This window comes from Rhea pennata, chromosome 3 (assembly GCF_028389875.1).
Source record: "Rhea pennata isolate bPtePen1 chromosome 3, bPtePen1.pri, whole genome shotgun sequence".
NCBI lineage: Eukaryota > Metazoa > Chordata > Aves > Rheiformes > Rheidae > Rhea > Rhea pennata.
In genome coordinates this window covers 37,809,029-37,950,948 of record NC_084665.1, presented here as the reverse complement: position 1 = coordinate 37,950,948, position 141,920 = coordinate 37,809,029, and the positions used below count along the sequence as shown (strand labels likewise).

The 141,920-nt window shown below is 41.5% G+C and overlaps 2 protein-coding genes across 7 annotated transcripts; one reads left to right on the top strand and one right to left on the bottom strand.

Annotated features, from left to right (window-relative positions):
* Positions 1 to 40,432: 40,432 nt before the first annotated feature.
* On the top strand, positions 40,433 to 47,053 carry LOC134138431 (cytochrome P450 1B1). Its single transcript, XM_062572063.1, has 3 exons — positions 40,433 to 40,692; positions 41,437 to 42,444; positions 44,220 to 47,053. Exons 1-3 carry the CDS (start codon positions 40,673 to 40,675, stop codon positions 44,830 to 44,832), a joined length of 1,641 nt encoding a protein of 546 aa, XP_062428047.1. The 5' UTR covers positions 40,433 to 40,672; the 3' UTR covers positions 44,833 to 47,053.
* Positions 47,054 to 72,209: 25,156 nt separating this feature from the next.
* On the bottom strand, positions 72,210 to 121,867 carry RMDN2 (regulator of microtubule dynamics 2). Of its 6 annotated transcripts, XR_009957896.1 has the most exons (13): positions 121,815 to 121,867; positions 120,963 to 121,429; positions 114,754 to 114,949; positions 113,700 to 113,802; positions 111,522 to 111,582; positions 96,617 to 96,692; positions 94,887 to 94,964; positions 85,171 to 85,269; positions 83,255 to 83,308; positions 83,087 to 83,167; positions 82,553 to 82,664; positions 81,679 to 81,714; positions 73,505 to 73,557 (listed from the first exon to the last, which is right to left on the bottom strand). XR_009957896.1 is itself a non-coding variant. In XM_062572061.1 (12 exons), the coding sequence occupies exons 2-11, from the start codon at positions 121,415 to 121,417 to the stop codon at positions 81,706 to 81,708; spliced, it is 1,212 nt and encodes a 403-aa protein (XP_062428045.1). In that variant the 5' UTR covers positions 121,418 to 121,429; positions 121,815 to 121,867; the 3' UTR covers positions 73,496 to 73,557; positions 81,679 to 81,705. The 6 variants fall into 6 exon arrangements, 3 of the variants coding, with proteins under 3 accessions (XP_062428044.1, XP_062428045.1, XP_062428046.1); XR_009957894.1 differs by lacking the exons at positions 81,679 to 81,714; positions 82,553 to 82,664 and adding an exon at positions 72,210 to 72,907 and having other exon boundaries at positions 73,399 to 73,557; XR_009957895.1 differs by lacking the exons at positions 81,679 to 81,714; positions 82,553 to 82,664; positions 121,815 to 121,867 and adding exons at positions 72,210 to 72,907; positions 121,621 to 121,751 and having other exon boundaries at positions 73,399 to 73,557.
* Positions 121,868 to 141,920: the final 20,053 nt, after the last annotated feature.

Sequence of the window (141,920 nt, the reverse complement as noted above, 5' to 3'; positions counted from 1 at the left end):
GCAGAAATGTATCCACATGATAATTTGATTGTGATTTTCACAGTAGGTAAGTTAAAGTATCCAATTATGTGATTATTTCTATAAAAATATTTATTCTTCAGGAAAGAGACTAGAAAACAGTTTTGTCTAACACTCACACTAAATAACCTCTGAGAACTACAGACTCCAGTGAGAATAAGAAAGAGTACCAAGGGAGCAGAGATCAGAAGCGTAGGAAGGAAGAATCCAAATCTTGTACCGAATTTTTCAAGTATTTACAAAATATTTATGCAACAATTTACATTTGAAGGATTAATACCTAAATGATGCAACTTGTAAAAATGTTGGTTTCTTTGTCAGAGGGAATATCATTCAAAATGCACATGGCTCATGGAGTGGAGAAATCTGGGCATAAATGATGTTGGAAAAGATGTGGAAGATTATGACCAGTGTAGAGGCCCAAATTAGAATATGAAATTGCATTCACGCTGCCACAGGGCTGACCTTGCAGCAGAGCAAATGGTGAACGCTCCCACGTCTTGCTGAACTCATGGAGGAGGCAGCCACACTCTGCTCCTGCAGCGCTTGCTCGTTTGCCGTCCTGTTTGGCCTGTTGGGATCTTCTGCCTGGGGTCCCTTTTGCCACCGAGCCGCAATTCCCTGGGGCGAGCTGGGCGGGCGGGAGCAAGTCTGCAAAGCTCTCCACGCCGAACGAACGGCACCGGCGACGGTAGGAGGAAGGCTGGGCCTTAGCTGGGTATGAAAATAAGTAAGCAAAGAAAAGAGATGAGTAGAAGAAAAGGCAGAGGGGACTTCAGTGGCTATATTTGTGTTCCTTGGGTCTTCTGTGAATTGTTTTTCTTTTTTTTCCTCTCATTGCAATTATTTGTGTGAACTAGCAACTCTATGGTGTTTATTACTTTAATTACCAATGAACCATGCAAATGAAATTTACTGAATTATAAAGCTGCAGACAGATGTACTCTGCAGATTGTCATGCACAACTGTAAATTTGGGAAAAGAGCAAAAGCTTAATTACCACATTTAGTTGGGCACAGACCAGAAGGATTCAGGAATTTATAGCTAATGTTTTTATCCATTAAAAAGAAAAAAGATGTTTCAGATTTGCAAATCATTGGCTTAATTCAATTTAAAACATGTCAGCAGGAGCACCTTTGAGTCATCATTGCTTCCAGAGCTTGACTTAATTGAGAGGCATCTGGAGGAAGGAAGAGTGGAAGTTGGAAGGAGCGTAGCATGAAGTGCACTGCAAACGATTAAAACACAGAGCATCATCGACAACAGAGTGCGTTGGATAAAAAACATCTATTCACCTTCTCTTGCATCTAGTGTGGGATGCGCATCAGAAGCACAGAAAATAGGGATTCCCCAACAGCAGCAAATGGGTCCTAATAGGCAAACAAAACTGCCAGTCTCTGGAGACACAGGCAATAGTTGTGCGGCTCCCGGTTACATGAAGAAGGTGTGTGATGTGGTCACTTTGCTGTTCTCAGTTTTTACAAAATGAGTTTAAAGATTCTTGTGAGGGAATTTCTTTGAATTAGTCATCAGGAGAAAATTCGTTCATCTGCTCCTCTTCAAAAACCAGCATAATCAGCTCTGTTCGTGTGAAAGGAGAATAAAACAGTAACAAATTGCAACCTATTTAGCACAGCTGTAACTGGCAATCCCACCGTAAAAGCAACTGGAGATGTGAGACCTTCTCAGAAGGAGGTGCAAGAAGGGGAGTGTGGAAGCTGCAGGCAAAGGGCTCGTGCTAAGTAACTCCAGACCCTAGGGGTCTTTATTTTTAAAAAATATATTTTTTCACTCCCAGTAAAAAAAAAAAAAAAAAAAAAAAAAAAACCCTCAGGTGTTCCCAGTCAGGTGCTGGGATTTTCTATGCAGACACTATTCTCTTTGCAGTTTTTTAGAGTAGAAACGAATTACAGGCACATCTGAATGTCCTTCAGCTGGCTTCGTTGCTCTTGGGTTGTCCTCGGCATCCTTAGCTTGTTGTCAACTTCTTGCTGAGGAAGAAACACATGCGTAGAAATCACTATTGACACTTGTGGCAGGGCAAAATGGGAAAGTACAGACCTAAGGAAGCAGCGCTCCTAACAGCAAGCAGCCTTTTCCGAAATGATACGTTCGACAATTTTGAAGCAAAATCTTAAAGTACTCCTAACTAACAGGCAAACATCGTAACTAATGAGGCAGTCCTACCCAGCCAAAATCCTTCTGTCGTTAATGGAGTTATGTAACGCCGGCAGCGCGCTCGCCAAGAGCGAGAAACCTGCCTTCATCAGATGCCCCACAGGACGCCGAGCGGGGAACAAGTAGGGGATGAGCAAAAGTGTTTTCACAGCCACCTTTAATCCCAACGGCCAGGAGTTAGGAGGTACTGTGGAGGATTGCTCCTCCGCGTACGTCGGCACCAGCCTTCCCAGCAGCCGCGGTTCCCGGGGTCTCGCTGGGCTGCGGGAGCCGGCCCGGCTCTTGGCCCCGAGCTGCCTGGCATCGTCACGCAGCGAAAAGCAACAAAGCGAGCAGAGCCGCGGCTCAGCTGTCTTCAAAGAAAACGGGGCCCGCGGCCCCGGCCAAGGCTGACTGATAAAGAATGGAGAAAAGTCAGGCTTCAGTAACTTTTAATGACGGGTCTTGTTAGGGTTAAAAAAACAACTCAGCCGTCGTGCTGTGATTTGATCTGAAGGGGAGCCCATCACCCTCACCGCCGCAGGTCGCGGCTTTGTAAAGATTGTTGTTATCCTCAAATTTAATCATCTGAGCTACCACAACAGGCTTGATATGCCCGGCCGAGATGCAAAACCCACTGCTGCCTGCCAAATTGGAGACCGATTACTGCCACTTCTGCCATCTCATCCAGCTCGCATGATCCTGCCGCTCCTATCAAATTACACTTTGTTCCAAGAGGGAAAATACAAGTTGTTTCAGCAAAATCTGTCTTTGTCCCCTTCCCAGGCCCCCTAATCAGCCCCTGGGGTAATACACTGACTGGTGCAGATGTACACTTTAGACACTAGCCAGAAAAACCACAAATAAATTATCCTGCTTTATTTGTCTTGTTTCTTATTATTTCCTTGAGTGGTAGAAAAGAATGTTAATGTTAACAATTTGGAAAGCTCTCATCCTTCTTTTCTGCTTTTAGTGGAAATAAAAAATATTGAAAAAGAAATCAGAGGCCAGGATTAAATAATTGGTAGGAACCAACGGAGCAAACTTCCCAAGCCTTTGAAACTCTCCAGAAGTGCCATACATTTGAACTTTTTTCTCAACGGTCCCACCCAAACGAGCCCTTGGATATTTTTCTGGCTTTCATGGAGTTGTGCCTGGCAATGCTATGGAGGAAATCTCTCCCAGCCTTAGCACGTCGGCCACACCTTTTGTTTTCCTCTACCGCGGATAAGCTGCCCTCATCGTTCCCATCGCAGTACGTTTCCTGCGTCAGGAAAAGACTAGGTTCTCATTAGATGAACGACGCAAAGCCAAAATACAGCTGCTGATGCTTCTTTTCTTCTGAGCAGTATTTATTTATGATTTGTACTACAATAGTCCCTGAAAGCCCCACGGGAGACGAGGGGCATGAGGTGACATGGGCTGTTGGTGAGCTACAGCAACTCATTCTAGAAGGTTGCTAGGCTAAAATATCAAGACAAACAACTAACAAGCACGAAATTAAACATCATGAAATTCAACACTTTGACTACGCTCACACTTATAACAGAAACAGTAATAAAATGCAGATCCCCTCAACAGTGATCTGCCAAAAACTAAACAACCCAGTCATTGTAAGGGTCCCCTGGGTCTGCACTAAGATTGGCAGAAATTCATCCCCTGAGACTAGCAGTATAAAATGAGAGTTTAAAACAACACAAATTACTGTAAATTTAATAATTTAAATGAAGGATACTTAATCTGTGTCTCATTTTACATCAGAACAGTGCATTTGTTTCTATACAGCTATTTCAGTGTTTGAATATCTTATCTAATGACTGGATTTCTGCTGTGCTATCAGTATAGAAAGATTCACAATGAGTTTTATCTTTACTTCCTTCTGAATTCTTGTCTCATAGGCACTCTTCTTCTGTAAAACAGCTCTCTGTAGAAGTTATCTTGAAATTACAATAATTTCACATTGAGAATTCAGGGGTATTACATGACTGTTATTTTAACATCATTTGTGTATTCAGTTGTACAGAATTATAAAATGTAATTATGGGAAAGGGTTTAGAGAACTTAGGTGTAAGACTTTTCTCAGTCATCAGGAAACTAAGCAAAAACCCACTGGATCAACACAGGAAGGCAGAGAGAAATGCTCCTATTTTTCTAGTGCTTTGGAATGCTTTTCTCTTGTGTTGATTCTAGAAATTTTTTCAAGCCAGATCTACTTCCAGGAGCATGGGAAATTGCCCTAGATTCACATCCATATGTAGAAGAGAAAAAAAATGATCCAGCACAATAAATCATTTTCCATTTCATTTCAATATACAACCACATGACAGCACTCTGGGGAAAATGGAAATACTATGGTATCGCAGCTGCACATGGGCATAAAGACAGGAGGACAAACCCAAGACAATACTGAGTTCAGAAGTTCAGATCCACCACAGGGCTCTGAAGGCTGAATTACAACCCTTGCTGAACTTGAATGCTTAGAGCAACCCTTCTCTCCCACTCCTCATATATTTTATCCTACAGCATAATAACTGGTGGCTGCTTGGAAATGACAAATTTCAACAAGTGTTAATATTTATGCACTTCGCTCACTGATTTTCAGTAACTTCCAAGAAGAGTCATGCACTTGCTCTTTCCCTCCTAACTTTGAGGGCCCTAAAAAGCACAGCACACCAAATTTTCAATAATTTTCAGTCCTATTTTTAACATAAGTTGCAAACTGTCACAGCAATATTGAGAAGTGTTCACACATAATCATTGTTTATAAAACACCTTTGTTCAGAGGAAAAAGAAAACCTGCACCAAGTGACTATACTTTTCAGTTTAGGTAGGGGAAAAGTCTATTGGTTTCTAATGTTGTTGGAGATGAAAAATCAACATGGAAGCCAAGGTGGATGAAAGCATCACTTATAACTAAAAGCAACTGGTAGGGCTGGCTGGGAGAGGAAAAATAAAAGAACTGCAACGAAGGCATAGAGTCAAGTACCTTCTGCAAACTTATGTACAGTCACTGAGCAATAAGCAGACCATCTCAAAAACATCACCTCAGCCTGGCTAAGTTTTCATAACAGCTTTCATACTGCTAAGTGTATTCTCTAAAACCGGGGCTCACAGGGGCACGATGTTCTCCCATGTTCTCCTTTCTCCACCTTGGAGTAGTACAGACCAAGGGGAGCTGTGATGAGAGACTTCCTTGATTTTACATTTAATCACCATTCTTCAGTTTCTTTGTTGTTTTAATTCAGAGCAGGGTGTACAGCAGGACGAAAGTGTGGGGCAATGGCACTGTATGCATCAGCCAGGAAGGCTCCTTCCCACTGCAGTTGAAACCAAGGAGATCATCATGGGCCTTCAGCAACACAATACATCTGAAGGGAAAGGCAACGGGAGGCAGGGAAAGAGTTTAGCAAAACAGTGGTTTTGTTGCTGTGGGTTACCGGGCTCACTGACGAGGGCAATCTAGAAAGACTGCCAGATGGACTGAGGACATGTATTGAAGGGATTTATTGGCTTGTGTTGCTGCAGAAAGACCTAGTTGGTGCTATAAGCAGCAAAGCACTAATTTGTTCTCATTTGATTTCTTCCTAAAGAGAGAGGCTACAATTTCTCATCTGAAAGACCTTAAATTAGACTTTTAAATACAAATGTAAGCCTTTAAATAAAGGTTGCCAAACATTTTAGTGGGATTTGGCAGTGCGCAGGCTATTAGCACATTCCTCATTACAGGCCACATCTCACTGTCTGTCCATGTATTTCTAATGTAATGGATTCCATAGCAACCATAAACTCCATCTATCACAACCCTGTGGAAGGAGTTGAATATCTGATATCCCCTGGACCTCTGTCTTGCAGGATATATTCAGTAGAATCTGGTCAAAAGCACTACAACAATTGCATTTCATGGCTATTTAACAAGAGCGTGTAGTCAAATGAAAGAGTTCCTGAAATAAAATTACTGAAATCTGCTTCTTTTGACATGCCTTAAACAGTCTTTTCCCTCATCATTTTTTCCCCTATTTTTGGCTACAGCTATAATTATAGCTCCCCTCTTTTAACCTACTGCCATTTCTTACTCTTTTAGTTGACCAGCCATGATTTCATGACATTTCACCATTGTTTCATTATAAGCAAAATCCAAGAATCAACTTGAACTGTACATCCCACTCTCCAACTTGCCTAGATTTTCCTACAGCACCTTTATACTTACACAGTCATCTAAAACAAAGAAAAGCACTTGGAAAACCTATTTCTTCCCAGCAGGGATAGAAATAACTATTGCCTTTATTTCAGTTATGAGCAATACTAGCTGCTATAGGGAGAAGGTCTACTTAGGAGCTTAGGTGGGTAGGTTATGTTGCTGGCTTATTGCACTGCCCAGGATTCCCAAACAAAAACAAAACAAAAATCATATTCCTGTTCCCTCATCTTCTTCAAAAAATATCTGAGAGTGAAAAAAAGCACTCATTTGTTTTTTAAAATGATATTTTAATTACTCATGTCATGCCTCAGCAAAATGGCAAGCCTTTTGTTAAAATGTGGCTTAATTGCGTTACGGAGCCTTCGTGGGACCCCCACACATAAAGCGCTTTTCTTCAGACTTTCAGGACCTAAATTTGCAGTTGGCTCCTGACCAGCGCATTCGAGCAGATAGGCACGTAGGTAGCGGGCAGATCCCGTGTTGATGAAGTAATCATAGTTGACTGCCTCGCCTGTGCTATTCCACAAACACGCTTGCAAACAAAAATCGGAGATGCGTGTTGGTTTTCATTTTGAATTCATTCAAAAAAAAAGAAAAGAAAAAGAAAAAGAAAAGCTCTTGGTATGTCAGAAAGCATGGAGACACCTTCACGGACTGTTGGCTACGCCTCAGCAAAGCTTTACAACAGTCTGTTAGACAAAAACGAGCCTGATGCAGATACCTTAATAAGCATCCCATCTGTGAGGTCATTGGGATATTTCAAACAACTTTCAACTCTCATTAGTTTAGCAGTTTCCACAAGCATGTCCTTATCTTTTGTAACTTTTGCAGCCAAACTTCCTGGGAAAGCCTCTGAGCTGGGTGACATTCTTACCCATGGGTCAGTCTGCAGTAATGAGCCACCAATTTATGTGTCCTTTGCACTCTCAGGCAGTATAAGTTTGTATTAACCTTTCATGTTGTGAATTTTTTCCTTTATCCGTGTAATTCTCTGGCCTCTGCGATGCAAATCTCATTATTCCTAATAGGCTGCAATTAGGATCTCCAAGCTGTTGATCACAGTCATTTGAAACAGTGAAGGGCACTTTGCAATAGTAAGTGCTTTTTCTTTTATATTAATGATGAAATGCATAACAGAAACTGTGCCCTAAAAGTAATAGCAAATAATGGAGTTGCAAGCTAATGGGAACCCTTATCAACTCTCTATTTTTGTACCTTCAGTTAACCCAGAAGATACAGCATAGTCTATCACTTCATACAAAATACACGATGTACAATATAACAGATTTTTCAAGTCTTTTATGATTTTTCAGGTCTTCTAGGCCTGAATGAGTAAATGGATATTTATTACAATTTCTTACAGTTTTATGCCCTTGAAAGAGATAAAGCAGGTTCATCAGCACTTACTCACATGCTAGGTCTTTAATGCACTAATGAGTACCCATTTAAAGACAATGTTGTCATGTTTTTCTCTTTTTTAAGGACTCCCATCTGTGTATTCAGGATCTGTGGACTGAATACTATGCAACTTCTTAAGTTGCAAGAGGGTAATATCTACAAATCTTTCTTATTCAGAACATCCTTAGGCTGATGCTGTTTTCTCAGTTTTGCCAGAGATAGACAGAGAGATAGACAGAGAAAAGGAGAACTGGTGAAGCACTGGTAGCAAATGAGTGTGACATGAAGAAATAGGAAGAAATACCAAGAAATATCTGTGTGCAAGGCCTTCAAAGATAAAAACAAGACTTGAAAGCAAGCAAAAAGCAAGGGCACCCCCAGGAGTGAGCCAAAAGTGTGTGTGCGTTGCATGTGTGCTTGAGGGTTGGGGGTGTCTTTCCAAATCAGGACAAGTATGATTTTGCAAAGAAGGTAAAAAAATGGATATGAAGCAGAAGGCACCACAGTATCTCAGGAATGAGACAGTCTCATTATAGATAGCTAGACTAAAGTTTTGGGCAGAAGGATGGAGTAGCAGTAAAATGGAGAAGACATTAAAAGAAAAGGCCTGGATGGGAGCAGAGCAAATGGGAGGTAAACCATCAAAGACTACAGGGAGCTGAAAAGCCTGATCCTGAGCAGGGCAACGCAGATGATTAGAGGAGACAGGGCAGGATGGGGGAACTGATTTGCCAGTTTAAAGTATGAGCCAGTGGCATAAATGGTATGAGAAGGTGTGTGAGAAGTCAGGAGCTGGAGAGGCTCTGTCTATGGCCAGATCCTGATACATTTACCCATGAAGAGTATCACCTTAGTGCACGCACTCCACTGAAGTCAAGAAGGAAATTCATGGGGTAAAGAGACTTTCAGCTGGAGGTTATGGGTCTAAATCTCAAATAGCCTCCAGCGTAACGGTATCTAGGGCCAAAAGATGAAACAAGATTAACCAAGAAAATCCTGCCCATCAGCTGCTCTCTGCAGGGGAGACCTGGGCTCTCAGACACACAGGTGCAGCTACATTTATTTCAGTGCAGCTGTACTGATGCAGATGCTAACAGAAGTTTCAGACTGAAATTTAAGCAGCCTCAAATTTGGATGTAACTAGTTCTGTGGATTTGATAACCTTTGCTCTCATTTCCTTCTTGATGTCTACCTAACACCAAATTTTATTCTGTATTGCATATTTACAGTTTCTAGCAGACACTAGCAAAATCTTTTCCCTATATATTTTCCATAAACACCCTTCTACATAGAGGTTTTTCAGATTTTTTCAGATCATTGTGTGAATGATCTGTTCTTCCAGGCAGATTAGATTCTAGATTTTTCCCTTTACCTTTCCCCTGCTTCCTAAAGATCTTAGAAAATGTTACCTTCAAACACAAAAACATCACATGCTTCATGACATTTACCTGCATTGTCCTGTTTTCCAAGTTAAAATAAGTTTTCCATCATTAGAACTTCTGAGCTAGGGTGGAATCTGTATGTTTTTCTTCTGTATTCCATAAAATAGAAGTAGCTTAAGAACATTTGAAAAGGGAATTTCAACAACAGTGAAATCCCTTTCCAATCTCAGAGAAAAATGTTACCATAAGTCAAATACTATTTTACTAATGCAATTTTGACTAGCTAAAAAAAATGTACCACCTAAAAAGAATGAGATAAAGAAGGAAGGTTAAATATACAATCTTAGACAATGCAAACCAGATGAAAATTATAGCCAATATTTCCCAAAAGGCTTCCCCAAAAATGTACCAAAACAGTATTTGCATCCAAAAAAGCCTTTATTTGAAAATAAGATTGAAGATAGTATGTATTTTATGATGCTAAAGTACTGTACACATATCATTCATAAAACAAAGCTGCTGCTTTGGATGTTCTCCAAAGATGTCACCTTTCCCATCCTTTGAGATAGATGGAATATCTCTGCTACTTGTCAAAACACTGGAGGAAATATCCCATGGAAGGGGTATTAACTTTTGGATCTGACAGAAGTGCAGATATCCAGAAGGAGAGTAAATTAAGCCCCAACTTTCTCATGAGTCCTTGATTTCCTCTCTTCAAAGGGAAAAGGAAGGAAGTCCTCTTCATAGGACTCACAGCAAAAGCAGGGCACAATATCTGAGGCAGCTGAGACCACAGTATGGTTTCAGTTTATTTAAACTAATAGGTCTCATTCTGATGATTCACAGGATCATAGTAACTCTTCTGTAGAACCATATTAAACAATACAAACAAGTATTTTCGGCTGCTGTTTAATGATAGGTTGTCAATAAGCAGTCCACTCATCCCAAACATTTGGAGAGCAACTGATCTGTAAGAGGTCCTTTCCTGCCCTTTCCTAGAAGCTCCCAGCAGTTGCAATAAAGCAGCTTTACTCCTGGGAGCCTGGTGTAGTCTAGCACCCTGCCAGCTGTCTGTTGTGAGCACAGACAAACGTAGCGGGGTTTTAGCTCCACAGTGCATTGACCCCAAGATGTAGTTATATACTCGGTTCACACAAAGACTTACATAACTGTAAGAAATGTGAGCAAACAAGATTCCCAGAAAGGACCATCACAGCTGTCAGAAGCCTGACTTTGTGCTCTGTCAGACAGAAATAGCAATATTGAAACGTAATTATTAGTCCTCCTATGCCCCTCATAGACTAATTACTCTATTACAGGGAATTTTTTTGGAAATTACAGCTTATAGCTCAATGTAGCTGCTTAAACATGGATGTTTAGAGGCATTTGAGATGTCCTCAATCTTCTGGTCTCCAGAAGGGTATGCATCTCCAGTGGATCCTATGTCATGTCTATCAGTCCTGCACAGATGTCTCAAGTCCTTAGGGAAGACTCAGATGGCACTCAATGCCTCTGTTTAGGCAATCAAGGCCCAGATATAAAAAGATTTCAGAGCTGCCCTCCCACGATTTTCTACTGGCTTTCATTACAAACATACACTATTTTTTCTCAAAGCCCATGTTCCTGCAGTCACCGTATTCATTAGAATATGCTTTAATTTTTTTTGTGTGTGTGTGCTTGGTATTTAATTTGGGCAACATAAGTTTCTACTATATGATATATATATTATATTATTGTGAAAGCTCACAAGTCAAAGGAATATTCTTGCTTATTAATTTTAAATGCATGATTTTAAATCAGTCTTACAAGCTCTGAAAGAATGGGGTTCATGCTTCCTGACCACTTGTTGCAGCGTACTCTCTAATCTAGAAGTTCAGGCTACTTAGGAAAATTATCCCAAAATGGACAAATTTATGGCCATACTTGTCATAAGGTATCAGAACAAGCAATCAGCACCTTTGAACAAGTCTTCCTTTGTAAAGGATGAGATGCTGAATGCTCTTGCGAGCCACATTTGCTGCTGTTGGAAAGCTATGCCAGGTGCTGCCTACCCACTAGAACTACAAAGGAGCACACAGATATATTGTCTTTTCTTAAAGCAGGAGCAAGAAAGATGTAGCTCAAAAAACTTGCCAGAATTTACCATCTTTGGGTAAATTGCCAGCCTCCTGTGCTAGCTCAGATACTGGAGCAGCTAAGGAGCAACACCAGTATAGCATTATGTGCTTTCAGCTCTTTGTAACTTTGTCGCATTATTGCAAATCCATGTTTTGCAGGAAACCTCTTCTCTTCTCCTTAAATGATCTGGGTAATGTGACACATGCTAAGGACCTTTGGGGCATGAGAAATTCTTTTTTCAAGGATAGACTAGCAAATTCCTAGAGTATCTCACAGCGAATGAGTCTGCAGGGCAACAGTCTCATGCTGGCCCAAAAGCCTGATAACAGTCAGGTAATGTAAGTCGTCAATGACATGAAGAAATACCTCCTCAGCAAGTGTCAGCCCAACATTGCCAGCAAACTACAAGACAGAGGAGAGAGCACTCAAAACAAGTCACCACGACCCCTGTCACAAGATGAGCACAGACCCTGCCTGCACGCCACCCCCTTCATCCTGGAGAATGTCCCCATCTGCACATGGAGAACTACACGCCATGCACAAAGTGATGGTGAATGGCCCTCGTACCGAAGCAAGTCTCTTCAGGTTCCTGACTCCAAAACCACCTTTCCTCCCTGACGAGATGGGCAGAGGAAGGAGTTAGGGAGGCTGAAGCCAGGACCCACACTGGCAGCCTGTCAGCTGCTCCTCAGGAGCTGCCCGCGGTCACATACTCTTACCTCGTGGCACCCACGGGAAGTGCAAGAGGCCTTGTCCCTCGCAGGTAACCTGTATAATACAGCACCGGCCGATAGCATGATCATGACCGATCACTTCTGGTAAGCTGACTTACTGTCACAGCAACTTGTTTGCCTGCACAGACCTAATGCAAACCTAGTGCCTGCTAAAGTGCCAGCATGGAAGCAAAACCACTTTCCATCAGATTGTCATCAGATCAATTTTAATCTTAATCTTTCAGGGCCAAGCAGTCCCTTCTGCTGAGGGTTCCAGACAGGACAAAAAGAATGCAAATAGCAGTCTAATCAGCATGATAGAAAGGGAAGATGTCAGAGCAGAGCCTTGTTTTCTACTATTTGAAACCCAGCCAATGAGTCATTTAATCTGCAGCAACATGTATAGTACCAGCAGCTTGTAAATGAGATGATTAATATAAATTTTAAAACTTTTTCTTTAAGATGTAAAGTTGCAGATAGTTTCCTGTAGGCAGGTGGAACAGCACCTCTGGCAACATCCAAATTGTCTGAAAGAATTAAGCATCAAATTTCTTTCAGCAGCTTGTATAAGTACTTGGCCAATTTCAGTAGATACATTCTCATTAATAATATTTCTTGCACTTCTCTTCCTGCTGTTTTTGGTTGGATCTTTTTAAGGTTTTGTTTTGGAAATCAAGTGATATAGAGAAGTTTTAAAAATTAAATCCCCTTTTCTTCCAAATAGTTACTTCTTGGTTCGTATCTGACTAAGTTTGTATTAAAGTAATTCCATTCTGCCTAGACTGGAAGGGTGCTTAATGCTTATGCAATAGGTACTCTTTTTTTCCCCTTCTCTTTATTTGTAAAGAAAATTTCAATAAAGCAAGACAGTAAGAAAAAGTAAATAGAGATAAGTTCCCAAATCTATATCTAGCACATCTATTTATCTTCTGTCAACCAGGAACAGATTTTTAAAATAAACTGAAATAATGGAACCAATGCTTCTATGCATGCTTTCACCCTGCCTTAACTGAACCACTTTATAGCGTATATAAAGAAACTTTGGACAAACCAGATCCCTGGTGGGAAGAGAGATGATGAGAGAGGAACAGTGGGATGATGGGCACCTCAAACTCCTGCATATTTAGAAGAGCAATGAGAGTGAAATATCGCCTGCGGTTCCTGGAGCCAAAGCGGCAAACCAGAGCGTTTGCTCACGTGGCCGCACGCAGCGAGCCGGGCTGCTCCGGAGGAGAGCGCAGGCTGGCGGCTCTCGCGGGCGCCTGGCACAGGGCCAGCTGCTCACTGCTCGCCCTGAACGAGATCGACACGGAAAGTTTGCCTCGAAACCACCATGAGCCCTAGCTTTCCCTTCAGCTCACCTCACTCATATTGCACTTGCAAAGGCCTGTTCGAAAAGCTGGCTCTACAGGCTTCGGTAATATCTTTAGTCTGGATTATTTTAACAAAAAGTGCTCGGCACAGGAAAACAAGTGTATTCTAAGAGCATAATTTAAAAACAAGTGAAATCACTGAAAAGACTCCCACTGGGCTCAATGCACTTTGAATTAGGCATAATAAGACATGTTCTGCCAACTTAGTACAAGCCACGGGAGGAAAGTGCCTGTAAAGATGCGCACCTCTCAGACGGACGGATGCGTTAAACCGGGATTCCTCCGGCGTGTTGCCGGCAGGGCGGAGGGGTGATGTACCACGACTTCTCAATCCTACATACCTCGAAATTCCGCATCTCTAGTTGGCCTACGGATTATCAGCGGCTTCCTCCTATTTCCCCCAGCTGATGACTTGCGCCTCTTGTCGGGTTGTCTTCCTGCTGGACTAACATGGGGTCAGCATGAGCGCCTCATAGGTAAAAAGTGTTTACAAACTTGCTTTGTGTAAATATCCCATCTTTCCAGACTAATTTAAAGTCCCTTTGAGTGAAACTTGAAAGCTTCTAGCATTATCCCGCATTTCTATGGGTTCAAATGATAAATGAACATCTGGTAGATTAAACAAAACTGAATAAAGTTTTGCTCAAACAAGTAAAAAGTCAGTAAAACAAATCGAACTGCGGTGCTCTCGTCGTTTTCCTTCTGACTATTCAAATACCGCAGGCCTCAGAAGGCTACAAAAACCAGCTACCGCTACCCCTTGCCTGAGAGTGGGCTGCTCCAAAGAAAGGCAGCACTCTGCCAAACCAGTTTTTAAACTGATTTATGTAAAGCGGCACAAAGCGAAAGTCACTCGGCAGCAGAGACTCGATTTCAGGAACGTCTCGGGCTCCCCGCGACGGCTTTTAATTTGCGTGCACGTGACGGCCCTGGGCGAGCTTGCTGCCACCTGGGAGTACTTGCGACGAGCGCCCGACGCTTCCTTTCCGGTTTCAAGGAGGAGAGGCCACGACGGCGCTCGCACGTGCGGGAGCCTGCTGGCACACCGTGGGAAACGGCACCCGCCTGCGGACGGGCACGACGGCCCTGCAGCGCGGCGCCGAGGCGCTGCCCTCCCTCGCCTGCCCGGCCGCCCCTCGCTCAGCCCGCGCCAGCCGCGGCAGCGTAAGCCAAAGCGAGCGCCTGCGCCCGCTGCAGGCGAGGAGCTCGGCTGAGCACGGGGCGGGCAGCTCCCCTGAGGCAAGAGGGGGACATTCGGCAGCCGCGAGCCGCGTCCTGCTCCCGGAGACCACCGAACCCTTCCCGCTGCGAGGCTCTTTACCTAAAGCTCTACTTTCAGCACAGGTGTTTGGAATTTAAAAAAATTATTTGAAAGCATTTTTGCAAGTGCTGCTTCCCCGGTGGAGCTGCGCCAGCAGCAGCGTCACACCGCAGCGGGCTGAGGGGTCCCAGGCTTTGAATTTGGCAAAGGGAAGGAGCTGCTGGTGGGTTGGAGCCTGCCGTCGCCAGCCGAGCGCGGAGCACCGCAGCGGCAGAGAAGCAACGAGGCGCTGGGGAAGGAGCCTCACTGGGGAGCCCTGCCTCAGGTTTTCAGCGAGCCGTGGGCTCTTCCTCACCCTCACCCGCCTGGCCCAGCAGGCAGCCGCCTGGCCTGCTGGCACAGTGCTTATCCAGGTCTCATCTCCAAATCTCAAGTATCAAATTAAAACTCGTTAGAAAAAAGTCTAGGTGAGTTACTGGTTGTGCTGCTTAGAGGCGATGAAAATGTACCGTTTGCAATGGGCGCACAGCGCGCTGGGTACCGCCAAGTGCGCGTGTTGCGCTGAGCGTGATGGCACAGGCCTTGCCGTTACCTGCCGAGAAAAAACAAGGGTGTTTCCAGCCCATCGACGTTACTGCCAATGTGCAGAAACTAGGAAAATCTCAGTTAGGGTGGCGTATGTTGTTCTGATTATCCGTCTTCAGAGAAGAAGAATTTGGACTGAAATTTGGGCAGAGGGGCTGCCAAGACGGTCAGGGAACGGGAATGTGTGATGCAAGAAAAAACTGCGGGAATTCATCCTGGCAAAAGCAAAGCTGAGATATGATGTTACTGCGATTTCAGTCCAGAGGGCAAGCACCCCGGTGGGAGATCTAATCAAGCTGAATGAAAATGTTGGCAAAAGAGCCAATGAACGCAGCATTCGTCTGCTGCGAACAAGATTCCTGACTATCAGAAAAATAATGCTCTGCTGCCGATAGACGCAGTGAAGGCAAACAACCAAATCTAAGAGTGAAGCTCACTTTCAGTTTTTAGCAGGCTTTAAATGAAATAGTTGTCATACAAAGATGAAGGAGGTCCCTCCAGTTCTTGGTTCTTCCGTTTTACAAATTACCGCACCATGCCGCTATGTTGGCTGCGTTTCCCAGCTCTGCCATACTGCCTTCTGCTATTACATGTTATCAGAGTAGAAAATCCTGTTGCTTCTGGTAAGGTTGTTAGCAAGGGTGACTGGTGCAATGGTGGCAAGCAAGAGATGATAACTACCATAGCTTTCCTGCGGTCAGGCTGCAAATTCCTGAGCACTAGTCTATTATACTGAAAGGAGAATGCTGCAACATGTAATATTAATCTAGTTCTGTATTTCTTATCTAATCAGCGAGAAAAGATTTAGATTTTCATGTTTAAGATTTCAATTGTTAAAATAATTTAAAGCATTAAGTCATCAACATCAATGGACTTGGAGAAGGGTTAAATGAGATTGTATGTGAAGTCTGTATTCATGGTCTGGCCTTCAAAAAGACAAAAGATGTATTTCCTGGAAGCAGCAAACAGAGAGAGAAACTAAAATTCTTGGCAGTGTTTTCTAAATACATCTATGAATCTGCTCAGATCCCAAATGCCTCGGTAAAGAGACTGCAAAGATGATTAGCACAGCAACAGTGACCCAGAGCCTATAACAGCTGCATCTTTCCTAAGATCAAGTTGCAAGTCACAGATCAAGACAAGATCAAGACAGTGCCACGGTCCTAACGAGACCTAGCTTAGTGCTGCTGATAAATAATAACAGCACTGCCAATGCAAGAGTGAAAACATCATGAGCTGCACCTGAGCCATGGCTGGATTTGAATATTATGATATTTTTGTATACATAATAGAATTTAGAAAATACATTTGTCTCCTGGTTAGATAGCCCAGCTTCTTCCTGATACTGGAGAACTGCAAACTTATTTAAAATAAACGAGAAGGGAAGAAACTGTCTCTTGTTGTCAGGACCTAGCATAAATATTTGGGGACTGTGGGGCAAAATTAAAAGATGGTAATGCTATTGTATTATTTGTTTTTATCACCTGAAATGAACAAATAGTTGGTTCAACTATTTCAAAAGAGATTAAGCTAAATGGCATTTCCAAAGCAGTCATGTTTCCATATTATCAGGTATTGTTTTACTCAGCAGGAAGGTAGGTTCAGTGAGAGATATCTTTGATTTATAAAAACACTTTGTTTACTCCAAAATTCCATCTGTAAACAAACACACTGATTGCAACGTAAGCTGCAATCCACTCTTACCATCCTGTCAGCTTTGATTAACTTCACCACAGTCCGGTCCGTCGGTTATTGTAACAGGCAGACGCAGGCTGCTTCGCATGAGAACAAAGTAATGGATATGGGAAATGGAGACCCTTGTTCGTGAGCCTGTATTCTGCTTTTATGCAGGGAAACCCAGCACCATCACCTTCACCGCCAATTTTGGTGCTGGCCTAAAACAAGCGTTGGCTTTCTGCTCACTGAGAAAATCCCCCGTTACGAAAACTTGCTGAGTATCAGTTTAATAGCCTCTGAACTACACATTACAGTTGCAAGGGTGCTCGTTGCTAACCAGGATCTCCTAACCAGGTGGCTGCAATGGCATGCTTAGTTTAATCATTTTCCCTTGTTGTTTAAACAGGGTAAGTAGATTTTATTTTTGCTAAATATTTTACACAGAATAAATCATTCGAAATCCCAGACAGTTACGCTGAAAGAATTAATTTCTGTGTGACAGCACCTGTCATCACCTTTCCATTGAATCAAAAAAATGAATCTCAAAGACAGCTATAGTTGAATAAGTTAGTTTCTGATTTACAAAGCCAAAAGTAACTGTGCTTCTAAAAAATATTTTTTTTTGATGGCTAATGAAAGAAATAAAACAGTTCAGGGATGAATAGGACTGGTCTGAAATACCTCACTATAGTTTGCTAAGCATTTTTCCCATGTGACAAAGCAAGCTTTCATCTTATTTTCTAGCTTGTGGGTCTAAATTTCATCATGCAGTTGACACAAGTGACACAACTGCAGGCCTCCGTTTCCTGTCCTTTCCTTCTTCTCTCTGGTCATACCACAGGCACATAAGGGCCATAGCAAGGACCCTTCTCTCCTAAAACAAGATTTTTGTCTTTTCTTACCTGTAGATTCCTTCCTAACTCCTGACACAGAACCTGCATTCAAAACATACGTGCCCTGAGCAGACAATAATTCCAGGGAGGAGTGCATGCAATGCCCATGCAATCGCCCAGAACCTGAGCCAAGAACACATGCCAGCAATGGTTCCCAAAAATCTGGAGGGAAAATCCTGAAAGCTGATGTTTTTACTGGAACAGAATAACACATAAAGAAATCTCCTCTTCCACAATGATCTGACAAGTACAAAAATCCTCCTTTGTGGAGGGTGAGCACTTAGATCTAGAGACGACCAACTAGCAAACATACTGCTAACAACTGGCCACAAAAACCCTACTCAGTTCAAAACTTCCCTGCTGTTGTAAGTATTCAGATCTTGTCCAAAGAAATCCCCCAAACAGACATTTCCAACAGGGAACAGGCTCTCCCATCTGTCTAAAATCTTGACGGAAAAGGAGAGGTGAAATTCTTTTCCCCAGGAGATGACAAGACTTTTAGAAGTAATTAAAAAACCCTGAAGTGGGCACTGAGAGAGCACCATCAACGAAACTGCAGCACCTCATAGCAGATAGGCACTACCTTGATGCAAAGACAAATTAATATGTTGCTTAAGATCAAAGAAGCTTGACAGGTATGTTTACCTACAGGCTCAAAAGATCAAACAATGTTGAATATCAAAGTTATAAGTTTAACACTGAGAGGGTTGATTTGGGCAAATTTCACAAGTACCTCAGATTTTACATGCCTTCTAAACCTGTTTCAAGCCTTTTCAAAGTACCTCTGCACATTTCTCTTGCTCTTAGAAGTATTCAGTCTGTTTTCCTAGTCTTACCAACTCCTGAGCCTTGTTGCTATCTTTTGGCAACGAGTCCCCAGCTCCAGCTGTACCTTACATAAAGTGCACTTCCTTTAATCTTTTTGGAATTTGCTCATATTTCATCTCTGACCACCTCTTGTTCTTATGTTATGAGAAAGGTAATAAAAGCAACAAATCTAACTGCTCAGAATGATTTACAATTTTGTCTAATTTTACACTTTCCCTTTTGCTTATATCCTCCCAAACAAAAGAAGCTCCAATCTTTTCACGCTCTACAGAAGAGCACATTCACCAGAGGGGGGGCCAGAGCAGCTTCCCTTCGCCCTTCTTGTTCTTCCAGGGGAGCCTGGGACCTCGGTGGAGTCAGAACGGGACAGATATATCACGCCTGGTGGGGAGCATCTACAGACACCAAGATCAGACTACTGGACTGCGCGTGTTCCAGAGAGAGCAAGGTTTCTTCATGCAGCAGCCTGAGGCATCATCAGAAAATAATTCGCGTGCAGATTTCTTCATTCTCTAGGTGAAGAGGACAATGAGCAAATTAGGCTATCAGGTGTTTTCCTGGGTGAATCCATCTACATGCTGTCAGTCACTAATAAAATCAGCTCCTACCTCAGATACCAGTGGATGAAACACGAGTAATTCATTTGGTCACCTTAAGACACTTTTAAATCCAACACTGCTTTTTCTTTCAAGTTAGAAACTTCACTCCTCTTCTAAAGCATTGCTGACGGCAAGTGTTGCAGAGCACAAATCATTACCTTTCAAACAGATTTCTTTAGTCACTACTAGGTTTCAATATTACTATTTCAAACTCACTTTTAGAAATGCAGGGGTTTCCTGAAAGGAATAGTGATTATAGTGTGATGCTGGGCTAGAGGGAACACATGCTTTGTTCTAGTGAAAGCAGAAAATCAGGTTTCAAATGTCATTATCGCCTTAAAACTTTTCATAACAGAAAGAGATTTTCCATATTACGTGTATGAAATTATTGAAGAACTAAAAACTACCATAAATGGGTTGTATTACATCGGATAAAACTTACTGCAAGAGAGAGTTCTTATCTCAAAAATCTTAGCAGGAAACCAGTTCAAATATCTTGTTCAAGGTGCACAATTTTTAAAGACTCACAAATTACAAACACTGAAATACTTGGATTCTCCACAGTTTGGGCTGTTTTACGTCTTAACTTTCCACCCAGAGTCTCTTCCTCTTCCACCCAGAGTCTCTTCCTCCCTTTGAACAGTATGAGTGTCCCTGGGAGGTCTCATACATTGCCTTCTCAAACATAATTGTCATCTTCTCAAACAAAAAAGTTCAAGGTGTTCAGAAAAATTCACTTTTGGATATACACCAAATACAGAGTTTTCTGTCCATAAGAACTTCTCTTACAGCAATTTCACACAGAGGCAGAAGGCAAATGTGCTGGGAAATGCCCATGCGCTCTAGTGCCAGATCTCACCTTCGTTCATGCTGGCACTTCGTTCAAGTGGTTACAGTTCTGCACCCAATGTTCAGCTATATTCGGAAACATCTACTTCTGGTATTATAATAAGGGAGTATAGGCAGAAATGGAGGCTTTTCTCACAGAGAAATGCAGATGGGCTGAACACATCTAGATCTGGATCCCTACAGACTTTACACAGTCAGTGGTCAAAAAGACAGGGAGCAGGAGTTCAGACAGCAAATATCTCTCTAATAGCTGTAGATAAGTTTGTTACTGCCCTAGCAGGAAGAAAGTAGTATCAACTGCGAAATAGATAAATTAGGATTGACTAGCCTAAAGCCATGAGGAAAAAGTCTAGGCTGACTGTGACAAACTTAGGTAAACCTCCTGCTTTGAAAACCCAAGCCAACAGCCCAAGTACTGAGTAGGCATATCCACGGTATCCAAAATATGCAGATTAAATAGCTTAGGAAAGGCTCAAATGTTTCTGCAACATAGCAATTCCAGTATGCCAAGGGTTGGGGGAAGTAGCTTCTCCTGGACCCGAGGTGGCTGCATACCCATTTTGCTTCCTGGCCATCCCCAGACCAGTGCCTGCCAGGAACTGAAGGCTTCAGCAGCTCTGGTGCCATCCCCATTGGGACGAGGGGTGAGCTCAGAGGAGACATGCTGTCCTTTGGCCAGTGGGAATCTCGAGAGACCAAACGCTGCTCCTGATAAAAGCAATGTCTTTTTCAGCTTCTTCCTTTTCTGCAGTCTCTCAGATGCAAAGAAGGAAAAAAATAACAGTAATGCTACAATTCCATCAATTAGAAAGATTATAAATAGAAGCTGAAAAAGCTACAGCATTGACAATAAAACAGGCAAAATATCACTCACTCCTGTTCTGCTTTGTATTTTTTTTTTTTTGGTCAAAAACTTGTATGTTATTAATGCTAATTTTTCAGCACAGAATGAAACAGAAGAACAATATACATCAGGAAAGAAGTGCTGAAAAATGATAGATGTAGCAATGCCCCATATCTCTTTAGTGGAAAGTGAGACACAACACTCATACATAAAAAATAGGTGCAATTTTAAGCCCTGTGGGGTTCAAAAATGTATAAACTGACCAGAAAACAGACTTACACAGAGAATGATGTGGAAGACGGAAGAAATATGCTCTGCTAAGGACTTACATAAGATTAATAGTTTTAGCACCCCAAAAAATACCACCTAACTCCTGGACAAGAGTAACCCAGACATCCTGCACACTTTGAGCAGTAAGACAAGGAGTGGCGTGAGCAGGGAAACTAATGAACCTGGTTTCCTGTGGATTTGTGTCTCATGGCTGAATTGTGCCTATTGAAAGATGACCTTGTGCTGAGTCCTGCCCTTCAGCAAACCCTTGATATATCTCTTTCCTATCCTAATTGACTGAAATGTATAGGGCCATACAGGACCATAGGGATGCCTGTTCCTCTGATTCAGAGTGGCCAGCAAATTCAAAATGCTTTTGGGGGAGACTGAGAGACACGCACGTAAATGTAGTCAGCAAGTACCACGCATTCCTTGCCTCCTTGGGAAACTAGCTAGGACCGGACCTTCCCTCATCTGCTTATTAAAGGACAGCATCCAAGAGACATGTGGACAAGTATTTTGCAGAACTGCTGCCCACTTCTTTTTTTTTTAAGAATTGCTGCATTTAGGGATGTTGGAAGAGCCTCAGAGATCAACACACAGTTCACATTACACGAGCATGGAAAGTCAGGAAGGGAAAGCGTCCAAAAAGACAGTAGGTGGTCAAGCACATCTGCTAAGACACTTGAACAGGATCAGACTGCGAAAAACAACAACCAGAACCAAAGTGAGACACCATAACTGCAGAGGTATTGGGACACAGCACTGCCCCCTCCACCCTCCACCTCTCGGGCGCTGGTGGGGAAATGCTGAGGGGCAACACGGTCTGAAGGAACTGTGTAACAAATGCCAGTTTGCGTGGTTGACTGTGGAGGCCCTGCGAAGCCACCCTGGAGCCAGGGGGTGGCCCAGCAGACATGCTGGCAATCGTCACCAGCAGTTGCCCAGCTGGTGGTCCTCAAGGACCTTGCTCTCCACACAAGAACACACCGTTCCCAGGGAGCGCATCAAGGCTGGGGCTGCCTTGAGCTTAATAATTGTAAGGAATTGCACTGGTATCGCAATGGTAATATAGCAAAGTCTGAGGCCAAAAACATGTAAGGTGTTTCACAAAAGCTGAACTTTACAGATATGCCATTTTCTTACCAAAATATCCAGATCCTAAAGAAAAACAGCTGTGAATCTGTCCTGGAGCCAGCCAACTAAAGCAACATAAAGAGATCAGGCTACTGTTTTACTCCATTTTGCAGCTTCTGAGCACATATAAAACGTATGTGCTTCCAACATGGAAGATAATGAATAGCAAGTAGACTTAGCAGGCGAGTGCCATTTCCATCTGGTTTAATTGCATGAAATAGTTTCAATAAACACAAACACAAAGGAGGTAAAGGGCAGATAATGCTTAGAAAATCTTAACGCACTCTAGTTATTCAGTCCTCTGGTGATCCAAAAGCAGCATAAATAAATCCATCAGGCCAAGCGTGTTACTGATGCTTATTTTTGTCACTTTTCCTCAAGTAATCTTGTACTATTTACTGTGTTTGTGGTTTACAATTTAGATAAAAACAGACCAATGTCCTGAATCATAGTTTTATAAGTCAAAATACGAGCAAATTTGCTTCTGCACTATCAGACTATTTATCTTATTAACTACTAGTCTGATTACATAAGATCTACGTGCCATGCATTCATAAACCACATTACCAGCTTCACTTAAATTCAGACTCATGCCCTAACAGGTATTTATCAAGATAAGATGAATGACATCACGTATTTTGCCATAAGGTGTTTAACAACTCATACCTGGCTAGACAGTGTTTGTTCCTCAGACTTTCCAGTAATTACAGATATTGCTCAAGTACCTCATGTGTGCGCTGGTGTTCTGAAATGCACCGTGTAAACACACCTTAAAAAAAACTGGCTAACTACCTGTGGGGGAGATGATATCATGCTTCCTTGGTGGTATTAGCATAAACCCTCAGTTCACATTTGCTTGTAATACGAGACACGGGAAACACATGCCGCATGTAGCTAGAAGAAAAAAAATGACACATCTCCGTTTTTAATCATTTCAACTTTCCACAGCGAAGCCAAGTTTTTTATTGTGTTATTTTTTTAGTGTAATGTTCTTCAACAATGATTCCTGTCTTCGTTCTCATCAGCAATCTTTTCAAGCTGGAGTTCTTGTCCCAGTGGGTGTCTCTCACGCTAGAATGCATGGGCTTGGTTGTAAAAACAATTTTAGTGAAAATAAAGGAATTGCCTACATATGCCCTGCAAAAACTGGTCTACTATCAACAAGCAGCTTTAGCCTGAATCTTCCCATCCTCTTTGTAGATGTTAAAGTCAAAATAATTCCTATGAGGTGTGCTAAATCAGGGAAGATGTATGGGGACCAAATGCAGGAAGAACCTCTTTGGGATACAGAAATGCTTTTTAGCTTCCTCCAGATCCTGCAGCAACTATTTCATGTGGCTAAAAGGGAAAGGGCCTGGTAATTGGGTGCAGTAATTAAATAAATCATCTGCAGCAGCTATGAGCAGCAAAATGTAGCACAGTCACAAGCTAACTGCACTTATATTGACTTTAGAGAGAAAAATCAATCCTGGTAGGAACTAGTCTCTGCACTAAACCTAGACATTAGGGTCTTGCCGGTCTGCTCAGTTTTCATAATTGCCCTCTTTCCATTTTCTGTGCAAAAGAGAGAAAATACTTTAAATGATAAAACATATGTCATTGAAATCTTAGTTCCACAGCCACTGGAATATGTTTCTTAAGAGATGGCATGAACAATTATCGAAGGAAAGAAATGAACAGCTAACTTGGATGAGAAAAAGATGGTCCAACCTGTGTATTCTACCCAAATATTTACCCACTGCAACATTTTTCTGAACACCAGAAGAGACAGCTGGGAGATAAGAAGGAGAATGAAAGAGCAATGAAAGTGTTTTTCGAGCAGGTCATAAAAATAGCTCCTGCTAAAGTAGAAACAGCTGCTCCTGAGGACAAATAAACTCCTATGGCATTCCCACGTGTGCTTTCCCACAGGAAGCACTCTTAATCATCACAACATTGTCATGCTAATAAACTAAAAAAAAAATAAACTCAATGCTAACTACACACCCATATATTTACCTATTCTAACTTTTTCGCGGCGTACTTGTTCAACCTTGTACCCCACAAGCTATTGTCGCTGGGCACAATACTGAAAAAAAAATTGCTTCCTGCTCTGAGCACAGGGAGACAAGATAATACAGACAGCAGTCCTGGGCTTGTGTGACATGGGCTATAGCTTTGAAAGAAGTGTATTTTTGTTCTACTTGTGCTCATTTAGGTGTTCTGTTCAGTTTTATGCTCTAACTTTAAGAATAACATAGAGCAATTACAGAGTACCTTAAAAAGAAAGCTAACAAGAATAATCCCACATCTCCAAACTGTAACCTACAAGGATGGATAGAAAGAGGTTGGGAGGCTCCATCTAGAGAAGACTGAGGGGAGAGACAGTGTCAGACTTCAAATGTATACGGCTGCAGACAGAAGAACCTGTCCTCTGGGACCCTGATGGATAAAAAAGATGATGTGTCAGAATAAGGAAAATTGAAGTTTGACATCTCGTGAAATCACCATCTGGGAGGTTTTTCGCAGCGGTTCAGACAAACATCTGTTGGAAACATTACAGGCATATCTGTTCTGGACTTGGCCACAGCAGGATGGGCTGTAGTATCTCCAGAGACCCTCCCCAGCCCGCTCCAGCACCGATGCTGCGCATCCCCTGCAAACTGCAGCTGCAGCTTTTGGCTTCTGGACCTCCTCGGATGCTCCCCGTCGCGTGCGGGGACATGCTGCCTGGGAAGGAGGAGCCGCGACAGCGAGCTCCAGGTCCTCTCTGAACACTCCCACCAGCCTTGCTCATGCTGGCAGTAGCTCCCACCACTGAGGCTGTGGCTCCAGGTCCCTGCACGTGAGCCGTGCACAGGTTTCTTCTCCAAGGTGTCAGCACGTGACCACAGCCATAACAGGGCTGGAGTCATTTGTCCTAGATGATACCTAGCAGATGCAAGGAAAGGAGGACTTCCTGACTACATATGGAGCTGACTATTTTTTACCACATCATAATTTATTTTCTACCTTGTTTGGTGCTTTAAGCCTGTGTTTTACTGCCAGATCTCCCAATGGCAGTTTCTACAAGGTGTCAGGCAGACGCTTGGAGCAGAATGAGCTTCGTTGTTCGGCACTGAGGAGGAAGATGGTGCTGTGAATGGCTGATTTTAGTGCAGGGTTGACTGTCAAAACAAACTTTGGGAAACTGCAGAAGTGGATGCATGTGTTTAATTTCTCATGGTATAGGACATGTTTGTTTTTTTTCTCATCCTCATCCTTATGTAGCAAAATGGAAAACATCCGTCAAAAGTCATCTATCAGTGGGAACACTTATTAAGGGTCTGCTTGAACATGTAAACATATTAGGTGCAACAGATAATGCCAAGCAAAAACATATAAAAGGAAAACAAGTCTGTAGATAAGGCACAGGAACAGAGGTGATTAAATTTGGATTTTATTGCCAAGCAAATAAAAATGTCATGGGTGGCCTTTGGAAAGTCCCTAATCACACTGTTTTAGTGCTTTCCTCTCTAAAATGGAATTTTAGTAATTAGCCACATCCCAAGCACACTGCATTGCTACGCTTACGAGTGACTGCAAAAGCTTCTGCGACTACCTCACAAAAGTGTTATTCGCATTTTTATCACTGTGATCTGCGCACACTCATGCAAACACATCGGCATCCCCAGGTGATCTATTTCAGATGTTGGCTGGAATTTAGAGGTAACTGCTTACTCTTAGGTTGTTCTTTCATAGCTTAGCATAACTGAGACACCTATTCTAGATGACAAACAGTTTTGCTGTGTAATCTGGAGAGCTGCTGACATTTTAAATCAAGGGTAAATGATGAAGAGCCCACTCAAAATCCATCCTGTAATCTGCAACAAGGATCCTGTAGAGCAAAATATGTTAAGGATGGGCACATTAAAACTACAGTAAAAAAAAAAAAAATAGAATGCTCGATGTGGTCTTAGTAAGCAGAATCCACATTATTTCTTGGCTGAAATAATAATTTAAGCCCTGATGGACGAATAAGATTTACACATCACAGAAAGACCAATTCAGACCACAGCTCTACAGTACAACTCCACAAGGCAAGTATACTTGGAGTATAGATCAAAAATACCATGGCTATATAAAGCTCATGTAAGCCTGCTTTGATAATTCAAATTAGTCCAGGATACTCTAAAGAGGTACAGTCACCTCTGCAGACCCTATGCCAGATTACATAGGATCTATCCTTCCACAGCTGGCATAAAGCATAAAACCCGCAACAATTTTTATCTGCTCAGATCAAATTTGCCCTGCCAAATGACCTGACAGTGTGCAGAGGGGGCATTAGTGCGCACCCACTTGTCCCATCGCTCACTGTGCTGGGAGACGACAGATGAGAAGAGAGGGATGTGTATGCTGCATCATTTCTCTGGCTTCCAAGAAATAAGTGCTTAAAGGAGTTGAGTTAAGAGGAGGGGTTCTAGTTATTGCTATTGTACCAAAAAGGAGACATTTCCATTAATGCGAACACTAAAAATGAGAGTAAAATTATCTAACAAAGACCAACAACTGACAGGATTGGAAAAGCACTCAGATATGAGTGACGTTACCAGCAGAAGAGCCAAGTTTAGTCCCACGTGAGAGAAGAGGTGTAAAGACAGTACCCATATACACAGTTCCTCAAAGGCAGCTTGGCTAGGGGGAAATCCCAGTCCCCCTGAAGCACACGGGGATTTTGCCTGCCAAGATGTCTCATATAAGCAGTTTGCAAGAATTCATTCTTAAGATTTAGCGATCCTTGTGAAGAGTACAAACCGCAGTCAGTATTCGGACAAAACTCCCAGTGACTGAAATAGATCCTGTCCTTTGGCCAGTATGGACTGCTCTGATTTCTAAAGAGAAAGATTTCTAATCTATATTCTGCATCTGGAAAATTGGAGATCTATTACCTAGCCTGAGAGCCAATCAGACTGTTCACCTGCAGGGAGATAGCTCAGACCCCTGCTCTCTGAATTGCGTTATTAATGTGATATTACAGGCATCCACAACTGACTGTCACCAGGCCTGGGAAGGGACTTGGAGCACTGAGGTTTGTTGCACTGAGGTTTAGTAAAAGGATCTCTCTTCCTTGAGCCACAGTCCCTGGCATGACAGCAGAGAAACATTTGTTTTTTATTTGCCAAAACCTCCAATGGGTAGCCTGTTCCAGTGCTCTGTTCTTTTGGAAGAAAGTTTTTCCTAATATTTTAATCTTCTGTAATGAGCAAGTAACTTTTGATCATACCTCCATCAGAGCTAGGACACACCCCCCAACCCCCATTCCCATCCTCATTACTCTTTATAACAGTCCTCTCAATACTGAGGTCCTTAGCAGGCTAAGCAAGCCAAAGAGATTCCATCTCTTAAACTTTCTTACACTTCTTGATCTCTGCTCTGATCTCCCTCCAGTTTGTCCACATCTGTTAAATATAGTGCTCAAAACTGAACAAAGTGTTCCTGCTGAGATGCCATCAGGGCAAGAAGAGACTTAGTCACAACCTTTGTTTTACCTATTTTACTGCTTCTTATGTATTGCAGACTGATACCTGCCCTTTGCAACAGCATCATACCTCATCTTCTATTTAATTTGTGATCCACTGTAACACCTACACCCCGTAAATGCACAAAGGTTGCCTTCCCATCCATGTGCATTTGTTTTTAGTTCTCTGCACTACTTCTTTTTTATTATTACTTCATCTCATTGGTAGCAAATCTTCCCTGCAGTGCGCCCAAACCACCTGTAATACTAAGCTTGTTTCTATACTCTCAACCTGCTGGTGCTTTTCTCTCGGTTTTGACTGAGTATGGAAATACCAACTTACACCAAATGAGCCGTTGTTTCTCCTAACTGAAACAATTTAGAGAACAGTGTGTTGCTTAAGTCAAGGGGATAATTTAGCAAATGTCGAGTTTATCAACAATATTCAAAACCTTTCTTTTCTCACCATTTTTTTATAAATTTCACAGGTAAAAATACTAATGTAAGACTGATACTATCACTTTTTCCACAGATGCTAAAAACACTGAAGCTGTTCATTTGCTGAGACCATTGTGCGCTCAGACCTAACGAGACTAACTACATCTGGCTCCTCTCTTACACCTCAGCTGCACACTCTTTGGGAAGGTGACTTGCTCCCTTCTGTCTCACCAACCCTAAGCACAGGGCAGGCTGTGTCCACTACAGCAATGGCAACAGTAAATAACATTAAAGTGGATTACTATTATTACTGTATTTTAAACGTGCACTGCTTCAGGATCAGCCAATGTTTCTGTAATCCTTGTCCAGCTGAAGGTTACAGTAGCTTGATTGTCCCTGTTATCTAATGTTAAATTTTCTCTTGCATGTACAAATGAAACTTGGGCCAGCTGCTTTTTTACAGCTTCTTTATACCTGCCTCTTCACAATTCTCTTTTGATAACATAAGCCAGGATTGCTTTAATAAAGGAAAAAGAAAATATTATACCCTTGTCATATGCTCTTTCACAGTCTTTCTCGCCCAAGGGAAGAGGGAAGGGTCAAGCCACAGACATACCCAAGTCCTCTTTAGCTTTTGCTCCAGGATACAGTTTATTATCTAAACATCAGCTTCATAAAGTAACACAAAGCAAAGCTATTCCCTCATCCAAAGCCAGCTGCAGGGGCTCCTAGGCTTTCCACTCCAGAAAAAGGGCACACATCTTCACACAAACCCTGCTGAAGCAAGTGACAAGCAGGCAGCCGTAACCCTTTCCTGACTGTTTAACCCTGTCACAATACGATTTGCTGTTGTAAAGGTCTAAGAGGGAAGAAAAGACTGGAAAAGACAATTTTATGGTCCTTAGGGTTTTGTGCACACAGTGCTTTAAAGGCTCATTTTGTGCATCGATACTTAAAGCAGCATTAGGTAATTTTGCTAAACTTGTTTAAAAATCAGGCTGTGAAGAGGTGTATGCAAGGTGTACGTCCTTTCTTAAATCAGGATATGTTTGTTCCTACAGATTAGCTTAGAGAAATTTTCTGACCATACAAAGACCGGCCATGTGCTCTTGCTAAGAATTCACAGCCTATGCAAAGCTCTTTGACAGAAGTTTTCTACACTCAGCCAAAGTATCAAGACAAACAGGGAAGAGATAACAATGGAGATGTGCAACTGTGTCTCAAGGTTTGGATGCTTAAAACTTAACTTAAAACTTAAAAACTTGATGAGAAACAGAAAACCAATTAGGAAAAATACAAACAAGAGTTTGTTAATAAAACCTGCATCTCCAAAGAGTGGATAAACTGGAGAGATGCAAAGAAAAAGCAAGAAACAGCAGAGGAAAGGGCAGAAATGCAAAAGGATTTATTTTCAAGGCTGTTTCAGATAAACACCTCACACAAGGACCAAAGTTGCCTGCCATACTGTGGGCCTGTGAAGCAGAGGGTACCCTGCTTTCACCTCACTTAAAAAGTGGGAGTTAGAACTCAGTCCTTCAATCCCTGCTCCTTGGATTTAAACATTTTCCTGGACGCTGGCTGCACAAGGTCTAGCTTAACATGCCAGAGAACAGTAGAGCAGATACTAGGCAGCTCCATGGACTATTATCAGTCCCAAATTTCCAAGGGAAGCTGGGGCATAGAAGAGTGAAAGTGTCCACACTTATGTCCAGAAACATAAAGTTACACAGCGGAACAACAGGCCCATCTTGTCTCGTGTTATTCTGACAACCATTTTATAACACTCTCATTTATAAGAGTACGCTGGACTCTCTACCTTGCCCCACTGTCTCTGAGGAAAGTGCAAGTAAAAAGTAGCAAAGTGCAGCCCATAATGCCAAAATGGTATTTCACTAAGGTGCTCGCTTCTCTTGAGATGAGAGGTGGTGCTGACAGTGAACGGGAATCCTTTCCCTTCCTGATCCTTCAAAAGAAATGCTTCATGAATTCCTTTGGTGCAGGCTTTACCACTGCATTAAGACACATGCCAGAAATAAAACCACTTGAGCTTCAGACTTCAAGCTAAGCTTACTTGCCTGGCAGACAAAAACACTTTCTTCCTGCTTGAAGACCTAGCTTTCCTGAGGTAGAATCACTGCAGCTGCAGCTCCGAGCTGGAGCCTTGATATCCTGCTCACTCAGCCCAGGCTCCTCTGATGCTAAGTGTCTCAGGCATAGCCTCCTCCTGCTGCAAGCCTCTCCCTGCCATGCCAGTGTATGCACAAATGGGGTGGTGTAAATACCCTACCTGCCTTTTTTACCTAACCTTCACAAAGTTTTCATGTAATCAGTTGCAGGAGTAGCCATGAACAAACTGCAGCCTGGATAACGTGATCCAAATCATACATTCCTTGTCTGAAAAGAGGGCAAAATTTTGCTTCACAAAGGATTGAAATATAGGCCTTTATGTAACTGGTAAATTAAGTAGAAACTAAATCAGGTTCTGTCACTTTAAAACTTTCCTCCACCCTCCATCACCTCCATCCATCAGTTGCCTGCAGCATGTATATTGAGGAATTGCGTGCAAACGTTACCATAACCCAAGGCTTAACATAAACTATACTCTTTCAGGTCATTGGCAAATAACAGGTATATCCGGTTGTGCCTTTGTACTTGCCTGCACGCAAATTAAAAATGCATGTAAAGTTACAATAATCAAAGTCAGTCAGGGGGAAGGGGAGGAGAGCAGGGGGATAATAACCAGCGATTCAGGTTATTTATCTTCACAGCAAAGCCACTGAGAAGAGTCTGCTTGCATGCCATTTAGACCTCAAAAGGAAGAGAGGGGCAAACCTGGCTTTCAGCCAAAGCCATCCCCTAGAGCACCCCAAGCTGCACCTAATCCTGCCTTGTCCCTGCATCTGCTAAAGCACCCTATTGTCTCTGCTGCTGCTACCTCTTCTCCACGGTAGCACACAGTGTTTCACACCTCCTCCTCAACTGCATGGCAAGAGCGTTTCTATAGGAGAGGACAACTGCCAAGCCGGACCTTTGGTTTTCTTCCCTGGGAGACCTTTCCTCTCCTGGTCTTACCATGAGCCAGCAATGTGCCCTTGAGGCCAAGAAGGCCAATGGTCTCCTGGGGTGCATTAGGAAGAGCGTTGCCAGTAGGTCAAGGGAGGTGATCCTGCCCCTCTACTTAGCTCTGGGGAGGCCTCATCTCAAGTACTGCATCCAGTTCTGGGCTCCCCAGTCCGAGAGAGACATGGAGCTACTGGAGAGAGTCCAGCGTAGGGCTACGAGGATGATCAGAGGGCTGGAGCACCTGCCCTATGAGGAACGGCTGCGAGAGCTGGGCCTCTTCAGCCTAGGCAAGAGAAGACTGAGGGGGGATCTTATCAATGTGTACAAGTACCTGAAGGCAGGGTGTCAAGGGGACGGGGACAAACTCTTTTCAGTTGTCCCATGTGACAGGACAAGAGGCAATGGGCAGAAATTGAAGCACAGGAAGTTCCGTCTGAACGTGAGGGGGAATTTCTTCACCGTGAGAGTGCCGGAGCCCTGGCACAGGTTGCCCAGAGAGGTTGTGGAGTCTCCTTCTCTGGAGATCTTCAAGGCCCACCTGGATGCAACCCTGTTTAACGTGCTCTAGGTGACCCCGCTTGACCAGGGGGCTTGGGCTAGATGATCTCCACAGGTCCCTTCCAACCTTACTGATTCTATGATTCTATGATACTGCAGCTTCCATTTTTGCCACGAGGACGCACCTCGCAGTGATGTGCTGTGTCCTCAATGGAGGTAGCACCTGCGGGCTGATCCCAGCAGCTCTGCTTCTGCCTCCAGGCAGGCAAGGGCTCCTGCCTCGCTCTCCCCTCTGGAGGCAGCCAGCAGGCATCCTTGCAGCTGATGGGAGCCTGGGTATAGGCTGCTTGGGAAAGGGAAGAGTTTCTTGCAGTTTTTTTTCCTTTCTCCCTTGGCGTGCCATGAGATTAACAGACATTAGCAAATGCCTCTTCCCGGAGTGCTGTGACAAGACAAAACCTGTCCCAACTGGCACCTGCAGTCTGTTTCCCTCATGGTCTTTGATCTGCCATTGCTGAAGGTTAGGAGACCTGAATGGCTCAGAAACAGACACTTCCCCTAGGTTCGCTTCCAAATGCTGGGAGCAATCTCCATGTGTCAAGACAGCATTTTCCCTTCCTGCTGAATTTACTGAGAGGGTTAGAGGAAAACTTTATTATTATTATTACTTGTGTTATAGGAGAAGTCAGCTGTCCTGATCAAGGTCATGGGCCAATATGGAACATTGTAAAGCCACCCAAACTCAGTTTTCCATGACTGACCACAGGTACCACAAAGGGTGTTCCTTATTCCCTTGGTTTGATTACATTTTCTCTAAATGTTTCTTCAAATAAAACATGTGCAAATAACAAACTCCCATTTCCCTTACCCCAGGGAAGGGCATGAATAATTTTATAGGCCAAAGTATTACCACCACAAATCCCAGTCCTTAAAACTGGAGTCATTTCACTTACCACTGCAATGCAGTTACTGCTGGAGGCAAATACAACAAAATCTTACACAACAGAGCAAATGAAGCCAAGAACATCCCACTGCAGGAGGATGTGCAAAGGTTTCCTTAGCTGAGCTTTAGCAGTCAAATCATTAAGGCCCATTTTGGATTCACGTATTTACATCTGATAGTACATATACACCTACTTTGCTTAGCCAGATGCACTGTTTCTGGTGGAAAATGTGTCACTCTGCAGCTCCGCATGTCTGTCCTTCTCTCTCAGGTCCTCACACTTACTAGTCACCATTTTATTGACCTTCAGCAACAGAGGGAAAAGGGGAGTAAGGGACTGGGGTAAGCCTGTTCCCTGGCTCATTTCAGTAGGCCTATTTAAAGGATGACATTTACAAGTAAATCCTTGATTGACATGAATTTTCATAGTGAAATCCCAGCTAAGGACCTTCCTCTTAACAACTAAAGGTTAGGGAGAGCCCTTATGATGCACGTGCTGTGTGTCCCTGTCTAGTTTAACTGCCAGCTCAACAATCGGTTTGTCATGCTGAATACCTGTGCTGAGCACAACCTCCTCTTTCAGAGCACCTGAGAACCTGAGGGGAGCGGAATTAAGCAAAGGAAAATATTTTTTAAAGCACTGAAAGTTTCCCATTATAAAATTTCAATCATTTGGACCAGACCCTATGGAGTCTGTACCTGATGGGAAGAGAAGCCCAAACAAGGGACAGACACTGCCAGCCCACTAAAAACACCTCATGAGCACAGGTAGCCAAGATCTGCTTTTATATCCATTTGATGCTGTGCTTCAGTAACGGTCCTAATGGCCCTAGTCTGACTCCAGAAGGAAAATAATGTGTGTGTGCGTATGCATATGTGTATTGTTTATGTGTGTGTGTGTATACACACACACACACACACACACACACACACACACACACTAGACCTCTGGCATCACTTTCTGAAGTGCTATTTAGGCGGTTTGTAGCTCAGTGCAAGAATCCCCTTAAGCAGCAAGATTAGAGGTATTGTAACAAGCACTGGTTCATTGGAGAGGCTGAAGAAACCACAGAACCTACTTTTAAGCACAACCCCATAAACACGCCCTCCCACCAGGGGACGCAGTATTGGCCAAAGCTGTCTGCAGCGCCCTAATCTAGATCAGACCTGCATCCCCTACTGTATAATCAGATTTACTCTCTGAAGGAAGGAGACTTCTGAAATTCAGACTGCATTGCTCTAGAAGCTCCCAGATTCAAATTGTATTGCCTCTGTTATCATTTTGAAGACATACATTGCTGTGAAGTGGCCAAAGAACACCTGAACACAACAGAACCCAAAGAACACAACAGAAACTAAAGAACCCAAATGACCAAGATTTGTATCACAGCAAATTATTACTTGGGAACTGCAAAGTGAGCATAGGCTCATCTAACCAATGGCTAGGAAACCTGAGACACGAAAGGAAAACCCACATTCTCAACGAACAGCTGTAAGTCTCTTGGTTCTGTCTGTCCTTCACTGTCTTCTCTCTGTGTAGTTTTGCCACAGTTCCCTTAGTTGGAGACTCTACATCCTCCATTACCTGTAACTTTGTCAAAGTGCAATCATCTGAGATGAAAGTTTCTACTCTGGGAAAATCCATCTCTCCAGCTGTAATTTTTAGAAATTGTTAGTCCAGAAACAGTCGATGTCATGTAGGAGAACAATGAAAGAAAATGTTCGTGCTAAAAAATGGTGGTGACCTTTCCTTTGGAACACCTTGTAGCCTCAATCTTTAAAGCTAGAATTTGACATTTATTCAGGGAATGCCCTGTTTCCCACATCTGTGTCTTTTGTTTTTGCCTTGATAAATTCACTCAAATTTGAATAAATTGAAAAACTTTTAAAAATCATAATTTGTACATCTGTAGTAGAGACTTCATTGAACTGTACAGATGAATCTTCAAAATTTCCTTTCATACAGAATATGCTCCAGCCTGTGACCGAAGCGGACCTTGCTTTCAACAGTAGCCCTGGGCTGTTTTGAGCTCGCATCCATCACTGTGCTGAGCCAGTACTGGCTGTACTGGCATTCACTGAAATGGCAAATACTAAACTCTGAGAGCCATAGAGTAATTACACCTCAAACTTCGTATCATAACTACTAATAAAACACCCTCAAAATTTTAAAAAACAAATGAGAAATATAACATGACTGCATAAGAATCTAAGCAATGTTAATAGTTTTTAGCTTTGGAGTGACCTGGCATATCAAACAGGCTATAAGGTTTCTATACTTCAAAGTAAAGGTGGCCCTTAGCAACACAGCTCCTAGTCTTGCAAAATTCAGTAACAAGGTGATGATGCAAAACTGCTAAATGCCACAGGGAATCTTTGCTAAAGAGGGTCACTGAGGAGGCACCACAGTTTGCCCACATTTTGAGGATAGACACTGTCATGTAATTCTTGAGCAGGATCTAAACTTTTCTAAATGTTGCTGTTTGTCCATCTTTATTTCAAGACCTTCACATTAGTTTAACTGTCATTCACTGAGGGTATTTCTATGGTATAAATAAAAGTGCACACACAAAATACCACTGATGTAAATCACATTTTGCTATTGTTCCTCTTAGAAGAGCAGTTTAGAAAAGTTATTCAAAGCATGACCAGCTTTGAACAGTGATCAACTCTGTGTTTTCCTCTCAAGAAAGACTTAGCTATGTGGTTTCATCTAGTACTGTCAAGAAAAGACAGCAAACTTTGGAAAGAAATGCTATGGGAATTTGGTAAAAAAAATACATAATCAAGTTTTATGCTTGAATTAAATACAATGTTACGGTCACATTTTCTGTAATCACAGCTGTATGTTATCTGTATGGAAGGAGACTGTAGTCTATACCTTTATTTTACAAATAACACAAAAACGTGAACAGATACAGGGACAACAATTCACGCTAGCACTGAGCTGAGCCCCAGGAGGCATTGGGAAATTTCTTCCCTTTCCTCAGCAGCTGTGGGAATTTTGCTTAGAATTTGGAGCCCCACTTCAGCTTTTCAGTAGCAAGTGAGAATTGAAATCATGAGTTGGGAAATCAGTCGGAATGCAGGGAAGAGCGAAAGTCCAAGGAAATCTGAAATTAATGAAGGTTAAGAATGTGATATGCAGCCACAAATATATATGCTTTAAAAAGCATGCCACAAATGCTTTAATGTAGGCCAGAGTGAACACAGAACTAGCTGTGAATCGCAGAGCCACTGCCTCTTATGTATGCCTGGCACACTGAGTAATACTGAGGACGTGGCTCCTTGTATTTCCTGACATCTCATGCTTGGTGTCAGGAGAAAGCTGCCAAAATGAGCAAAACCAGGAGCCTGGATCAGAAAATATCATATTATCATCCACACTCTTGTGGTAAACTCTTTTGACTTAGGATTTCTTTTCCAAAAAATTTGCAAAAGCAGGAAATACTAAGTCCAAGAAGTGGAAAGTGGAGAGAAAATCCACAAGCCAAACAGAAACGTCTAATTCTGATCCCTCCAGGTTTCCTGGAACAATCCTGAAGTAAGCAGTCTCAGAGGGGAATTTTGCAATTCAGTATTGTGTAGATAACCCCGAGCAAGTAGGACTTATCTACGTGATGCCATGCAGCAAGCACAGATGCTAGCTCTGGACCTGGCTGCCCTGCAGTGGTCCTGTGTCTCAGCTGAGCAGCTGGTGCAAATCTTCTGCCCCTGGAGCTAAACACACCCCAGGCAACGCTGGCTCAGGTGAGCCCACATTGTACTAGATTCTGCAGTACAGGCAATCTGAGGGAATTCTTGTAAACTTGGAGGTTTACCAGGTGCTAGTTCTGATTGTGAACCAGAATCAGAAACAGTCCTTTGCTTGTTTTAATAGTGATTTGCCTGATTTACAAAACAGCATTGTTGAGATGAGAATCAAACCGCAAAGATATATAAAAATGCGTGAAAAAATTTAAGGAGTCTTAAACAATAGGATGTTCCACTTGTTTAAGTTTCCCAGTGATTTCTGGATTTTATCATTATGCTACTTATTTCTTCATCTTATAAAGGATTGTGCAACATGCAGAAACAGACAATCGGAAAAATATTTCCAAGGGATTATTTAATGAAACATGGGTTGAATCCTTCTACAAACTGTAAACAATTTGTACAAGTTCTGTACTGAAGCAATCCCAGGATGAAATGTTTCTTAACTGTCATATAATCTACTCAGAGAATCTATCCATTGTAAAATGAAGGGGGGGGGGAAGTTCCATAGTCCCAGGTATGGGAAAGAGGCAAAGGAGCCCAATGTCAAAGTGTTCGCCACAGAAAAGCTTCAAGAGGAAGAGGTAAGGAAAGAATATGGGACAAGGTCAAGTACTTGAGAAATTCCAATTGCTGCGAGGGAGGATTTATGTGCAGTAGATCCTAACTGATAACCAAACCTTGCCAGAGTCCCAAAAGAGAAGCCAACTGCTGCCAGAGTTGGAAGAAAAGCTGGGAGCTGAGTCTGCAAACCTTTGTTAAGGTAAGTACTTCCTGACACATGTAGAAAAATCACTCTGGGGAAGAGGGGTTTTCTTGAAAAAGAGAAGATTGTGGTCGAGAGCTCAGAAATTCCTCCTAAAAGGTAAATGAAGCCTCTCCAGGTTTGTAATTCTCCCCCCCCCCCATCAAACTTTCACCTTCACAACAAGGTTTCTCATCTATGTGCACAAATACACAAAGCACCTTCATTCAGAGTTGCAGAGGCACTGATGTCCCCACCGACCCTGCCTGCCCCCCTGTGTCTGGCATTCCTGTCAAATCAATCAGGATTTTTACCAGATTAGGCAAAAATTCCTTTCCCTTAATCCCAAACCCACCCACTTATCCCCTTTCAACTTCTTTCTCTCCCATATCGCACATCAAGTACATTTTTCTAGGCCTCAGAAATAATTAATTTTAGGCAGCATACATTTTCATTGATCCCAGTATTCAATTCTTAACAAAACCAACTTTGACTTACAGAAATCTGGGGCTGACTTCCATAGCACCTGAGTCTGAATTAAGTCTGACCTGAAAAAACAAATCATGAAATATCTAAGAGCAATTCTGAACTTCTGTGCTTCTATAAACAAAAGAAGGGAAGCAAGAAGAGTAAAAAAAAAAAAAAAAAAAAAAAAAAAAAAAAGTAGGCAGAAGGGTAATTTATCAAATGTAACGGAGACCAGGGGCTTGATCATCCATTGCCTGCACCTGGTAACATACTAACTCATCAGTTTGTTAAGTGTTTTACTGAAGCTCTAGTTGATTGTAAGGGTCTAATAAAGGTCAGAATCAGGCCCTAGCAGCAAACTCTTGAAAATTAGATGAATATTTATGGTATGCAATCAAAGTAATACTCAGGCTAAAATAAATGTAATAGTAGGCTGAGGCTGTATGTACCTTGTTCATACAGCACCTATTACAGTGGGACAGGCTGGTACTACCACAACAGGAGAATAAAACTTCTAAAAGAGATTTTTCTTTTACATTTAATAATGATAGAACTCCTAAAAAACAAGGAGACGTGAAAAAGAGACAAATGTTTTCTTACAGCATGAGAAAACGTACAAGGACTTGTGAATAACTCCTCCTTAAACTGTGTCTGTGCAGCTAATAACAGTGGAAATATTCTCCTTCCTTCTGTACTGACTGCTAGCGATCTATGACCCATCCCACTTGCAGTATAATGTTGAAATTACAGAGAAAATTTTCTAGTAGGATATGAAGTGTGCAGTGGACCCCAGCTCACTCACTGAATACATGAGAGATAGTGAGTTGAGTGCAGAGCTACTTGCAGTAAAGTAAATGCTTGCTTCAAAGCAAATGACATCCTCACCCTGACTGCAACAGAAGCTAGATTAAGCACTGCATCCAAGAAAGGATTTAGGGACTTACTAACTAGTGCTGCAAGGTTCAGGTTTTAGGCAGCTGATTCTCAGGGTCACCAGAAAAAAAGGCACATCTGCCTTCTGGCAATGGCAAATAGTAGCAATATAATCCAGTGCTCAGGCTAGTCCTCGCTGCCTGGACCCAGAGCCTGGGACACTCTTTGCAGGGAGAGGCCCATGTCTCTTTGACGTGTGACAGATGCATGAAGGAAGGGTGGCTGCTAAGGTGGGACAGCCCTCATTTTATAACATCCTAGTGGTTACAGTGTGCAAAATTTGGTTTCTATTTTACGATGGTAGTGGTGAGATCAAATCCCCAGGACCCCTTCTAAGCTTGTCCTAATCCTCATGCCATGGGGATGGGGCCATTCCCATGAAGCTGGGCCACAGTGCAGGGACAGGCTCCCTGGCAGGCTCCCTGCAGTTCACCCCACAGATGCAGCTGGGAGGAGGGAAGCTCACTTGCACCGCACTACTAGGAAAAACTGTTTTTGATGCCTCTTTCACTTGGCCACATCTGGAAGAAGCACAGCATGCTCTGGGGCATGGAGATGGGATTTTAAAGAGACATGGAAAATATGTGTGATTCTAGTTAAAGCAAAAGACAGTACTGCAGTCTGGAAGAGCCTGGGACAGTGACAACAGATGGGATTGCACTTCCTAGCAAAGTCACAAGCAGCAGCCAGGCCAGGCCTGTTATCACCCCCTGAGTTTGGCTGAATCCCACCATTCAATTTTATCTAATTCCTAAATGCTACCAAAATACCTTTTTATCTCATGGCGCCACCATAACTAGGATCTTTTTTATTTTTTTTTTCTTTTTCTTCTTTTTTTTTTTTTTTTTTTTCCTGCTTGGTACAACAACAACAAAACCAATAAGTTTCTAAATACCAGGGGAATGGCTCCTTTTAGCCCAGGGTTTTTGCAGCCCCCTTTTCCTCCCGGGGCAGCGGAGCGCCCCGGCCGGGGGGGGCAGGGGGGAGTGCTGGAGCGCAGCGCCCGCCCGGCCCTTGCCAGCACTCCCGGCGGGCCGAGGCGCCCGCGCCGGCAGCAAGAGGCGCCGCGGCCGGGAGAGGGGTGAGCGCGGGGGCGAGGCGGGGAGCAGCGGGGCCCGCCGCGCTCCCCCTGCCGCCTTCCCCCGCGCCGCCGGCAGGTATCGCGAGGAGGGGTAGGGGCCCGCGGAGGAGATGGCTGGAGGCTTTCCAGCCCCGGCTCACGCAATGCAATCTCCGCACGCAACGGGGAGGCGACAGGCGGAGGAGGGGAAGCTCTCCGGCTTCCTCAGCCGCGAAGATGAAGGCGAGACTTTGCCTCCTGACACGGAGGGCTGCGAGCCCGCCCGCCGCCCCGCTTCCCTCCCAGCAGCTCCTCTGCTAAAACTTTTGGCCCGAGCCATAAAAGCATCCGCGGCTGAGCCGCTCCACTTGGCTTGGGACCAAGGGCAGCTGGCAAATAGCTGGGACCCCTCAAGCCAGGGGAAGGGCCAGGCAGCGGCGATTTGTCAGTGCGGCTAAGTGCGGCACGCCCGCACCGCACCGCGCTGCGCGCCGCGGATGCTGGCGGACTTAAAGGCACGAGTACCAAAGGCAGGCGCGGCTGCTCCGGCTTCTGCTGAGCGTCGGGGGAGCGAGCCGCCCTGCCCGCGCTCTCCGAGCCGCTCACATCCACTCTCGGCAGCAGCGCAGGTCGCCCCGTCCCGGCCCCCCGCTCTGCAGCAGCTCACCCCCGTCGGCCGAGCAGCCGGGCGGCACCGCAGCCCGCTCGCCCGCCCGCAGCGGCGCCGCGCCGCGCAGGTGGCCGCCGGCGGGGCGAGCTCCGAAGGGTTAAAGCGCTGGGAAGGTGATAATAACTCTATGCTGAGATCGGGTGCAACTGGCATTTGCCTGCACATGACCTGCCAAGCTCCGGGTGACAGGAACCTGGGCTCCTAATGAGTTTCCCACAGTCTGGGATCTGAACGTCGCTGCTGCTGCTGCTCTCTCCTCCCTGGGGCTGCCTGTTACAGCTGCCGCAGGCTGCCCGGCTCCTCTCCATCCTCCCCGAGGTCTCTGATGGAAGCGGTGTACAACAGGTCAGTTCTGCTACAGGCGCCTGCAACGGCCGCTTATTTCACCTCCTCCTCTCCTCGCTGCTTCAGAAAGGCTGCAGCAAAAGGTAGGAGCGGGTGCGGCGGCCCCGAGCAGCGGGGACCTGCCGCGCCGCGCACGCCGCATCCTCGCCTCCCGCGCGGGACGTGGGGGTGCGGGAGGCAGCAGGGCGGGGGACGGCCGGCAGCGCGACCATGCGCCGAGGTGGCCTCACCAAGCAGGGGGAAGCTCCCGTCGCCACGCGAGGAGCCCGTCTCTTGCAGGGGCTCTTTTGCGCGGAGCAGCGATGCGCAGCGCGGGGATGAACCTGTCTCCAGCACACGCTGGCTGCCTGCGTCTGCGGGAAGCTCGTCGGGAGTGAGCATCCTCCCGCCGTGCTTTCTGCCCTCCTCAGCCGTGACCTGCCGGATCCCCCTCGGGAAGCTCCCCCTTCCAGGGGCAGAGAGCAGCCGCCGCGGCGCTGGAGACGGTTTTGGCTCTTTAGCTTGTCACATGGCTACCGACTACGCCTTGTGTCTCGCCCAGGAGGCAGGCGGATGGCAGGCACCCCGCGAGCGCACAGCAGGAGCGCACTCCGACTCCCGGCGCCCGCGGCGCTGCCGGCGCTCCGCAGCGCATCCCGGTGCCCTCGCCCGCGCGGGGCTCTGCTCCTCCGGCGGGCAACAGGCAGCTCCGCAGCCCTTCCGCAGGGGCGCAGCTGCCCGCTGACCTTTCCCTTTCCCTTGCAGCATGGCCCTCGAGAGGCTGGGGGAAGCTCTACGCAGCATCTCCCCCTTGCAAGGCTCCCTGCTGCTCCTCCTTTCCCTGCTCGCCGCCATCCACCTGGGCAAGCTCCTCCTGCAGCGGCGGCGGCAGGACCAGCGCCAGGCGCCGCCGGGCCCCTTCCCTTGGCCGCTGATCGGCAACGCGGCCCAGCTGGGCAGCGCGCCGCACCTCTCCTTCGCCCGCCTAGCCAGCACCTACGGCGCCGTCTTCCAGCTGCGCCTGGGGCGCTGGCCCGTGGTGGTGCTGAACGGGGAGCGCGCCATCCGGCAGGCGCTCGTCCGCCAGGGGGCCGCCTTCGCGGGCCGCCCGCCCTTCCCCTCCTTCCAGCTGGTGTCGGGCGGGCGCAGCCTGGCCTTCGGCGGCTACTCGGAGCTGTGGAAGCTGCACCGGCGGGCGGCGCACGCCACGGTGCGCGCCTTCTCCACGGGCAGCCCAGCCACGCGCCGCCTGCTCGAGCGGCACCTGGTGGGCGAGGCGCGGGCGCTGGTGGCGCTGCTGGTGCGCGGCAGCGCCGGCGGCGCCTTCCTCGACCCCTCGCGCGTCCTGGTGGTGGCCGTGGCCAACGTGATGAGCGCGCTGTGCTTCGGCCGCCGCTACAGCCACGGCGACGGCGAGTTCCTGCGGCTCGTGGGGCGCAACGAGCAGTTCGGGCGCGCCGTGGGCGCCGGCAGCCTGGTGGACGCGCTGCCCTGGCTCCAGCGCTTCCCCAGCCCCGTGCGCGCCGCCTACCGCGCCTTCCGCGACCTCAACCGCGACTTCTACGGCTTCGTGCGCGGCAAGTTCCTGCAGCACCAGCGCAGCCTGCGCCCGGGGGCCGCTCCCCGCGACATGATGGACGCCTTCATCCGCCTCCAGCGGGAGCAGCCGCGGCTGCAGCTCGAGCACGTGCCCGCCACCGTCACCGACATCTTCGGCGCCAGCCAGGACACCCTCTCCACCGCCCTGCAGTGGCTCCTCATCTTCCTGATCAGGTAGGTGCCGGCGGGGCGGCGGCGCCCTCCGCCGCGGCCTCTCGCCCTGGCGGAGGCGAGGTGGGGGGGCCGCCGCCGTGCCAGCGCCGGGCTCGGGGCACGGGCATCCGCTTCGGAAAAGCCCTGCGGCCGCGGGGGAGGCGCCCGCGGGAGCGGCCGGCCCGAGGCGGGGCGACACCCGCCGGCTCCGGCGGCGCGGGGCTGCGAGCAGCGGCGCCGCCAACGGCCGTCGGGCGACCGTTGGGGCGGCGCTGCTGTGCGCGCGCGGCGGGGGGCGGGGGGTGGGGGGGAGGTGCCGTGGCGGCCCGCCCGGGCGGCACTGGGCACCTCGGCGGTGGCCGATTAACGGGCACGGAAGCTCTGGGAGAGCTGCCAGAAAAGGACATGAAAAAAGAGGAGAGTGAATAAATAAATAAATAAATAAAGCCTACTCTGGCAGACGGGTAATGTTGCATAAAGAGAGGCTGGCAAAAAGGCAGCGGAGTAAAACCCCAAAGTAACAGACTTTACCAGGTCAAGATCAAGGAGATCATAGGAACAGGATAACAACCGCTTAAGCGAGATAAAGAGTTCGTGCACTGGTTTACAGACCCGCTATTATGTTGTTGCCCCCGTAACGTGGGCCTTGCTTGTGATTGCGTGACTGGTGGCGGAGCACCTCGAGGCGTTGAAAGCCGGGCTGCCGGGCAGCCTGCGAGCGCAGCCTCTGCTGCCCCGGCACCTGCCCTTCGCGGGCGGGAGCCTCACGGCTGCGGGGGCCTCTGACAGGAGAGGGCAGGGCACCGGCTGTCTTGCGTGTGTCCCAGCTTTGTCCGTGATCGTTTGCATCACTTGTAGACTCAGGCTAACGTGTCGTTAGGTTCTTCTATCTACTCAGCCATTTCTTGAAAAAACAAGACAAATGCTTAATGCTTCAAGGGAAGGGTATGATTTCCAATGTTTACATAACCTGTTTGATTTCTCCTCGTTTCTTGTATTTGCCTTGCATTTCACATACGCACCCACTGCAGGAGGAGAAGGCAAAGACACCGAAACCAAACTTGAATATTTAAAAAAGCAAATAAAGGCTACTTGTAGGAAGGCACACTTTTAGGCAAGCAAGGATAATAAGAATAATTTACTGACAGCGTGGTCTTGTTTTGTTACTTTGTTATTGTCCACACTTCATGACAGTGGTCTTAAAATACATTATAAAGAAAACATATGTTGATGATAATCTGAGTAAGTATGCACAAACTAAGATGAGCGTGTTCATAAAACTATTCCAACAATTTTTAACGGGGATCTTTTTCAGTTTAAAAATATATAGACTTTAATATATGTGTAATATGTCTAATGATAACTTAAACTCCAGTGCCAACATTTAAAAGTCACATATAGACCTGGAAAAAGAATTTTCACTCCCCTGGAAAGCCCAGTACTTGAAAGAAAAAAGTCATTTTAATTTCAGAATGTTCTATGTGTATACTGGACATATTTTAGAATATTTTGTTTCAAAACATCTAGATTAGTTTCAGTTTTTGTACTGAGATTTGATTAGATGTGGTATTAAATATAAAAATGAAAATTGAGCAAATTAAAAATGACACCATTGCATGGAAAGTTTGGAATTTTTTGTCATCAAGTTTTAATTTAGATCTGCATGTTTCAACAAAATACTTAGGCTTGCTCAAACTGCATAGTGTAGGGAAGGGGGTGAGGAATTGCTTTGTGAGAAATGTTTAGAGCCTGTATTATTTTTAAAAGTGTGTGCACACAGTTATTTTAAATGGCAGGTATCCAAAAGTGCAGGCTAAAATGCAAGAAGAAGTGGATAGGATTGTTGGAAGAGACCGTCTGCCATGTGCTGAAGATCAACCTCATTTGCACTACATCATGGCTTTCTTGTATGAATCCATGCGTTTCAGTAGCTTTGTGCCTGTTACTATCCCACATGCCACCACAACCAACACCTTTGTAATGGGCTACCTCATTCCCAAAGACACAGTGATATTTATTAATCAGTGGTCAGTGAATCATGATCCAGCAAAGTGGTCTAACCCAGGGGATTTTGACCCAACAAGATTCCTAGATGAGAATGGATTCATTAACAAAGATCTTACTAGTAGCGTGATGATATTCTCATTGGGAAAACGTCGATGTATTGGAGAGGAGTTATCAAAGATGCAGTTGTTCCTCTTTACCTCCATCCTGGTGCATCAGTGCAATTTTACTGCTAATCCAAATGAGGACCCTAAAATGGACTTTACTTATGGGTTGACGATTAAACCTAAGCCATTTACTGTGAATGTCACACTTAGAGATACAATGGATTTGCTTGATAAGGCTGTCCAAAGACTGCAAGCAGAGAAAACAGCCAGTGAAAATCACCCGTCAGCAAATACCTAAGCACAGAATCTTGCATCTAAAAATATTCCCTCTATCTTTTTAGACTTACAAAAGTTATAGTTTGTTCTGGTGATCTTTTGGGAAAGTAGACAACATAACAAGATACAAGAGCAGGAAGGAAAACTGTGCAAGTCATAATTCAGTCTTTTTTAGTTCTAGAGGCAGAGCCAAGAGAAGCATTTACTATATTAAATGATAAAACATATGCAAAAGTATGCAATTTGAAAGTAAGCTTTTTCTATTCTAGTGTGTTGATAGAATTTGTAATTGTAAAGCAATTTTTTGTCTACTGACTAGTTAAAGCATCTCCAGGAACTGTTTGTACAATCCTTTCTGTGTCTCTATGCTCTGTGCCTTATTTCTAAGCTCGCCTTCAGTGATTCCACATTCCAAAGCGAAATCTCATATTCCTCCAAAAAATAACCCCAGACCCCACAGTCAGAACATTGTAGCCTTCCTCTGAGTTCACTCTTTTGGAAACTGCCATAGGCATATGGCAGGTCCTGTGTTGTGACGCTCGGGTGTACATTAATGCCTCCATAAAAAAAAAAAACTTTAAAATATTTTTGATAAAATGCCAATGTAAAGCCTTGCCTTTAACATTCCAGAGTGTTTACACATATGACTAAAAAAAGAGAGATTTGCTTATGAGCACAACTTTTTTAAATAAAATTCATATTTTATATGAGAATAAACACAGCAACCTAATCCAGTCATTTTCAATACATTTTGAAAGGAAAGATCAGAATTGGTGTGTCACCACTTTTCTCCAGTAAAGACATACCTCCCCACCCCTAGACACATAGTAAGTCCAGTTAAAATTCAAATGGGCCAGAATTTGCAGAAGTGAGAATCTGGAGGGGGGTTATATTGAAACTTCTGTGCCACATGCTTCAAACAATGCACACAGCAAAAACAACTCTGTTCACTAATCATTCTGTTAGACTGAGTTAAAAGGTGTAGCCAAACATTGATTGTGTACTTTTTGTATGATTTGTTTATAACAAGGTCACAGAACAAAAACTAACATTACATACCCTGATTAATGTACTGGTTAACTAAATGAAAATGTACTTTTAAAACTTCTGTGAGGTAAAGGACATCAAGTTAAAAAATAAAACTATTATTTTAAAGTAAAATAAGCACATGAAACTTTATGGCCTTAAATCTCCAGCTAATGTTTGTGCACACAAAGCAGCATATATTTCTCTAAAGTGTGAACCCTCATATGTACATATCTGATTTTGAAAACTGTTGGACATTTCTGAGGAGCTACAGATCATCCTCAGTTATGTGTGAAACCTGTGAGAAATATGAGTACCTCACATGTGGCTTGCTGTGCTCATCTTCGTACAAAATAAGGGTTTACAGACCTAGAAAATAAGGATACAATCCTACAACCTAAAGTAGCTCTGTTGAGACCTAAGCAAGTAAGATTTGCAGGACCAGGTCTTGTGATATGTAGCCAGGCATAATCATGTTGACAGTAGTGACCAAACTTATACTGACATTGATAGGAGCTAGATGAGCAACACAATCTCAAACTTCTTGAAATAAATAGAAACTTCGTTGCTGATTTCAGTAAGAACCTGAATCAAATCTAAAAGTACCCCTGCGTAACCCCACTAGTAGTAATGTACTTATTTAACATCCCTGACTTCACATGTCATCTGTTCTCTTTTTTCAAAGCTAAAAAAACTTTGTTACCTACACAAGGAGTAACCTCAGGTGTTCTTCTGAATTACATACAAATCTGTGATATCCCAGAACTTAGCCTATACCTGTGAAAAGCTTTATAAGATATACAGCATTTTCATATAGAGATCTACATTAGATCAAATACTAGCAAAACATTGTACCTTTTTAAGTATCATTATTGAAAAGAATATAAAGAATATAACCTACAACTGAATAGTTATTCTAACTCAAGGACCACATTTTTTTTTATATTTCAGTAAAAAAAGGCTTTTGCAATTTTGTACTCTCCTTAAAGCTTTAAGTATGCATTGGTTACTAGTGCAATTTTCATTCACACTGCTGATGTGGTTTTGTTGATGTATGATGCCTATCAGTGGGTCTCACACACTACACAGCTGCTTGTGAAATGCCTCATATAATCTGTAAAGTTATTGAAATTTGTTCAGTGAGATAACTTTTGTGATTGTTTTGAGATGAATCATTGTGTTATCAAAATACTAAATAAAATTATTCTTGTACTGCCTTTGCTTCATTCACGTGTGTAACTTCTTAACATCCAGATAAAACAATTTTTATTTTGTTTTGGAAAGTATTATTCTAGATGTTCTTTGTTTATATACCTTTTCTTCCCCTCGCCATTCGCCATTTCTGGATTTTATATTTTTTCTCTGTCTCTTCCTTCAGGCTTCTCAGGTCTCCCTGCTTGTTCACACTTTGCCATCTGTATTCATGTTTCTCATTCTCTTGGCTAAGGGCACTCTCTGCTTCTGCTCTCAATATCTGTCTGGATTCTCTCATGTCTTTTGCTGTCTTCTAATGTCTCTTGATCTCTCCTCAGCCTGCATGGTGTACTGTATTACATTTTTCCCTCTGGCATTTCAATTTACTTCCATCTCACCTGATTTCATTCCCACAAGCTGCTTTTCTCTCTCTCTCTCTTTTTTTTTTTTTTTAACCCTATATCCAGTGCTGGCATCTATACGTTCCTGCTACCAGATCCCCACCACTGCCCTTGAGACCAAATTCCCTCACTGTTCATGTTTTTTTGGTCTTGGTGTATAGTCAGTAGTGAAGCAAGGCCTTCAGGGCCAGGAAGGAAGTTTCAGGGCCTTAACATGTCCTGTAGTACAACTTCTCACAAAGTCAGGGCAATCCTGCAGCGAAGGGTGGCCTTATTAGCATCTAAAACATTTCCTCGTGATGCAGTGACCCCTCTCCCCCTTTCTGCATTCTCTCCCCCTAGTCTGTTACTCCACGAGCCTGCTTGCTTCAAACACGTCTGAGGAAAGACAGTTTTCCCATAAACCTAGCCATGATAAAGTAGTAAAAAACTACTGACTAACAGTAGTTCCCTACTGATTTGGGATACTGTTTTTCCTGGAGTTTCTCCTCAGCAGAAGGAGGAGAAATCCTCTTTAAAACTCCTCAGGACTTTTAAGTGTTGGCCGAAGTAGCAAAAGACTTGTGGAGTAAGTGTAGTGTTCGAGGATGCTCCATGCAGTGTAAGCATGGTTGGGGCTGACTAGTGGGACACACAGTGTGACTAGGAAGCGGCTGTCCTCCCTAGGGCAAAACCCAAGAGCAACTTAATGTGGTCAAGTGATACTGCAGTGAGCTGCGAGACACAGTGTCGTTGCTTCTGGTGATTTTGTAGGTATTTATCTGCTTTACTTATTGTCTACAGCTGAAGTCTAGACTCCCTCTTCAGTATTGACAGGCACATTTTTATAGCAAAAACAGCTGCATTCGTGCAAAAAGATTCTTGTGCTGATGCAGTTAGCAGAAGGCATTTTTGGAGAGATCTGTGAAGATCACTAAAATGGTAGAGTATTTATAATAACTCAGTAGGCAACTGAAAGTTTCTGATATGCTCATTGTAAGCCAGTACAATTGTAAAGGAAAGAGAATAAAGGCTAACAGAGCAAATCATCTTGAAACTTTTTTTTTTTTAATTCTATACTTCCATTTTTCATCTGTTCTGTTAGAACAATTGTTAGAAAAAAACCCACCATTTTCAAAATTGGGCAAAGTCATGAGATGTGCAAATCATGCACATCTCATGAGATTTCAAGTTTGCACTGTCACTGCCTCACCAACCTGTGACTGGATGTCACCATAGCAATACTTGACAAATACATGCTGCTCTTAGGGAACTGCTTCATGAAATACAAGCAAAGTTGAGCAGTTACAGAAACATTTTGTTCAAAAATCAAACATTTTCCTTTGAAATCTTCATGTTTGGATTGTAGTGACTTCAGTGGACCAGGAAGGCCAACGCCATTCTCACTTTTGCTTTTTTGCTGTGTGCAGCCCATCTTCCAGAACTCTAGTAACATCTTTCATTCAGGCTAAGATCAGTATTTAAAAAGAGACTGGGAAGTACAACGACATTTAACACAATCATAAGTTTCTTGGAAAACAAGTAGCTGTCAGACCATCCACTACATAACACGAAGGGGAAGCAAGTAAGGTGACCTAGCAGAGCTGATAAGGAAGGCATTTATACTATTCAAGTGTACCATTATATTCCCTAGAGAAGCCAATAGTTAAGCTTTAGCAGAAGACAGCTCAGGGAGGCTGGAATAAATGACAATACTCTTCTTGTAGGTAATTGCTTTTCCCAGAAGCTATTGCTAGGAACAAGACTCATCAGAGCTTGAGAAACTGCTAGAAAGAGGACAAGAGGGTCAGTCCAGGGTCTGTGGATCAGGTATCAGTACCAGCATAACATTTTACTAAATAGAAGTTTACCACGACAAATTGCAACTAGCTTTGCATCAGATCCATTATCTGTTTGTGAGCAGGAGGGACTGATGTGCAGGGTACATCTGTCTTTAGGAAATCGGTTCACATTATTCAGGCAGTGCAACTATAGAGACTAGGCAATCGGGAGCTTACATTTTACCAGAGGGAAGTTAGCCACTGAAAGTAAACAGTTAAGATTTGTCTTTGCTGCATCTTTAGCTTGGTCAAGTTTTATTCAGACCTCTCATTCACCCACACAAAGAATTCAAGTTAGCACAACACCTGGACCTGGCTGTTTGGTGGAGGAAGAAGGAGTTGGACTTTGAATGTAGTACAATACCGATGCAATGATTCAAGTTTCAACAGCTTCTCTGCTGTTTACTGCTCTGTATTTTTTCAGCTGTTTTTTTCATGCTGCAGTGACTTGTACTCGAACCAGGCCAACTCATTAATTGTCAGGGTGAAAACAAATGTAGCAAAAAGCATCAACAGTCACAGAGCATTTAAGATGGCTCTAGTTGATGCTTTGATAGCCCTTCTTTGGGGATTTTTGCAAACTTTTCAGTCAGTTCCACTATCCAAAAACTATTTCTTGATTTGTTAGTGTTGCCCTGTCCTTCAATACTTAGAGCGGATCTTGTTCCAGCCTGAAAGGAAAAAGCTAGAGCTGTCCAAATCAAACAAGAGTCTCCCGGTTCCCCTCATTCCTTATCCATGTTGGGTGTCTGGGAATACTGATCCATTAATACAGTTAATTTAAAAGACAGGATGCTGAGCCAATTTCAACTGTGAATGTGTGTGGAGAGGAGGAAGGAATGCATGGGGACTTACAAAAGGTACATAAATCAACTGCAGAGCTCCACAGAGTCATTTGCTGGAGTGGCTGAGAACTAGCAGAAGAAAATATATGTCTGAAGCGTGGGAAGACCCTCCAACTAGGGAGGAACCATACACGGGGTCTTGGAGTTCCACAGAGACAGAGGTGGGGGTTTCACATGGCTTGGATATGCAGCATGTCAGAATGAAGATTAAAAGCATCCCACATGATACTAGAAAGGTTCACTCACATCAGTTGCGGGGAGCAAGTGGACCAAATCCCACCTACACCAGGCTGAAAACTGAATGAGCAATTACTTTCCTGAAAACTTCAGACAAACTAGAGAAGTCCAAATACTGACTCTTCACTGGCCATTAACTTGAGCAACAGGTTTGGGAGGTAGCAAACATGGGAACAAAAGCTGTGGAACTGACTAGGAAGGATGATCAGGTTGTGCCATGCAGGCTGCAGGGTTTGCAAACAGAAGGGGTCCACAAGAGGGACGATGGAGAGTCTGTCATTCTCCCCTCACCCCAGCTCCCCCTATACCTGAGGGCACCAGGGACAAAAAGACACCCTAACAGAAACAGCAGTTGGGGAAATTTTCCTCTCTGCAAACAGAGCAGTGTAAGGAGTGAGCACTGCCCTAGACAGAAGCACTTCTGGTCTAGAAGACCCATGCAGAGCAAGTCAGTGTCATTTATTTGGGCAAGCTGAACAGGGAGAGACTTGTATCAAAGTTGGATATTCCCACACTACATAGTCATGTCTTCAGTTGTTTCTAGTATTGCTCAATGTCACTCAGAGAATGGTGCATATGTTGCAGGATGTACCAGAAGTAATTTTATCTGATATTTATCAATATATTTTCGGTGATGAATGACATTCTGTTGGCAAGGATAGTTCTACAAGAATAACAACTTATTTCTACATCCTCCCTTCTCCCAACCTAAGCTTTCATGATAAAATCATAGCAGTCATCATATAGAAACAGACTACTAATCCTCTCATTGTAATAAATGGGATTTGAAATAACTACATTTTCTGTGGTAAGAATAAGAGAAGATCTTCCCCTTATTTAGACTACTCTGAATCATGATAATTTAATTCAAGTGGAGAAGATGTAAGATGCCTTTGTTGTCCAGTAAGAAAGCAAGATTTAGGATAAATTCTGCCTTTATAAAGCAAATATGATTTGCAATCATCTGCAGAGCAGTATGAAACAATACTCCACACTTGTGTGCTTTGTATTGTGTGCAAGACTTCCAGGCTGCAGTTCAAAAAGTGTAATCCTAGTGTATATTTTAATTCATTTTTAATTATCCTTTTTCACTCTACAGAGAAAAACCAAAGTGTGAAACTATTAATCCTTTGTGATTCAGGAAATTTGAGTAGCTCAATTCAAGTAAAAAAGTGCCACTAGAGATTAAACTCAGATTCCATAATAATTATTCTTTCTAATGAAAAATGAGATTCCTAAATGAATCTTTGTCTCACTGTAACAAAGCTCCTTTTCCTTCCCTTCATTCAAGTATATAACTGCTGGGACACAGTGTCATGCCACAACTTGCACCAAAGCCATAACTATGTTCATCTGTTTCTGGCAGAAGTAAGGAAGAGCTATACCTACACTCCAGAACAACATGCCCTGCAGGGAATCTTTCTGGATAACCCTTCCAAGTGGCACAAAAACAGAAGGGAAGTGTTTTCAATCGGCTTTATCTGCATATGCATTCTTTCTCTCAGGTGCCCAACATCCTGCCAAGCTAACATCTTCCAAGTGTGTGACAAGCACTTATGCCATAATGAGCCAAGTGCAAATCAGTCAATGAATTTTGGACAAAAACACTGAAGAAAGTATTTAATAAAGTTAAACACGGATGAAATCACAGAAACGAGGAAAAGAAAAAAAAATCAGTTTTATATAAATATTTGAATTAAGAAGGATCCCTAGAGAATTACAAAGCAGATCCTCCAATGAAGTTATGCTGAGACTGAAACCTCATACAAATACTCTTGTTGGTATTAAGACTAACAAACTTAGCATCTATGCATACAGATCTACAGTACACTAGCAACATCATCCTCTCCATTTTAAAGATAAGGCACAGTCTATAACTTCTCTGAAATTATCAGTAGAGCCAGAATTCAGAGCATTTGGCTTACGGTGTATTCACTATACAACACTGTTTCAAGTACCTTCATGTCTTCTCAGAGCCAGAAAGATTTCATATCTTCACAATACTTTGAGTACATTACTTGTTACACTAATACAATATTTTTCTGCTTGAGTATATGGTTTAGCTCAGTTGGTTAGAATGTGGTGCTGAGGTCGCAGGTTCGATCCCCATATGGGCCACTCGCTTGAGGGTTGGACTAGGTGGTCTCAGAGGTCCCTTCCAATCTTACCAATTCTATGATTCTAAATAACTCAAGCAGAAGAAGTAGTAGTCTGTTCCCACGGTAAGTGCTTACAACAGCTTTAGCTTGGTGTACAACCATAATACTGTCTATAGCAAAACAGAAACCCTCTTAGGGAAGTTCTTGCAAAAAATAAATATTCTGTCAACTGTCTGAATGGCTGTGAAAGTAGAATAGATATTTACATAAAGATTGGATAATAAAGACAAACTTTTGCTCTTAACAAGTGCTTTCTTCTAGCAGTTTATGAAAAGTCAGTTAATGAAATAATGGTTGTTTTGACTCTTTGTCAGTTGTTTGACAGCTATTTGATCTCTTTAGCTCTCTTTATAACCCTCCAATTTGTATCCCTGTTAGATGACATTGTTTTCCCTAATAAAGATCCAGTTAGCAAAACTTCCTGCATCCTTACTTCCACATATATTCAAGGTCTTCATGTAATTATGAACGAGTTTCTCCCTGAGGATGTGTTAGCCCCTTCTTTTCTTCAAATATTTCCCTGAAATACATGCAAACCTAACTGTCAATAGAATTCTACACAGTTATTTCCCTGTACTCACATCATACCCATCATTTTACAGCAGGCACATGCCTGCCTTGTGGGGAAGTCCTTCAGGGTTTGATCAGACACTAATGCAAGCAGAAGTTCTTTAGGCTGGAGAACAAAGAGGACTGTATGTGTGGAGGAGTAAACATAGGGAAAATATGGGCAGTTCAGAAGTGAGAGGGAAGAATACACAGAGTAGGAGAAATATATTAAAACAATGCATCAAAGCAAATATAGAAATGTTTCATCATGAAGAAGAAAATGGAAAAAAAAATGTGAGAGGCTGCTAATGCTGATCTATCCCATCCCCAGATACAATTCACTTAATTCTCTGAGTATTAGCAATGTTGATCAGATTTAAAGTGCAGAGTATTCCCTCCCATTCATCACTCAGAAACTCTTCACATGCTTATCTGCACACCTGATCTGCATTTCTGTGCTGCCCGGGAGGCCTTGCCCTGCACCACAGTTGGATCAAGTCACGTCAGTCTTGGAATATTTGAACATTGCAGGAGCTGATCTCTGGTGCATAGTGATGCCTACTGTGAACCTGCCCTTCCCTGGCTGTCATAAAACCACTGTCCAAGTTCACACACATCGTATAGAGGAAGAAGCATTCAAGTGTGACCATGCTAAAATAGACATGAATAATTTTATAGCAAAGTTAAAGCTTCCCAAGGTACTTGAGTGACAACAGCTCATAATTCATGAAGAAACGAGCACATGCCCCTGCAGAGGTCAATTGATCCCATCTGCTATTTTATGTCCACTGACTACAAAGAGCATAGACAGCCTGCTTATACAAAATACCTGCTTTCTGGGTGACTTCTATGCCCTGTCTCTCCCTTACTACTCATGATACATTAAAGGTAGGTTTTTAGAAACAGACATGTTAAGCTATGAAATCTCTGAAATGGTGCAGTTAGATTAGTGAAACCAATACCCTTAACACTAGTGAAGCACATTTCTCTAGGGATCAAGGAAATAAGCCATACTGATTTAACCAGACAAAGTTATAGAGTTTATTCCAATCTGACAGCTGAAGTCATTTTACCTCCACAGTAACAGTACTAACTACTCACCACATTACAGTCTTTTTCCTGCAGGTTTTTTAAATAGTAGACATATTGTAAATAGTATGTGTACCACTGTTTTGCTTTCTTTTCTTCTTGTTCTTAAATCTGCATAGGCTTCACCCTGGGAAATCCATTGCTGTTCCTAGGAAATACTTTTCCTTGGCACTATCCCACTCCTACTGGATGGAAACAGCCTTTCCCCTCCTCTCTTTCCTTTAGAAAGCATCCACAGAAGCAGGACGAAGGGAAGACCATATAAAACAGCCATTACTGCCCACCCCCTGCTCTTCTGAGCTGGATTTTATGTGATTTTATGCATGTTTGCTCCCTCCTTCAGCACATACTGGAGAGGATCTATCAGCCCAGAATGATCTGTCACAGACTTTCCTGCTGCTGAAGTAAGCCAGTAAGTCGCTCATGTCTTTCCCAGATGTTTTTGTTTTCTGAACTAATAGGAACCGTATGTACTGCTGCTCTCCCCAAAGACCCGTGCCAGCGCAAACAGAGTGTGTGGGGGGGACTCTCCACCCGACTTGAGGAAGGAGGCGCTTGCTCACCCGCAGGAGCAGGGTCGGCGCAAAGCACTTTGCAAGCAGAGGCTCTACCAAAGAGCCATTCAGAAGCCACCAGGCACAGAAGTATGACCTATGAGGGAAAATCCCCATACCTTTTGAAAGGTTTTAATCCTCTTGAAGTTTTAAATACACCACACTCTTTGATACTTCAAGTAGGAATCTGCACTGGGGAAATCTGCGCTATATGCAGAAATCTTACCTGTAGCAGGAAGCCAAATAGCCATGCAATTGAAGACATGGGTGATAAGCACTGCCATGTTTGCCCACTGATTTTTAGCACGTAAATCAGTGCTGTACACTGTAATATTTTAACAGTGACACATTAAGGAGCTTTTCCCCAGTATTTTAAAAACAAAATCCTTGCAAAGTACTTTCACAAACATCTGTTTTCATAGGTCCACAAATATCAGTACAGCACTGGTAAATACACAGTGTTCCTTTAGTAGTCGAACCTTATTATCAGAATTTCAGAGAGAAAAGCTATAGAGCAACCAATTTGCAAACACTTATGTCCCCAAGTTGTCCATTGCGTTTTAATGTATACCTGAAAAAAAGATCAAATTTGAAAAACAGGAAACAAATTATTTTTATCAACCCAAATCTGTATGGGAAAATTCAGAGCACAGAACAACACTTCAAAAATAACTAGAAATTAAAATTCTACCTTTTTGTTTTCTGTGATTTCTTTTCTTTACTGTCCTCCTTGCTCAGATGTTAATCCAATAATTTATAGTAGGCTTTCTTTCCCAGTATCCAGAAAGACTTTATTGAGTATCACTCACACAGAGATATTAAAAACTGTATTTGGGATTTTGTAGGGGCTTTTCCAATGCACAAAATATTTACTAACAGATGTGTACCAGAACAAATTTTATTAAACTGTTTCACAGAAAGTGTCTCCAAATTTAGGTGGTACAAATTGTTTTCAGCTTAAATGAAGTTGGTTTATTGGCTTTTTAGTTTTCACTGCTAAATAGCAGCAGTATTAGAAGAGACAAACTTCAGTGAAATACAACTCTTGGAGAAATAGATTTCAGTAGTAGCATAGGCTTACATAGTAATGACAAAAAAAAAAAAAAAAAAGGCCCCAGTGTTCTTCTAGAATGTTTCCTTTCATTTGCCTAGCTCTGGCCGGACTAGACCTTTTATAATCCTTTTTTCAAGGGAATGCTGCTCAGCCTGCCCTCAGTAATTAGTTTGCACTCCTGCAGAGGTCCTGGGTTTTTATCTGAGAATTTCTGCATTGAAACTTTAACTCCCAAGTCACCCTGAGTCCAGTCTTCACAAAGACACTCAGATATGATTAAATGTCAAATCAAAAAGAACCACCACATCCCTAAGGTGGTTTAAAAAATGAGACCACCCTCACTGTAATTCTGCACGTGGAGTTGTCAAGTTTAGACACACAACCACTGGATCCTTTTACACACGCTATCACGAAGCTTCTCTTCCAGTAGCCTGCAAGGCATGATAAAGCCACTTATTTTATCTGAGTTAAACCAAAGCATAGGGGTAATGTTCATGATTTGCAAAAGCCCGATGATCATGATGAATGTCTGTAAATGTCAAGGACCCTCAGGTGACTCTCCTCCCCCAGACAAGTAGAAGAACTCGCAGTGAACTTAAGGAGCTTGGTTCCCTCTCCTCCTCCCCCCTCCCCCAAAAGAATTATTATTAGTATTATTTTTTAAATGAAACACATTGAAGGTCCACATTGCTTTCAGCTGTTTGCAACTTGGTTTATTTTTAGCTTGTAATGTAGTTAATAAAAAACAGGTATAACCTCATCCTGCTTTAGAAGCACATTTTGGAATTAGACAGCTCTGCTAAAGTCATCATAAAACAAGATTATAAGATGTGTATAAGGACTCATAAAACAAAGTGTCCTTAATATGCTATAAAATCATTGTTTATCCATGTACATACATTTGAAACATCTGATGTTGCACTTAACCAATTTGTAGGAAAAACCAACCCTGTTCAGGCAGACCACACACTATGTCACATTTAGCACCTGTCAGGAAAGTTTCAGCATGACCTTAATTATTTCCAAGCTTGGTAAATCCCCTTCTGCCTCCTTGCTGGAAGGGTTTACATCAGTTATAAAGCTGTATCATGTAAACTGCATAAAACCCTAGAAAGCTTCAATCTGAATCCCAGTTAGCAAATTCGTCTCCATTTCACTCTCCATTTATAGCCCTCATCATGACAGAATAGAAAATATAGTCTTGCAGATAGTGCGGTTCCTGGAATTCCATCACCAAATCCCTATGTTGCAACCAATACTTGTGATTATTTTCGTGTACTCTCTACAGAGCTATTCTGTATTGACAGAGAAACCAAGTGAGAGAGGACAGGGCATCTGGCCAGAGTTACACCAGATTTTAAGCTCTTTCAATATTTGTATCTAAAAAGTAAGTAAGTTCCTAGAAAAGCTTGGAACATGAACATGGTATCTACATCTGTATCTATAGCTGTATTAGCTACATCTAAGACTGTTGAGAAAAGTAAGTTATATGCCCCAAACTAAACTGCTTCATTCATCTCAGGGAACCATCTTCAGACTTCACCGTTATCTTTGATCCTGTCTACCAAAATCCACCAGGTAAGATCATGTACAGTAAGAAAAGGACACAGGCACTACTGTTTCCTCTACATGCACCATCCACTTCTTTGAAAGTGATATATCAGGTGCAAGAGTGGCCTTGAACTCTATCTTTGGCTCCAATCCCAGTCCATCTTTAGACACTGATATCTCATAGCCTTGGTAATTAGGGAACAAGGCACAGCTGAAATGTGGTTCTCTCATATTAGACTAGCTACACACATGAGAACCCACAAATTCCTTATTACAGAGCAGAAATACACAGCCAGATGAAAAGCTAGTCATGCTTGGGCCTGCAGATCTAAAGAGCTCAGCATAGAAGTTTCTGCATATAGCCAGATCTCCGATAGGCACAGCAAGGGAGAAAAAAATCAAGTTGTAAACAGCAGGAGTAATTTTGCTAGTAATTCTGCTATTTAAAAACCAAAACCAGGCAGGGCTGGAGTCCCACAGACTTTCGGAAGGGGCAATCTGACTTCTTACTCTGCAAGACATACGAAGCAATCAAAGGCAGTTATGGAAATTCTGAGAATTAAAGCCTCTTGGTCTCCTTCAGTCCCATCTCCTAGCAAAGGGCATTCCTTACCTGCAGGCAGACATCCGCTCATTGTTCAGTCTGGGCAGAAATATGAAAACTGAAAGATTAATCTGTCAATTAAAGCACCAATATGTGCTTAGTTTTAGGTTAGGAATTTCCCAGGGAATGGAAGAGTTTGTCCACATAGTTTGGCTAGGAGAAGAACCTTACAGAATGTTCTTGCAAGTTATACTTTATAGCTAGGAACCCACCTTTTCTGACAGAGTTTGTTTTGGTGACATAAAGTATTTTCTTATTCTTCAATAATAAGCAATAGGAAGTGTAACATCACTGCTATTCTTTTTTGGTCAACTTTTTCATAGGCAAATAGAATTATGTTTTATTTCATAGTACACTCTTGTTTGTAAAAAGAGACAGAAAGAGGCACAAATAGAAGAAAGCAGCCTACTGTTGCAGTGGAATCAAACATTAATTCTTACGGAACAAAGCCATATAGAGCTGCATCACCTGAAGGTTTTTTAGCACTGCATATTTGCAAATAAGCCCAAGCTTTCTAGGAGTAGATGGAGAAAATTTCTAAACAAGGAGTTCCACAACCAGTCCTCACGTGAACAGAAGATGGATTACATTAGCAGCACAAGACTCTTCAGAACTGTGACTGAGCACAATGAGTGTCAGATGCTTCCAATATATTTCTGTTACAACAGATGGTGGAGTTCAAGTTTTTCAAGGCCACATCCCCAAGAAGTCATTTAGGCATCTACTGAAAGAGCTGGACTTATGTAACTTTGGATGTCTGCAGTACTTATTAATAAAAAAAAAGAAGAAAAAAACCCTGTATCCTAATGATAATCTTTCTATGAAAGCTTACATGTAAACTGATATTACTAGTGTGCTTGAAAGGCAGCTATACCAGCTATACCAGATATCAGCTGTGTAGCTCATATTTTTTGCAGGAGGAAGAGAAAAGAATGTGGACATGGCACTAGCAATAACCATTCAAGCTGTGAGGTGTTATCGCAAAAAAAAAAAAAAAAAAAAAAAAATCATATTGCCAAACATGTTCCATGCAGATGCAAGTTTCTATTGGCCTCGCTTCTGCTTCAGGAAACAGCAGACACTGCTGTGGCCAATACACAAACACAAGGTGATTTTGGTAGAAAACCCTTTTTGGGACCTACTTACAGTCATCAACAGTTAAATACAATCTTTTCATTAAATGCTACTGATATTTCCCTATGAAATGCAAATGCATAAAACAAGGGCCCCACTTTGAATTTGTAATTGCATACAAGAATTCCCGTAGATTTCTGTTGCTTATTCCAGTCTGTGTAAACTTGTTTCCAGGTAAAACACAAACACCATCATTACTGCTGCATCAGAGTAATCAGCAACTATCAATGCCTACATCCTCACACCATTAGAGCATGTGGAGGGAAACCATTCGGCCTGAAGCAGGTGCTGAAGTGAAATCCAGTGTTTTCCCACACAGAGCAGCAGCTCTGCCAGCTGCACTGGCCACAGCATTCTGGCACATCTTTCTCATCAAAATCAGTCTGGGACTTGGGCATCCATGTTCCCAACAGAGCAAGTTAAAACAGGCTTGTTCTCAGCACTGTTATCAAGTCATAGGAGTCCAAACCATACTAGTCTCAACTACATTCTTAAAATGAAAAAACAAAAGGAATGTGTGTCAGAAAACTGTGGTGAGAAATTCATCTTTATTAATAACAAGATAATTCTTAGAATGTACACTGGTGAACAGGTTCTCTTCCTGCTTGTGGATCTGCTAATACACTACTACTACTACAAAAAAATCATCAAGTAAAAATGTAGAGTCATCCCTGAGAGCAAGGAGAGGATTCTTGCATCCTCTGGTTCAAACTCTCTGAATCATTAGACTACCATTAGATTTCCACTTGTTTATTCTCTATGCATCCTAATGGATCTTGTTTTCCTTTCTGTGATTATCATTATCTTGCAAGGCAGGATAAGGAATGCCCCATTCTAGTCCTCCCAGAACCTGATATTAAAGCAGCTCAAGTAGTAATAGTTCATTATGAATCTTCCCAGGCTGCTGAGGCTCTAAACACCAACTCTCCCACTTAGGCAAATCCTCTCCCCGTTAGACTTCTGTATATATTGCGGGCACTTCCCCCATCTAGGATTTAAAAGACACCAATTATCATCCTGTCTTTATATTAAAAGGGCAATTTAAGCATTTTTGTCTAGGAAGCAGTTTGGGGCTTCAAAGTCACCCAGTCTCTCAGACCCTTAGATCAGGATGGCACTCACACACCTCGGCCAAGGCCAGAGGGGGATTTGGGGCAGACGTGTCTCTTTATTCCCTAATGGCTGATACAGCAGTTTCTCAGTTCCAGGGCTCATTGCCAGGGTCAGAGATGGCCGGTACAGTTGGAGAAATCACAGCACCACAAGACTTATACATGCTACATTAGGGGTTTTAACAGGGAAGGCTGCAGCCGCCTAGAAAAAACACATATTGCTGCTACACCGTGTAGCATTTCTCCCATTTCCAGTGTGGGGACTGGGATCCCTAACAGGTTCATGAATTTCACTCCCCAATCCAGATACAGAAGAGCTGAGTGTAACACCAGCATACCAACGCAGTCGAGCCTTTCGCCAGAGCTCTTGCTGAGGATGCCTGTAACCGAGCAGCCTACACGCACATTTCAAGCTGGTGTCCTCATAGCGAGAACGCCCTTTCCCCGGGGAAACCGCCTCGTGTTAAGGAGGAGATTCTACGGAAGTTCTTTGGTAATCCAAATTTCAGCTCCAAGAAAATGTTCATGTCCCTGGGCTATCTCTTCATCAACTCCGGGCCAAAATGCCAAAAGGGAGGGGGGAGAAAAAGAAACAGATGGCAAATTAAAATCCTGTAGCACTTAATTGTGGAAATACCAAAACGCAGTGTGCCTGGAATGAAATACATGCCCCAGGCACCTGAGCAACTGCTGCCTGACACCCATGGGAGTCTTACCAGCACCACTCCTGAACGACAGCTGGGAATGGAGCAGCGTCAGAGAAGAAATCCTGGCACACATCAGGGTCTCTTGTTTCTTCCTTTTTTCACGCTTGCCTTGCTGTCTCTAATAGGACCAAGGAGCACTCTAACAACTGAAACACCACGCAGGGCTTCCACAAAGCATCTTGCTGTTAGAGAGGGAACCATGTGGCTGGTGACTCAGCAGCAGCCCAGCATCACTGGTTCCCCCACATGCCCACAAAGGTTATCTGTTTATTAGCATACACCTACAGGCTGTCATGCAGTCTCTGTTTCTAGGAAAAGTAGTGATCCTGTGTTATTTTTTTAATAATTTCTATTAAATAATAATATTAAAAATATTAACATTAAAATAATTTTAAATAATTTTAAATATATGGACATGCATGATTGCATATCGATACTAGTGAAATACTAAAGACATTTTCATGGGAAAGAACATTTGGATTAATGAGTATGAAAAATATAGTTCAAAGTTACATTTCAGTGTGACTTTTTTTATCATGTTATCATATTGTTTTAAATATGGTTCTCATAAGTTCTTTACCAAATTGTTGCTCTGATAGCACTGCAGTAGAAAGTAATGCAAACAGTAGAAAGTATTGTTTTCACTCCTGTACTGGGCAACCTATTGGCTCCCCCCCACACTCTTTAAGCTTGCAGTTAGTTTAGAAATTGTGGCTTTGGAGAAGTGCAAACCGCATTCTCTGATTGCTTTTGCCAGCTAGCTTTATTTCAGGGCCATAACTGCATCACCAGTTTGCATCCTTTCAGGACAGCAACAGAAACCCAGAAGATAATTACAAAGAACACAAAACAGCTTAAGGTGACCTCTGTCTCAATAGATTTGATCTGTAATCTACTTTATAGGTTTATAGCACTCGACTCACTATCACATTTGAGAACATTGCACGTAATACTGGCAGGGGACTGCCTATTGGTACTAAGAGTGCCTGGATCCTTCTCCAAGGTCGGCATTTTAACTAAGAAATTGGGTTGTGGACCTTGATAGTTTTGTTTCTAAACCTAGAGAGGGAAGGGAGCAGTTTGCAAGTGATGTGTGTCAATTATAGGAGAAAGGTCTAGAAGGCTTATGCAATATTTCTCAAAATAAAAGAGATCAGGTAAATGCAGTGTCTAAGGAGATTGCTTCAAAGGGTCAAGGCAAATAAGCCTTGCCAGGAAGCATTTTTACATGAGGCAGTCCTCAGAAGATTGTGCTTTCTCACCAAGAGCTTTCTAAACCATTCTGCAAAATTTAATAGAGAATTCTATCTGTGTTGAAGGGTCATACGTTCTTTTAAGGCTGCTATAGTGCCTGCAACAATAAGAATTACCCAGACTTTCTCCAAATACAAGATATACCTTTTTGAAATCTTTTAATGACAGCTGGAAAATCTATTATGTTACTGAAAAAAACAAAGAAAACGTGAACTTGGGCAATTTGGGCTGCTTCGCATCCCAGTTTCCACCTCAGCTATATTTTAATGAAAATTATACTCAGTGAAGCACTACCTGAATGAAAAATTTCACAGGTCTCCAATGAAAGAAATCCTTTTATAGCCCTTAGGAGATCCTGGAAGAAGAGCTGCTCAGTGGAGCCTTAAACAAACCCTGTGTAAATCAGTGAAGGGCAGCCTCAGAGGGCTTTGGATCAAATCTTTAAAGAGGCACACCACCACTGCTTGAACAGGCAATAAAACAGATTGAAGAATAAAAAAGAAAGACTGTGGGTCACAGTGGGTGGCTTTTGCTATTTCTTAGTTCTTACTATCAGCAGACAAAGGATGCTGAACTTGGAATATCTCATCATTCAAATTAGGTGCCAGGCTGGAAGACATAGCAATTATAAAAGCACAATATTGAGTGTCCTGTTCAGAGCTATACTCAAACATCCTCGTTAGCTTCCATATCCCAAAGGATGAAACTTTTCTAAAAGGCAACGTTTAAGATCTTTTCCTATTCTACAGTTTCACACCTGTTTTCCTGCAGAGACTGTACATGAGACTGTGAGACTGCTGAGACTGCCAGTGCAGGAGCACCCTAACTTAAAAGCTGACACATTCCAGTAAATCAAGACAACTTCAGGAAGGAAAAGAGGGAAAGAATAAAAGATTGTTTTAAGATCTCCAGAAACACTGAACCAAGAGAGGCTGGACACCCTCCAACTATAACAACCCTCTGCAGAGTTCACATAGGCACTCACTACCCTGAACTTCACTTAAGGTTTCTCTCCAACGTGCTTCACATTCAGGGAGTTTCCAGCTCACCATCTTTACCAGGAGGGTTGTTTTGCTGGTGGAAAAGGCTGTTAGTGCTGTAAGACTATCCAGAACGCTGCAGCATACTTTGCTGAAAAAGCTTGTGCTAGAGCTCAGATGGGGCCCTGTCTGATGAAACACAAAATTAATTAGAATTAGACAATAAATCAAATCAGTAAATACAGCTTACCTCCCCTCAATGGTACATATTGTATGAGTTAAGGATTGAATATGTGGGATGCTGTACCTTGTAATCAAGACAGCGATGCAGAAAGCAACTGTGGAGGATCCAAATTTGCCTGTTTGACTGCCATGTGTTGTGACAATGAGAATAAAAATCAAAGTCAACTCCAGAGAAAAGGAGTCATATCAAGATCAACAGTGAAAATCAGTTTGCCAAAATTTGGGGGAACTTAAGTCCTGGAGATGTGCACAGCTCTGCTGAAGACTTAACTTTTACGAGTATCTTCCCTTCTGGCCGTGGGGCTCCATCTGCCTCAGGTCAAGCTTACTGACAGCCCTGTGGTTACTGCTGAATAGCCCTGCCTGTCTGCTTGACAGAAAAAAACACTTAACAGTCCTTCAGCTGCTGGCTTTAAAGCTCACTGGTTTAAGGTTACATTTTGACTTCTCCTTACTTGGAGCACAAGCAAAAATACCATTTGGTTTGGCAAGAAAGCTGGAAGAGATTCAACGTAATACTGGTGAGCGGATCAGCTGTTGGAGTCTCAGCAGGACAGCCCTCAGGCAACACACGGACACGTCTGCTCATCTCCTCCTGCGCAGGGGCTGCAGACTGGTTTTGGATTAAGGAAACCTTTGTGGCAAAGTCCCAAAGGAATTGCCACCAAGCACAGAGGAACCCCACGTCTGCTCCAGCCTCATGGCTCCCTGCAGTCTCTTCACTGAGCTCCACTTGTCTGCATGCTTGGGGAGGAGGATAAAGAGGGGGGAGGCAGAGTGATGGCTCACTTGCTAGCTTCAATCTCTGCAGAGATGCTCACTAATGGGAGAAGGGGAAGGAAGCCAGTCCCTGCCCCAAGGAAGCTTTCATTCCTGAAGGGCACAAGCCTGGGATAACTTAGCTCTGTTTTACTTTTGTCACTGAAGAGATCCTTTCTCATTTTTGGCACTGAAAGTAGCAGAGGTAATGGAACAAATAGGACAGCAATTAAGAAAAGACACTCACTAGACGCAGATACGATGCCTCAGGGATGCTGATCACAACTCTGTCTCCTACGGTCAGGGAAGCAGCTCACAGCCTGTCAGCTTGCTGACTCAGCAAACTCTTCAGGGTTCTCACGCTCACAGGTCAAGAAGCCAAGGCAAGGATTTAATACATTAATCTACACTTTTTAAATCTTTTCTTTTTTTCCTTCAGTGTCTCCCGACCCTAAGTCAAACACATACAGGGATCCCGTGGAAACTGGCTGCTCGGTACCAAGATGAGTGCCTGCAGTATGGAGTAGCGTTATTACCTAGCATTTCCTCTCCAGCTTCTAGGATATCCCCAACACCTCGTATTCTACAGCTATTTTCCTTTTCCCCTCTCTCAGAGGGAGCACCAGCCAGCCCATGACACGGGCCCCGGCCAGGGCTGAGCTGTGTTGTCAGCTCCCTTGCATGGAGCAGTTTAAGCTCTGCTCTCACCAGACATTATGTTCTGCCTTCACGTAGTTTTATACCCTTTCTCCTCTGCTCTTACTTTCTTACATTTTCACTACCTGTGTTGTGGACAGGAATTTCAAAAGGTTCACAAAGCAAACAAGCTGCTTACTGTAGCTGCAAAACACAGCAACTTGTATCTGTTTCAATTCCTCTGCTGCATGTGTGTATTTACACAGACACACGCACACACACATATATTTTCATATGTATATACACATGCAAATACAAGAACTGCAATCACCATTCACTTTCACGTGCAAATACATTTTGGCATTCGAAATAAGAGATACCCGAGTCCCAAATTTGTGTCAGTTGTACCAAAACAAATCCAGCACGACACAGGATGCTGCAGGGCAGGTGAACCCGGACACACCGTTTGCTTTTACCTGATACCCTTAGAGAGACATTAAATGTTTGCTCCTCTTCTGCTGCTCCCTGAGGTAAGAAAAGCTCCTTCCCTCAAGTTCCTTCTCTGGTCTAAATTTAGGATTACTCTTCAACAGACCTTTAACAACTTACGAAAAACGCGGCAGCCCCTCGCTTGTGTTTAAGGCTGCAAATCAGTGAGCCAGAGCCTCAGCAGCGGGGAAGGAGCCTGGCTCCTCCGGCAGAGCCCGGCTGCCAGCAGCCCGGCCAGCCCCACCACTTTGGACCCCCCCCCAAAAAAAGCTAAGTTTTCACGCTAGCACTGTAGTGTGATTTTAGCACCTGCGATCACTCGATTAGCGGTAACGAGCTCTTCCCACAAGAACACAGTCGGTCGCCTTCGCTTTTGAAACGTCAAGTCTCTTCCACCTCATCTTTCTCTTTGTAATTTTGAGAACGTGAACAACTTGAAATGAACTTTTTGAAGCAAGGACAGAAGAAAAAAACCCGCCTTTCGTTTCACTGCCAACAGGCACACGCGCGAGCCCCGCGCAGAAGCAGGGGACGCAGCGGGTCCTTGCTAACTGGGACGGACGCTGCAGCCACGAAGGGCGGTGCGGTGGCTCTGCAGCGCTCCCCACGCTTAAGACACCCCCGTGGCAGGCCTGACCGCAGACCCCTCAGGCAGCCGCGGGCCCTGCGGGAGCCTCCCCAGCCGGCGGCGCTTCTCATGGCGCTTGCAGACACCCTGCCACGGCTGCAGGCACAACCTCGGGGGCGGCTCTGCAGCTCGAAACTGCAGGTAGGGTGTAAATGTTTCCCAAGGCTTCGTACCCCTTCGTAGCTCAAGCGCTCACGTAAAGAATAAAAGAGGCCGAAACATTGCAACAGATTTTATTACTTACTGCTGTGCATGTTCCCCAATTGACTGATGCTTGGCTGAGTGCACTGCCAGCTCCTGAAAAATCCTAAGTTGGCCTTCTCCTTCCTGCAACTCCAGGCGGGGAACGTGGCTATTCCTATGAGCTTTGGCAGCCGGCAGATGGGCTGTTCAAGCAGTGCAATGGTACCTGCTCGGGAGAATTGTGCCTCACTGCCTGACGTGTATCGCTTCAAACCATCCCAAGCGAGTGGAAAGAGCACCATCATCCCCGTTTTTCAGATGGTTGGGTCATGGTGAAGGATTAAGTATTATAATGTAGATGGTTGGTGTGATTGGAGAAAAACCCGGTGGCAAGTGACAGGTTAGACTGTATGTTCATAAAGGTTCCCCCTAAAGAACAAACTAATGCCCTCTAAAGACATCATGTCTGCTGGACAGCTAATTAAAAGCATTTCTCAAGTGACCGTGTAGGTCTTGTTGTTTGGGTATTTTCCTAAACTATTGCTCTGAACTTCTGCCAGGGCAGCTGAAAAGATCCACCTTTTCATTGCATGAATCGGCACCTTTGGTCACTCAGGAATGGCCATAGAAGAGCCTGTAGGGGTGCCGTTGTAGCAAGCAGAATAGTGTCAGACTGTAAAAAAGTAAGTATCAGACAAGGTCAAGTGGGTACTTTTAAAAAATGTCATGAAGCCTTAGCACAAAGCCTGGGTCCCACTGACATCCAGGAGCAGTTCTGCCACATTCTCCAGTGCCACTAAAACTTCACAGGCAGATTGCTGAGGGACAAATCAAGTGAAACTATTCTTTAGTAAGACAAACACAGAACTAAGAAGATATCATGCAGTTGTAGATGTACACCCTCAAAGTTCATCTTTTGTCCCAGTGTCAACTGATACTTTGAGTCTAGGGATCCACCAGCAATACTCTGCTGTTTGCAAATGCCAAAGCCCACGTGTTCTGCTGAGTCCAAAGTTGGTGGTATCAAAACCAATGCCCACTATAACAGTGCTTTCATATGAACTCCTTGCTGTCCTTCAACAATGTTGCTATAACAGCTTTTTTGTTGTTGTTTTGAAAATTTTATCCTTATTACTGCTTTAAAACTTCATATATGACTTTATACTGCACTATATAAGGTCTAGTATTCTGAAAACTATACATTCTTAATGAAAGCCACAATCAGCAGCTTTATAAATGACTTGTCATTCCTTCATAAATGATCCTCCTCTTCCAATATTGGAAAAACACAAGTAACTTACTGAACCCACTTTGTTGATTTGCCACTTCTGAACAGGATATATGTATTTCTACCACATGGGCATTAGTCATGTTGAATATTTTTATCCAAGAACTAAAAACTTGAACTTAATTCATATATGCTTTGTAGGTTAAAAAGTGCGTCCATATTCATGCCTGATATCCTTAGTATATATTTATATTACAATAGTTCCCAGTTGGTATTGTATGTCTATTTATTTGGCTCATACAGTAGGCAATCCAAAACAGATGAGAATCTCAATAAACATAACAAATGAAGAATGGATAAATGGGCGTTTGCATGAGTAACTTGGACAAATGACTTACCCAAAGTCACATCATGGATCAGTAGCACAACCAGGCATAGAGCCCAGAACATACATATTCAAGTGCATACTGGACATGGTCCCTACATACACTTCTAAAATGACTGTTTATTTTAAGAGATGCAGTAAAATATTTCCTCAAAAGAAAAAAAAGCTTCACATTCTTAGTTCTAGTGCTTCATTTACCAGTGTCACTCATGCATGAGTTACACAAACATAATGGGGCCAGGAAAGCTTACTTCCATTTGTACTGTCAAGACAGTTTGATTTGTTTCTTCTCCAAAGAACTTGGGAGAATCTGTAAGAAGGAAAAGTACTAGTAAATATGAATATAACCTTATGAACAAAAGAAAAATCAGGAGCTGCAAGGAGTAATGTTGGTCCTTCTGCCAGAGGTACTCCTTCGGAGTTTGCATTGGATGAATGCTGCAATGCAATTTCAATTGTCTCATTACTGCAGGATTTTCTGCCTTGGAACAAGTGTAATGCATTCACCATGACTACTGCACCCACTGAAATAAAACACCACTTAACCATACTCCAGCAGTCCATAGACTTTGCTGGAATCTATAGAACCTGTCTACAGCTATAGGTACTTCACATGGGAGATGTTCAGTTATTGATGGTTGGTAGAATAACCAAAAGAAAGATACCTAGATCCAGAGAAATACATATGCTCAGGTTGACATGGACATAGTGTATCTCTGGTAGACACTTCTCTATCTTTTTTTTTTAATTTTATTCAGGCTACAATAATACAATAATAGCTTGGGGGAGGGGCAGGAATTTTAGTTTTATTTTAACTGGATAGAGGAATTGCCACTTTCCTTCCTAAATTGTCAGCTACGCATTGCTGTTGGACAGCTTCCTAGTTCATTCCAGCAGTCGGTGTATTGATATTACTACCTAAAAATGAGTAAATCACTCCAAGACTCTGCAAAAGGAAAGACAGTAATTTAAACAAAGTAGGTATGAGACTGTATCATTGTAACTTTTTCCATGATGCACTAACTACTATAAAAATAAAACTTTGTGAGTGCTAGAGGTGCACCTACTGTTGCACGGAGGCAATTCCAAACGGATCAGGATCCACTAAGATCATTATTTCCACCTCAAGAATGAAAAGCAATACCAGTTATTTAGAAAGGCATTAAGCAGTATGCAGAGCTAGTAGTTTTAACTGCAATGAAGCAAAAGAATCCTAATATTGGATCGAGGCCCCTTGAACGCACCTTTTGCAGACATGTAAAGAGTCAAAGACTTTCCCAGGGAATGTGCAATGGAAGTACGGAAGCAGAGACCAAACAAGACACGCAAGAGTGGAAGAGGTTTAAGAGACCAAGGGCAACACTGCCACGACACCACGGCTTCATTTACCTCGAGCCCAAGCTCTTCACACCACTCCTAGGCCCTCGGGGGGTTAATGCAGTCAACTTGCAGCTCCTCCAAGGAGACAAAGCTACGGAAGGGAATGTCTGCTTGTAGATATTTTAAACAAAAAGGAAAACATATGGCCCTCCGGAACTACGCTTGCTGCTTCTCCAGCTGATGTGTCACAGGGAACAGAGAGCCTAGGGCTGGAATGAAATGTAAAAGCTTTTCTGCAGGAGCAATTAGAGAACAAATTGGGGGAAAACGCTTCAGTTTTAAAAGCAATCAGATTAATGAACTAGAAAACACAAAGAGTTGAGACCACTCATGTATGGTTACCAGTAAAAAAATAAAAACAGGCACAAAATATTTTACCTGTAGAAAACAAGTTTCTTACCCATGTTAGAGATATTTTTGCAAATGATGAAAGACAACTTGGAACAAATGATTAACACCAGCCTTTTATTTCCCAGATGTTATTTTGAGATTCTACACACAGAATAGTAATGAGCAAAAATTAAAACAGCAGAACAGCTTTAGTTCATAAAACAATAAAAAAAGATCAGTAATTTCATTTTGTAAAATCAGAATTTAGATAATAAGCACATGTGGTTTAAAACCACAGGTGCAAAAACCTTTGATGGCAGTCATAATATGCACCTTTAAACTCAAGTCTTGAGACATGATGGTAAATATTTCACAGTAAAAACTCACCAGGTAGGCTGGGCCCCAAATTCAGAGCCAGCGAGTGCAGATGCAATCCCACTGACTGCCGAAACGGAGGAGGAGGAGGAGTGCCCATGGCTCACAGGAGCCTATACTGCCCAGAGACGGCAAGGCCAGAAGAGATCATAGAATGGTAAGGTTGGAAGGGACTCTGGAGATCATCTAGTCCAACTCTCAGTGGAGCCCATACGGGGACTGAACCCATGACCTTAGCACCACGCTCTAACCAACGGAGCTAAACCAAGATCTTAAGTCATCTGGCCCACCCTTGCCAGAAGACGAGCTGTGCCTCAAATGTCACCAATGTTTAAAGTCATCCGTGTTTAACTTTTCCTTAAAAACTTTTGTAAATAATTTTATAAAGTTCTCAAGAAATGGATTGCAGGGTGTTGCAAAGTTACCACCAAGATTTTTCCCCCTAATGTCTAATCTAAAGGTAGTCAGCTACTTCTCATCTTATGAACAGGGAATTTGGAGAACAGGGTTTTCGGGGGGAGGGAGTCGTACTATCCTCTCTGCAGTAGCTTTTTTTTTATGGATGTGAATACTCTTTTGGTCTTCACTCCTGCAGACTAAACAAAGTAAATTCTTTCATTTTTTTACTCTCATCTTTCTTGTCTCTCTCCACTGGACTTTTTCCAATTAGGCCCCAGCCTTCTTGAAGTGTGATGCCCAGAACTGGATATAGTATTCCAGCTCAGACCTAACTAGAGCTTATGGGGCCAAATTAGAGAAAAATGTTATTCCACATGTGTTTCATGGGAACTCTTATTTATTCACTCTAGTATTTTTTTTTTTTCATAAAAACATGACATTATTGACCCATGGTTACCTTGTCATTCACTGGAATCTCCAGGTCCTTTTCCACAGAATTATCAAAACTACCATGTTGTCCTCCATCCTCTATCTGTTAGTACTTGTACGAAATATTTACTAATTTGCCCTCAATGAAATGAATTCTACTTACCTCACAATTTCTCCAATTAATTTAATTACTTTCTAGTTCTAATCTATTCCTCCAATGCACTTTCAATCTTTATCAGTTAATTTTTTTTTGGGGGGGGGAATGAAGCATATTGCATAATTCAAGATAATTTATAAAGTATACCGAATAGAGTCAAAGGGATCTAGGTAGAGCCCTACTTGTTACATCCTCCTAGATGACACTGAATTACCTACAGCACAAGTCACTGTGGCAGATTCAATCAGACTGTGCTGGCCTACTTTCGCTACAACCATGTCCAAAAGCTGCCTTTATCAAAAGCCCCTTACCAAAATCGAGACATGTCACCTTTGCAGCTTCTCTTCTGTTCACCAGCCAGTTATTCTTTCACAGAAGGAATTATTTGGTACGATTTATTTGATATTATATTTCTTCTTTTCCATGAGATGTCATGTGGAAAAGAACTCTGGGATTGAAAAATAAGTATACAAAATATTTTACATCAGAAAGACCAGTGAAAGCAATTAAAATGCTTATTGCAATTTGTGGAGACCTTCAGTAGAATGAAAGACATGAAGATGACAGTGAAAATTCACAACCAATGTTCTGAACTTTCAGAGTTTGGTCAGAAATATTCCATAGTAATGCGGTATTTCTAAAAACATGTTATAAAAAAATGTTTGGAAAACAGAGCCCTTTTTTATGAAAAGCTTGAGAAATGACTTCGTAAGCAGTCATGGATTTAGGTTGAATTCAAGTACTACATTTGTCTTCTTTTAGTCTTCCGCACCTATTGCCTTCTGTTGTCAGTTGTCAAAGCTCACTCCTACGGACCAGGAGATGTTTGAGTCATATGCCTACATATTCCCTCATATCTGCCCAACTTTTCAATCTTCATTCAGGTCACTGCAGTTCCTACTTGCCTGTAAGCTTATGTCACGGTCCCGCCTTCGTCCTAAGTTAAAGGTCCGGTCATCAGTTCAACACACTGGTGCCGTAGGAGTCCTCCGTGTCTTAGCCATAAATCGGTCCACTTTATCTTACGCATCCAGCTAGCAGAAGGAGTGTGCTGCTGTACTTATCCAACTTTATTTGCTCCATTTCCTTTAGCAGGAATGCTTACTTCTGGACACACTCTGTACGTTGAGATAAAGACCCTGCTTTAAAAGCCAATGAAAACTGGCCTTTGTTTTTCTACAGACTTTGTTAAATTCTGGATCAGTCCATTAGTGAACAAAATTCTCTCTCTGCCTGTTACGTTTTATTGAAAACATTGCTGCCCTATACCCACAGACAGGAGTGGTAGATCTTTAATTATTCTATTTTTATGTCAGGTCATGTTAAAGAGAAGATGTAAAAGGTTAAAGATAATCACTTGCTGGATAAAAATCCTCAGAAGAGGCAATAATACCACTACAGAGGCAATTGTTCAAAGGGAAATAGCCAGGATTCACAAACTTCATGGAGGTCTCATAAAAAATCCATTAAAAATCACAACTATAACAGACTTGTCCAAAACACTTTGTATTATTGGTCTTATTTTTAATATTTTACTTGTTGAGGTTACAAATAACATAAAATATAACTTCAGTATTTAATTTATAAAGTTTTCATATTTCCATGTAAAACCAACAGTAGATTTAAAGTAAAAAGAGCTTTGTGAAGGCAACAGCTTCTTCTTTAATTTCAACAAGATTCTGATTTTTTAAGAGTAAATGTGTAAACAAAACATTCATGATTTCCCTTTGCATACATCTGTGCAGATCAGTTGATACAAATATAATTTACTATAGAAATAAAAATTATTTTTTTTGTTTTTGCTACATGCAGTTCTATGCTGGCATCGCAGTTTAGTTGGTTAACCTTTCAAATCGTAAGATTTATGCAATTTGCACTCTAACCCCCAGTATGTCCATTGCCAGCAGTGGACTTCATGTTCACAGAATCGAACTCACAGTGCCAAAAATCTAAAATTAAATACAAGAATTATAAATATTCAAAGAAATTAATGCATCATTTTCATATCCTAGGCCATGATCCAAACTCACTGAAATCAAGGACAGGTTTCCCATCGGCTTAGCTGGAATTGACCTGCAGTTTCCTGTGACTACAGATTCTCATTTTGATTCTGCAATTTTATCACAGCGTGAAGAGTTAAAAGTGCACAGTGTCACAGCTTCAGTGTGAGAAGTAAAGCCTCTAAGTCTTTCTGGGCCTCTTTATCCTGAAAGAGACAGATCATCATACATAAACTTAGGATAAATCCCTTGATTTGCCTAATACGTGCCTATCCGCATCTCTTCACTAACAACAGACATAACATACAACTGTAATAGCCACACAATGTACAAGACTGCATAGTAAGTTAATTTATCAGTGATCGCAAAAATAAAGTATGAAGTGAAAACAAGAGCCAGATGGCAGCCCTCCTTATACAGCTCTGTTAAAGCACTTAAAATGTTAGTCACAAATAGCCTTCTCAGCAGAGCAGTAAGCCCTTCAGCTTAGGTCATGCCTTTCACTGGTGTACTCCGCGTAACGTCCTGCCTTGCCTTATATTTTATGTAAGCTCGCAACCCAATTGTGTGCAGGCTTTCCATGGATGTTTCTGTGATGTTTCCTAATAATTTATTATCCAATTAACAAGAAAACATCGGGAAATGTAATTAATGACACACACGAGATTGTGTTTTCAGTGCACACGGCCCGACCTACCTACAACATCCCACTATGGAATGACTACATCCTTGGTATCTTCCATACGGCAGTGCGTGGGCTCTGCCTACACTACCGGGCTCACAGCAGAGAGCAGCCAGGGTGGGAGCAAGAGGCAAGCGATCTGCTATGCCCAGAGCCAATGTTATACCACATCACCTAGGGGAGAAGCGAAAGACTCCTTTAGGCCGATGGGTAAGTGCACAGTTGGCACAGAGCTATTCCTGAAAGCAAAACCCAGCTCGTACAACTCTTCCAATGGTATCCAACAACATACATCTTAGCTGCTCCATATAAACTACTAGGGAAGGGGTACGTGTGTATGAGCATGTAACCACAGTACAAAAATCCTACTTCTGTACTTATTTTTGTAATGTCTCCTGGATATAATCCACTCCCTTTACTTGCTGCTGCAAAACTTCTAGCTTGCAAAATGGAACTTAGCTTAAAACAGCATTTCTAAAAAGTCAGCACCTCATACCTGCAGACTGCTAAGGGTCCAGACAACCAGAACTTGCACCCACACGTACTTAATGATACTAAGGCATATGCACATCACAAATTTTGTGCAAGTATTTCTGTTGACAGAGATCAGTATTTCTTTCCCAGATAAAATAACAGGCAATTTTGAAAGAAAATACTACAGACAGACAGTGAAGTAACCATTGAATTTCAGGATCACTTCACTGTACAATCAACCAAAGAGCTGGAACAAAATACAGGACATTTTAAAATATATTTTACGGGTGAAGAAATTCCTGCTTCTCTTTATTTTGGTTAGTTGTCTATAATGTCATAGAAGAATAGAGGAGAATATTGAGATGAGAGAAACCATATGCCAGATACGTCAAACTACATTATATTACTGCTCTGCATTAAGGCATTAATACATTAGCTGGACACTTCTCTTGGAGTCGCTGCCTTGCTCCCACTGGCAACAATAGGCTAAACTATCTGCCTAATCATTTATCAGAGGCCTTTAAAATGCACACGTTGTAAAGCAAGTAAGCTCCTGCCAAAACACTCTACCAGAAGGAAATGTCACACTGAATTCAGCACCCCTTAAATTCCACGTCACTGTGGGCTGCTTGGAGCACCAGCCCATGCCTTTCAATAAAAACCAGAAAACCCACAAACTTGGCATCAATATGTTGATTAACTCACGGAAAATTCTGTACCAAATGCTGTCGATGAAAACGATTTCTAAATTCCATTAAACATAAAATTAACAGGCCAGATACTGTTCCCATGCTGTTAAGAAAGTGAAAAAGTTTTATCTGGTTCTATCTGGTCCTGCTCTTTTCATGTATTTCTGAGCCAAAAATAATAAAGACGCAGGTTTTGTCATACCTCTATGAATTGCAGTCAGCACGGGTTCAGAGAGGTCTTTACTCACTTTGCACAATACAGCTTTTTAAAAATATATCTCCAAATAGTTCTGCACAATTATCTTTTTCCTTAGAAGCAAATGATTACGTTGGGCAATGAGCTCTAGGGAGCTGCAAAGTCCCCAAAGCATTGGGCAATCTTTCTTGAATCTTCCTCTGGGTTTAGGAAAAAGAATGAAACAAAAACATAATTGTTCTAAGAACTAGCTAAAGGAGAAACTAGAAACAGCATGCAGAGTTTTCTACCTCTGAGTTGCCAGTTTTAAGTAAGACTTAGTAAAAGCAGGAATTATTGTCGTGAATTATTGTGTATTTAATGGGCTGTGCTAATTGAGCTAGCAGCTTCCGTACCATAGCAAAAATGCAGCAGGCAAAAACATATAAAAGAATCAGTAAAAATTAAAAGAAAAGCTGAGAATGGTCTGGGAAGGGAACTATTATGTCTCCCTCAGATAGTGTCCTTCCAGAGAGTTGCGTTACACTAAAAGAAGACAAAAGCCCCAAGATTGTTAACTGTGCCATTCTCCAGTCTGAAGGATGAAAACTTCATTGCTGCCCAAACCTTGACTGTTAATAGCAACACAAGGTCAAGCCCTGCATCCGGACTACACTTTGATTTCTGGATCTCTAGCTTTCTAGAATCAAACACGAAAGTTGGCTTTTTTCTTCTTCTTTTTTTTTTTTCTTTTTATGATGGGCAGGCTTTGATGACCTTCTAGAGTGGGACAGGGAGAGGATGATGTGCAAGTCAGATGAAGAATGCAATACATCTACCATAGTCCCAGTTGTTCACCCGGAGGCTGAGTTTAGCTCTCATTGAATACCCAGCCATTTTCAACCTTGACTTTCTACTGTCAAGGCTTACATTTATTAAGCACTTCTCATATCACTTTCAGAGTTGAATATGAGTTCAAAATGTTCTGCAAACCATCACACAAAGGGCATTCAGAATTACAGAGTCAGTGACTGTATTTCTCCCTCCTCCTATTTACTTGCTTTTCTTTTTTATTTCATCATTCGCAGGGGCTATGCACAGGAAAGAAAGACCAGGGAGGCCAGGGACTGAACCGGGGAAGAGAGGGAGTTGAGAATGAGAGCAAGACGGAAGAGAGAGTTGGTGGGAAGAAGGGAATGTTGGCTTAAATGCATGCTGTCCACATTTGTACAGCTAATTTATGTTAATAAATTTTATTTCTACATACACACACACAGACATACAGTCATATAAATGTGCATGTAAAAATTATATGGCAATTACAACTGAGGCAAAAAGATAATGATTTTGCCTTCCCTCTCAGTTAATTGCTTCCTTATGCACTAAACGCTCAACCCAGGCATCGCATATGTGTGCACTTGTTGACAAAGTCCCAACTGTCAACAGAGAATTGATACACCCCCACGACCGCAGCCTAAACGGTTACAGCCGCCAACTATAACATAGCTGTGCGCAGCCGGTGCCAAATTCCAAGCTGACGTGCATCCCGTACGACCGCAGCGCCGGCAGCGGGGCTGCACGGTACGTTCAGCGCGCGGCGCTGCCAGGGTGGTCCGGGGCCGCGCTCTGCCGCGCAGGAGCCAGCCCGGCTTTCGGGTACAGCTGTACCGCTCCTTCGCAGCTCCAGAAGAAACCCCGGACTGCAACATCAGAGGCTCCCAGGCGTGCACAAGGAGTAACAGCACTTACAGACAAAATAAATAGTTATAGAAAGTTATATGCTATCCAGTCGCAGTTTTGCGACAACTTTTCATGCATGGTGTGACTGCAGTAGGCATTAATTTATGCTCAGTTGTGTAATACTGTTTTTCCCCTCAGATACTTCAATAAACCATTGCAATCACCAACTTGCAACTTTCTGTATGACTGCTGCATGTCACAAGTTAGGGCTTTTTATATTCTTTCATATTTTCAGTATCTTCCTCTGGAGATGAAAGATGACTTCTCTAGGCTTTTAGGATCACGGCAAACAGAGCTTTAAAATACATGGAATATGACAATAGTTCAACATGTTCTGATTATACTTCAAATAATGGGAAAGATACCCTTTCCTATCAAAATGACTGTGAACTGATATTTCAAGTAGTTCTAGGATTGCTGTTGAAAAGTTACAAAACAGCTGAACCCAACTTAGAACGATTAATATTTCTGTAAAATTTCTATACCCCAGCAGATAATCCTTTAACCTAAAACGCCGAGGCTCACGGACGATCTAGTCTCCTTTCACCATCGCACCCACCAGGGAGCTGCTGGGGTGGGAGCCACCCGCCCCTCTTCTGCAGCTCCCGCCCCTCCGCCTGCCCAGCGCCCGCCGAACGGGCTGCCCGTGTTCGTGCCCCGTTACAGCCTCTTCAGGAAGGTGCCTGCTCAGGCTCCCCTTCGCTCTGTACGCTGCCTCTGAGGCGCCTGGATTTCAAACTCCCCAAAGCTTCATTTCCCTCAGCCACCCTTATTAAAAAAAAAAAAAAAAAAAAAAAAAAAAAAAAAAAGGATGATACTAACTGCAAACCTCTTCACCCTGAACTGTGCTGCCAGCTCCGTGAACACCTCTCCTGCCTTCCCCCCATCCTCGGCGTGCCAGCGAGGACGTACGTCTTACCGCGCTGACAGCGACGCTGAATCTGCGCTCCCTTTGACAGGACGTTGCCAGAAGTACTCTGTAACTAGGGCATTTCATCGGAAACACTAAGCTCAGTATTTAGGAGCGACTTTATTCATATGAGTGAAATTACTGCACCGCCAAACTCTTCATCGTTTTTTAAAATCTTTTTTTTTTTTTTTTTTTTTTTTTTTTTTGGAGGGGAAAAAGACCGCGCAAACAAACCTTCTGGCAAGAACTTCAAAAATATACAGACTGTAAAGCAGTGCGATCAGTAAGAGAGAGAAAAACAGACCGTACGCTATGAAGAGTTAAATAACGTAAAGAATAGGAGCTCTCAAATTCTTTTAGCAGCTCTTTTACAAATGTTTCATTTTAGCAGCGTTTTACAGTTTGAAAATTGATCCCTTTAATATGGGTTTTCAGAAGGTCCATTCCCTAAACTTATAAGGGCTTATATTCCATGTAAACAGAATCACTAACTAAAGCAATAGTTATTAGAGTTGTTTCTTTTTTTTAAGCAGCAAATGATCTTTTGACAAACAGTATATTCAAAAGATATTTTAATTTGGGGTTGGTAGTAGCTATTAGGAAATTCTTGTTGAGCTTCACAAACAGTATTACCAGGAAAACAATAGCCTAGACCTGAAAAAAATGAATACCAATCTGAATAATCTCATTATTTTGTAATTGAAACATTATGGATTTTTGTTTGACATTTTGAGAACAAATGTACATACAATCTAAAGGGAAGAATATCCTCTGAAAACAATAATGTTTTGTTTTGAGTAGCATCTGTAAGTGATACATTTTTGAATAGGGGAAAAAAGGGAAGATGTGGAGAAAAAAAGTATTGTTTGATGAGAAAAAAAAACATTTTTGTATAAGGTTAATTCAAATTATTCATACAGTTTCAATGGGTAGTTTCTTCACAAACCAGTTATAATTTTGCTTCGCTTTAAAAGCAAAATTACATTATTTTTCCGCCTCTCAAAAATCTTACTTAGAAACACAGATTACCACATCAGCTTCAAATGAGATCTACTGGAAATGTCACAGCAAGGTCTGCTACCAGCCTTTAGACTGGAGAAGACGTATCTTGGAAGATCTCCTTTGTAAAATTAAAGATATCCAAATAGTCCGTTTTGACCAAACCAACTAACAGGTGCTGAATTTTATATTCTGCCCCCTCTTCCACCCCTCTGTAACTCCCACTCTTTTCCTTACAGACAATATTCAAAAAGTGAATCAGCGACTTGGAATATCAATTATGGTAAGGTAAGAAAATACAAGAAAATCTTATGGACATGATTTCTCCTCAGCAGCTGCATTCTTGTTCAAACATCATGCCACTACTCGTGTCTAATATTACATATACCTCCGCGTTCTCATGGGGTTTTCCAGCCTTTCAAGGGTCACTGAGTTTGATGGCAGAGCCCTTACCAAGCCTCTGCTTCCTGCCACGCTATGGCCACAGGAAGCCAAATTTGTTAATTTCTGTAAATTGCTCTCTCATTTATTTTAACTCTGAATTGTCTTCATTTTCAATTACTGGAGAGGAGGGAGTGTTTTGTTAAGTCAATATTTTTTTTTACCACTAATAATTTTGTAAAATACATTCTCAGCTTAAGTCACGTTGTCATCTGCATTTTAAATAAGACTTTTCTGTAACTCTCAGTGCAAATATATTTGCTTTGCTTTCTTCCTGCTTTACTGTCTTCAGCTATTCCAAGACTACATTTTTTGGTAAAATAACTGCTGCTTTTTAGATTCATATTCAAGCAATGTCATAGAGACAAGAACCTTGAGGTTGTTTGCAAGATCAATGCTCATGTTTCCAAATTTAAATTATATTATTCTCCCCAAGTTTAAAAAAGTCATTTTTTCCATCACAGTAGTCCACCACATCTGCTTTCAACAGTCCTTTATGTAGTCACACTCACCAAGCCTCCGAGTGCGTTACAAAGTAATGAGTAAAGAGTCTCAGAAAGGGTACTGCAATGACTATCGGATAAACAGAGCAGCTATTATGCATTTGACAATAACTCACATGCAGCCCCGAACACTAGGATATCTTTTTTTTGAAGGGGTGAATGTTTCCCAGGACCCTGAGGTTATCCACCTGGACAGTAACAAGAGGGAAGCGGGACAATTTAATGTCCCGTGAACCCCTAGCCATTTAGCACCGCTCTACAATATCAGAATATTTACAGCCAAGGAAAGACTACATGATTCATCAGAGGTTTCTGTTTAGAGTAGCAAGGATAAAGAGAAAGGTCTCTAATATAGTACTATAACATCGGTTTTGTTCTTCAGGTCTCATTTGCACAAAATGTCCTGCACTCGCTCTTAAAATAAAAATTTGCATACTGCTTACTTACGAAGGTGCCAGACTATTTCAAAAAACTGATACCAGAACTTATGGGAATTTTTCTTAATAAATTGTCTCTCTCTTGATAATTTCTTTGGTATTCTGTTTTAGGTTTATCACTGGATTGAAACTGGCTACCAGATTTTTTTTTTTTTTTTTTTTTTTTTTAATAAGAATTAATTCCATTTGGAAGTCCCTCTCCCTTGTGAATTAAAAACATATTCTGTAACTGGTAGAACAGACACACAAAAGGGGTAACTGGACGTGATACAACATTCAAGACAAGAATCATCTCACTTTATTTGAAATGTTACATGAAATGAATCCTAGACAAGTGTCAGAGCAGTGCCTTGACTTAGACCAGCTGAGAATTTGGCCTGAGGATTAAAATGAGCTATGAGTTATTTTACTGATGCCAAGTACCTCTGGTTCCCACCAAAGTCAATGGAAACTGAATGCTCAGAAACACTCAAAAATTAAACCATTATCTACTATTATTTTTCATATTTTTGCTGCAGGGTGATTTGTAGCATGAAATAGTATATGTTTTCTCAATGTGGCACCCTTCCAGCAACTTTGTCTTTCAGTCTACTGCTGATTTTACGCCTTATATACATGTTTCTCAGTAGAAGCCAGCATTTAAATACATACAATAAATGAATTCCCCTGCCTGAAGAAAGAGAGGTTTTAAAAACCACATGAGAAACTGTGATTACTCTCAGATTTCTAGCATGACTGTGACAACATACTATGCTGCTGACTACCTTAAGATTCTGTGCTGTGGCAAACTAAAGAGACCCTCAGACTGCTGTTGAACTGCATTTTTTATTTCAGTCCGTGAACTCTATCTTCCACAGGGATGTAGTCAAGTCAGGCGCTTTACCAGCATCTGTTTTTATTGTTTCCCCAAAGTCTCTTCGATCTTATAGCCTCTTCCCTTTCTTAAAGTAACCCAGCTAGAAGTTATTCCTACATTCAACTCCAAATCCAGAACAACTGCAGTTCCAACAAGTCTTCCCAAAAGTCAGTTAACAGTAACAGTCTTTCTCTAACACAATAATCAGAACAATACACAATATTCTAATTCAGGTGGAACTGGAGGTAACAGTTAGCATCAGCAGAGGTCATGTTGCAGATATCCATTTTATATTAACATGCTCACTTTACCTTGTGCTGACTGGGGTTTTTTTTTTTTGTGGTTGTTTTTGTTTTTTTGTACTACACGCTGTTGCCCCACCATGTTTTCCTGGAGCTTTTTCTAGATTTATCTCAAAAGACTTCACACATAAACAAGACAAATCAGACAAATCTGTGATATCTGTAAAATTAGTCATAGCAGAAGAGGACAAATCATCTTGCCCTCTTCAGATGCACGAAAGACTTTTGGGACCTATTTGCTGCTCTTTGTCAGTTCACATACCAGTACAATTCTTATTCTCATCACCACTCTGCTTGCCACGACACACATAAGCACCCTACAAATTGCTTCTGAATTCATTTTCTTACCACAGCAACCCCTGCCTTTTCAGATCTGTTGGCACTTCAGAAAACAAACAGACCTCTCCTGTTTCCAGTAACAAAATACCCCCACCACATGGGCTGGAAGTTAAATATCAAAGGTGTTCACATCTCAGCTCTGTCTACCATCAGTGGACAGAGAGAGGCAGGATGAGGCACCTGGAGGTATCTATCTCTACTGAGTGGAGCCGCAACAACTACCTTTGACTGGTTACCAAACTTTTGCCCAGCTAATCTTAGCAGAGAGAAATCCCACCCTACACTATCTCTGTATTTTTGGAGGAATCTCTATGAATATGTTGAATGACTTCCAGCTTACTATCCACAAGTAGTCTTCTGCCCACCAGAAGTTTCTGTGATATATGTGTTTGCAATTTTATTGGGTAGCATTTGTAATTACACATCTTACTTTTTGACTTCAGAGTTCATTGCAGTATTACCTAGCCTGTAACAGGAAGAACAAAAAATTCATCACCACAATTGGACATACACAAAACTGGCCGAGCTCATGCAGTTTCATTTGCATATTCTTTCCCTTAAACCATTGGTCCTACATCTTTGCAAAGAAATATGGTACAAAATTACTTCTAATTGATAGCAGTCTTTCCTATGTTTTGTAAAAATGGGCAAAATGAAGACACATTTCAGTAGTAAGTAAAGAATAGAGAGAAGAGATTACTAAGTCATATCTGCATCAACACATATTTAAAGAAACACTAAAGTTAAGCAATGATTGCTTAATTTACTATTGGTACATACTCTAACTTGGGCTGAAAATAGAGGCCACCCAGAAGCAGCTGCTGGTGAGGCATGCAGTGGTCTTTCTTCTGAGCACACATTTGACACAAACATGTTTGTGCTCCACACACTGCACTTATTGTCAATCAAATTACAGAGCTATTTAATGGTCTTTTTCCTTAACTTCAAAGGACTAAATGGGATAGGGCCAATTCCTCTCTGGAATCACCCCCCCCTCTCTCTCTCCCCTTACCACATCTGCTATGCTCAAAGGGGGTCCCTTAGGCTGACAAAGCTCAGGTTTGAACTTGTGATGCTGTAGGATGGTAAGACATTTTCAGTCATAGGTTGTTAATTATGGAACTTGCTTCTACATGAGATCAGACAGCAAGAGCAAATCTTCTTGCCATGTCTTGAGTTACATTTTAGAAATTAAACCACTTAAAATCTCTCAAGTATCTGTAGAAATTTCACATCCATGTACAAAAATGCTCTAATGAATCTAAAAAAATAATCTAATAATCTGTAAGAATAAACAAGCTTACAGTAGATGGAACTGGAAGTGCCTCTTTAACTAGATTGTGGTTGAAGACAAAGACAAGCTTGAACAATTCATCCAGTTCTGCTGTAGCTAACAACCCACAGTGCTCAGAAGGCCTTGACAAGAATCACAAAACATAGGCTTTTAGGTGAACTAGGAGTTTGAGGACTGCAATCCAAAATACTTTCAGCTAAGACATAGTAGGTGTGAAGCAAAATTTCAGCACAGTAGAGTGACACACTCAACTGCTTGTGCTTAAGATAGTTTAACGAAATGGGTTGAATTACAAAGAGCTTAATTCACAAGGCAAATCTCTGACAGCCTTTGACACAGACAAGTCTCCAACAGTTTCCCAAAGATTTTTTTTACAGCTGTTGATATAGACAACTGTAATGAGCCAGTCTAGAGTGGAACAAAAAGGAAGGTTCTGTGTTCAGAGGAAAAAGTGAAACATTATGATACTATTGACATTGTAATAATGAGTACTAAAAACAGGACAGCAATCACAAGAGAACAAGTTATCATTCTCAATACCCACCTCATTAGTAACCGGGAGAACCGACAGCGCAGAATCACAGTACTTCAGTGCACTGTTTTTCTGGCCAAGATCTTTATAGCACTGAGAAGAAAAAACACATTTTATTTGTAACTAGACCAGTGTAAGAATACCAGAGTCTACAAATCATTTTCTGAAGAGGTTGATTACCTTTGCCAAATACACATAATTTGACTTGGAATATCCTGGACACATTTCTTCTGCCTAAATAATAAAAAACAGGAAACAAAATAGACATAAAAATTGTGTGATGAGACTTATGTGGTTAGCATAACAGTCTCAGTGATGCACTAAGCTTCCTCAAACATCAGACTGAATCATCCCTACTGTGTGCACCACAATCCATTTAGCATTAAAAACAAAATAAAACAAAACCCAGAAAAATCCCAAACTATGCACAGGAGAAGTTGATATTGAACACAAAAAAAGATCTAAACTCCTAAGTCTTCTCTCTCAAAAGACGTGATCCTGCCCTTCTACTCAGCCCTGGGGAGGCCTCACCTTGAGCGCTGTGTCCAGTTCTGGTCTCCCCAGTACAAGAGAGACATGGAGCTACTGGAGAGAGTCCAGCATAGGGCTACGAGGATGATCAGAGGGCTGGAGCACCTGCCCTATGAGGAACGGCTGCGAGAGCTGGGCCTCTTCAGCCTGGGGAAGAGAAGACTGAGGGGGGATCTTATCAATGTGTATAAGTACCTGAAGGGAGGATGTCAGGGGGACAGGGACAAACTCTTTTCAGTTGTCCCATGTGACAGGACAAGAGGCAATTTAATGTCTAGAGGCAGTTTAATGAAATGGGCTCCACTCACAGTGAGTTGGAAGACACTAATTTTTCTGCATTATTAATAGTTATCTCCCCATCAAAGAAATAAACAAGCAACCAATTGTTCCTCACTTTGGGTAATGGTTAAGAACTATATCCATTAACCTTACAGCTCTTGGACCACAACAGTGATACTTCCACTAGAATTGTATATTATCAAACAATTGAAAAAGATGCCTAAGCAACTGTCTTTAGGAAGATAATTTAATTTTTGTTGCAGAAGATGACTTAAAACTACAGTTACTTTGCAGCATTGAGATCTGTAAGCCTGCTAGAAAATGCCCTGAAGCTAAGGTGAATATTTCAAATAATTGGAGGTTGGACTAGATGATCTCCAGAGGTCCCTTCCAACCTCAACCATTCTGTGAGTCTGTGATTTCCACTAGCTTTAGATCATAACCTTAAAGATAAAAAGCTCTTACACAGGGAAGGTTGTAATAGTGTTGTCCAAAATTCAAGAGATTATTCCACTTTTAAACAGACTAGAAATATAAAAAATAAAATACTTTTGATATTGTCAAATATATACTTTTGTATAACTGTTTTGAGTAACTGTCTGAAGGTAATTGTGATGATGAAAGGTAATTGTAATGATGAAAGTTTACACTTTGAATTTAGTCAAGTAAAAAAACTTACATTTTTCAGCTCTTCAAGTAGAAATGATTCACATACAAGATGCTGAAAGACAGCTCTGTTTTATGTGCACAGTGATGTTGTACAAGATGTTGTAACATCTTGTAACTGTGCAATCAAGTAGAATGGCAAGAACCTATGTGACAGAGCTTTCTTTTCTACTTCACTGTAAAGGTAATTTCTTAGCATGCACCTCGCCTCCACAAAAAAAGAAAAGGTTCTACTGAAATTCAGAGAAAAGAGCTTCAGGACAGAAGTCTTCCTTGCCTGTGTTTAATTCCTTGAAAAAATGGGCAAGTAATCACTGTGCTCAATTTGTTTCAGTGGTATGTATAACTACAACTATTAACTGTCTCACATTAAATCCAGTAACTATTAAAGTGGCAATTCCTTAAGGACTTCTGTAAAACAGAATTAAGAGAAGAAAGGTATTAGCTGCTCATCTCCAAACTAGAAAATTAAAAATTATTTTATTAGAGAGCCCTGTGCTATTTAGGAGAGTCCTGAATTTACAGCTACTGAACATAATCTGTTAAGCAGACATCTTCAAAACAGTCACATACAGCAGCTGATAAATAGTCATGCAGGAAAACCCCTGGCTAGGACCTACCTTAAGGAAATTCTGCAATGCTTCTTCTACTGTTGAAGTTGGTGGAGTCCCAAAAAGAGCAGCAGCTACTTTCTTTTCAATCCAAGACAACTGAGCTACCTATAATATAAATGGGAGAGAAAAAAAGAGAAGTCTTTCAGGATTGTTTCTCAGATTTGGAGTAAAATATTGTCCCATGCTACTGCACTACCTATACAACTTCTTTTGCATGAAGGAATATTTTGTGTTTTCTATTGCCAACTTAAAGCACAATCTTTTGGATTTTAGAGCCCATTAACAGGGAAAAGTACACAGGCAGAAATACACTATAAAATACTAACATTGTTGACACATTATCCCAATCTACAAAGCTTAAAGCACAGTAAAAGCATCGTAAGTCCGTACCATTTTTAAAAGACTAAGGCTAGAAATAGTATTTTAATCTTTTAAGATTTTCAAGAGATAGATAGCATAGCGTGGTCATCTATCTACTAAATGCTTTTCAGCATTCTGAAAAGCTGTTGCTACAGTCAAAACGTGCATCTCATCCCTTGTAAAACAAGTTAATTTATTATACAGAAGCTGGTCACGACAACTGTTAAGAAGTAGGCTTCATTTTTCCCCTCTCCAGTTCTGACAAATAACATGTGCCAAAAAGCTCCCCTTGGGAAGACAGGCTTCTATAAAAAGGACTTTATGTCATATTGCCACACAACGTATGTGACGTTTTCTCTTACATATAGTGACGTGTGACAGAAACTGCCACAAGGCATTTGGCCACATCCCCTACACAGGAAAACACACCTAACACCTCTACCAAAGTAAGGAGCCGCCCAGAAATGCAACATGAGCCTGCAGCCTGTTCATAAGGACAGCGGCTGAAGGAACCCTCCTCCTCCTCGAGATACTCCTCCAAATAGCCACCACCTCTGCAAACAAAGTGCAGGTCTTAATGCCTTCACAGAAGTATTTGAACCACAGCACTGATGGCTCCTGTCACAGAGGAGAAGAGAGTTAAAGCAAGATTCTGTGACTTCCTGGTGATTTCTGGCCTGATGGCAACACAGAGAACAGATACACACAGGCAAACTAAGAAAGCTCCTCATCCAAACCAGGCAGTGAAGGAAGAGGCGAGCCTCTTACGGCCATCTGCTTTAGAGGGCTCTCTTGATACAGTAATGGAATTAAGCCTTGAATTCAAGCCTGTCCTATTCCTGTAAAAATTTAAATGGTTTTGGATAGCTTCTGATTATTCCCGCCTCATTCTCTGGCTTCCCAGTCTCTTCAGGGTTCCTGCCACCTCCCCTGCCCTCTCTTGCAGAATCCAGCAACTATCCAGCAGGTTAAAGTTAATTATGCTAAAATATGAGACTCCATCCACACTATAACATACAGTTACCCACAGTCATCAAGCAGAACATTTCTCTTGAGTGGACATCAAGTTCTCCCTATTTCTTGTTGCAAACTGCCTTAAAAATACCACTGCAAAGAAAGCAAACACAGGCCAGCACGCAATAGGAAAACGCGCAGAGCCACGCTTTCTCGTCTGGCATCAACAAACTCTAAGTAAGTAAGAGCAACATTGCTTGGAGACAGAAGGCATCCTGGCCAAGCCATGCTGGTCGTCTGGCAGGGTCCAAGGCCTTGTTTGTTAAATGTCGTCAGTAAGTCTTTCACTCAAAACCACTAAGAATAATATTCCAGAGATGAACAATATTAAGAAACCAAAGCTCTTTTCACAATCTCTCTCAGCTCTCTTGCTCCTGAAGCCTCTTTCAATGTAATAAAGCATTTTTAGAAAAGCTCTCTCTACCAAGACCACAGTTCTCACTCACTAAAACAAAATGATGCTCTTTTTGCACTGAATTGCTCTTACACCGTGTTACAAATTGCAGCACAGAGTTTATGTATGTAAATACATATATATAATTCCCCCTACATTGCACTTTCTTGGCTTCTCCCTAGGTTTCTAGAACAGATTCTGTGAGAGGTAATAAATGCATTTTTATTTTTACAAAAACATTGTTTTCTTTGGGCCAATCTTCTGCTGAGGTGTTCCTTATTCTCCTGGGAGAGGAAGGGGTTTTCTGTATCTCCAAGTTTATCTCATCAAGGTAGAGTGAGCTTACAGGGGAAGGAAGAAAGGGGGGGGGGAAAGAAGGGTGTGTATCTTATAATGTTCTCCGAGAGACCACTTGAACCTATATACATGATGAGTCAACTAATTTCCCACATACACAGAATGAACTTGCAATTTTTCCATGTAGAGTTATAATTCGCTATTTAAAATAGAAGTTCTTCCTGGCAGTTGTTTTATTGTCTTACAAGATTTAATTAGAATTATTTTACTGAGATTTTAGTTCATATTTTATCTGCTTTGGGTGCTGCTTTGCACTATACGTACTTAGTCATTTCTATATTACAAAAGCCACCAACCTAAAGCAACATTTAAAAGCAAAATACAGCTACAGTGAGTTTTCTTTAATGTGCACTGGAATCAATATTACACTTTATGGGTATTACACAGGTAATTACAGATAATTCTGTAATGCTTTACATATTCAGACTTACATGCTAATGGCTTGATGAAATCATTGCAATAAACTCTAGCCATTTACAAACGAAGTGCCTAGTTTATGCTGATTTTCTGGGTTTCTTGGATAGTCAATAGAGAGACAGCAGCTTTTCCATCAGACAGTTCCTCTTGCTTTGTCTACTTTGGCCTGGGCTGAACTATCTTCTTTTCCTCTTTCCTTCTTTTGACTACAAAAGGAGTGCTGACAGTTAGCTCAGATCTGACATGTATCTTGTGGATGGCTAAAGATAGGTGAGATGAATCCCATCCCAACAGCTTAACCACCCCCTACCAGAGTCAATCTGCCCCCCTCATATGACTGATGGGGGACAAAGGGAAAAGAGCTGCTTTGTAACATAAAATTGTTTCCTGGAGCAATAATGATGTACAGGAAACAATATCCTTCCCCTAAACACACACAAGCAGAGTCTTTAATTTGAGATCAGTTTATGACAGTAATTTTTTATACATCAAGTGTTCTCTGTGTGTGAGCAAGCACATGCAACAGAAACCCCAGTGTAGAAAGCTCTAGTGTAGTAAAATTTTAATTTCTGCAGTTATTCCACATAGCGTAAAGCATACCTGGAGCCTCAAACAAAATTAAGCACAGAGACTGGACGGAGTGAGACTGTAACTATCATTAGCTTCAGCATGACCATTATTTCACTTAATGTACATGTCTCAGGACTGGCACAGGAGAGCAAAAAGTAAAAAGCAAAATAACTAATGCAGCAGTTAATAACTAACACAACAACAACAACAAAAAAGGAAAGAACAAGATTGTGCCCTGCTCTACAGATGACTTCCCAATCTTTAGCATGTTTTGGTTCTTCAAGATCTCCCAAGCCCTGACCTCTGCCCCCCCTCAGCAATTTGAAAATTCACAAGGACACTGTTTCCAAAGAATGTCTGTTTCGAATGAACTGGATCATGCTGAAGGGGAACATTACTCCCCAGCTACTACCTGTGAGGACAGCTAGTCCCTCTCACTTGAGAAGAGGGACTAAGAAGAAAGAAAACATCCGTATTCTCCTGAACTTCCCTAGGGCTGGAGGGGAGCAGGTCACTAACACAGCCTGGCTACCTGCAAGGAGGGGACACCACTCTTCAATATCCAAAACTATCAGACAGGCATCTCTTAAGATTTCTCCTAGAGATCTGTCAAAACACCAAGCTTTCAGCAGCTTGTTCTACCCAAATCTCTATTAACACTGGAAGATGGAAGATGGAAGAATACCATCCACAGGCCTAAACTGCAACTGGCCATAAAGTCAATGCCCAGCACTCTCGTATCAGATCACTCCTTCCACTGAAGACTAAGGTAGAAAATGTGGTTCTCTCCTATATATTTTGTGTCTAAATTGGAAGCGGGAAAAGGTTTCTCTAATATCCCTTTCTCCTCTATAGATTACTGGCAGCAAAACTCAGATACAAACTAAAACATTCACCTCTTGGAGTCTGTTTTTGTCTTCTATTTGGTTTTGATGAGATGCAAACCCTGTCCATTCATAGCCTTTGTCAGACTCTAGGATGTTGGTACCAAGGAAACTAACACATACGGTCTGAAAATTCAGCCAAGACTGACCTGCCTCCCTAAAGGATTTCCTTCTCCAATGCTTCCTTGGTAATAGTTCACTGAAGACACATAACAAAATTGTCTTCCATAAAGAAAAGTCATTCCATTGATCCAGCTTCAGTAAAATATTAAAGCAACCTATTTAAATATCTTCTGAGAGCTTTTCTCTTTTTTATTACAATACATTAATGTGAATTGTATTAAATAATTTTCAATGCTTGGACTTCTGGAAGAGATTAAATAACCGAACAGCAGCTTTAAGGTGCTGGCTTCCAACACAAACACTCTCATCTCTTGCCAGCTGAGGAACCACTACAGTCTGTACAGCCATTTAGCCATTTATCCAGCTTGAATTCCCTGGACTGTTCCGCTTCCAGTTAGGGAAGCAGACTTGCAAAGCATACAGGCAAAGGAACTGGGACAATCTGTTCCCTGATGTAACCCAAACACATTATATTGGGATACACCTGCGATGAATCCAACACACGGCATGTAACCTGCAAAACTGAATTCTAAGAGATCTCATTTTTAATATCGCTCTAGCATCTACCAGAGGCTCTAATCCAGTTTCACAAGTATATGCCAGCTATTCTGTGCTGCTACTGTAACTGCAGGTAGCCATAAATCTTAACTAGACACATACACAGTTTTAAAAGCTACTCTAAACATTAAACCACTAAAAAAACCCCATAGTGATTAAGAATTACCAGATATTCACTTACAAAATTTTAAAGAAAGCTCTAATTCATGCATACATTTCACCACAGATCAATTCACTTCCAACAAACATTTCCTGTTGATTTGAAAAAGCAAAGTAGTTTTCACAGTCTCTTCACAAAAATGAGGAAGTTGAAACTTAAATGCCTCCAACCATCACTGTATTTATTTTAAATCATATATATCAACATAAGCATATAATAAACACACAAAACCTCCCTTAAAAGATATGTACTTGCCAAACTCTGCTTTTTGTCATTGAAGGTTGAGAAGAAAAAAGATTCATCTACCATCATTAAATAAATTTTAAATGAAAACTCTTTTGCTCCAGTTGTTTTTCCTAACAATTACTAACATATCTTCTTACATACTAACCACAGTTTTAGTTTTCTTACTAAATACTTTATAGTATCTTAACCATAATTATATGATATTCATCTTTTCCTCAACATTACCACTAAAGCTAGCCTGGAAAAAATTACCACTATTTAACAGTACATACAGCTCCAGAGAAAGGAATATTAAAATGACATTTGGTAGGGTTCTATGGTTATTCATCTCTAACAGTGTTCAATTATGTCCAGTAAATGCACAAATTATTTCTTCTTTCCTCATCACCTCTGCAAAACACAAAACATGCTCTACACTGGAGCTTTATGGAAGTTCTTCTACACACAGCAGGTGTGTTTGCCCATCATGGTATCTATGAAGCGATCCATGAAAAACTCTGTCTATCTGATTTTGCTACTAGAAGTAATTCTCTGATATAACTGAGATGAAATGCAAGTCACAACAGAATCTAGCTCTGTCTTACAGCTCTACCAGCCTTTTAATAAGAGAAATAAAAATATTTTTATTTTAATTTCTGATAAAAAATAACAGAAATTGAATTTTAGACATAGAGGCATCCGAGTGTCACTGGCCATGCATCAGATGCAAACCCCTGTGTGTTGCAAAGTGGTAGGAAGGCTGCCAGAGGCTCTGCTGGAAGGCACCAGAGGGAATCTGGCACAGGGAGAACAACTGCTGTGTTTGAAACTTGGCTCTTCGTTATTGCTGCTTTTCACAGCAGGACCGTGTTACACTGAGGAAGGTGAGAAGTGGCAATCAGAGCCAAATCCTGGCAAAACTCTACCAGTCAAATTGCTTTACCAAAATATAACATGCAGTCTGTGGGTATGGATTTTAGCCTTCAACAAATCTCCACTTTGCCTCCAGTATATTTTTATGCTCAAACAACTGTTCAGATGATCTTCATTCAAGAAAATAAACTGCATTCCAGATAATAATACTGAAAGCATCCTATTGTACAGTTTCTTATGCTATACCTAGCTTTCAGTTCGTCAGCCAGAACAGTGCTAGAAAATAATAATATCTCCTAACTCTAAATGGGGAACAAATGGGAAATGTTTGACTTGAACTGGAAGATTCAAGTACATCAGATTTCCCAAGAGTATTATCAAAATCTAGAAAGTATCAAAACACTAGTTACTTTTTCTATTACGCTGTTTTAGTAAGAAAGTATGTGACTAAAAATGTCCCTAGAAGAAACACTTACAAAAGAGCAAATGTTGAGGCTAACCCTAATCTGATCCCCAAATAAGCTAAGCTGCAAGTACAAGCTCGCCTTTTCCCTCGGTCATCTTTCCTCCTCCTGTCATTTTGTCATGTTAGGTAATAGCCTTCCCAGCCTCAACCTCAGACTAGATAAAAAAAATCAGAAGGTCTAAGAGGAATTCCATGTATGGGTAACAGTACCAAGGAAGAGTATGATATATCTACTTTTCAAGCACCCCATTGCAATCCCTACTCTGAAGAAATATTTGGGACCAACACTAGAGACAAGAGTTTAATTTGGAGATTATTACCACAGCATGAAACACCTTAGTTTGCAGGACAGGCCCAAGGAATTTGTTGCATCTTTCCCAGGCTCCTAAGACTATCTACATTAAATGCACAGCAAAACTTGTATTAGTGCATCAGCACAGAAACTTAATCATACAGTCTGATAAAATTCATAAGGATATTACCAATTTCATCAGTCTTGAATCCTCAGATCTAGAGCTAACCTCCATGCTGGAGCCAGTTTTCAGAACCATATAGTATTGCCAAATGATAGCCTCATCCTGCTACTGAATGTGTGCAAATCACAAGAAGTGATTAGGAGCTGACAGTCACAGAAGTTAAAACAAACTGTAACCTTGTTCTATTTTTCATTTATTTGTATTATGCAAACTTTTCTTAAGTGCCTCAGGCTACTGTTTTGTCATAGCCATCAAGACAGTCACAGGAGTTGGGAATTAAAGAAAAAAACATCCTGAAATAGCCCAATGGATACATCAGATTACATTTGATTAGGTGGAGTTTTTACTTAAAAAAAAAAAAAAAAAAAAAAAAAAAAAAAAAAAAAAAAGTGGTCAGGCCATATCCTGAAGCAAATGCTAATCTGGCTTTACTCTTTAGTAAGGAAGCACTGCAGAGATGCTGTGAGTGTGGAACACGTTTGTGCAATGATATAGTGCAACAAGCAACATTTATCATTCAGTCAGGAGTGGTGTTAGTTACTAATGTGAAACAAGGTTAAAAAAAAAACCCACACAAATGAACAGCGGAATTAAGAACCAAGCGGGATACACTGAGATAACATATAGTCTCCAAAAGGGATCGCTTAAATGAGAAATGAGCCATGAGAAACATCTGAGAGTGTCTGACGTAAATGCAAGCCGTGGTCTGTTGTTGGACACAGCACAGGATAAAAGTGTTTGACAGAGATTCTCCTAAGTGCCAGGACAGCGTGTACATGACAGGACAGTCGGTAGCCACTCACTTTTGCATAGCTAGTGCCAATATTCCAGAGTACAACATGATGAAAAGCTAGATGAAAAGCTCTTTGAAAAATCTAGTGACATACCTTGTTTGGATCAACTAAGAAAAATGTAGTTGCTGAAAGCTTACTGAAAATCACATACACGATCTGAAAGAGCTGCTGAAAGATTACCTTGAAAAAAGTCTTGTTGCAGATAAAGACAACCAAAGTCAAAGCCTGTAATGTTCTAAATGTCACAGCAACTCCCTCTTACTAGTTCGCAGGCATTTCACAGTGACTTAGCTTTGGAAGCAGGTGAAAGAAAAAAGCAGGGCTGGAATTCACATGTTTTCCAGCAGTTTATTTATTCTTTCATTTATTTAAAGGTGGAGGAAGGGACTTAGGCAGCGAGGTAGGTCATAGAGGAAACTGATTCTGAAATACATGCTTGCTCAAAACATATCATCATATGTTTTTTTCCCAACTCATGTAGGCATAGATGGGGGGAAAAAGAAACACCCTAGTATATATGTTAATGCTCTTGCACTAAAAGAAACTTTCACTACCTGCTCTGCCAGTACAGTATGGCTTTCTTAATACTGTTCCAGAAGGAAAAACAACTGCAATACCATCCCCACTAGACTAAAGAACAGCAAAGCTAAAGCTGTAAATTTTGACACACGATTATTTTAAGAGACTGATGATTAAAGAATAGAATCCAACAGAAGAGGTTGTTGTCTTCCTGCATGGATCAGTAGAAATACATACAAATGTTTTAGAAACAAAAGCACATGGTTTAAGACCAACTTTCAGCATTCAAAAAGAAAAATAACCTCTCCCAAATTAGAGTACTAAAATGAATGATTTGAGTTCACAAACTAAGCAAATTTTTGCAAACTATCAGGAATGTGTCAGTGAAGGAAGTCCCTGCTGAATGCAGTGAAAAGGCTGAAATGCCTTGGTGCACGGGTGTGGTACACTTTTCTGACCTATTTCAGTTTTTCAAGGCATGCTGAACACTTGATCCCAATCTAGATGGACATCTTCAGCTCATGTTTGCATATGCTTTTGATTCAATTAATGTGCCTGAAGGCAACACCCTGCTAAAAGAGGAATACAGGGGTTTCAGAACACAACTTCCAATATAAAGAGTTAAGATTTTGAATTTTTGGAGAGAAATAAGAGATCTCCTCCTAACATTGGCTGCTATTGCTTTGAGAAGTCTCCAGTGACCTTTTACAGCATAGACCATGCAGGAACATTTTCTTCTGACAAAGATGTCTCACAATATACAAGATGAAGTGATAAGGATAGCTATCTGAGGCATCAAGGACCTGGATTTAGGAATAAAAGAACTCTCAGATTACAAGCACAATCACCAATTTTTCTAAAAAAAAATAAATCAACAGTTAAACTTACAAACCAGACAATTATTTTAATTTTGCATATGTGAATACTCATCACTATGTCATTAGCACAATATTTAAAAGTATTTGTCAGGCTGGCATAACAAAAAAAAAAACTGTATTACTCAGAAATTTTGAGATAAGTTATAGATTTTATATCTGCATCTCTGTTGTGAAATTTCATCTGAAATTCACCATGTCAGGGCAGGAGACATCCACCCTGCCGCAGACCTATGCCACAGCACAGAGGTGCTGCCATCCTTAGTTACGGATAGGAGGGCTACGTAACTGACCCAAGGGCACCCAGGAAGTTTGTGGCAGAGTGAAGAACTGAATTCAAGCCTTCCAATATCCAGGGTTACCTTTCCTCTTTTCCAAATATGTGTTACTTTTCATTTATATATTTAAATAAGAAACCTGAATCCAACAATGAGGGGCATGTAAGTTTAGTTTACTTAATATAAATAACAGGAATGGACAGCATCTAACATCACAGATCTGGAAATAAAATCCAAAATATATATTTACTGTTTCATCTAGTTTCAAAACATCTACTTCAATAAATACGTACTTTGTCTTAAAGCTTGTTGTTTCACTTCAAATGTATTATCATTTTTCAGTATACCCAAATCATGTTACATACAGGAAGCAACTTACTGAATAGCACCATCTTCCATTTAGGTAGTATAAAAAGGGATCTTGAGGCTTAAGTTCAATTGCTTTGTCTAGGTGTTCCTATTAGAAAGAAAATCAGTGTCACTTTAGATGTTTGCTTAGCAAGTGTGTTCACATTCTAAGAAATTCACTGTAAATCATACTCAAATTCTAAAACTCTCTGCTGCTTCAATTTTGTTCTAATATCCTAAAAATACTGTAATTAGTAAAACCCTTCCTTATGAAGGAAAATCACAAACAAAATTATTTAACAGCTTTGCACAATGCAGCAAGACGTGTTGTATTTCGAACATGACTGAGCAGCTCCATAGTTCAACTAAGTAGCTCAAGAATTTTTGTCTTAAAAAGGCAAAAACTTCAGTTATATTAATTGTATATACAGTTAGCATTATAAAAAGGTAGCACACCAGATCAGTAGGAATACAATTATTCTCTTTGATAAATCCTACAGACCAGCACCAATCTCTTCCACCTGCACTGTCCTAACGATATAGTTCATGACACAATAAATTGTTGCTATAATGTGATACATAGGAAATAAAATGGTTCAGCTACAATGAAATAATAAAACCCAGGAACTACCTAATAGAGTGCTTCTTCCAAAGCCATTTTCATAACAGGTCATGACTTTCTCTATTTTCCTGTTTAATTTACTGCAAAAAGCTCTTGTTGTCTAACCTGAGTTTAAAGAAAAAATATGTTATTTTATCCCTAACTACCATTTACCTCTCAAAATAAATTTCTCTTAAGATGGTCTTATTCCAGATGTTTCTGTTTTTCTGATTAAGCCAGTCACTAAAATATCAATATTATACTGATTTGAGAGCTTATTATTTCATCATTTTATCTACAACTATTCAGATATGAGCTACTTTTTCATGCTACTATTTTCCCCAAAGCCTCCATGCTCCCAAATGATTTACACGAATTTTAGCAATTACTTCCCAAGAGAAGGACCTAACTGAACCGGCCACCGCTAACACTGCGGGCTCCATCCTTGTTAAGCTCCATCCTTTAACAACTGCAGCACTTCTCTGTTACAAGCTGCCTTTTATGCGACACCACACCATTTCTGCTTTGCTCCTACCAGGCCTTGACACTTGGGACTCAGTTCGCTTGGCACGGCTCTGACAAAATGAATGTGCTCTTATAGCAGAGCCCTGTGACACTCAAAGCCCTGCCAAGGAGGAGATGTGACCTGGTCTGGGTCCCCCTGGGCAGGGGAACTCCCAGTAAGGGCAAACCTGCCTGCTGGCTCTGGTGACACCCAGGAACGGGGATGCAGGCTCCGAAGGGCAGTGGGTAGAAGTGGGTATGTCCAAATTATACAGTTACCTGTGAAGGGACAAGGTTAAAGCATACACCACTTCTTAAGGGTGGCATGAAGCACAATTGTGGGAATGTGTTAGTTCACTACTTAATATTTAATGTGCTCCAGTTCTGCAAATGAAATTGTTACTCTCTTCTCCTCCCTGCTTTGATCACAGAATAAAATGGAAATCTTCATGTTATCGTAATCCTAAGTCAATTCTTACATTTTGCTAGCATATCACCTACTCACTCACACAAAAACAACTCTTACTTTAACACAAGCACCAAAATATACCTTTGAGGATGAATTAGTGTGTTGGAAAAATTCATCCTTGACACTATCTGAGGAAATAAATTACAGGAATAGTTTAAAACCCCCCACAACCTTACAAAAAACATACCTTAAAGAGATAACCATTCCTGATTTTGTTTTGTACACTTTCAAACTGAGACATATAGCCACACATAATTGCAAACCTGAGAGAGGAAAAGAAAAACACACTCACACTTTTTGTGATTTGAATAAACCTTTGAATCAAATTACAAAATATTTCAATACTTAATTCACAGATAAACACCTGTTTTTCTTCCATCCTGATAGCTGGTTAGAAGTTTGGCATGAACTGTATATATTCAGGAGCAGACAAAAAGACAAAGAAACAAAACAAAACAAAAACACAGCAATAACGGAAGCAAGAAGCTTAAATGACACTGGGCTGTCAGTGAAGTGAACAAACGAGATATTCCTCCAAAATTTAATTCATTTAAATCAGCGACACTTCCAGACTGGCTTCAGCACTGACGGGAGTTTAATCGAACCTGCTGCCACCTGCATTGCGATGCGCCACGAACATGAACACCACCAGTGACGGCACCGACGTCCTCGGGATGCGCTAGGTGGGAGGAAGAGCGCACCCCAACAGTCCTTCACTGTCTCCTACTGCCCTCCTCAAGTATCGTGGTGCATTTCAGTACCTCTAGCTTTGTTTCAGCATGTTTAAATGATTTTAAAAATACACATGCACATTCTGCTCTTACAGGATCACTACTGCTATTCCATTGTTAAATTTGGGGGTTTTTTTTAATTCTGAGAAAGTGAGGACACTGATAACAAGAAAAGAAATGTGAGGTCATTTCTATTAAAAATTGATCGTTAAGCAGACAAAGCCTGTAATATTTTCAACGGTCTCTCTATTACATTTCCTCAGCAATACTGTTGTTTTATTGACAAGTCACTTTACACTTTTTTATTACTGTGCCATTATTACTTGAAAAGCTATAGAACTTGCTATGCATAACCAAAAGGAAATTCCCCATGCAATTCAGTCCCACCTTCCATGGATCTTATTTTCATTGGCAATAAGACAACTTTACATTTCTGTATAAAACTAATGCAACCACTTACAATATACTTAAGCAGTATAAACTAATACAGATGTTCTCTTCTAAATTTTTCAGAATTTTACTTTTCTATTAGAATTTTTACAATGCAATATTAAATTGAAACAGAGTAATCCCAAAAGAAGGAAATCAAGTTGGAGTCCAGAGGAAAACATGAGTTATGCAAGAAACTTACCAAGTTAATGACAGTAACAGAACCACAACCTGTATGGCGCACACTGATTTTAAGCATTACTAAATCTCAACTTTCTTGAATTTCTTTATATAACGTAATGGTTCAAACTCCAGTGAATCCTCATTAAAATGTCACTTCTAACCTAAATACATCTTTTATTGCTTACAGTTATACTTAATGGTTTTAATTTAAAAATCTATTTTAGAAGCACTCCTGCTACAGATTATTACTTTTTTACTCTGTAAACGTTCTCGTGTACAGCATGAAAGTCAGCAAAACAACAGTAGTTGAATTTGTAAGAGCTCCAGACAGACTGTCAAACACTGTTGAGCAGGATGTATGTTGTGATCAATGTGCACTGAACAAAATCCGGCTAATCGCACCACTACTTCTGACAGCGAAAGCTGCGGGGGGGGGGGGGGGGGGCATTTCATATGGGAAAGCGCTGCGGTGGAAGAAAAAAAGCAAGGGAGGGTCAGCAAAGTTCAGGTATTTGGAAAGAGGGGGAAGGCACTGAGAACTTTATTTGGCTTAAGTAACTCAGGCAACATTTCCCCTATTCCCTTTACTCATTAAGTGCTAATCAGATAAACTCAGCATACCATAGCTAAACGGATTGCTGCTACAAAAGAAAACAATGAAAAGCGAACAAGCTAATCCAGCACCTAGCAGTATTTCCCTGTCTGTGCGTGACAAGAAAGAGGGCCTTAGTTTAAACCAGTTTCGAGAAAAACTTCTACTTACAGCTAAAATCTCTGGTGGAGAGAAATGCCAGCAAAATTTTCAACAAATGAAAAATAAACTAGTCTACTGACTTCAAATGCATTTTCTTTCTTCAAAGCTAAAATGTCTCACGTATGAGCATCATTTTTTATATTTTATACTTTTGAGCTGGACTAAACAGGCAATTAGCATAAACAAACTATTTCATTTTTGGAGTTAAAATTCTACGGCATTTCAGACACTAATTTCCAGGGGAAAAAAGTACTTTTTGCCAGGAAAGAGTTTTTAAATGTTTGATATAATTTTAAAACAGTTCAAAAAAAGAAGGGTAAGAAAGCAAGCTTTTACTTTCACTGATTAAATGGTGATACTAACTGATAAGAAACTGATCAGTGAAAATTAGGACGGAACTAACTAAAAGTACTTCCATTTTTCTATTTTCATTCAATACAGAAGACATCTTTACTGAATTACAGTACCACTCTTAGCAAAGCAACCAGACTGAAACAGAAGTGCTTGCGTTGCAAAGACTCTCTCTTCTTTTTCTGCACATCCTCATCTTGGAGTTGTACCCACTGCACTAACTTTGTCTTCGGTCTCCTCTCTCTTTACAGTCACCTCCCCCATCTAGTGGTTAAACATAAAAACATCAGATAGCCTAAGGCCCTGAGATTTTCACAGATTTTGATATGGTCACCTAGTGCATTATTATCATTAAAAATGTGGAAAAAAACACCAAAATATGCAAATACTCTTTGAAACAGATAAAACATACATATATTTTACTAGAGCACATGATACTGTCTTTCCTTACAACCACTGCTTTACTTATGCCCTTTGAACAGGATTGCAATCTCACCAGCTACACAGAGAAAAATAAAGTGAAAATTATTATTGACTAAGCTCTGCAAGGAAGTGACCTAACTACTGACTTAATGTTACTGCCTGAAAAACGTCAAAAACGTGCCCATAGACATGCATCAAAATAAACACAATGGAGATAATCATAACTCCGTTAGACAGACACACATCACTTCTGTTTAAAAAAAAGAGTATTTTTAGGTGGAAGAAAACTTACTGGAAATAGTATAGAAGCATATAGATTAATCTTCCACAATTAATATTTTCTTTCTAAGCACAAACACAATAAAATTCAGCAATAAGTCAGCACTGGGCCCCTTTGCCACAAACGATGTGACTGAAACTCAAGGTCACAAGAAGATGATGTTGACATAGATAGATGCCAAGCATCTACATGGACCTCATGGTCCATGCTGGAAGTCAATTTATGTTTCCCTTCTAGTGGTTGAAAATTTCTATATGTATTCAGACAAGATGAAATTATAAGGAGGAGTTACCTGCTGCAAAAGGAAGAACAGCAGGTTCATCTAGTCACTTTTATCAAGCAAGCTCACAAGCAATCTGAATTAGCAAAAATGCAGATAGACACTACTAGCAGTTAGGCTCTGGAAAGCATAGTTTATCCCATATGAAATGGATTTACAGAAAAGATTTAAAGCCTGAAGAAAAGAAAAAATCACGACATACAAAGAGCAAGTTTTACCTTTTCCTTTTCCATGATAGGTTTCATGGGACCAAAATCAAAAATAACATACATCCTCTCAGGCTGGCTCCTTACTCTTCCATACCTCCTTCCATCTATTCCAAGTCTAAAAAACCTCCTGTTCCATGCACACACTGGTTTGGAAACACAATTGTTGGGCAGCAACTTAATCCAAGTGCTTTCTGGCTGCTCCTCCTCTCCCCTCAGTCTCTTCCACGTATGGGTAACACAGGAGAGGCCCATGGAAAAAAAAAGTCTTTTTTCATTCCGGTTGTAAATGCCGTTCTTGCCTCTCTACATGGCTCACAAACTTGGGCATCCCATCTTATTTCTTTGCCATTAATTCCCTCTTATCTGTACCACAGCAGTCATCTCACCAGTGAAAATATTCAGAACTTGTCCACAGCACTCATTCCATCAGACAGACCAGGCTGCTGGAGCACCCACACTCCCTCCTCTGTCAGGGCTGCGTGCACCTTGCACGCGAGATTCATGTGTGGGTGTATTCTGACAGCCTCTGCAATGCAGCCAGACCTTTAGGCTTTCTTTATAATCTAACTTGAATGAGATCTCAACTCCCACAGAGGGAGGTTCTGCAACTTATGTTACTGTTTGTGATTCCTGCGACATTACTGCTTTAGAGATCAATTTTGCATACCTAAAATTGTATTGCTTTCCCACTATGATGCATCATCTATAAAAATGCACCTCATATTAAATTTTGAAGCAAAAGTAAAACACCAGTTTGGTATCACTTTCCTAATGTTGGTGAGGGCATGGCAGCAGTGGCTATGAATGTAAAAGACTGCCAGTGTACAAAGTAAAATGCACCAAGGTGCAAAGTAAAATGTTTAGGTTTTCCTTACTTGGAACACAAATGAATCTACATTGAAGAAACTGGCAGGATTATAGTTTTTATATTAAAAATTCAACAGAGTAACAAAGCTGAGTTCCAGGGAAACATCAGATCGCTCGCATAGATAACATTTGCAGAAACATGAGGAACCAACCAATGCTTTGATAAAAAACAAGAATCAACCAAGCCTCCACCTAACATGAATACAAGGACATTTAAAAATTCTGATTTAATAAATTATTGCAACATACACAAAAAATCAAAACAAAGAAAAATGCTGCTGTTAATGGATATTCACAGAAGTGCATTATTAGAACATGTGGATGTTATGTTTTGCATTTCTGAGGCTGTGGATTTTGCAACTGAATCATGTTCCAGATCATAGAGATTTCTAATCCTTATTGCTGTATATATGACCTCAACAAAATCTGCAGATCTGGTAACAGAGTGAAAAAACAGCTGTCAGAGATAATAACACAATTCTTCTTGACAGAAATGTAACAAGGCTGCCAATACTATTTCCTCTGAGACCATTTTGGCAGAAAGCTTCCAGTAAATACATATTTTCACAAGCCAAATCTCTCCCCTTTGCACTTGCATAAGGATGCTGCAGCATTTTACTAAGGTGCTACTACTCTAAGAGCCTTTACACCCAGGGGATGCATGGTGCCCCTCCTCACTGGCTGCACTACAGACCTGAGCTCAGTCCCTTGCAAAGCACTCTTCTGATAGGAGTGTCAGCATCTCCTACCTCCCTTCAGCAAGCAGGAACATGTGCACCAAGTAGGAAGATCAATGGATGGAAAATGGACCAAAAACATCCTCAGGCACTGCAATAACATTACAACATTTCTGAACAGAAATATTTCAGTGACCTACTCTGGGGAGAAAGAAATGGGAAAAGAAAAGAAGTGGGAAAAAAGAACACACAGAACCTAAATTGTGACTTTTTTGTTCCTCCAAATGATTTTTGCCTGATCTGTTAAGAACCCCACCAGCCACAGTCCTAACGCATGAGCCAATCTCAACCATTCTCTCATTTAAATGCTCCTTAACCAGGAATACGCAAGCTAAGCATCCCTCAGATTCACTTGCTACAAAACAAGTTAAAGCTTTTGAAAAATGTCTTCGGAAATTGTCTTTTTGTATTCGAAGTTTTAAATTATTTTTGCCAAAATAGTAAGTGATTTAAGGGTAACTGACTGACATCAAACACAATTAACATTGAAGATTCCTGTAAAACTTCTTTGGTCTTCCCATAAATCAAATACAGGATAAAAACTCATAACCCGAAACTCTGTTATATCAAGTTCTGACTGCAAGCATCATTTCTGATCAAGGAATCAAGGCTGTATAATAAAAACACATGCTTGTAGCTCACAAGTTAATCAGTCTCTGCTACAATTCTAGTGCTAAGAAAGGGATAATTAAGGACAGGATGTCGCAAGTTTTTAGCAAGAAAAAGCTTTACACAGATTTCACTTTCAAAAGTTGTCAGTAGAATGATAATGTCCTACAACATATTCTGTAATTTTGAAAAGTCCCATATCACTAGACAAATATTTTACTGGCATTGCACCCTACAAATCTGAGAAACTATCTATTACAATTCTATTACTAAGACTGTATGACATCTTCACTCCTCTGTGGGAAATTTGTGGGAAATTCCTTTGCATATACATGCCATTAAATATTAAAGTACTTCTTCCATAAAAAGAAGATTTTTCTGCTCCTGCACAGCCCTCTACACTTCTGCAAAATAACCAAGTCATATGTATTTAAGAACTTGACTTTACTATGCTGGGTGGTAGTATCTATTAACTTTAAAAGTTATTCCACTGACTGTGATTGAGGAGAAACTGAATCCTGCTCAGGTCAAAGCAATGATAGACTTCTGCACTTTCTGGGCAGTTCTTGACTCTTTTACCAGTGAGCTTACCATCACCAGATTCACAAGTTAAAGATATTTTCAGATATCTGAATACTTTGCAGCTCTCCAGTACTACAAAACACCTGGCCAGACTCTCTGAACTGTTACATACAGGTCCCCTTAGAATCATAGAATCAGTAAGGTTGGAAGGGACCTGTGGAGATCATCTAGTCCAACCTCCCCGCTCAGCACGGTCACCTACAGCATGTTAGACAGGGTTGCATCCAGGTGGGCCTTGAAGATCTCCAGAGAAGGAGACTCCACAACCTCCCTGGGCAACCTGTGCCAGTGCTCCGTCACTCTCACAGGGAAGAAATTCCCCCTCACGTTCAGGCGGAACTTCCTGTGCTTCAATTTCTGCCCATTGCCTCTTGTCCTGTCACACAGGACAACTGAAAAGAGTTTGTCCCCGTCCCCTTGACACCCTGCCTTCAGGTACTTGTACACATTGATAAGATCCCCCCTCAGGCTTCTCTTCCCCAGGCTAAACGGGCCCAGCTCTTGCAGCCGTTCCTCATAGGGCAGATGCTCCAGCCCTCTGATCATCCTCGTAGCCCTTCGCTGGACTCTCTCCAGTATCTCCATGTCTCTCTTGTACTGGGGAGCCCAGAACTGGACACAGTACTCGAGATGAGGCCTCCCCAGGGCTGAGTAGAGGGGCAGAATCACCTCCCTCCACCTGCTGGCAACACTCTTCCTAATGCACCCCAGGATACCATTGGCCTTCCTGGCCACAAGGGCACATTGCTGGCTCATGGACAACTTGTCATCCACCAGTACTCCCAGGGCCTTCTCTGCAGAACTGCTCTCCAGAAGGTCAGCCCCCAGCTTGTACTGGTGCCTAGGGTTATTTTTCCTTAAGTGCAGGATTCTGCACTTGCCCCTCAAGATGTTCCTCTCCACCCAACTCTCCAGCCTGTCCAGGTCTCTCTGTATGGCAGCACAGCCCTCAGCTGTATCAGCCACTCCTCCCAGGTGTCACCAGCAAACTTGCTGACGATGCACTCTGTTCCTTCATTGAGGTCACTGATGAAAAAGTTGAATGGGATGGGACCCAGTACTGAGCCCTGGGGGACACTGCTAGCCACAGGCCTCCAACTGGACTCCGCGCCGCTGATGACAACCCTCTGAGCTCTGCCTTTCAGCCAGTTCTCAGTCCAACTCACTGTCTACTCGTCTAACCCACACTTCCTGAGCTTATCTGGGAGGATGTTGTGGGAGACAGTGTCAAAAGCCTTGCTGAAGTCAAGGTACACAACGTCCACTGCTCTCCCTTCCTCTACCCAGCCAGCCATTCCATCATAGAAGGCTATCAGATTGGTGAAGCATGATTTCCCCTTGGTGAATCCATGCTGGCTACTCCTGATCACCTTCTCTGCCTCCATATGTCTGGAGATGACATCCAGAATGAGCTGTTCCATCACCTTTCCAGGGATGGAGGTGAGGCTGACTGGCCTATAGTTGCCTGGGTCCTCCTCCTTGCCCTTCTTGAAGACTGGAGTGACACTGGCTTGCTTCCAGTCCTCAGGCACCTCTCCAGTTCTCCAGGACCTTTCAAAGATGATGGAGAGCGGCCTGGCAACAACATCCGCCAGCTCCCTCAGTCCCCGTGGGTGCATCCCATCCGGGCCCATGGATCTGTGGATGTCTAGCCTGCCCAGAAGGTCTCTAATCCTATCCTCCTCAACCAAAGGAAAGTCTGCCTTTCTCCAGACTTTCTCCCTCACGTTCAGGCTACGGGATTCCTAGGGGCTGCCCTTAGCAGTGAAGACTGAAGCAAAGAAGGCATTCAGTAATTCTGCCTTCTCTGTATCCCTTGTCACCAGGGCCCCTGCCCCACTCAGTAGGGTGCCCACATTTTCCCTAGTCCTCCTCTTGCTGCTGATGTATTTGAAGAAGCCCTTCCTGTTGTCCTTGATATCCCTTGCAATACTCAATTCCAGCTGGGCCTTAGCCTTCCTCACCGCATCTCTACATACTCTGACTGCATTCCTGTAATCCTCCCAAGTAGCCTGTCCCCTCTTCCACATTCTGTGTACTTTCTTCTTCTGTCTGAATTTGGCCAGGAGCTCCTTGCTCACCCAGGCAGGTCTCCTGACCCTTATGCTGCACTTCTTACTCATAGGGATGCACCACTCTTGAGCTTGGAGGAAGTGATGTTTGAATACTAGCCAGCTCTCCTGGACCCCCCTTCCTTCTAGGGCCTTAACCCATGAGACTCCACCAATCAGGCCTCTGAAGAGCTCAGAGTCCACTGTCCTGAAGTCCAGGGTTGCAATCCTGCATGTTGCCTTACACTTCTTTCCTACCGGATCCTGAACTCCACCATCTTGTGGTCAATGCAGCCAAGGCTGCCCCCAACCTTCACACCTCTAACCAGTCCCTCTCTGTTGGTAAGGACAAGATCCAGCAGCACACCCTTCCTCGTAGGCTCCTCCACCATTTGTGACAAGAAGTTATCATCAATGCATTGCAGGAACCTCCTGGACTGTTTGTGCCTTGCTGTGTAGTCCTTCCAGCAGATATCAGGGTTGTTGAAGTCCCCCATGAGAACCAGGGCCTGTGATCGTGAGGCTACCTCCAGCTGTTTATAGAAGGCCTCATCAACTTTCTCTTCCTGGTCAGGTGGCCTGTAGTAGACACCCACAACAGTGTCCTTCCATATCTTCACAATCTTCAGGCATTTTCACTGAACCATGGCCCACCTGGAACTGTAATTTCTTTCATTTTGTTGTATACCAAGTACAACACACAGCAAGTCCACTTAGAAGCATAAGACATACCAGTGCAGAGATTTCCTGAGTTCTAGTCCAGGCACAAGCTCAGCAGAAAATCAGATATAAACATAAGGGCCAAGATCTTGAATTAATCCTGGAAGTGAGTATTAAATCTCTGCAGCTAGCAAAAGCTAGCACAGTCTCTGTGATGACCTCCATTTCTATTTTCTGCCATGTTAATATGAGTCAGCCAAATCCCATGTGAAAATTACTCAGGTCCTTAATGAAGGCAATCCTTTCTCTTCCGTAGTTACCTCTCTCCGTGAGACTGCCAGCTCTGGAATCTACTCCCATGGACAACCCCAGGCTTGGAGATCTTGTTCCTGTGCGCTGTGCTTCTGTGTAACCCACGTACATATGACAGAGAAAAGTCTTGAGGGCCACTGTACTTTCTGAGGAATCTGCACTTAAAATTACCAGCTTTTCACTTGATAATTTCACTCTGCTGTAAGATGCATGTTCTGTACAGCTCTTTTCACCACGTGAATTCCATAAAGTAATCGAAACTTAACTGCAGCGCTAAGCTGGCTTCATGGCAAACAAACCAAAGTCCAATGCAAGGAATGATTTTTCTGGGTGAACGTGATGAAAACTGGCTGCATCTAATAACCTTTTTGTTCTTTGAATAGCCTGTATGTAACATATCCTCTTCACCAAAAAACAGAGTTGCAGGATTCTGGACAATTACCAGAGAAGCCTTCTACACTTTTCCCTAACTCTTGGAGAAAAAAAATCCAGCAACAACAACAACAACAAGAAATCCACTTGCTTTGAAAATGAACTTAAAAACAATTGTTTATATTTCAGTAAAAGCACTATTCAGCACACCTTGGCATTCTGCATTTTTTTGTAATTGTGAAGTTAAAGTGGTACCATCTGAAATGGCTACAGCACTGAATCAGTTTCATAGCACTTCCAGCTAAATCAGAATGACAAGGATATACTGTGGTCCAAGATGAGCCTTGAGGGTTCACAGCTATAAATTGGCAATCACTGACCAACCAAAAAAAGGTTTTGTTTGAGACCTGGGAAAACACGAAGATATGGGACTGGCCAATGCCAATTTCTCTATTCAGGTTCCTTCAGAATTTGAATAATTGTCACAAGCTGAAAAAGGCAATAAGTCACCTAAAATATTTACTCTACCTCTCACTGGAGTGGTCAGACAAACAATAAAATGTTACAGGTATGTTTTTTCCTTTCCAGTGTTTCCATCTAAGTTAATTTTTTAAAGGTGTCTATTCAAACAGTCTGAAGGTTTCGTGATCTGACTGGTAACCACAATATTAAGTATGAACACATGTTTTCAAATATCTAGATTTGGATATTAAAATTATTAGCAGCTGGAAAAGACTGTGACCAAGGCTGACTGACTACTTCAAACTCTTTTGCCCAGTTCTTTCTGTATATATCTTACCAAATGCAATCTGAGGATGACTACTGGTCACTTATAAGTGTTTTAATCAGTAAGTTGGTCAATTCCAATGCTATGTTTTTTCATAAAACTAGATCACAGGTGGTTTATTTCTGACATGCATGGCTTTTTTTTTTTTTTTGCTTTTTTTTAAACGAAGTACACAAGAAAAGCAAGATATCTAAACTGTAGATGTGTACATCAGCAAAGGTTTGCTGGTAAGACCATTCCACTAAGTTTTCCTACTAGACATCAAACATAACTTTTATTTCTCAGGACAGCTTATGGCAGTTCAATATAACTTAAGAAATTGCCCTGGCAAAAGGACCTTTTCCCTAGTGTAACTGCATTCACAGTAGGGCTTTCACAGAACAGTTATGCCAGTCAGGGCGTGACCAAAACATATTTTGCTGTGAACAAAGCTTTTAAGCATTAGGGATAAGCTTCTAAAACAAACTTTCAAAGAGGCCTATAGCCCTAATCCTTGCCTGACAGACACAGTATACATTCCTAATAAAGGACATTAAACCATAAACAGAACAGGATACAAGGAAAATTGAGTGCCAGGTTATAAAAAGTTTTATCAAAGACTTATTAAGAGACAGTATTCAAAAGCACAATGGCAAACGACTCTTTCCAAAGTGCAGGGAAGACAGGACATGATTTTAGAGGCCAATTCAGCTCCAGTGAGGTGTTCTCCATTGAGCTAAAAATCAAAAACGAACTGAATTCAAAAGTGAAAATAAGAACACATGGCCAAGCTGGTGATACTGTATGGTTACTAAAGAACAGCATACAAGCATTTAAAGATAAAATTCAGAAATGCTTAATACAAACTGAATTGCAACTTGCAAGAGACATAAAAGGCAGTAAAAAAAAAAAGGCTCGATAAACACAGCAGAAGGAAAAAAAGCCACAGACAGAAGTGCAGAACCACTGGTAATGAGATATGATGATGAAACCAACCAGGCTGAATTATTCAATCTTTTCTTTGCATATACCTTTCCCTCCCCACCCCTCACGTGTTAACTGTAAGCAGTAATACAGGCCAGGAAAAAAACAGGCCTACCATTTAACCCTCACTCATTTAGTAAGCCATAATATATTAAACAGTTTAACAGAACATGAGAAATAATGCCTGAGTTAATTATACAGATAGCAGCTATACCAAACATCAATAATAACTCAACCACACTGATAGGAAATGCCAAAAAATCAGAAATAAGAAGGTACAGAGAAGCAAGAAATCAGTCAAAACTTTCCATAGACAACAGTCAGCCAACTTTTTCATCAACAGCTAAAACAGAACGTGGTAACACTACACAAAAATGAGAAAACTGTATAAACAATAGATGGATGTATCTTACTTTGTAGGGTCTTCAGTTAGCTTACACAGTTTGAGCAAACTTTATACTGGTGATGAGATGAGAAAAAAGAATTTCAGTATGAGGAGTGCACTTCCACTGAGCACGTATTCATGCCGAGCTGTAGACAACCCAAGTTCTCACTGTGCATTTATGCTCCTATGACACTCAATAGAGATCCTATTCAATTTACAGCAGCCTGCCCAAACACAGCTATCCACTGCCACTGGAGATGCCCTAAGGTTTCCCACCAGTTCCAGCTGCTGGCCCAGAAAGATAAAGACCTCCCAGGGATCACATGTTATATCTGCCACGATATGCGAATATCCTGTCACATCAAATGGTACATACACCTATAACACTGACATTACATTTAGGTGCCAGTCTGGAATTGGGTCCTGCCCTTCATCTCTGAAGTTAAGTAAAACTAGTAAATCTTTCTTCCTTAATTGACCACTTGCCAGTGATCCTAATCCTTTTGTTTAAATATTTGTTAAATGATATTGTTTAGATGAAATCACCTGTATTGGTTGCAGAACCAGGGTCAGTGATCTTGTCTCTGGCTCATGTGAACCTGTGAATCATTACAGTCATTCCAAGAAGTTTTGTCCTGGGTTCATTATCTTCCAGTATTTTCATTAATGACTTCAATGATAACCAGAAAACAAACTTATAAAATAAAATAGTATATGAGAGGGGATGCAAGCACTTACGACTCTAAATATCCTTGATAAACCAAATGGTCTGAAATCAACATGAAATCAGTGAAACATGAGTGTAAAATACTTTCCCAAGAAGGAAAAAGTGCACAATTACAAAACAAGTCTATATGGTTAAGCAGCAGCATAGCAGAAAAGAGACCACAGACTGAATGAGAGTTATTATGCTAGACAAAAAATATACAAATGTCTTTCTGGAGCATATCAACAGGGCAGCCCATTCTGTCTTGTATTTAGAGCCTCTGCTGAAGAGGTATATCCAGTATGGGACATCACTATTTAAGACTTGTGCATTGAATCAGAAAGACTTCAGAAAAGAACAGTAAGTGGACAAAATATTTGAAAAAATTATTACACCAGACTATTCACATCTGTTATGTCTATCTGTACAACTATAAAGCCGCTGGTTCAACAATAATAGATAAAAATCTCACATTTCCTTACAACCCAGATACACAAAGGTTGAAAACTAAAGCATACAGAAAGACCTTGCCTACAACAAAAAGCACTAGCTTACAAAACACAAGATTTTATTCTTATATCTCTAAAATAGGCTTTCTGAGCTAACTCTGGAACACGTCTCCTTACACTTGTAATTCTTCCCTTGCTGGATGTGCCTGCCAGTACAAGATCTTACATCTGAAGTCTGGCAGACCACCTACATTTTCCTGAACACCATGAAAGCTTTTGTCAGCCCAGTCTCTGTAGCCAAGTTTATACTAGGAGATTTTGTCAGTCTCACAGGCGGGCTTTTGTCAGACTCACAGGTGGAAGCATTTGCGTGTGCATGTGATAGTGTGGGTTTCTGTATACATACTGCTCTGGCTGAGAAGGGTACACCAGCACTAACCTGCAGACGCAACCATGGCTGTGGCCAGACAATTGGCAGAAATGGCTACAGTTTGCTTCCAGCAGGTGTTTAAGTTAAACAGGCTTCAATTCACTTTGTATTGAGGATGGATGCTCACATGATCCTCTCCACTGCAACAGCCTCCAACTGATGGACATTAACTTGTAACTGGATAAGGGGCAAAGCAAAGGCTGGTATCTTTAACTGCCACATTATAGCTGGGGCCTACGCCTCACCTCCAGGCAGGCACCATCACTATTTCCCAGCCACTGGAGGGAACAAATGCAAATCTATCAGTGATGGCAAAGTTCCATTGAGATTAAACTTATTTCCACAGCGTGTGACTTCCTGTACCCCATCATTACAAAGCAGGTGTTTGGATCACTAGTTGTTATAAGCATAAGGAAGAAAAACAATCATAGAAGTATGGCAACACTCAAAGGAACCCCGTATGGAATAACATAGCCATCTTTGAAGTTCAGAAGGAGAGAGAGAGAGCAAACACAAGAGCCACCTAATTAAATGTAAACATCTGCATTTAATTGAGTATCTAAACCTGAGCTAGCTGACCTATGCTCCCTTTACTGGCAATGGAGATGTAGTCAGTTGAGTCTAGGGAGAAATTCATCTCACCCTAACGCAGATGTGCAACATGGACTCATACAAACTGTACTCCAGAAGTGCCTACTTCATTCTGGACTATGAAGGGAGGCCGGGATAACAAGATCAGGTTTAGATACATAAGGTTAAAATGAAATTCCACCATATATGTGTAATGAAAAAAAAAGAATAGAAAAACCAAAATGGAATGAAAAAGCTAATAATATTAGAAAAAAAAACAGTTTCAATAAAATTGATTAATAAAGCAGTAACCTGGAATTATGAGCTAGCTAGGCAGAATTATTTTCCACCTGACAATGCTGATTTAATAAAAATTATATAAATTTGTGAAGACTTAGTTACTTCTGGCAAGATCTACAAAAATTAATCCAAGTGCCAAGCCTGGAGGAAAATTCAATTATCAAAACAAAAAGTTGAGAAGCTAATTGAAAGTGAAATCATGCTCTCATTGTCTACTTTTAATTACTAAAGTTTAGATGGTCAAAAATTTGTCATTTTTTTTTCATGTGGATATCAGAAGTAACAAAATAGGAGGTCAAACTACATCATTTTCAGAAAGAAAGTTGTGAGAGAAAGTAAGTGGAAAACAATGGCTTCTTCAAATAATAGCAGATACTGGCTTAAGCAAATATTCCTGTATTTCATTATACTTACTAAAATATTGTGATGTTTCCTCTGCTATAGTAAATGCTTCACAAAATACTACTTGGAAGTAGTTTTTAGCTGCAACTGATTGAGTTCTATGAAACTATGAGAAGATATTAATGAATAATTGATGAAATTGATACCCCACTCCAATAAGATAAATCTAACTTGCTGTGAGCAGTGTTTAGAGTTGGAGACTGCTGCCATTTTGGCTGAATCTGATAAATAAATACAACTTTGCAAAAATGCACACTCTTGCAAACTCACCACTGATGACTCTCTGCATTCCTGGCATCCAGCTGGATGGCCTTTTCAGCTTTAATCTTCCCTGTAAAAGGAGTGATATATTAAAGGATTTATTGTACTCTTTTACATTTTAGGCAACACCCAAGAACCAAGCAGTCAGATGAACTCTAGCTGCAAAGAAGAAAATGTTTTTTCCTTTTCAAAACAAAATTTTAGGTGGATACTTTATGACTTTAAACTAAACTTTATGACTTCGTACATATAACATTAAAATTGTATGTGTATATAATGTATATGTATGTATATATAATTTTACTATTTTGCCTTATATAATTCAATTCAGATTCAACTAAACCAGGGGAGAATTGGACTGGACTGCTGAACGAGGCTGCGATGTTTCCAAAGGGGAAGATCCTTAAAAACTGGTTAGAGATGTACCTGTCAGAATAACCAGCAGAGCTATTTTCCACCTTGGGTACATAAATGAACTAGGTGAAGTTCCTTTCCAGCACAATGATCTCCATTATGTTTCACTTTTAAGCGAGTAAAGATGACAGCAGGTCGTTTGATCAAATCATGCTCCTAGTAAGAAGCTCAAATGCGACGCTTGCTGTTTGTAAAGTCTCAGCTGCAACCAATTAAACCACACTGACATTTCTGTATTACAAGTTAACTTCCTAAAAACAAAGGGCACATACACAGTCCTCCAACCGAGTGGAATGAAAAAACACAGTCTACTGCCAGCTCTCCCACAGTCTCAATCTCTCTGCACCACTTCCAAAAAGCAGATGAAAAAGGCTGCCACCACCTACCACTTCAGGAAAATGAGCCAACAGAGATTACTCAACACTTAAGACCCAATTTCATTCCACCATTCCTTACCTCTCCCTGTCTTTTGCTATGCCATTATCTTCCATCAGCTAAGGCTACATTTAATCACTGGTAAAAGCAAAGGATTCAATAACAGAGTTCATCATTCTGTTTTTGTTTGTGTGTTTGTTTGTTTGTTATAACCCTCACTGCACTGAGTGATTTCCATACAAAAAAGCCAAGCTGCTACCGAAGTAAAGACAGTATCAGTTAAATAGTAAGACAGCCTATGTCTTCATGAGCATTCAGATGACAGCAGGATAGGAATGGGGACCTTGGACAAGCTGAGGTTGGCTGCGGTATATTTAATAACAGCACAAAGGGTCACACTGCCTTTGAGGATAACAAAGGATAGTCAAAACTGCTCTTTCAGAGACGTCACTGACAACAGAACATGAAGTAGCAACAAAAGGAGAAGAGTTAAAAAAGACAGAATAATCTAAGCTCGGAATACAATTAGAAAACCTTTAATTTGGTGCAGTAAAAAAGGGAGAAGCAATGGAGAAAAAGAGGAGAGGCATATTCTCAGATAGAGGCAAAAATTATTATTTTAAGAGAACGCATTGAACGGACAGCAAAAGGGTGACATAGGTAGAAAAGAAGCACATTTTATCATAATCAAAAACAGGCCCAAAACAAAAGGGAAATGTAAACCATTCCTCTCCCCAGTATGCCTATAAACAGTGAAAGAAAAGGGCAATGCACTTAAAAGCTGACGTAGGAAAAGAGTTGTGAAGAAAGAAATCAGAATCTAACTGAGGTTAAGTTGTCAAATAGGACACCTGCGGAGAGATGCCTGGAAGCAGCATCCTCAATCGTTTTACACGACTATTGTTTCTGGTAGACAGTGTTTCCCTGATTCCCAAAATATTAGCCCCACGACCACCACAAAAGAGGTTGCTGATTTGCAGGACCACTCCTTTGCCACAGAAAGAATTAAAATAAATCTTGGCTTTGCCTTTGCATTTATTGCTCTCTACCAAAGATGTAATTAAGAAGCTGTGCTGACAACATCTGTCTCTTTTTTACATTTTGTTTCATCTGACTCTCATTAAAATAAAGAATTCTAGGACATCATCTGGAGCCAACTGCTTTCAATGTGACTGAAAACACTTCTCCTACACCAGTTCTGGATCTCTCCAGTGTGAAAAGAACAGTCTGAAGCTATATAATGTGGCAGTTTGTTTGCAAAACATTTTTATTATGGTATACAAGCTCCCATTTACTGGACTGGCAATTGCTTGAGTTGGAAAACTTAAGCATCAATGCACCAAGCATGTTTCCCTACATTCAGATGACATTTTACATAAACATTTTTCCTTGACTTACCATCAGTAACATACTTTTTCTTTTCCTCAGCATCTGTAGTCATCTCAAACAGATCTCCATAAGCACGAGCAACTCTCCAAAGAAAGCTTGCACAGTTTTCATACTGAAAGTAGAGAACAATTGGATAACTGAACTCATCAAAATCAGACTTATACAGTTTCCTTTCATAATACTTAGAGTAGGTTTGAGGAATACTGAGTGAATCTTTGGTATTTTGCATCCTTCTATACTACTTTCCTATGTGTGAGAATCCTATGACCAATTTTTGCACTACCAAACATGATGTTGATCAATTTTGACAATACCCTGGAATTTATAAATCATTTTTACAGGTCTCTTTTTTTAAAAAAAAAAATAATAGATAGGTAATCCAGTAAAGTATAATAGGTTCCTGAATTATATATATTTTCTTTAGGCGTGAAATAAGCACTGTGTTCACTCACAATTCTTATCACATCTATCCATCTCGATATTTCAATATGTAAATGGCAATATAATCAGAAATAATAATATCTGTCAAATCAGAAGAAATTGATGCACTGAATTAAGCACTGCACATCAAACCACTTGGAAATTTCATCAGAAGTTCCACATGTGCACACAAAAGTTAAAATTGTCATACGAGGTATGACAGAAAATTATAAGCAATCTACAGACTCATTGTTTGATTTCTTGAGAACAATTGATCCAATTACTACTTAATTTCGTGGGACTTTCTCATATAGGCCATTTTAAAACCAGTAAAAATACCTATCATTTATCTAGGAAAAAGCCCATGGTATCATCCTCCACTGCATGCAAGTACATATACACCAAACAGAGCCTTAAAGTTATTGACCCTGGATTGGTTATAAAATAATAAAACTTCTATGCATGCCCAAGATTCATATTGGTAATATCTGAAAATATGTCTTTTTTGCTGTATTTTAAAAATAGGCATAGAATTCCATCTTCCATTCCTGTGTGCACTCTAACACTTACATTAAGGAAGTTCTCAAACACAGCTCTAAGCACAAGTTAATAGCAACATAATACTAAGTTTACCCTTTAATACCTTGTCTTCTTTCTCAAGCAGCAGTCTGAAACTCTCTTTTTTATCATCTTCTGAACCCTTGTGCAAACTGTCCACCTGTAGTAAAAAGTTAAATAACTCTTCTTCTTCTTCTTCCAGTCTCATAACATCAGGTGATTTCATCCATCCCTTTTCTTCCTCAGACTCTCCTTCAGTATCAGTATGAGCTGTAATATAACTAAAATAACAGAAAATGATAACGATATTTTCTTCAGATATTGGCAAAGCTTTGTGAAATTCAAATGCAAAAATTTCAGAGTGCAAATTTCTGCCAGTTTTGAAACCTCGAGGGAGTTTTTGTTTATAGTATCAAGGTTTTTTTTATTATATTACCTCTGTCTTCTAAGGGATAGCATGATCATAATTCCAAACATAATAGGCAAGTAATTACGCTATGTCCTCCCTAACAATGCATTCAAAAAATATCTAAATATTAGAAACATGTGTGTCCTTGAGGTTCAAATGCAGAACACTGTAAATCATAACGTGTATTAACACAGGCTTTGTAACCCTGAGGAGGCCTCTTCAACACAGTGCTTCAACCTTCCAATTTCTTCAAATTGGAGAGCTTACCAACCAAAATAGGAGTGCTTTAAGAATCACAGTGTCTTGTTAAACACTTGAAAGGTCACAGATACAATTTTAATTGTAAGCAGCAACATCACTATTGTCAATTTGTTTACTTATTTCTTTTGCACATTCTGGAGATCAGAATATCTGATAATGGGAAACAGCTTGTCTTATTTCATTATTCTCAGTGCACAAGTACTCAGCACAAGACAGGCAAGGACAAATAAATATTTACAAAAGCCATAAATCCCATGCAGAGATAGCACTTTGGACAATAAGGCCACTCACTTAAGCATACAATTGGGTCCTCAAACTTCAAATAGGAACAACTGAACATTATCTGTAAAAGTAGCCATTTGCTTCTGCACTAAATATGGACAGAAAAGCCTGATCTTTTTCATTTCCATTTTTGAAAATGTTTTTCTAATGGAAAATAGTAATTTAAAAGTATTATCTGCTAAATTCAGAGATTTTAACTCGTCACTATGAGCAGAAAATGTACTATGTGCACTAAGCAACTCTATCCTCTAACTAGTTCAGCACAGTAGTACTACTTTTTTTCTGGAAATATAGCCAGTACAAAATGTTAGGAATATAAATGGAGCTTAATAATTATGGCTTTTAAATACTCTGTTTTCAATAAATTGCTATAGAAAGTGACCAGAATGAAACCACCTCCAGATACACTGGCTGTAGCCTATAATATGCAGTTGTAAACGTTCATTTCAATTACAGAACTGCCAGATGTGACACAAAAACTTCTCTGCCAGATTAACCCAGTAATATGAGAAAGAGGATTCAAAAACTTTTGAATAGGAAAAAAAAGCATACATGCATGTTCAAATGGAAAAACAAAGCACAGTAAAGAAAAAAAGGGAAATGTCTTAGATATCCATAGAACTTCAATACCAAATCTTGATATGGCTGTATGTTGCAGAGTCAGTATTCATGTACAGTGAATGTTTACTTTGGTTTCCTGATGCATCTTTAAAAACACAGCATATTGTTCCTCAACAGTTATTTTGAAGTGGCTGCAAAGCTACATCATATATAGAGAGCACAAGCAAGGAACATCAACCTGTCCAGAAGTGTACAAGATTTGGAGGTTGGGTGGGATGTCTGAAAAGTACCCAGCTTTGAGGCATATTTGAAAAGCACCTTTCCTGACTGGATCTGGGTTGCTCTTCCAATTAAAAGAAAATTTTGTGCAATTACCTACTTTAAATTCTGGGTGCAAGATAATATAAAGTAACAATAACTAAACAATAAAAGGAATTACACATTCCTGAACAACACTGTAATATTCTTTCGTTCCAAACATTTGGGTATTGCATGATAAACCACCTAAGCATCTAGGTTTGAAAAAAAGGAATCAGTATTTGGAATTCACTACTGATATCTCTAGCTTTGCTGCACAAATGTCTCAAATTTCTAAGATCATTTCCATTCCAATGTGGGAAAACAGGATGTCAATCTCTGTCAGCAAAAATGGAAAGGCCAAGGTTGGGCCTTGTCACTCCAAATAATCTCAGCAGAAAATTTCAGCAGCATTGTATTAAACTGGCATAACCAAATATCAAATTCATGAAAGTTAAGTCATATAAAAATACTCTTCCAGAAACTCAAATGAAAAGAAGCATGCAAGTAGGTCACAGACTAACAGCTGATGTGGAACCTATGAGGAGCAAAACACAAAACATCATGGAAGAATGATATCCTAAGATGAGACCATACTGCATTAATCCTCTTCTCATCATGCTTCTCCCTGAGAAACATGATTGCCAGATCACATCTGTGTTGATGAAGAGGAGGAAACAGGACAGGTCCTTTATGTCTACCTCTCACTATCCTGGGAAATTCTCTCTCACCTTCTGTATTTCTCTGTCTTATGAGTCCTCAAAGAATTTAAATGTGGAGCAGATCATCTTAAACCTTGATAAGAATGTCATATATTTCATTTTATTTGTTGATTTGCACGCTTTAAAGAAGGCAAATTAGTATCTATAAAACAATCCATGGAAAAATGAAAAACGCCAACACAGTAAATAACTCTTCACTTCCCAATGTAAGGCAATTCTGGGAACTGCAGAAAACCATACAACCCTGTGCCTGCTGACGTAAGTCAAAAGATACTGAGCTCCATAAGGGGCTAGGACATCTATACAACCAATAAAGAATGCTATTCTCAAATGAAAGTAACATAAAATGTTTAAAATCTTCCCCTAGTTTGGCCCATGAACAGCGTTTCTTATAAGAACAGAAATTAATTGTTCTGATACCATATCGTCCAAGGGAATGCAAATAATTCTCCATGCTTAAGCTTAAACATGCTAGTTGTCCCCTCAGAGAAGCATCAGCATTCCTCCAAATTTCTGTTTACTTCCCTCAGAAAATTGACACCATAGTGCCTTCAGATGGTCCTCTCCTCCTCTTCCCTCCTTTCTTGACTCCGAGCTGACACTACTGACTCCAGGCATTTCCCAAAGAAACAACACAAAGCCCTTAAGGGGCTCCAGGACTTGTGACCAGTTCCTGCCCCACTTGTCAGGTACCTCAGGCAAACTCCTATGTTGGTTGGACATAAAATTACTATAAGGCAATTTAATCAAGTATAAAGCATTATACATCACTTGAAACATTTTGCCAAACTAGGCATAAAAAATGTTTTCTGTTTTGTTTCTGATTACATAAATTTTCTTACTAGCTCTCTGTTCAATCCTTAACACAGTCAGGCTAAAACATTTATTTTAAACATGAAAACATAACACGTTAAGAAGGCAATATAGACTTTTAAAAAATAAACAGCTAATATTTTTCCTAAAATCTTGGGTAAGGTATACTTCATCAATCTGAACTGAAGCCAATTTTACTTCAAGATAGGAAATCCTTTCAGCTACGTAAGGACAAAATAAGAGACTAAAAGATATTGTTGATATAAAACTACAATAAGAAGAGCTAGATAACTGATTGCAACAAACTAGCTAGCAGGCTTTTATATCTGTTCATTCTAGAAGTAGAGTAGCAAGCTGTATGTTATGAAGAGCTACACTACAAAACAAATCTATCAGTACTAAACATAAGAAATTGATGTGGAGATTTTTAGTGCAACCTAAAAATCTAAGGGATAATAAGAGTAAATCAAAAGGCAAATTAACAACAAAGGAGAAAGAGTCATTACGGTTTGCTTTACAAATGTTTCCTACAACAACACGGAGAGCCGCTATTTTACCTGGTATTTTCCTGAAAAAAGGTTTTATCAAGTGACGAAAAGTGAATATTTACATGTGATAAAAACACTGAGCAGTATCTGACAAAACGCAAGCCCTTCAAAAATGTCTATAGTCAGTGCCAACCTGATTTCATCTTTATTACCAATATATTTCACTTAAGAGAGAAAAATAATGATAAGACTGTAAGGAGCAATGATCAATCAGCTGGACTTCACTGGATTTCAAAGAATTGTTCAAAGTCCAAAGACCAAATGCAAACCATGCTGGGGACTCACCACGCTGCAATTAAGCATCTCAGTAATCCAGGCACTAGTAAGGCACTAAAAAGACTGAGCTACCTGGTATAAAACACTGCTGTGGTATAGACTCTCTTTGCTGGTTCAAAAACTGTTTTCGAATAACTTTTTATTGGTAGCCACTGGGCCTAACCAGGTATCTAATCTGCTCACAGCACTCCAACTTTTAGATAGATCAGATATTATCTGTTGCCTCTCAGCCAATGTAAAAAGCATAAGCTGACACAATCACTGTCTAATCCATTCCAGCTAATTCAATAGGAAGGTGATTATATGTCGACACCTGATCTGAATCAAATTTGCACTGTATGACCCAGCACAAGGCAGATTCATTTTTAATGATAATGACCTCCAAGCAGAAATCTCCCATACCAGATTCTTAGGTCAGTTGAAGATTGCACTGAAAATGTATGGGCAGCAAAAATGAATGAATTAACAAAAAGTGAAACAACACTCTCAAGCGGTCAAGGCAAGTATTTCTCCCTCTCCTCCTTTCTTAAGGATAAACTATTTCAAGCAAAAATAGTGGAAAATTTTGAAGAAAAAAGATTTACTGTGGTCAATCTTCCTGGTGACTGGTGTCAAACATATTTTGAAAACCTTGGGTGCTAGGCTAGCTGAAGACTGGTGCCAAACATGGCAATGATGTCCATGGTTCATCACCGCTGTCTTGGGGAGGAAACAGCTTCAAAATGACAAAGAGGTCAGAACTAGGTGACATACTCCATCTCAGCTGATCATCTGGACAGCAATTATTGTCTTTGTAAATGAATGAATGTTACAAATCCTCAAAGGTTAGACTGAGATCTTCACTAATGAATGATGTGACTGAAACAAACTATTAAGAATCATCTAGAGGAGTGCACAGAACATCCACTTAATGTATCATTGCTGAAATTCACTACAGAACAGCATAAAGCAATGCACATGGTCTTATTCCTATAGCACACAAATCGGTGATGCACATTAACTGCTATTGCCTCCCACTGTCAGTTCTCACAGAACGTGCTTGGTCAGTAAAGCTACAGATGACCTCAGAAAAATCTGTATACATCAGAACTGTACACGCATTAAGACTGACAATCTACTTCTATCTGCAAGAGAAAGAACAGAAAGAAAACTGATTAATCAAATGAAACAAACTATCTTAAATTCAGAGAAGACATGAAAAACAATCAATCTACAAGTACTGCTTAGGAATTACCTTCAAATACATGCACAAACAAGTAAGTAATTTGTATTAGTAAAGATAAAAGAAATCTCTTTTTGGAAGAGATAAAAAAAATAGCCTTGGTAAAGCACACATCCAAATCACTAATACTATCTATAACCTGGAGTTATCTTCCTTGCTTTCTTCTGGCTGTACACAAACACTCATTAGAGAAGGCCTTTCTTAAAGACACATTCAAAGCTCTTGCACACAAGAATCATTTTTCTGTTGGATCATCTCACCGCTTCTTTGTCACACAGAAGAAGCTGAATAGGCAAGTTTCCTTCTTAAGTTGTCAAATTGCAACACATCTCTCCAGACCACAAAATGTAACCTTAAATGCTAAATATGCAATAACCTCTGCATTGAGTCTATGAATCTGATAATTCATAAACTGGTTCCTTAGTTTTATCTGCATCTCCAGATTTTTTATATACAATATAAAGGCCTTTGCAAACCAAATAAAAGACAAGACAATCTAAAAAAATAATAGAACTGCAATGTTTCTACACCACATGAAGGGGAATACGTCTTTGAAGATACCTGCTAATATTGAAGCATTTAAAAAAAAAAGGAGCAAGTACCGATTCATAATAGAATCGGAGAATGACAGCTCTCAAAACAGAGTCAAAATATAAGGCTCATGAAGCACGTGGGCTGGAAAGTAACACAACAAAAAATTCTCCCCGCAGAAAAGAAATTTTAAGGAACTTCCCTGAAGGAAAGGGTTTCTTTTTCCTGAAACACAAAATACATATTTAAAAACAAACAAAAAGAAAGAAAGAGAAAGGAGACGAGCAAGGCGGCTGGGGTTTGCAGGGCCCCGCGGCACGCAGGTGAGGACCCCGCGCGCCCTGCCCCGCCCGGGCCCTGTCAGTGACTCACCCCCCTTCGCTTTCGGCCTCCTCGGAGCTGGTGGTTTCCGCCGCGCCGGGAGCCGCCTCTGCTCTCCTCCGCCTGGCTGCCCTGTGCGACGGGCTCACTCTCTGCACGGCGCCCTTGCCCTGCAGCTCCGCTCGGACAAGCTCTTCCAGCTTGGGCAGGGCCTCCTTGAGGAATTTCACCTCCCTCTTCAGTTCGTCCACGCTGACCAGCAAGCCGCTCAGTTTTTCTAGTATCTGAAGCTGCCTTCCGTGCAAAACCATGACAGCTCCCTGCTCGCCGTGCGCTTCGTTTTGCAAGCGCGCAGGATCAAACCTTTCGCCCACAGCTAGCAGCGCGGGTGCGCTCACAGCCGCGCCGGGTCTGCGGATCTTATGGTACCAGATGAGGAGGAGGCTGATGCCTGCGGTCCCTGCCATTACGCCCAGGATCAGTCCTTTATTTTCGAAGTGAGACATGTCTGTGCTCTCCTGGAACGTGAGACAGCAAGAACAGGGGGAGTGAGAAGTGTTTTCCTGCTCTCACCGCAGTACTTACTTTGCTTTACACCGCGAACGCGCCAGGGAGGAGAAGCCGCGGCGGCGCCCGGCTCCGCGGCCGGCAAGGGCTGGGGGGCCGCGGGGGGGGGTACCGGCGCAGGGGCGCAGCCCTCGTTTTTTACCTCTGTGGCCACTTAGTGGTTATTTATTTTTGTTTCTTTTAACGGGGGAAACTCGGGCTTCCGCCCGCTCCTCCCCGCACAGCGGCGGGGGACGCGCCTGGGAGGCCGCGGCGGCGCCGCCCCCCGCTGCCGCCGCCGAGCGCCCCGGCCCCGCTCCCGGCCGCGGCCCCGCCGCGGGGCGCCGCGCTACGTACCGGCGGGCCGGGCCCGGCCCAGGCGCGGCGCGGCCCCCGCTGCTCTGGCGGCGCGGCCGCGGGGCGGCGATACCCGGATCGAGGGGGCCGGGCCGGGCCGCCGCCGCCGCCGCCCGCCGCGGCGAGGGGCCGCTGCGCGGGGGCCGCGCCGGGAGCAGCGCCGCCCCCGCGCCGCCCGTTTTCGGCGTTTGCACGTCGCCCTTCAGGCGGTGGCGGCCGCTCCCGGGAGTCGGTGTTTGGCCTCCCGCGGCGGAGCGGGGGGGTCCTCGGAGGCACCGAGAGCCCGGCGCAGCCGCCGCTTGCTGCTCCGGGGGCGCGGGGGCGCCGCGCCGCCCTTCTCCTTTATTCCGGCGTCGCTTTCTGCTTGCTCTGTCAGGCTGCTGTATCCTGGCAAATGCAAGTAGTTCTATCAGCTCTCCGCTAAACAGCGGTTCACTTTACAGTACTACAGCTGCTAAATAATTCTCCAGTGAGAACCTCAGGGTGAAACGAGCCTTACCTGAGACCACTCTACAACCTGAGAAAAATGTAGAAAGTTATTAAGATGGAAAGTTTGATATATTTGATACTTTTTCAGTATTCTGCAGTTTTCCTAGTTACAAAAAACTATATATATAAATACATATATATAGTGTGTGTGTGTGTATTTATAGTATATCGCATAGTCTGCTCATACGGTCCTAATTTGGAATTTTTAAACTGAAGATGAATCTCTTCAATTTTATGGAAACGTTACTAAACTAAAATTATTTCCAAAGAACAAGTTGTATTACAGTAGAGGTAATTGTTTTAAGTTACATAATCCACCAGTGGTTTTAAGATGGAAGAAGGTAACATGAATCTTCTTGGTGGTTGTATTTTGAATGTGGTTTGGGAATAGTAATAAAGTGTTTGAAAAACTTTACTGGTATTTTCTGTTTCAAATACTGTTTGCCAAATATCTTTCTATAAGACAATTTAAACAGGAAAGGTTTTCTAAGTGAGACTCAGGACAAAAACAACACAAACCTGAAAGATTACAGCTGCAAAAGCAAAGTGGATTTCTTCAACGATAAAAGATTTTCCAAAGTTGGCATCTTGAGGCTGCAGGCCTTATTCAAGCAGCTTGTTTTCTAAAATAATGGTCATGAGAATCAAAGTCTACACCTGCCATTAGTTTCTCTGGGATGCTCAGCAACTGTGAAAATCAGGTCACCTCTTTGTTCCCTAACTTGTCATTTGCTTTGCACCTGTGGCCATTTTACCAAGAAAGAGCTATGCAGAAGTGAAGAAGTCATTACATGCATGTAGAAACCTGCCAGAACAGCTTGCCAAGCTGGGACAGAAAGAATAATTTACTGAGACCTGGCACAACTAAACTGGCCTAAATCTGACAGCCACTCTAAGAAAACTGAAAGATTTTGTTTTTAAGAGTGCTGTTATTCTGTGTGTGGATTTCTTCCCAGTTCAAAACAAACTTTGTCCCTGGTGTCCTAATAAATGTGTAAGTCCAGACCACCTTCTCTTATGAAATGGTTAGATGCCCATTACTTGTTTTCAGCCTTACGTGCTAAGAAGACAAAGCTTATGCTCCCAGGTGGTCTGTGTGTTGTCCTTTTGTCAGGCAATACCGTGACACATTCTCCACTCAATAACTTCCAAACCTGTAGATTAATTTCAGTTAATTTTCACAGAAGAAGAAAGATGCCCAGATACTGAAGTTTCAACAAGTTTCATGAAGCTCAGGGGCTGTGGGGCAGTAAGACCCTGTTAGTACTCCTTCATTCCCTCCATCTCTGCCCAGGGCAAGTGCTTCTGGTTGAGTTCAACACACTAGACTCCACACCAGAGCTGCACCCCAGACGCATGGGCGTAGACCACCAGCCTGCTCACAGCATTAGTTTTTAAACAGACCGCGTAGCTTAACTTGTCTTTTAGAATATTTTGAGCTTAAACAGTATTTTTGTGTCATATTTTAAAAGTTTGTTATTGATTGGTTGTGTTTAAAAGGTGGAAGAGCAATTACAAGTAGCCAATGCATGTTTTTTCCAGCCAAGATGAAGTTTCCCTTAGTAGTGTTCTAACTTGCAACTTGCACATGGAAGGCATTCATATTTTAAAATCTACATTAAATTCTTTAACTGTGATTTTTCTTTAACTTTACTTTTGTGATTTGCAACTTTTTCTGAAATAGTCTTACAAACTAGAGATAAATCTACTGCCTGTAAGGAACACAGAAAATTTAAAAAGTCCAATTTGTAATATGTTACCAACACTTGATCATTATTATTTCAGCAGTTGTCTTGTAAGCATAGTTCAATCTTGTTAATAAATTACCAAATATTGTGAAACATTGAATACCTTTGACCAAAACTGTAGCCAGCCTGCCAGCAATACAGCTGTTCTGTCAAGTTATATTGAATTCTCCTGAATCATTTGCTATAAAAACAGACAAAATTGTATCTTACCTCAAAGGGAAGGGAAGGGAAGGGAAGAACGTTCACGATCAGACTTGTCACTTACTCTCTGCTGCTCTTGCCCTGAACAATTGCACAGAACTCTTAATTAAAAATTAATACATTGGAGTTAAAAGGATATGGGCAATTGCACACTGACCTTTTCTGTCTTCTTCAGATAAAGATGTACTGCTTAGCCTGGTTCCCACAGGAGAACTATTGGCACTGCACTGTCTTCGTGCATGTGTTTGTGCATGTGTAGCTGTATCTCTGCATCCTCTCAGGTATTTTTGGCATCTTTGGCCAATCTTAGTCAAATTCAACAGAGAACTGAAGTTTTGACAGGTTGCTTTGAACTAGTTAGTCACATAGTGGAGAAAGCCCTGAATTAGTGCCCCCATGATAAAGAATACCACTCACCCCTCATTATGCAATTGAGAATCCACCCAGAGGAGTGCTTTACATTGCACAACAACGGGAAAAGCTTCAAACAGAGCTTACATTTTATTAGGTGTGAGGGAATTGAAATACAGGATATAAGCTGATAGGAAACCTGGTTTCATTAGCTCAACTGCACACAGAACCATCTGTTTATTTATTTATTGTGTTCATAGGATGCAGTGCTGCAATTTCAGCTAAGAACAAATAGTCACTGATGTCATGGTATTTAAAAAGAAGAATGCACCCACTGTTCCTGTTTCTTAGTGTTTCTTTTCATCTCATCAGGAAGTTCAAGGACATTATCAAAAGCTATTTATGCAAGCTATGTTAATTGTTTAGGCCAAGGTGCACAACTCAATTTCCTTGATATAGGAGATGACAGTTGGCAGTCCAAAAAGGTTTCTGCATGTTGTGTTGACAACAACAGGAGTAAACACTTAAGGTCACATTAGCAGTAACTAATGTCTTCACAAAGAGAAATGGCCCTGGAAGTGCCTGCGTACACTCCAGACATGGTGTTGGGAATTAATATGCTTATTCAAAGAACAAATATGTGAATAGTCATAAAAGCATAAGAAAAGGTGTCTGTGTATACATATAAATATATAAACATATACTTTACATATATATATATTGTATATTATATATATATTCCTTGGGAGACCATCAGAACTTTTTATAAATACATGTGCATGTGTGTACATGTATTTCATATCACCTAACTGATTTTCTTCTCTGTGTTTAATGAGAACTGACCTTTCTTTTCTCCCTAAACTATTTCAGGATATATTAAAGTATTTTAAAGGAATTTCCATCTGCAAATAGCAGAGTGCCCCTTCCTGAACTCTGCAGATGTGTCACTCCATTAAGTACAGACTAATACATGGCGCTGCAGGACATCTGCAGTTCCACATAAACGCATGGACCTCATCCAGTCAACGTGATATGCTTGTCCTTTGCTCCTGCCCCAGGTCTATACTAGCACTTTTGAGCTTGTCAAAAATTCCTCTTCTGATTTCAACTTTCTATAAAGGCCGCTAAGACTATGTGCACATTAGCAAGCAGTATGGACTCACAAAAGTGCGTCCGCAGGCAGAACAGTCGGTGCTGCAGATGCGACACCGACGCTGTGCACTGTGCCTACATCTGCCTTGCTCTAGCCCAATCGCAGGGGCTGAGAGCCCACTCACGGCTGTAACTCATTAGACGCCCTTCTGCAATGGGCCTCCCCAAAGCACAGCTCATGTCCCAGGCTTGCTCCATGGGCAAAGCAGAGCTTGCTAAGTGGGGACAACCAGGAGATGTGCTTCAGAAGCGTGCACCTCATCCAACCTAAACCATTACTCTGTATATAGATATTTACGTTATGTAGCATAATAGACTCTCCTAGGAAAGACAGAATCAGCTGGGGCTTGTAGCATAAAAGTAAAAACTTGTGAAACTTTGGCAAGACAAGCAAAGCTATGACAGACAAGTTTCCACCTGTCTAAAAGCTGCTCAGTGGATGTCTTTCTTTATCCCTGAAGAAGACATTGTTTAAATATCAAAGTTCTCAGTTGATACCAGTGCAAGGATTGCCTTTAAATAGTTTTCTAAATAGAATGATTGTTTTCCTCAGTTTCCTTTCATCTAAATGAAGTCTAAAATAGTAACTATTTTTACTCATAATAATTTGAGTAAATAAAAAATGTATCAACAGTCCACATTTTTAACATTGTCCTTTGGTTTGCTAGTAACAAAGGGCTCACCTCTGGCTCTATTGCAAACTTGCATGTGTCTTTCAGTAAGTCATTTCATCATTTGCCACCTGCATTTTTCTACCTGCAGTACTAGAAAATGTTAAAGCTGTATCTATATAAAAATATAGATATTTTCACAACCACTTCAATTCAAATGATTAGGAAATACTAATTTAAATGCTCGTTTGAACAATTTCTGAAAGAAAGTTATAGAAAACATCTTCACATTCCAAATGAGTTCTAAAATTTCATAGTGTTTTTAATCACGCTGGGAAGAATTCGAGAGCAAAATTACAAAGCAAAATTTTGTGAAAAATTTAAAAGCCACACACAAAATTTCAAAATATGCTTTATTTTCTAACAAACAAATGGAAGTTTCAAAATTTTGTTTTAAAGCTTCAAAATCCTATTTTGCAAGACTAAGGAAAATATGCAGAGAAAGAGTCTTCAAAACACAAATACAATCACTAAATCTAGTTGATCCTTGAGTAGAAGTTCACATTTTCAGATAATGTGACTGCATAAATGTCAATGAGTGTGTTGTGACTAAATACATTACAGGATTCAAAAAGAGATCATGCCCTTCATTCTGCTATGGGAAAATCAGAGGAACTGAGCTTCACCTTCGTCCTCTTTGACTCTGCCTCTGACTGCATACAGAGTAATTTATCTTTGACAGGCCTATACTGCTGGGTGTTTTCTGTGGCATAAGCATGACTTCACTGTGAACCAAGAAATTCAGGAGGTTTCAATGTGGGTTACACAGTTGCCCAGGTGGGAGAGAGTTAGTGCACAGCAGCTTCCCGCCAGCAGCCATGGCGTGCTGACAAAGTGGTTCCAGCTTCACTGTATGATCACTGGTGGGCAGTGGCAGCTGGTGAGTGCAGCTACAAGCAGGAGGAAAAGTGGTGAAGCCAGAAGAGTTAAGGGGAAATTAGTTACAAGTTTTTAACTACTTATAGGAGGTCTACTATATACAAAGCATGAGCACACCTGCGCACGCGCACACACACCCACACAAATATGTACATATACACAACATTTTAGTTTTACAGGTTACTACAAATCTTCTGCTTTGCTTTTTCAGCAGGGGATAGCAGGTCTGGCACAAAATGCCAATGTAGTTTTTATTATTTTAATTGCTCTTTGGACGTAGTAATGGCTTTTAAAAAGTTTGTCCTACCCGAATGTGAGTTACAGAGTCCAGAAAATTTAAAAAATAAAAATAAATTGGGCTACCTTGCTTCATTTTAGTGAGGTGAGTTTCACGAGCCTCTTGCTCATGAATAGTACTTATGTTGCCACCTTGTGGGAAAAAACGCTGACGCAATTTCAATGTCAAATTAGCCCTGTTACAGAGAAGAGGGTATTCAAGCGTCAAGAACAGTAACGACAGCCTTTTAAATGTGTGCATGTTTTCATTATTATAATTTAAATGTTTTCTAACTAGAGAAATTATAGCACTCAGCCTGTGTTAATGTGATTAAAACAGTAGGTTATATGGAGAAGCAGTACTCAGCGTGGTCTAGAAGATTTGGGCTTTCTGACAATCTAAAGTTTTGTAGCATTTTTAACAGAAGTAACAAAGTGCATCTCAGTTCACTCGGGGTAGAAGGAGTACTGCTATCTGTGAAAGCAGTGAAAATGTTTCTCTCGCTGCATTGTTTCTCAATATGTAGCTTTGAAAATCCACTTCTAACTAACAGCTCAGCATTACATTATTTTTCTGAAACATGCACATTTTTGGTCAGAATAGTTGTTTTGGAAATGTTTTCATTGGCATGTGCTTTTATATTTAAAGTGAAATACCAGTTATTTCTGAGAACTACCTTGTAAGGGTTCCAGCCTGAAAGAGAAACTGCCCTGACAATTTAAACATGTTTTTTTCTGGTATTTTGTTTTCAATTTCAAATGCTCATGCAAATACAACTTTGCACATTGATATGTATATTAAATACTTGATAGATTTTTATTACATACTGATATAACCAACTTTAGCAAGTTACTAAGCAGTTTCTCAAGTCCATCCATAGTCATAAAGCATGTACTTACTGTTTTACTGAATACACTTAAATTAGCAAAGGCTTAAGCAAACAAAATGTCAGGAAAAGTCAGAGACAGAAACAGAGTTTTGCCCCAGAGCCCAGAAAATTAATAGTGTGTCAAAACAAAATTGTTTTGACTAAATTATTTCAATTTCAATGGGATTGTGTCTATTGCTTTTTAAATAGGATGGAGATGGAAAGGTTGGTTTGATTTCACTGGTATTTGAAAGGCAAGAAAACAATTTCCAGAAGTACGGTAATGTCCAGAAATACAGTATGTATGTCTTTAAGAGGAAAACCAATCCTTTTAGATACTTTTAACTATTTTTTAAAAATTTTAAATAGTTCCAAAGCTGTAAAGGAATCCATGTTTCTGCATTCCTTGCACAACTAAAAGTCCCACTGAGGGAGAAGTTTGAAACATGAATAAAATCTGGCACCGCACTCTGACAAGTCTGACACAAATCAAGACTTTCTTCAAAGAGCCAACAGCATATGAGGCAGCAAAGGATATAGACAAGTTATTAGCTCACCATTTTGCATGAATTCCTGGTTCAATAAAACACCCCTCTGCCTAGAAAGAATGCTAAAAATGTGCTTAATTTTGAACGTACTAAAGTACTCTCTCAAATCAGAGTGCAGAGGGATTTTGTAAAGCTTCAGAGTATGAAATCTGCTTGATCTTAGCATACTTTCTACTCATTTGTGCGAGGCTGCAAACTGATGTTAGGCAATAACATTTTTTCTTTCTTGATATTTTTATCGAAAACACCATCATGCCAGTATCATTTGTCATGTTGCGATTAAACCTTTTGGGCCATGAGGTTGGAGCTGCTCATGAGGGTGAAGGTATTTCTGTCTTTCCCACCCCTCATTAATTCCCTATTCCTCTGCTGTTTTGGGCTCATGGGGGGATTTCTTGTGGTCACAGAGAAGGGTGAGAGAGGCGGTGGCCGCTTCATGCCCCATTTCTGTGCCCAAGGGTCACCCCATCTCCAGCATGACCCCGCCAAGGCCTGTTCCTCTCCAGGGCCTGCCCAGCCTGCACATGCAGAGCTTTGCTGCCCTGTGTGTTGCATTGCTTCCACAGTTGGGAAACAGCAGGGTCAAAGTGGGGCTCTGGCCAGGCTAGGATGAACAGGGCACAAGTCAAGTTTTACAGGTGCTGCAATACCATGGTAGTAAGAGAGCATAATACATTGGAAGTGCATGTATTTAGAACTGTAGTACTACTACTGTATTGACAGGTCGCTTATTATTCTTGCAAACTCCATTTTGAAGCTGGAGTTTGTTTATGCTCTCTGCTGTCTTTCTGTCTCTGACTTAAGCTAATTACCTGGCAGCAGTAGACTGAAAAATCCTGATAATAACTATCAGCAGAGCACTGGCACGTGTCGATCATCAGAGAACGATTGCAGGGAGTCACTCCAGACAATCCAGTCTCTCCAGACTGGATAGCTGCCCAGCACAAAAAGCTGTCCCACAGGCCACACAGGAGCAAGCTGGCATGCAGAAATGGACATCTTGTTCTCATGGTCTTCTAGAGTTCACAGACTTCAGCTCCATCCATCCCACACTTTAAAAGCTGAGCTCAAGGCCAGACTGTCGATCTAAGGGCACGCTCTCTGTGTACAGTTCAGCTGTCATGCCTAGGATAAAAGTGTGAGCACTCTTTAGAGTGCTCTCAAGCGCATATTAGCCAATAGATGAGCCTGAAATGCTGTGTTTGGTCTGCCCATCTTGCTGTTTCTTACTTGCCTTTCCGGGAGGTGACTTGGCTAATTATAGGAAGACCATATAAGCTGGGGTCCTCTCTGCTGCTGCTAGGGCAGTTTGGATTTAAAGGCTGACTGTCTTCAAGCTACCCTGAGGGACACAGCACATAGACAGTGTCTATGTCTCTGGACTCCTCTGGGTATCAGGTTACTCTGGACCCCTGGGACACAGCACAGATGCAGTCTCTGTGACCAGCTGCTTGCAGCTGCCTTTCTGAGGCCAGGAGGAAAATCAGGTCCTGTATAAACAAGGCTTGTATGGCAAAACACACAGGGAAAAAGGCTAGCACTCTCTGGGGCTGCCTTACCTCAGTCCCTTCCTAACATCAAACATTTCCAATTGTAAACCTCTGCTTTTTTTCTGCACTTTTATTTTCACTCAGATATTCAAAAGTACTTTGGCCACTCAGCATAGCACATGCCAGCTTGAGTCAAGGATGTGACAAATACGGGGTGGCTCCATGACAGGGCATGCATCAAACTCCACCACATAATCCACCGCTGCATCTCGCGGTTCTCTGTCCCTGGCAGTTTTGCCAGGGGAGCTCGAGGCATGGGTGACTTCCCCAGGCCCTGTGCCATCCCCGGGGGCTCCAGTTGTCTGGCAGGTCGGTCCCCCCGACCCGCCTCGCCACCCGCCACTGCCACCCACCACAGCCTCTCCGTCCTGGGTGCTGCCACCACCCGAGGCGCGAGGGCTACCCCTGCCCAGGCAGGCGGGTGCCATCTTGTCCTGGCCGTGGAGGCGAGTGTGGGCAGGGAGGGGACACGGCTGCTCACTGCAGGGGGGAGGCGGGGTGCTTAAACACACAGCCAGTGGGTGCAAACTGGCCATGGGCCACGCTGACAGGGCCGCATGGCCGCCTAAAACCGACACGAAGTATTATCACGGGGAGGGGAGACCCCCCGCTCCCCTCAGCCACCCCTTCCTCCCGCCGGACTCCAACGGTCCCACCGGGGGGCGCGAGAGCGCCGCCGCCGCCGCCGCCGCCCAACGGCTGGCGGGAAGGGCGGGAATGGGGCGGCGAGGCGGCTGCTTCCCTCAGGGAGCCCCGCCGGCAGCAGCGGCTCCCGGGAAGGGAGGAGGGTGGCTGGGCTTGGCGGGACCCCGCTGCCGCGGCTGCTTCTGGAGGTTTCCAGCAGCGCCTGCCGTGCCGCTGTGGCCCGCTGCGGGGCGCCGCGCTCATAAAAATAAATCCGTCTGCGCAGTGAAACGTGCCGGTTGTTCCTGTAATTGGGGATGGGCTGCGTTTCCCTGAGAGAAGGACCTCTGGTATCCCTGGAAATGAACCTGTTTGTACTGGAGGAAACGCTGAGCCCCTCTCCACCGGCCCCGTTTCCATCCCTTGTCTGGGGACTCAGTGGTGCGTTTTCAGGCTGCTTGTGGAAACGCTGAAATGCCTCGAGTTGTTGGTAAACGTTCATGTGGGATTTCCAGTCCGGCAATGAACAGGAAATGTCACGCAAGAGTCTGTTTGTATGAAATCCTTGGGCAAAACCGATGGCGCTAGGCCGAGCTTTTCATTTATTCTTCTGCAAATGGCTATAAACCCAGTTTCAAAATCCATCTTCAGGTTGCCCAAGTGTCCTGATGGCACAAGTGGAACAGCCAGTGCTTAGCGCTTAGAAAATCATATGATTTAAGTGTTACTAGATGGTCGCTTTGGGTGTAGGTGAATCTTAGAAGCCGGACTTCTCTAAAATTTTGGCCTCAAGAGATTTAGGTATATTGGTGAATACACTGAACAATTTAGTCTTTGGTTATCATTGTTTTTTTCCTAAGAAGAGGTGAGGAAAGACAGAAGATAGAAAATCTGTGGTTTGGAAAAGAGGAAAATAGAGTGAGGGAGGAAAGAACAGACAATGGAAAATGAAGCTACTTGAATGAACAGCTTGCTGCCACTGAAAGCAGTTGTTTTTTTTATTTTTCCCCTGTCTTTTTACCTTGTCCCTTGTACTGAATCCAGTGTTCATTAGGTCTCTCTGACTTGGATGAAAACTATTTTTTTTCAGAGTTATTTTTCTACCATCTTGATGGGTTAATCAGCTCAAGAAGTTCAATGCTAGAAAAGAGGCAGAAACATGTGGCCGAGAGTTACAGGAAAAGGTGAGCAGTTTGACTGACTCAGCTCACCTCATGGATGAGAGCATCTTGAGGGTGCAGCATTAATTGGGATCGTAGTAGCAGGAAATGACACGATACAAATGGAGAAACGATTGTCACTATAAAAACTCCCTTGTGTGTAGCAAACTCCTGTACCAGAAGAAGGATAAGAGATTTTCAGGGACTATTTAGAGAGCAGCAGAGCTCTCTGTGATGTTCTTGTTTGTAGTGTAGATCTGAACCAGAATGATTCTCATGGTATATCTTTGTGTAAATTGGCTATTAATGAGCTAGATGCATTCCAGAGCCTTATGTTCTCTGAGTCTTGAAAAAATATGTCAAGAGAGAAATGGAAACAGCAAAACAGATGCACAAGAGAAAAGTGGAGTGATCAGAAATAAGAAATGAAAGTAAAAGCAAAGAAAGAAGAAGAAAAGGAAGGTAGAGAGAGTCTAAAATTTTACAGGAAAGTATATGGCAGCAGTAGCTGTGCGCCTGCCAAGAGAGCTTGTCTCCCAGATGAAGGTGGCCATGACTGGATTCCTCTCTCCTGATTTTAGGCATGTAAGCAAGATGCATAAGTTTAGGCTTCCAATAACTTCTGCAGAGGGAAAGGCACCTTCAGAGGGTAACACAGGTCTCTAAGTAGAATAGCTGTAGTTGTCTGTGGACTTCAGGTTATAGACCAGTCTTCAACTCTAGCTCCTATGTGCCTAAGGTATAGCAACCTCTGTCTGTTGCAAGATAATCCTTGTAGTGGGAATTACCAGAGACATATTTGGACTGTGTTATGTGGACTGTGTCATTGTCTCTTTGGTCTTAAAGCCAGGTGAATTTAGGTTCAACATTTGGCAAAATGTCCTACAATCTTTTTTGAACTGAGACAGCAGGATAAGCAGACAGTCACGAAGCTGTGACAGCTTTGCTGCTTATCTTGGCTGCCTTTTCCTGAGGAGCTGAACAGCAGTCTGGTGCAACAAAGAAGCTAGACCAGTATTTCTAAACAAATGTGGGTCTCTCAATGCATTTTTTCTTATCTATATCTCTTTTTTAATACTTTAATCTCTTTGAGGCAATGGCAGGCTTTATCTGTGATGGTATTAAGACCACAATCAGTGTTTAACAGTAAAGAATAAGAAAAGCTAACTCGAGCCAAGTTGCAAAGCAGCATGCTTATGGACACAAGCTCTTTAAAAAGTCAAGTTTCTACTTAGATTCTAGTTCATTTTCAGTGTAGTATCTGCTTCTAAATACCATGCATTTTTGATGTAGCATCTGCTTCTAAATACCACGAGCAGATTAAAATCATGCACTCAGCATAAGCTTCATATTTCCATTATGTTTCACTTTCTAATGCATGGAAAAGGGTAGTATTAGAGTTGCAATGTAAAGAAAAAACATGATAGTTATATTACTTAAGTTGAGACAGCAAAGACATAGTAACACTTCAAAGATATTATGTATTAGGAGGAATGTCCCTGTTCATTTCAAGAGCTCAGCTTCAGTGGTTATAATTTTGGACTCTGCAATTTTGGTACTTCTGTGTATCTTAAATAGAGACACCATTGTTCATACAGGCCATAAACACATCTTTGTCAGCTAAGGTGACAAATGCAAAGTTATTAAGCAACTAGGTGTTTAATAAAAGAAGTATATATTTCTTAATGAAAAAGTAGCAGGAGAATTCATTTTCCTCTTCAATTTAAAGAGTATTGACCAATTCTTGGACTCTAATAAAAGACAGACATTTTTATCAGAGGATTACAGTGTTATGTAAACGCTTTAATATTAAAGGTCTTGGGCAAGACACCTGCATTGTTTTACTGGCCATACTAGACAGAATACATACCTTAACTCTGGTGGGAATATTTGACATTTCAGAAGGGTATTTGTGGCTGGGTTGTGGCAGCCAGGACTCTAGCCCCACTGTGACGCCAGGTCTCCCAGGGCCCTGCGCCACTCTCTTTGCCAGGCATGGGCCTTTTTGCCTTTTTCGTCTAGAGAGACAGTGACAACACAGAACAGAGCTAGCTGGGAATTTCTGACAGAATATTTTTCCTCTGGGGAAAAAAACGAATTGAAGTGGACAGGTTTCCGAGCAGCGTGTTGGCTCTGACAGAAGCCAGGCAGGATCCCAAACTGCCTGCTTGCCCAGCTCACTCGACTTTATCCATCAGCAGCTTGCATGATTTCGGGGCTTGACAGCTCAATAATGAAGCTACTGGGATCAGGGAGCCTGTGAACCTGAGAGATAGGGCCAGAATTAAGCTCACATTTCCATTTGAATTCTGCTTTGGGAGGATAGTCTTTTCAAGAAATGTGGGAGAAAAATTCCAGTTTTCCAGGGCTCTGATAAAAGAAAAAGGAGATGAGTCTCCTTTTCCAGAGCACCTGCCAGTGGCGGGAGTGTCCTCCTCCAATTGAGAAGCACCAGTAAGGGTAAGGTGCTCTAAAGAAAAGCGGACATCCTCTCTTCCCTTTTTGAGACAGAGGCAGAAGGTGCCCATGAACTTTTAATCACTGCATCAGCTAAGCAAGCACTATGACTGATGTGCTTTTCCATTCCTACCACGTGACATTTTCCATGGCGGTCCAGTTAATGGACATTAACCTAGACCAGAGAGTGAGTGGAGTAAATACAGAGGGCAATTCATAGTTCTGCACTGCTGTTCTCTGGTGGATAAAGGCACTGCTAGCACACCCTGGCTGCTAGTCAGCGATGCTTAGATCATATTTGAAACTCTGCTTCTTAACTGCTAGGCATCTATAGTTTTTAAGTAAGCAATGAGATCCTGAACAACTATGTGACATGAAGATTTTTAGGCTCTCTACCTGTAAGCAGCTATTCTTCAGTATAGCACTGATATGCAGCTATTCTTCAGTATAGTGCTGATATGCATATTTCTGCTACAGTAAATGCAGCATTTCTTAGAACATTTATGTAGGACATTTATTAGGATTAGCAGGACAATGCATGATAATTGCAGCACTTGTCAATGTAGGGTAGAAACTGTTCTACACAGAATTTAACTCAGACCTAAAACGCTCTGTGTCATGTAAACTACAGAACAGCTCAAATCCTGAAGTTTTTACGCAGGCACTGATTATACAAACTCCACAAGCATAAATCTAACATAATAGCTTTCTGAACTTGAGCCCCAGTCTTACCCAAGCAAAACCATTCAAGGAAGTTAAAACTCGGTTGTGGCTTTTAACCTGTTCTTTCAAGTCAGAATCCTTGCACCTGTGAGCAAAGCCAATTATCATTTTCTCTTTTCATACCTTTTAGTTCTCTTCAGCTTTTCACTCTGTAATTTATTTTCCTGGTTCAGGGTATTTGTAGAAGCAAATAGAGCAGGACAGCCTAGTAAGGCATCTGGCAAAAGGCAGAATTAAACTTGTCACAACTAAGTGATTTGCCATAAAATAATGAAAAACACATTAATCTTTCACTGATTCCATTTTAGGTTGTGAGAAGAGAGGTGAATATTTTTTTTAAAATATGTCTTGTATACACAGTACCAGAAGGTTAGACAAGCGTTTTCTTCTTTGTGAGCAAGTCCAAGCATTTGGCTACAGGCCAGCAGACATTTTTCTTTGTCCGTTAAGACAATCTCCTACACAATTTACCAGGGAGGATAAAATTCCTCAAGCTATGTTATAAACATTCATCATTGAAATCATGCTCCTGCTAACTTTACATATGTGTGCTATACATGGGCGGTGCTGAGTTAGGACTGAACCAGTAAAGCTGAAGACCAAATAAGCCACTGTGAAAAGATTAAACAAAACAATTTTCTGTCACTCCGAACAGAAGATGAAGTAATACTGAGATGTCAAAGGGAAATGTCTGAGAAAGCAGCTTTTTTCTTTTTTTTTTCTATCAAAAATATATTGGTTCTTCCCTGTAACATTACTTAACAGAGACAATCTTAAAGTACTGCAAAACTACATAGTCTGTACTGTCTTTCCTTGACAACTTTCTTAAAGAGTTCTGAGGAGTCCCTGTGTTGCTCCCATCTCTTTCTCTTGCTCAAGTTCATTACTCTTGAGTAAAGTTTTTAGAGATGACAGCTGAAATCATGGTTGTGTCGCGACCATGACGCTCAATGGGCAGCACCGATTTTGACTTGACATCAGTTCACCGAGGAAAATTGGCAGCGCTGACAGCAGCACTCACATGCTCGGGGTGTCTATCAGCTCATCTTCCTGTCTTTCTTTTCAACTGTAATTTACTCACTTCTCTGATTAGTCTCTCTAATTAGTTCAGAGGCTTTGTTTGGATATAGCTCTAGTAAATATGAGTCAAACTACATATAGTGTTTCCCCAGGCACAGATTTTTGTTCTCCAGTCATGTCCTGTGCCAGGTATTGGGTTGGGATGTTGGGAAAGGATTTCCTATACATTCCCATTGCCAGTGAGGGGAAACTTAGATGTCCCTGGCTCAATTAAGCCTGCTCTGCAGGCTACTACCATTAGTAGATTATTTCCTTTATGAAAGCGTCATAAAATTGAACAGGGACAAATCTATAAGGCTTCAGAAGGAACAAAGTACTGCAGAACTTCTAAAGCATTTAGAAGAACAAGAAAACTGCTTAAAGGCTGTTGTTTTTTGCAATAAAACCCATGCAACTCTGTGAAAGGCATACATCTTTCCAGAAAAATAATAATTTGCAGGAGACTTCAGAAAGGTGTCTTAAAATGATGGCAAGAGCTTCATGGGGTGGGATTTTCTGAACGTGTTGTTAGCATATGAATACCAGCCACTGCAGTCTGCATCTGGTTTTCAAAGAGTTAAATTTTCTGCTAGTGCTGCTTGCAGGTTTCTGGTGTGTGAATGTAGTGAATCTGGAAGCCCCACTGGACTGTAACTTCTCTGGAAGGCTGTGCTGAGTCTTGGCAAACCAAATTCTCAGGAATTTAAAGGTGCAAATAGAAGGAAACATGCCAAACCATCTACCTGAACGGCTTTTTCCCTCAACACATTCCTCTGGTGTTCTTTGGCTGGCTGCTCAATCCCCCAGCTCTAGAACTGGAAAAAAAAAAAAAAAAAAAAAAAAAAAAAGGTGCTTGAAGTTATATCCCTCACAATTCTTTATGTAGGCAAGGCAAAAAGAAGCCAGGATATATAAAAGTTCCATTTTCCAAAAACAAGCATAAAACCTAAGAAATTGTTGTAAGTTCCTAAATCGGTATATCAGTATATTTTTAGTTAGTATTCAAAAGGAGCGGATGGGTGTTCAAGTATTTGGATGTAGATATTATGTGAAAATCAGAAGTTTGTCTTTTGAAAATCTAGTTTTCCAAATTTTGTTTTGAATAAGATATTGGCAAGTTAAGACTTTGAATAGGTTACCTTTTAAAATAATCTTTATTAGACAGGTTTTCTTGGATTAACTATATATCTAAGAACACAGGCTCCTCCTGTATCCTCATAACCACTCTCACTTCCTTTTTCTGTAGGGATGGTTTTGCCAAAATCTCATAACCTGCAATGCTCCCCTCTCCTTCTCTCCAATGGATCTCTATTTATGTAACACTTTAAAGCAGATACAAAACTAGCACAAAATTATGGTTTGATGGAAATAAAGGAGCTTAACACAGGGAAAAAACACCATACATCTAGGAAAGTATTATGAAGGTTTTTATTTTGTTTTTTCATAGCTACATTTGTAGATGATTGACAGTTTCTGCTACAGAAAGTAGAGAGCTCTCTGTGTTTGCCTGTTTGCTGTGTCACAAGAAAACAGTCTGGGTTAGCTGGTTCATGAGAGTCATGTCACAACAGGAGAATGCAGGGCAGATTCTATGCAAATGATAGAACTGGTATTTTAATCAATTGAGTATTTCAGATTCAAAATGTTTGCAGCTATGTATTTGTAATTCTTTTAGTAACTATCATAAACATTGAAGGTTGTTTCTAGCAGAAGTAATATTTAGTGTGAATGCTTCTTAGCTGCATGCCAGCTATATACTTAGCAGCAAATGTTAACAAAAAGCATAGCAGCTGCAACAAAACAGCTAGTTATACACAATATGTTACTTTACCTATTGCACATAGTGTATAGCATCAGCTCAGCAGAGAAAGAATAATTTGGAAGTAATTTTATACTGTATATTTCTGGGCTCTTTCCATTTGTCTTGACCAGACAAAGTAAAGAGTCTTAATTACTCTTTGACTAACACTTGCTACTGGTAACATTTATTAATCCACAGATTAATGTCAAGTCTTACATACATAAAATCACAGCTCTCAGTCATTCTTGTGCATAAAGAAAAAAAAATACCTTCCAAGTGTCCTGTGTCCAAGTGATGGTAATATGCCATAAAATTTCAGTCACTATTTCCTATATTTCATGATGTTATTGATTGTAACATAGTCCATTCCTGTTGGAAGGAAAAAGACCTTCCACTAAATTCAAGGAGTCTTGGATCAGACCCTAAGCTTGCCAAGACCATTGTTTTGCAAAGTCAGTGACTATCCTGGACTTCACCCTCTCTTCCTTTTTGGAATGCTAACTAATTTATAGGTTTTTAGAATACCAACCATTGTCTTAGGGACGTTTTTGCATTTTTGTTTGTTTGTTTTAAATCTGGCATTGGAGTATGGGTTGTTCACAGACTAAGAAGAACCTCATGTTTATAGGCCTCTTGAGAAAACTGAATCACAAGTCTTCAGTAAAATATAATCAACATTTTAAATTGCTCACAGATATAAAAGTTTAACTAAACACAGAAAATACCCTGGTGTTCCACCCCACAGGGCCTTATCACAGTAAGCTTGGCTGCTATACTACAAAAACATCCTCAGCTCTTCAAATATGCCAATAAAATTTCACTGAAAGTCAGGCTTCAGCAAATAAACCCCTCCACTCCTGCTACATCACCAATGTTTGCTTGTTAGACTTAAGATGAAAGAGTGAAAAAACTCTCCACTGAACCAACACACTGCTGCAGAAGTTCAAACTACTGTAAGCATGGGAAAGTAGAATAGCTGAAATCATAAAGGTAGGATTCAGGACAAGGTGATGTCATGGCCTAGCATGCAACATTTTTTAATACACAAGCAGCAAAACATCCAAACTCCAGGATCCTTCTAGCCAAGCAGCTCCACTTTAACACAGATATCATTGGGGAATATTTAAAAGGCTTCCTACACTCAGCCAAACTGAGGTCTTTAGAGAGTTACAGGAGAAGTAAAACATGCACATTTAGTATCTAAAGCAAACCAATACCGATGCTTTAGTTGTGCGAGGTTTTCATATCACTATCATATATAATGAGGTTGTACATTTTTAAAATTCTTTTAGAGTTCAGATTGATTCTCCAAAGAATTGTGTTAAACATGAATATATACAGAATAAAAAGCATCATTGATGGATATCAGATGATAGCATCAATAAACAGAATAAAGGGAAGTTGGTCTCTAAAGTAATATATTATTTTTCTTTTAATAAGAGTAAGCTAGAGCAAGTAGTATGTTACTAGCCTCCTTCTCTTTCTGTGGTGATAAAAAAGGAATAACATAACTCCCCAAAGATTGAATAGATCCACAATGTAATGATGTTCAGACAGGATGCTAGGAAACAGAACTGGTTAGGAATGAGCAATTAATTCAAAGAAAGGAAACATAAAGATAAGGTTAGGAATATCTAAGTAGAAAACATTTAAAATATTGTATTCAGATTTTCTGGAGAATCGTGATTTTCATTTATAAATCATTTTGGAATTGACTAATAAAAGCAATAGTTCACTTTAAAGACAGCAGCCGTGAGCTCTCCAACCAAGGCATAATAGCAAATACATATCTGCTATTAGATTATAAGAAAAATAAATGTGTGACAACAACAAACTGATTAATATTTCAGAGGAATGAGAACACTGAGGTCCCCTTATGACTTAGAGAACTTCTGAGATACACTGTACCCAGCGTTGTCTCCCTTCTACTTCCACCCTGTTCTGAGTATGACACAAGTTATATTCTGCCATTGCTTTCTGTTCATGAATCATCACAAAAATTGTTTAAAATGATATATGTTTCACCTTTTGACTACATTGGTTTAGAATCACATACACATTTACTACTTTGGAGATACAGAAAAGATGATTTGAGGGACTGGCTAAGGGAAGGTTTATGACATTTGGCCTTCAAGTGTGAATGCTTTTAATTATATTGACAGTTGGACTAGATGACATCTGAAGGTCCCTTCCAAGCTAAATCTTTCTATGATTATATGAAAACTTTATAAATAAAACGTAGGGAATCTCTGCACAACTTATCAATGCTGATTAAATTTACATAACTGCTGAATTATAGAAGGGTTCTGTATTTGCAGTATTTTACCTTTGTTGAAGGTATCATGTGTCATCTGTCATGTGTCTCTGGGCTAGCTGAATCTGGACCCAAATCCAAGAATTGCACTGTTGTGTAGCCTCCTCAATACTCCAACCTAGGGGTGATTTTTAATAGTCTGGATTGCATTTGTGACCCTGTGGCAGTCACCTGGAAAGTCAGACTGTCTGGGTCAGTTCCAGCCACGAGGCAAATCTGTGTCCTTCATACATCACACAAAAAAATGCTAAGACAGCAGAATTTAGTGGCAATTTATTTAAGTGGAAGCGTGTTTGGACAATCATTTAACTGACCTCTTTCTGACTTGCCACTTTGCAGGGGAGCTGGTGCTGGCAGAGTGGAAAATATCCAAATTCCGAACAAAGAAACCAATGTATTGATGCTAGCCTTTAAAAAACAAAGCCAGAAACTGCCACACAGTGATGAGAAAACTGAGCAGGAAATGCATGTCTGGACTTGTGTATTTGGGGGGCTAATTGAAGTCTGAATGTGCTACGTGCGACATCTGCTGCATAAGCACTCAGGGAAACTCATGCACACACAAATCCAGTGACAGGATTGAATAAAGCTGCCTCAAAAGTTTGAGCTTGGAGAGTGTTACCTGGGCCTGTGAAAACATCTCCTTTACAAAAATCATGAAGACTTAAGTTTTTTTTTTCAGTAACAGGACAATTTTTCCTTCACTCACCCAGAAAAATTCCAGTTCTCTACTCCATATTCAGCAATTCCTGAGAGAATTGGTCCCTAAAAGGACTTAAGCCCCTACCTGCCACTTTTAACTACCAGAATTCAGTCCTTGAATCCCCAAGGGGCTGTTCAAATGCCCCCTGCTGGGGAAAGCACCAGAGTTGTCTGCTTGCCTGAACTGCTGTCTGTTGCCATATCATAACTACTGAAGGGCAGATACATCCACACTGGTCCTTGTTTAAATCTGTCTTAAAAGAGCTATGTGACTCCATATGTATTTCGTATGCGCTCTCACGCAGGTCCTCGCACACAATGTTCTCGTTAAAGGTGTTTCCACCTGATACACAACAGCCCTCTGACTAGGGCAACTTCTGGGAGACAGGAAAGTCTGCCCCCCTCTCCCCCAGTAAAGGGACATCCAGTGTATGTAGAGAAACCACTGCCATTCTCGTAAAGGCAGAAAGAGAGACAGTATCTGCTTCCCTTGAAGAGGAACTGACTTGTTTGCCTGTGAAAAGGCTTGTTG

Bases quoted from the DNA above. Each gene is read 5' to 3' on its own strand.
- RMDN2 (XM_062572060.1), bottom strand. From the start codon at position 121,417: ATGTCTCACTTCGAAAATAAAGGACTGATCCTGGGCGTAATGGCAGGG. The intron at 114,950-120,962 runs GTGAGTCACTGA...CTGTTATTTTAG, and splicing joins GAGGCCGAAAGCGAAGGGGG to TTATATTACAGCTCATACTG. The intron at 96,693-111,521 runs GTGAGTTTGCAA...TTCCTCTCTCAG, and splicing joins AATGCAGAGAGTCATCAGTG to GTTTGCAATTATGTGTGGCT.
- LOC134138431 (XM_062572063.1), top strand. From the start codon at position 40,673: ATGGAAGCGGTGTACAACAG. The intron at 40,693-41,436 runs GTCAGTTCTGCT...TTTCCCTTGCAG, and splicing joins ATGGAAGCGGTGTACAACAG to CATGGCCCTCGAGAGGCTGG. The intron at 42,445-44,219 runs GTAGGTGCCGGC...TTTAAATGGCAG, and splicing joins CTCCTCATCTTCCTGATCAG to GTATCCAAAAGTGCAGGCTA.